Source organism: Lygodium microphyllum, chromosome 5 (assembly GCF_053477565.2).
Source record: "Lygodium microphyllum isolate KBCC chromosome 5, Lygodium_microphyllum_v1.1.10, whole genome shotgun sequence".
Classification (NCBI taxonomy): domain Eukaryota; kingdom Viridiplantae; phylum Streptophyta; class Polypodiopsida; order Schizaeales; family Lygodiaceae; genus Lygodium; species Lygodium microphyllum.
In genome coordinates, this window is record NC_141139.1 from 62,675,157 (window position 1) to 62,819,335 (window position 144,179).

At 38.0% G+C, this 144,179-nt stretch overlaps 1 protein-coding gene across 1 annotated transcript; it reads left to right on the forward strand.

The window, feature by feature from the left end:
* Positions 1-125,947: 125,947 nt before the first annotated feature.
* Positions 125,948-126,787, forward strand: LOC148035897 (pathogenesis-related protein 5-like). The gene has a single exon (XM_087679022.1). It carries the CDS (start codon positions 126,019-126,021, stop codon positions 126,613-126,615), a length of 597 nt encoding a protein of 198 aa, XP_087535148.1. The 5' UTR covers positions 125,948-126,018; the 3' UTR covers positions 126,616-126,787.
* The last annotated feature ends 17,392 nt before the right edge of the window (positions 126,788-144,179 follow it).

Sequence of the window (144,179 nt, forward strand, 5' to 3'; positions counted from 1 at the left end):
TGGCATTGGTAAATCATATGAAGACTATTGCAGTGGTTTGCAACACTCAAGAGCAAAGAGAGATTGAAGCACAATTGTGGAGGGTCCATGAGAGTGTCGAACAAAATTCAAACTCCCAAGAGGTTCCTCTTATTGAAGTTCAAGTTCTTGAAGTATCACCCGAGGGCATAGAAGAATCAAGCCAAGATATAGCAAGTCTAATTATAAAAGAGAAATTAAAGGCTACTTTAGGTGTTTAAACTCTGTTCCTTCTCCTTTCATCAAGGAAGACACATTGATGTAATTTTGATTTTTTTCTTGAGAAGTCACTTCCATTAGCATTTGCAATATTTTTTCTTTGGTGATATTACTTAAAGAAACTATGTCTTTAGTTTTTTAATTTTTTACAAAAGGTACCAAGCATGTTTGGTTTTAAAAACCTATTTAAGTAAATATTTTATCAAAATAGTATTAAAGAGCTCATTAAAATTTATCATCCTTTGTAAGGATAATTGTTTAATTGTAATCTAGTGTGTAAAAATACTTATCATAATGAAAAGTTTGAGCTAGCTATACAGAATTTACTTAAGCCCATTTTAGATCTTATTTCAATTAAACTCTTATATGTGTTATGTAATGATCTTGTCATGTTAGTTTTGGTTAGATTTGTCCACATGGTTAAATCTCTTATCTCTTATAGCCTCTTTTACTACATCACTAGTATATATCTATGCATGTACCTTAAGAGAGCCAACAATGTATTGCACATCGCAAAAAAGATTCATTGCACCTCCCAAAGGAGTTTTACCTCAGTAGAAAATATTGCAACAAAGATTTCACTCCAACGTATCTTTTGAGATGTGTATATGGAATATCAAGGTAGAATCCTTGTTACAACTCATGAGTTTAAATATCTATGGGATATAACTAGTTCAAAAATAGAATGGTTAGTCCTTAAGAAGAAACTATGAAAACTTATCCAAATAGAGTATAGCTTATCTCAATTTAATTATCATGTGTCACTTATATGTAACATAGTTTTGGTCACATGGTCAAAAGTATCTTGTTTAAATTTTCTTTTAATAATTAAAACTAATAAACACCTTCTTTGGACATGCCATTTTGAAGGCCTTTTTAGAAACTGAGTATGCTTAATATTATCATGATAATATATTTTTTACAACTAACTACAAGAATCTATTGTTAGTATCTCAAGTATACTTATAATTAGTTATAAAAAGTAGGTATGGAAAAATGACTTTATTAGAATAGATTTTACTTCAAAGAAATCATCATATATATTTTTTTCACCTCATGATATTATCTTGGTTAGATTTTTTCACATGGTTAAATGTCTATTTTCTTAAGACATCATTTATTAAGTAGTACCTATGTATGTATTTGTCAATGTGAAGTTAAATTGCTTTAGTGTTCTATGCCAGTTTATAGCTCAAACATGAAGTAGAATGATGAGGAAGTAAATGAATCTAATGTGCTTCTTTTTCTTCTTTGTAACTTCAACTAAGACATCTATGGTTGGATATATAAGAGATTCAACAACAGTAGAGCACGATGATGTGATTGATGTGTCCTTGATAAGAAATGCAACACAAATATGTGTAATACTTGATCGCAATGTTCTTCTTTTACAACGATGCTTTGCTAAGTCTAAAAGGTTTCAAAGCTTTCAAATGGGAAAGTAATGGCTTGTTCTTCGACGAGGATGTATGGAGTTTCTTGAAGCCTTATTTGCAAGATTCCAAGTGGAAGTTTGGTCAAGAGCTTTACATAAGAATATCATGGTAGTTATTAAGTGCTTGGAGATCCATGCAAAAAGGAAGTATCATTTCTTTATGATTTGGGACCAAGAATAATGTCATAGACATCGACTCAAAATCATATATAGGCCAGATAAGATGGGAGTAGAAGCAATGTTCAAGCCTGTGACATATGTATGGGATTAATATGGAGATGTTTGTCAACAAACCAAGACTATTCTCATAGATGACAGTCCTTACAAAGGATGTCGAAAGCCTGTTGAGAATTGCATTTATCCAAAAACATTTGATATTGATCGTGAAGACTCTATCTTGATCAAAGAACTTCTATCATACTTGACTTGCTTAATAAAATACCATGATGCACATGAAGTCATCAAGTTTGATCGATATGAACAGGATCTATCTTAATATGGACATGGATTGTATGTCGATTCAAGGTTTACTACAAGGATATCATGTCATATCGACGCCGATTAGCAATGACAAATAGCGGCGTCGCTAAACCTTGAGCTCCTCGAAGTGCGAGAGTATATTATCAAAGTGATGTTCCGAGCATAGATGAGGACAATATGCAAATAGAGGGGTCAATATTGCAAGGGATGGAGGCCACCGAAAGCTGGAAGCCAACATCGGCGAACAATGATAGAAATACAGGAATCCAAGAATTGTTTGAGAACGAGGTTGACTCATCCTTTTGTGGTGATAGGTCTATCGACCTTCAAGTGTATGTGGAGTTGTGTCAGGAGATTGACATGAGACCATAGGATACTTCATACTTGGAGAATCCACTTACTCAATTCGTTGACTAATCGCTTAGAAGGGTATATAAGATATGCATTTTAAGTGAGATCATTTTTTTAGGATTTATATTACCGTACTTTGTAGTGATGAATGGACTAGAGCAAAGAATAATGGTATTTCATCTTCATCATCAGCACCGCACGAGACCATGATTGATAAAGATGGTATATATGTTCAACCTTTAATTACTTCTTGCTTCAAGAAACCATCTATTATACAAACATCCTCAACAAATGCCTCACGTCATCCGTTCCTTACATTGAACAGCTCACAATTATCCATGTTGAAGCAGACTACTTTAGTCTCTACTTTGAAAGATATGGAAGCAATGCAACTTGCTCATGAGTTAGGATATCACAAACATTTCATAAATGGTAGTGCTGCTAAACGTTTTATACAAAATCTATAAAATTTGTATAAATTTCCCAATGTACATGATGTAACAAGGCGATGACTCTATATGGACTAATTTTGACTTTCATAATTAATATGTCCCTTACATTAAAGGCTTTTGCATGGCTATGAAATATATGCTTGTTAGAAATTTAAAGTGTTTTATGTAGTTACCTTGGTGTTTCTAAACACCACCAATAGTAATGAGAGAATCTACTTGATGTTTTATATTCTTTTCGTAACATCAGTTTATTGTGTTGAAAAGTCTTATAAAGTGGTTTAAATCCTATTTTGTACTTTATGACCGTCTATTATACAAACATACTCAACAAATGCCTCACATCGCCTGTCACTTACATTGAACAACTCACAATTATCCAAGTTGAACTAGACTCCTTTAATCTCTACTTTGAACGATATGGAAGCAATGCAACTTGCTTGAGTTAGGATATCACAAACAGTTCAGAAATGGTAGTGCAGATATTTACAAAAGTTGTATTTTTCCAATATATATGATGCAACAAGACAGTGACTCTATATGGACTAATTTTGACTTCCATAGTAAATATATCCCTTACATTAAGGGCTTTTGCATGGCTATGAAATATATGCTTGTTAGAAATTTAAAGTGTTTTATGTAGTTACCTTGGTGTTTTTAAACGTCACTAATATCAATAAGAGAATCTACTTAATGTTTTTTATTCTTTCAATAACATTAGTTAATTGTGTTGAAATTTCTTATAAAGTGGTTTAAGTCCAATTTTATACTTTATGTCTTAGCTAACAAAAAAGTCTTAAATAATAATAAAATTTATGTCTATTTCTTTGGAAACACAAACCATTGGTCAAAGGTTAAATCTTTGGTCTTAGAAAAATCATAGACTTCTAGCTTGGTATATAAATCTTCATTTTATGATATGAATGTTTATTTAGCTAGTTAAAGTGTGAAGCTAGTTGATTTTGGCCAAAGCCAATATCCATCTTGTACATATATTGTCAAGATAGATAGAAAGTTTGAACAAAAGATATTTATATATCATGCATATACATATAAAAAATGTAAATGGGGTGAGCAATTATTTAACATACTTGTGTCTATTGGTTTACACAAAAAAAAGAACCATCACATCATAGGTTATCCAAACTTATTACTGTATGGTATTAGATCAAGTTATTAAACCACACCTAATTAGTGGTGACTCTTTTAAGGCCCTAGTTCATGAAACTTATACATATCACTTTTGCTAGAAAAGATAGAGGAGAAATACAAATCTCCTAATAGCCACATAGCTTACATTTATCATTTAAGCTCTCAACATGTGTGATCTCATATTTATAACATACAAAGTGCCCTTTAAAGATAAACATAAACATAGTGCTCTCTTTCATTCACAAAAGTAAGACATCCATTAAAAGTGGGACTTGGGAAATTCCCAAATTAATCTCTAATATGGTGCTTACATCTAATAATTTTCATATGTTTAAGTATTTTTAAATAATTTCTAATATTTTAATCTTCTTCTCTCTTTAAATATTCTCTCTCTCGTCTTTTAATTCTATGTTTTCTCCCTTAACCATGATGCTATGAAAATTGCTATGGAAATAAGTTTATTTATTCATTTATTATTTATTTATGATTTCATTAAATCTACTTGTTGCATAATCTTGACTTGTTACACATAAGCATTGTGTGTGATTCTAGTTGCATTGTGCTTGGTTGATAGATGGTTGGAAACCAATCTCTCTGATGTTCTAATGAGCACATTATGAATCATAATTAGATAAATTAATAATAACAAATAATTATTGAGTTTCAATGATCTTTGACTAAATCTATATAGTAAGTGCAATGTATAATAGTATGCATTTATATCATAATATAAAAAATATATGATATTGTGTATTCTTAGGATTTTTACTTCATTTTTTATATAGTAAGTTTAAGATTCTTTATGAGTAATGTTAACTATATCATTAATATTTAACACTATTAATTTACTTGATTTAAAATCTTTAACATAAATAATATTATAATATTTTTTCATATATAGTTTTATTAAAATAAGTTTTTTAAATAATTCCTTTGTAATTTTTCTAATGTGATCTAATTTTTGAAAGTATCCCTAGCCATCTTTATATCATCACAAAATAAGAGAATGTGGTAAAAAATCATTTTTGTTGTTTCTCTCATCTGAAGTCAAAATTCAAAGTTTGTAGAATCATTTTAAAGATTGTGACATAATTTAGAAGTTATGTTTTGTGAATTATAAGTTTAAGGATTTTTTGTGTAATCTTGACTAAGTCATTAATCTTCAACACTATTAATCTACAAGGGAAACCATTACAAACAAAATCCATGGCCACAAAAGCTATAGTCATGTTTCTCATACTTTAAAAACATCAATTTCATTATTTAACTATATTGATTGGTTTATATTTCTTATCTCTAGTTTTTGGAAAGGGATTGCTATGTTTGTATAAGAATAATGGACCATAGATAAGCTTTGAGCTTTACTTACTTTTGATTTATTAAGAATTTAGATGTACTATTAAAAAAGTTATAGTTTATAGAAAGAACTATAACTTTTATTAGAGATGGTTTTGACTACATATGTATAGTTTTTAAGTTAGTCTTGGAGAAAGTTAGCCTCTTAGTTTAATTCTATACTTTTCTCAAAAACCATGTACTCTCCTCATTTTCAAGTATTGATTTGGTAAATTATTTTTTATTTTTAGAGCATACTAAAGATCATTAAAAAATCTTAGAGTTTTAATTAATGTATAGTAGTTGAATTGTTAATGAATTTTAAAAGATATTTTTATCCCAATATATTCAAACTCAAATTTTACTTTAGTAAGCTATAGTTATTATTTAGTTGAATATCTTTAAATTTTACCTTAGCTTCATTAAAAAGTAAATCCTATTGATATTCTTACCTAATAAAGACATAGATTTGCTATATGAGACAGTATTTTGTGAAAACTTATGGATGTCTTATTTTCATGGAATATGTATAGATTTGTTGTATGACATAGTACAAAGATATTTTAATTTTTCTCGTTGATATGGTATAAAGTTGTTGCATAAGATAGCCCTAGCACCATGTGGATAATCAGTCGTATAGTTTTGTAATCAACTAACAATAGTTGCTTTCTAATCCCTATAATATTATGATATTTTCTATAAAAATAAGATGATTCAATATTCATTTGTGGATTTTCATTGTTTGTTTGTTGCATAATTGTTGCTTATTACAGGTAATCATTATATGTGACATTGGTTTCATTGCACTTAGTAGATAGATGGCAGAAAACTCATATATTTTGTGTTGTAGTAAGAAAATTATTAGGAAATTGTGAATTGAGGGTTTTGAAAAATTATTGAGTATAAATAATCTATAAGTGAATCTATATAGTAAGTGTAATATATAATACCATATATATATATATATATATATATATCTCATTAATATTATTACTTCATTTTTAAATTATAAGTTTGAGCTTCTTTAGTAATATTAGCTTTAACTAAATAATGAATATTAAAATATTAGATATAAATATATGCTTGAATTAAAATAAGCTTTCTATGGAAGGCTTCATCAACAACATCACTCATAAAGAAGGAGAATAAAGTAAGAACTTAGTTTTATTGTTTCTCCCTCATCCAAAGTTGGAATTGAGAGCTTTCGAAGTTGTTTTAGAGATTTTGACATGTAATGGTTTGATACATAGAGTTTTATGTAGTATCTATAGCAAGCTATAAGAAACCTCTTGATATACAAAACTTTTAATTGATATTTGTATTTTAAAAAAATAGATATATGATATGTGTTTAAATAAATATTTCATAATAGAGGATAGTAAACCATGGCTTTTGTTATGGGGAAGTTTAAGTCTTATCACTAATTTTTCTCTTGTTCTTTGTGAACTTGTCCACTTATTCAAATTACTTCATATTTAATAAAGTTTTTCTATCTATGAATTTAGATACTAGATTTGCTACATAATTGGCTTTGCAATACATGATCTCTTCTCTCTTTCTCTTCACTATCTCTTTGATATCTCTAAATGTTCTCTCTCCTCCCTATCTCTCCTCTCTCCCATGTTCTCTCCTCTCCCTCCCTCCCTCACACACACACACACACAAAACAAAGAGGACAAACTATTTAGAACGAAAATTTTATAAACAATGTTCAAGATAGAGACGAAGAAATGAAGAATACATGGTCAAAATGCAAAAGAGTGAAAATGACATAATGACTATTTGGATAGAAAAATAAAGAAGAAATAGTGCAAAGATAACATATGTAAATCTATTGCCATGCAGCACCATGAATTCCAAAATTTCTATTGTGTTAAAACCAACTTACAAAAGAGAACAATTATAGAGATGGGATACAAACCAACAAGAGAAATTGGTTAGTAATGATCTCTTGTTTTATGTAACATGATGCCCTGATTAGTATACTAGGATATGATGCCTCTTAACTAATATCGGACCCTTACTAGAAGACTAAATTCATGCAATAATTGCATTAAGAATGACATAACGAGAACATAAACACTTTTTGGCTTGTCCATGCAAGATAAAATAAAGCCTATCCGAATCTTGAACTTGAAACTTATTATGCCCATTTCTTCATATTGCACCTATCTCTTTCCTCAAGCTATTATGAACAAGATCTATGGCTTAGAGTAGAAGGTCGAGACTAGAATCCCATTCTTGAGGGAGTGGGATGCCATCATAACACCATTGAATAGCTAAAGTATTGCATCATAACAGTGCTGAGCCACAAAGATACCCAAGTGCAATCCCACCAATGTGGCTCCCATATTATCCCTTAGGGTAAAGCCCTTGAAATGAAAAGTTCAAATATCATCCTGTACATCATAAAGTTCTAGACGAAGACAAAATGCATGGTCCTAGTATGTTAGGAATGGGAGACACAATATGTGATGCCACATGGTATATCACATACATAGGTAATAGGCAACATGACATAGACGATTATGATGCGCTTCATTATATGATGCACATTTGTGAATGGATAGTTAAATATATTTCCTTGTAAATGTAAGTCTAGAATGATGTTTTAATCTAATAATTTATTAAATTTTAGGCGGTACATACCGGTGATTAAATTTTAGAAAAAGACATAGGAGAAAGTTGTCAAGCCTTTCGGCCCTCAATCCTTTTGAAAGCCTTTATGTGTGGTCACATATGAAACCTATCTATCGGATTCTTGTGGCTGATGGGCGTGACAACTTCTTGCCGTGTGGATATTCAACGCGTTTTACGTTTCACGTTTGAATAGGTCAGTTCGTTGAGGTTGGTACTAACCAGACGTTGGACAAGAGACGATGTCGAGACTCGACAGGCGAGTTTGTCCGTGCTTGCCGTTTTCTGGACTGCACACTCCCGATAACTAGCTCATCGACGGGCCAACGACGTCGTTTGCTGACTTTTGACGACGTCGTTTTTAATAGAGTAAAAAATGTGAAATCCAAATTGTCTTTATTCCAATGATGAATCTTTAGAGGTAAGGTGGCAATTCTTCATAAGAATATGGAAAGGCCACTTTCTGTAACTGACTCGAAACTTCGGCTCGTGATGCTGTCAGATTTTGGTGGCTCTACAAGCTGCACTCACGATGATAGGCAATTTCACAATGTGGTTAGCTGCCTTCCGTATCTATAAGTCAACCCAAAACAGCTCGAAAGTTTCATAGGTTTCTGCGATGCAAACCAGTGTTCACACTGTCCCCCCATTCTCCTTCATCATATATTTCCCTTTTGAACATGAAGAAATGGTGTCAGCACGATGATCCTTGAGAGGTGGTTCTTATACATATTCTGTGTGTGTGTGTGTCTCTCTCTCTCTCTCTCTCTCTCTCTCTCTCTCTCTCTCTTTCTCTTTGGGGGTTGGGGGGGCGGCTTGGTTTCAAGGGTATTTACGCATTTGTGTAATTCTCAGAGCCTTACATTCAGTTTCATGTGCAGAAATAGACAAGGGACAAATGTGTGCTCTGCAGATGTAGGGCTGTTTGATCCTTTTTATGTAACCTGATCAGTAGGTTTAAACTTCCAATGATCTAGGTTTAAACTTCCAATGATCGTATTTTTCATTATGATTTACCAAATCAATACTTGAAAATTAGGAGAGTACATATTTTTTGACAAAAGTACTAGAATCACACACAATGCTTATGTGTAATATGTCAAGATTATGCAATAAATAGATTCAACAAAATCACAAGTAAATAAATAAATAATCTTATTCTTATTGCAATTTTCATAGCATCATGGTTAACGGAGAAAGTAGAGAATCAAAAGATTAGAGAGAATATTTAAAAAGAGAAGAAGAAGATAAAAATATTAGAAATAGTTTGAAAATATTTAAACATATAAAAATTGTATGGATATAGATATATAGAAAGCAGGATCATGGGTAAGCTAATACAAGTTCAGGTAAGTTTATCATTACATTGACATCTTTTTCAAGTATATTTGCATAAGTGATCCAAGCACTTTTAAATTATTAGTTTATTGTAAAATAATTATTTATTAATTTAAAAAATAGATAAATAAGGATTTAGAAAATTAACCAGTAGTTATAGATTTATTATCTTCCATGGTACATAGCAAGCTAGTAGCATTGTTCTTGTCTTCAAAAAAGAATTATATGGATCATAATATTTCATTTAGTATAATTGCTTTGCTCTATATTTGATATAATTGATAGTCTTGTATGCGTTGATGGTTTTTTGTACACTAAAGATATGTATAATTTTATGCACAGAGAATATCAATATTAATCACACATCTTAATTTTGATTTAAGAGTTGCTTTGAGAGAATCATTGTAGGTTACCAGGATGAAGTAGAGAAGAAAAGAGTCAAAGCATATGCAATTGGAATAAACACATGGAATATCTTCAAGTATCTAACTATCACCCGAAAACTAAAGCACATGGATAGTAACAAGTCTATCCTAAACTCTTGTCAAAAGCCACAAAGATTGATCAAGATTGTTTAACTTATTTTTGATAGAATATGATTGGATTACTTTATTTATTTTCAAATACAAGTTTGTATATAGTTATTTTAATAATAAGAAATATTTAGATATATATATATATATATATATTCTATGATAAATCAATAATATATTTAAAATTTACGTAATCAATTTGAATAATAATTATATAGATACTTAGAAAGGAAGACATCATATTGCTATAGAGAAGAATGACCTTCAAGTCACATTTATTAAGATGTGACTTCCAAGTGTTCTTGAATTGCCAAATGACAATTAAGAAGTAGAAGTAAATGTCATAGCAAACATTGAAAAGGTCATTCTTGCATCTAAGGTGTGTTCATATGTAGAGAGAGAAGATATGTAGAGATGTGTGAGAGAGAGAAGAGACACATCATGTACACTTCCAACGACTATTTCGTATTAATCACAATCTACATATATATATATAGGTGAGACCTGGTCTAGATAGGGTGAGCTATATATAGCTCCAACAGCCCCACTCAAACAAAGGTCTCTAATTGCACATGAAAAAACCCTCGAGGAGCACAAGGGAAAAACCTGAGCTTCTATATACAAATGTACAAACATGATCAAGAAGGATTATTGTGGTCATGTAAAGTAAATCCGTACATGCGAAGTTAAACTAAATATGTATATACAAAGATGGCTAAGAGGTCTGCGGTGTATATGCATGTGTGAAGTGTATGATGCCTACAAGGAGTAGGTACAATGGCACTATAATGTCATAGTAGATTAATTCGCAAAGATTGAAGTTGAGACAACTCCAAGTTCCTAGCAGAGCAGAGTGAAGCGTGCTTCATTGAGTCCTTTGGTGAATATGTATGCAATCATCTAATCACTTAGACAATGTTAAACTATGATTGTGTGTTTCTTTACTTCATATCGAACTGTAACGTTTTAATTTTTTTTGCGTGAATTACCTCGTATAGGAAATGGGATAATGATGTAGCATCTTGAAAATTTATTAAGGTTAATGGATTTTTTTTTTTTTGCTTATCTTCCTGTCGGCGACGGTTGTGCTGGAGGGGCAGAGGGGAATAGAAAGGAGGCAAAAGCTCCTCGGTGGGAGCTCGAATGTGTGGTAGTGCCATGCCTCTTGACACGTTAGGAGAGGGAGGATCCCCCTCCCCTCCCCTATTTAATCCATGGGGGAATACAAGCAAAAAAAGAGAGGAAGAAGGCGCTGCCATCATCCATGCTGTCGCCCTGCAAAAAACGAAGCAAATGAGGGCTGCCGTGACGCTAGGCGTGAGAGGGAGAGGTGGTCTTCGTGTGGACAGAGAATGGAGCTGCTGAGGCAGCGTAGACAGGCCGTTGCCATGGAGTTCGCCCTGCCGCCGAGGCCCACGCCAAGATTAAGGGCCGGCTGTCGACTGTACTCTCCCCCCTACCACACATAGAAGCTTCCAGAAGCTTCTAGAAAGGAGCTTCATAAGCCCCCCTTTCCCCCCTTAAGCCCCCTTCCCATAGTTGGAACCCCCCGCCCCTCATGTTTTTAATTTTCCTTTATCCCCCTTTCTCTTGGCTTCGAAATCATCCCCCCCCCCCCACATCTTAAAAATTTATTCTAGCCCCTTCCCTTCGGCATCTTGAAACCACTCCCCCCCGTGTTTTAACCCTTAAGCCCTTCCCTTTAGGCTTGAAACCCCCTCGTATTTAAAGTTCATAAGTCCCCTTTTTCCCCCCTTAGCCTTTCCCATGCTTCCTGTGGGCTTTGAAATCCCTTGTGTTTTATAAATTTCCTTAAGCCCTTTCCCTTGGACCTTGGGATTACTCCCCCCCCCCCCCCTCCCCCCAATGGTTAAACCCCTTAGCCATTCCTTAGGCCATGCAAAAATACCCCTTGGAATTCTCATGCACCTTGTTTCTTTCCCCACATGTAAAAGAAAGAGGAATGTTAAGGGTCGTTTGACACCTTCCTTTTCCACTGAAAAAGCTTCCTAAGGGATTCCACACCTTTTCGTTTGTGCGAGTCATTACAAGGCCATTAAGCCCCTCCCATGGCTTTAATGGGTCTTATTCGCAAAATATTTTGAAACAATCCCTACTTCAAGGAGGGAGCCTTCTAAAACTAACTTCGACGGACGGTGCAAGGGAGCAACGGTGGGATATCAAAAAGGAGTTGTAAAGCTACTTCCACGGCAGAAATGCCTCCTAAGAAAGTCCAAGGCGCAGCCGCGAGAGGGTCGTCTCCCAGCATCCACGTGTACATCTCACCCCAAGCCTAGGTTCTCCTTCCTAAATTTTATTTGATATTGTTGTAATTCAATCATGCAAGGTTAATTGTTAGAAATAGGATATATTTTTGTCCTAGTTGTCCACGACGAAGGAACTTAGTCATTAATACTTTTAATGAAACATGCAAAATAAAGAAAGCATAAATGCATTTCTAGCAAATAGCTTTATGCATTGAAATGAATTATAAGATAGATTATTACCCATTAAAATAGTATACTTCGGTTAAGACTAGAAGTATAAACTGCATCTCGCACTATTAACCCATATCCTCTTCGCAATGAATCATCATGGAAAGTACAAAGCATGAAATGATTATTACGATGCATAAACTCTATGAAATTATCGTTTGTCAACTACATAAATTATCAGGTAAACGGTTGCTTATTTAGCATGAATTTTATTTGCAAAGTAAAGGGAAAATTAGTTGGAATTAACCTAATCTATGCCTGACCTTAAATTGACAAGTTAGGGTTGAAAAATAATTTTACCCTTAGACAACGAGTCATGTGTTTATGAAATAATAACATAGCTATCTTCTAGAGTTAAACAAATTGGCATAAACCTAAAAACCGCAGAGTACTCATTTAGAATGGGTTAAATTCCAATAAATTCACTAGGAATTAATACTAACCTAATCACTACATATTGCAAAAATTGAAACTCCTATACCCTAAATACTTGCCCACTTTCATCGAAACGTAGGGACAGTGAAACATATTTTGAAAGTGAGCTAGGGTTTGCCCCTAAGAATCTACAAGATGGAACTTGGAAACCCTAGGTCTAACGATGTTAGCCTAATGTAATCAAAAACAGATTGTTTCGTGACTCCATTCAATGCGACAATTGTGCAACAAGTGTGGAGTCATATGATCTTATGATTGGATCACAAGGGAATGGCCGAATTCTTGCAACGAGGTTGGCAAGTCCTTACGCAAGTTATCTTGCAAGAGGATGAATAATCATCCTAATTTAGTATCTTTCTTGAGTAAAGAAGATTGATTGGAAACTAAAGACCAACCGATAAACTGAAATAACCAATGAACTTAAGGTTTGACCAAGTCGGGCTAATAGGGTACGCCCTAACCCAGGATATAGGGGATCTTGCCAAGCTCCAAGACATCCCAGATCGAGTGTTGGATGCATTCGAAAGGAAGGATTCATTCCTTAGTAGTTTGCCAACAAAAACAATCAATGGAAATGTTTGTGCTTGCTACAGATTTTAGAGCACTGTTTGGCTTTGTTTGATCAATGAATTAAAAGATAAATGGATATCTATACTTCAAGTTGAAGGCTTGAAGGGAGAGGCAGCTTCAGTTACCCTCGACTGCCTGCCTGACCCTAACCAAGGGGGTTGTTAACCGCACCGGGCATGTGGACGAATCCGCCGTGAGAGGTCTCTCTGTTAAGCATTACTTGGAGCAGGAGCACGCTTGGGTGCCAGAGGGGACTCTGGCAGTAAATCCATCGCCTTTCGGGCCCTGCACAAGAGGCTAACGTGACTCAGGATCGGATCTCGAGACCCACATACTAGTCTACGGGCGGAAACTTGGATTAGTGATCCCTGTGGATTGCTGGATAGCCTTCAGGCGGATTGTGGATAAGCCTACGGGCTGGACTCTTTGTATTTCAAAGATAAATATAAGAACCTTTTAATAAGGAACTTGTCTGATATTGTTTTTCTATGTCAAGTGATAAGATTACGTGAAGGAACGAGTGCCTAACGAGGTAATTAAAGAAGCTGGTTGTTACATGTCCAACTAATGTACTAGGTAATTAAATAATTAAAACAACCTGAGGAAAGTGTGGAGGATGGGCCATAGGTCCGTCCTACAGATGGGTGGTCCCGCTTGGCCAAGAACTTTTCTCGAATCACGATGGATAGCAGGAAAATTGTCAAAGAAGAGAATAACAAAAGCGTTGACCTAGAGTTATGACTGAACCCAATTTACGCTATTTTAGGGGAACGGAATGGGACTATGCCTTATGGGAGAGAGGTTGAGCTTTGCATCGCTCTCGTTTCCCATTCACCTTGAACCAAGTGCAGTGTGAATTCGCTTCGAACGTGGCGTTTCTGTGTAAAGTAGTTCGCTTGGGTCCGACGCTAGTTGCCGTTAGGAAATGACCAATAAGGAAAACCCTAATTCAGGTCGATCCTAAGTGGGAACAGCCGGAATACTTCCGCTACGTGGCAGACGCGGAAAGCCCTAGATCGCAAACCCCGTAACATTCTATGGGAGTGCCGGGCGGAGCTTTCTAGACATCCTTTTCGATGGATTGCTAAGAGTGTCCTTAAGATACAAGTGAACACATTACAGTTGGAGAGAATGTAACATTCTAATTTTTTCCGCATAAACTACCTCTAATAGGAAATGAGGATAATGGTGTAGCATTTTTTTAATAAGGATAAAGGGAAAATTTTTTAAATTTTTTAATCCCCTCCTCCCCCAGCCAACGTCGCGCTGGAGGGGAAGGAGAGAAGCCACAGAAGGCAGCAGGCTGGAGCTCATGCGTGCTGCTGTGTAGGAGAGGGAGGATCCCCCTCCCCTCCCCTATTTAAATAGAGGGGGGACTACTGCCGTGAGGAGACGGGATACGAAGGAAAAAAAAAGGCTACGCTTGTGATTGCTGTGAGGAGATCATGAGGGAGATGGAAAGGCTGCCGTTTCTGTTGCAAGAGGGGAGAGGTGGAGACGTCGAGAATCGCCAGGCTATCATTGGCCTCCGCCATCGCAGCCCGCGACCACTTCGTCAGTACGCCGTCCAAATGTCCACTGTCTTTTTCCCTCCTGCCACACGTAGAAGCTCCTAGAAGCTTCTAAAAAGGAGCTTCATAAGCCCCCTTTCCCCCCCCAAAAGAACTAAGACCTTAAAGGTCTTATTACCCCCCCTCCTGTGTTTCAACCCCCTTAAGTCCCCTTTCCCATGGTTGTTGGAACCACCCCTCCCCCCCCCCCCCCCCCCAATGTTTTAAAAATTTCTTTTAGCCCCTTCCTTTGTGCCATTTTGGAACACCCTTTCCCCCCCCCATGTTTAATTTCCCTTAGCCCCCTTCCTATGGGTTTTTGGATTACCCCCTCCTCCCTTCGAGTTTGTCTTTGAAGGCCCTTAGGCCTTTTCCCTCCTTCCGAAAGGTATAGCCTTTAAAGGCTACTTTTTCCCCTTGGAAGTTCTCCCTTAAGATTCTATAGGGCCCATTTTCCCCCAAGAAAATTTTATCTTAGCCCTTTCCTTGCCCATGCAAAAATAACCCTTGGAACTCTCCCGCACCTTGTTTCTTTTCCCACATGTAAAAGAAAGAAGAATGTTGAGGATCGTTTAGCACCTTCCCTTTCCACTCAAAAGCCTCGTAAGGGATTCCACACCTTTCTATTCCCCATTCGTGCGAGTTTACAAAGGCCATTAAGCCTTCCCCATGGCTTCAATTGGTCTTAATCGTGAAAGATTCTGAAACACCCCTTCCGAATTTTTGACTTCAAGGAGGAAGTCTTCTAAAATTGCTTTTGACGAATGGTGAAAGTCATTGCAAAAGAGAGCCATGGTGGAATATCAAAAAGGAGTTGTAAAGCTGCTTCCACGGTGGAAATGCCTCCTAAGAAAGTCCAAGGCGCAACCGCGGGAGGGTCATCTCCCAGAATCCATGTGGACATCTCACCCCAAGCCCAGGTTTTCCTTTCTAATTTTTATTAGATATTGTTGTAATTAAATCATGCAAGGTTAATTGTTAGGAATAGGATATATTTTTGTCCTAAATGCTCACGATGAAGGAACTTAGTCATTAATACTTTCAATAAAACATGCAAAATAAAGGAAGCATAAATGCATTTTTAGCAAGTATCCATATGCATTGAAATGAATTAAAAATTAGATTAATGTCCATTAAAATAGTATACTTCATTTTAAGCCTAGATGTATAAACTATATCGCACTATTAGTCCATACCCGCTTCGCAATGAATCATCATGGAAAGTGCAAAGTGGAAATGATTCTTACGATGCATAAACTCTAGGAAATTATCATTTGCAACTACATAAATTATCAAGTAAAAAGTTACTTGTTTAGCATGAATTTTTTTCGCAAAGTATAGGAAGATTACTGGAATTAACCTAATCTATGCCTGACCTCAAATTGGTAAGTTAGGGTTGAAAAATCAATTTACGCATAGACAACAAATCATGTGGAAGTGATCTCAAAATTATTTTCTTGAGTAAACAAATTGGCATAAACCTAAAACATCTAAACCCCGGAGTACTCATTGGAATGAGTTAAATTCCAAGAAACACCTATACCTTAAATACTTGCCCACCCACTGAATGTAGGGACAGTGAAATGCAATCGTAAAGTGAGCTAGGGTTTGTCCCTAAGAATCTTACAAGATGGAACTTGGAAACCCTAGGTCTAATAACGTTAGCCTAATGTAATTAGGAACAGATTGTTTCGTGACTCCATTCAATGCGACACTTGTGCAACAAGTATGGAGTCATATGATCTTGTGATTGGATCACAAGGGAATGGCCAAATTCTCGCAATGAGGATGGCAAGTCCTTACGCAAGTTATCTTGCAAGAGGATGAATAATCATCCCAATTTAGTATCTTTCTTGAGTAAAGAAGATTGATTGGAAGCTAATGACCAGCCAATAAACTGAAATAACTGATGAACTTAAGGTTTGACCAAGTCGGGTTAATAGGGTACACCCTAACCCAGGATATAGGGAATCTTGCCAAGTTGCAAGTCATCTCGGATCGAGTGCTAGATGCATTCGAAAGGAAGGATTCATTCCTTAGCAGTTTGCCAATAAAAAAAAGCGATCAATGAAAATGTTTGTACTTGCTACAGATTTTAGAGCACTGTTTGGCTTTGTTTGATCAATGAATTAAAAGATAAATAAATATCTATACTTCAGGTTGAAGTCCTGAAGGGAGAGGCAGCTTCAGTTACCCCCAACTGCCTGCGTGACCCTAACCAAGGGGGTTGTTGACCACGCCGGGAAAGTGGACGGAACCCACCACGAGAGGTCTCTCTGTTGAGCGCTACTTGGAACAGGGGGACGCTTGGGTGCCAGGGGGGCTCTGGCTGTAAATCCCTCGCCTTTCGGGCCCTGCACAAGAGGCTAACGTGACTCGGGATTTCATCTCGAGGCCCGCATACTAGTCTACGGGCAGAAACTTGGATTAGTGATCCCTATGGATTGCTAGATAGCCTTCGAGCGGATTGTGGATAAGCCTACAGGCTGGAATCTTTGTATTTCAAAGATAAATATGATAACTTGTTAATAAGGAACTTGTCTGATATTGTTTTTCTATGTCAAGTGATATGATTACGTGAAAGAACCAGTGCCTAATGGGTTAATTAAAGAAGCTGATTGCTACATGTCCAACTAATGTGTTAGGTAATTAAATAACTAAAACAACCCAAGGAAAGTGCAGAGGATGGGCCATAGGTCCGTCCTATGGATTGTTGAGATATCGAGCTCCACTCGTGATATGCCAGAGTGATCGTTGTGCACTTATGTCACCGACTTGTCAGTTGTTGCAGATGCGGTTGATACACCGCCCATGAATAATAGCTAGATGACAGCTATCCTTATCTACTCTAGTTTGTGGCTCAGTTAGTATGCCACCTTAGTTAGTTGAGTTTGGTTTGAGACCCATATATAGGTTCTTCTATTTCTTTGTATGAGAGTTCTTTTTGGCTTACACAACTAAGAAGAGGAAAACTGTTTTTAGCCTCCACCCTTATGTGTATTCTCCCATTGTGCAAGCAAGAAAGCTACAAGTGAGGCTCCTTCCTTCTCTCCCACAATCTTGACATGGTATCAAAGCCTTGTTCGTGGTAAGGACAAGAAAGCAAGCCAAGCTCACGGTGTTCCGGTAAGAGGAGCAGTGTTGCTTTCATTTTCTGTTTTGGGAGCAAGTCTCTGCAGGTAGCACAACCAAAAAGTGCAAGAGTGCATTGTCTTAGATTGAGACGCCCTTCCCAGTGTAGCAACAGGGCAGTATATGCTGCGGGAGGGGTTTTAGCCCTCGGTTGCTCAGTTTTTTTGATTTGAGGCCATTTCGGAGCTTGTTTTGGAGGCGGAAGTTTTCTGCATGCACTTAGGAAAAGGCCCTGTTTTATGCTGTGTGACCACTGTTCTACAGGTCGGTGAAAAGTTACCACAGAAATTGCATCGTATGCTTGTGTGCAGAGACATTGGAAGTTACAGAATCATCCTTATTTCTTGTTTATGCAAAATCGTCACTAGGAAGTGACTGTGTGGTCAAATACCACTTTCGCCAGTTTTGCAGATTTTCCCTTGTGAGGGTGAAGCTGTGTTTTTTGCAGTGACAGAATTTTTGCAGTGTTCTGTAATGGCGTCTGATTCTCTTTCACAGATTGTAACTGAAAAGCTTGACAAGAATAACTTCCAAGCATGGAAGTTTAGAATGACGAATTTCCTTATGGGAAAAGGATATTGGGAATTTGTTGCAGGAAATGAAGAAGAACCAATTCTTCCTGATGTTCCCAATCAACAGCAAATGCACGCATTTAAAGCATGGCATGAGAGAGCCAGGAAAGTTATGTACTGGCTGTCTATCAGTATTTCAGACTCTATAATTGTGCATATTCAGGATGCAAGTACGCCAAAGGAGGGATGGGATACTTTGTCAAAAATGTATAGCACAAATACGCAAGCCAGGAAAATACAGCTCAAGCAAGAGTTGCATAATGTGCAAAGAGAAAGTATGAGCATCAATGACTACCACATGAAGGTGAAGAAGATTGCAGATGCACTTGCTTCCATTGGGTCGCCAGTGGAAGATGATGATTTAGTTTTTGTGACCTTGAATGGTCTAGGAAAGGATTATGCACAGTTTCGGACATCCATTTCAGTTCGTGAAAGATTTCTTGATTTTGAGGAGTTGATTGCTCTACTAATTTCCGAGGAGCAGAGAAATGGTGGTGCATCTTCTTCAGGAGGAACTTCAAAAGAAGTTGTCTTCTACTCAAATGCTGGAAGAGGTAGAGGCCGAGGTAGAGGAGGCCGATCTGGAGGCCGTGGTAGAAATCAGAATATGCAGCAAACTCAAGAAAACCAGTCCTATGGAGGAGGACGTGGTAACTCTAGAGGCAGGGGGAGCCAAAGAGGTCGTGGGGGATGGCAAAGAGGCCAAAATGCAAACAACAATGTTGAATGCTACTACTGTGGTAAAATGGGTCATATGGCTAAAGACTGCTATAAAAAGCAGAATGACATCATGAATGTAAAATTGCAACAAGGGAATTATGCATCTTCTAGTAGACAGGGTGATGACAGAAATGAGCATTTGTTTATGGTGCAGCACATGAGCATTTCTGTGACAAGTGCAGAAGAAAGCAACGATGTATGGTATGTTGACTCAGGTGCATCAAACCACATGACAGGTCATGCAGAATGGATGGAGGATGCAAGGAAAATGGAAAAACCAGGATTTGTGGAGACTAGTGATGATACTGCACATCCTATTATGCAGATTGGAAAAATTCCTTTGTCTATGCAAGATGGGAAAAATTAATACCTATCCGATGTATTTCATGTCCCGAATATCACCAAGAATTTGGTTTCTGTTGGTCAAATGGTTGAGTAGGGCTTGCAGGTCAGATTTAATCCTCATGGATGCTTTGTTGAGGATATGAAAAATAAAGGTCGCTTGATAGCAAAAGGAAAGAAGAAGGGCAGAATGTTTACGTTGGATGCAGACATGTCTGAATTGAGTGCAGCAATGTTTGCACATGGAATAGATGTAGTTGCAGATATTGATATCTGGCATAAACGCATTGGTCATGTTAATGTACAGCGACTTAAATCAATGCAGGCACAAAATATTGTTGCAGGATTGCCTAAATTCAAGGTTGCAAAAATGCATAGGGTATGTGAAGCCTGCCAATTTGGAAAACAGGCAAGGAAACCATTTCCTAGACATGTTCAAGAGAGTAAGAAGCCATTGGAATTAATCCACTCTGATGTGTGGACTACTAAAGCTGCATCTCTTGGAGGCTGTCATTATTTTGTCACTTTTATTGATGACTATAGCAGAAAAGTTTGTGTGTATTTTATGAAAAAGAAAAGTGAAGTTTTTGGGCATTTCAAAACTCTTAAAGCTATGGTTGAAAAAGAAACAGACCTGCAAATAAAATGCCTAAGGTCAGATAGAGGGGGAGAGTACCTCTCAAATGAGTTTGCAAGGTTCTTGCAGGAGCATGGCATAAAGCAGCAATATTCATGTAGTCATACCCCACAACAAAATGGAATTGCAGAAAGAAAAAACATGCATATTGGAGAGGTATCTCGTGCCATGCTCAACGAAAAAGACTTGCCAGATTTTTACTGGGCTGAAGCAATTGCTACAGCAGTCTACATAATGAACAGGACTCCCACTGCAGCAATACATGGGATGACTCCAGAGGAGAGGTATACTAGTAGGAAACCAGATATTTCTCATTTGAAGATTTTTTGTTGCATTGCCTATGTTCATGTGCCATATGAGTTGAGATCCAAGTTGGATCCAAAAGCTGAGAAGTGCATCTTTATTGGTTACTCTCTGCACAGCAGAAAGGGTATAGATACTATAACCCTTCTACTTGTAAGTTTACAGTGAGCAGAGATGTTGTTTTTGATGAGATGAGTAGCTGGTATAAACCAGTAAATGTGATTGATGATGTAGATGCACAAAATGGTAATGCTGCACAGAATTCACAGCACTAGTCACAAAATATTAGTGGACCTAGAGTGTCCTCTAGCAGTGGTTCATATTCTTCGCCATGGACAGGCAGATTGAGATCAGGAGAATCTCCTCAAAACAATGCAGATAGTGGTATGCAGGTTTCACGAAAAGGAAAAGAGAAGGTATATCAGCCCATGTTTGATGTGAATACAGGTCACTCTTATGTGGATGGTGAATCTACTGGCTCAAAACAGAGCATTGATGATGAGTTGGGTATTCCTTCTATTGTTACACCTGGAGTAAGGAAGACCAAGGATATTTTGAGAGCACCTGGGAGTGAACCTACTTTGCACAGGTCTACCAGAGCTAGGTATCCTGTGGATAGGCTGAAATATGATGGATTTACAGCCATTCACTATGCATATATGGTCAAAGTGATACAGGAACCAGAACCCACTTCTTTTGAGCAAGCCATGGGAAAAGAAAAATGGGAGAAAGCCATGAATAAAGAAATGGATGCCTTGGAATAAAATGCTACATGGGAATTGGTACCTTTGCCTAAAGGTAAGAATGCAATTGGCTATAAGTGGGTTTATAAGGTGAAGCACAATGCAGATGGTTCTGTGAATAGATACAAGGCAAGATTAGTAGTCAATGGGTATGCAGAAACATATGGCATTGACTATGAAGAAACATTCAGTCCACTTGCAAGGATGGCAACCGTAAGAGCAGTCATTGCTATGGCTGCATCAAAGGAATGGTCTTTACATCATATGGATGTAAATAATGCCTTCTTGCATGGTGATTTGCAAGAAGAGGTCTATATGGAGCAGCCACCAGGTTATGTGCATGATGTTCATCCTGAGTTTGTTTGCAGGTTGAAAAAAGCATTGTATGGCTTGAAGCAAGCACCTAGAGCATGGTCTGACAAGATAGGACAATATCTTGTCACTATTGGCTTTCAGATTTCCAAGGCAGACTTCTCACTTTATGTGAAAAAAACAGAGAAATGTATTATGCTACTTGTCATTTATGTTGATGATTTGATTATGACAGGTGATAGTGATGAAGATATCCTTCATGTGAAAATGCTATTGAAGAAAAAGTTTGAGATAAAGGATTTGGGAGAGCTGCGTTATTTCTTGGGCATTGAGGTGATTAGATCACCAAGTGGGATACAGCTCTTGCAAAGGCAGTATGGATTGGACATGCTGTCCAAATATGGGATAACAAGTTGTAAGCCTATTTCAGTTCCTTTGGAGCAGAATGTGAAGCTGAGCGCAGATGTAGGTGAGCTTTTGGAAGACCCTATATGTATAGACGCATAGTAGGAAGCTTGATTTATATGACTATTACGAGGCCAGATTTGAGCTATGCTGTTGTACTGGTAAGTCAGTTTATGCAGGCTCCAAGGAAACCTCATTTGGATGCGGCTAGACGCATACTCAGGTATGTGAAGTCCACATTGCAGTATGGACTATTTTATGAGACTAGGATTCATATACAGTTGCATGGATACACTGATGCTGATTGGGCTGGTAGTATTTCTGATAGACGATCTACCAGTGGATATGTGTTCTCTTTTGGGAGTGCTGCAGTCACTTGGAGCAGCAAGAAACAGCCTACAGTTGCCTTGTCGAGCACAGAGGCTGAGTACAGGGGTGCAGCAATGGCTGCATGTGAGGTAGCTTGGTTGCATAAGCTACTTTATGATATGCATTAGCCTATAGATGGGCCAGTTGTCATTTACTGTGACAACATGAGTAGTATACACTTGGCAAATAACCCAGTCTATCATGCTAGAACAAAGCACATTGAGGTGCATTATCACTATGTGCGGGAGAGGGTTTTACTAGGTCTTATTGATCTAGTTTATGTCAGCACAGAGGATCAGGTAGCTGACATATTCACGAAGGCATTGGGCGCAGAGAAGCTGCGCAAGTTCAGAGACCTGCTTGGTGTGCAGGAATTGGGATTGAGCTCGAGGGGGAGTGTTGAGATATCGAGCTCCACTCGTGATATGCCAGGGTGACCATTGTGCACTTATGTCACCGACTTGTCAGTTGCAGATGCGGTTGGTACACCGCCCATGAATAATAGCTAGATGACAGCTATCCTTATCTACTCTAGTTCGTGGCTCAGTTAGTATGCCACCTTAGTTAGTTGAGTTTGGTTTGAGACCCATATATAGGGTTCTTCTATTTCTTTGTATGAGAGTTCTCTTTGGCTTACACAACTAAGAAGAGGAAAACTGTTTTCAGCCTCCACCCTTATGTGTATTCCACCATTGTGCAAGCAAGAAAGCTACAAGTGAGGCTTCTTCCTTCTCTCCCACAATCTTGACATGGATGGGTGGTCCCGGTTGGGCGGAAACTTTTCTCAAATCATGATGGACAGTAGGAAGATCGTCAAGAACACGAACAACAAAAGCGTTGACCTAGAGTGATGATTGAATCCGATCTACGTTGTTTTAGGGGAACGGAATGGGACTGTGCCTTATGGCAGAGAGGTTGAGCTTTGCATCCCTCTCGTTTTCCATTCTCCTTGAACCAAGTGCACCGTGAATCCGCTTTGGACTTGGCGTTTCTGTGTAAAGTAGTTCACTTGGGTCCGACGCTAGTTGCCATTAGGAAATGACCATTAAAGAAAACCCTAATTCAGGTCGATCCTAAGTGGAAACGGCTGGAATACTTCCGCTACATGGCAGACGCGGAAAGCCCTAGATCGCAAACCCCGTAACATTCCATGGGAGTGCCGGGCGGAGCTTTCTAGGCATCCTTTCCGATGGACTACTAAGACGTGTCCTGAAGATACAAGTGGACACGTTACAGTAATTCAATCATGCAAGGTTAATTGTTAGAAATAGGATATATTTTTGTCCTAGTTGTTCACAACGAAGGAACTTAGTCATTAATACTTTTAATGAAATATGAAAAATAAAGAAAGCATAAATGCATTTCTAGCAAATAGCTTTATGCATTGAAATGAACTATAAGCTAGATTATTACCCATTAAAATAGTATACTTTGGTTAAGCCTAGAAGTATAAACTGCATCTCGCACTGTTAACCCATATCCTCTACGCAATGATTCTTACGATGCATAAACTCTATGAAATTATCGTTTGTCAATTGCATAAATTATCAAGTAAAAGGTTGCTTATTTAGCATGAATTTTGTTCGCAAAGTAAAGGAAAGATTAGTTGGAATTAACCTAATCTATGACTGACCTTAAATCGATAAGTTAGGGCTGAAAAATCAATTTACGCTTACACAACGAGTCATGTGTTTATGAAATAATAACATAGCTATCTTCTAGAGTTAAACAAATTGGCATAAACCTAAAAATCGCAGAGTACTCATTTAGAATGGGTTAAATTCCAATAAATTCACTAGGAATTAATACGCAACCTAATCACAACGTATTGTAAAAATTCAAACTCCTATACCCTAAATACTTGCCCACTTTCACCGAAATGTAGGGACAATGAAACATATTTTGAATGTGAGCTAGGGTTTGCCCCTAAGAATCTACAAGATTGAACTTGGTAACCCTAGGTCTAACAACGTTAGCCTAATGTAATCAGGAATAGATTGTTTCGTGACTCCATTCAATGAGACACTTGTGCAACAAGTGTGGAGTCATATGATCTTGTGATTGGATCACAAGGGAATGGCCAAATTCTCGCAACGAGGTTGGTAAGTCCTTACATAAGTTATCTTGCAAGAGGATGAATAATCATCCTAATTTACTATCTTTCTTGAGTAAAGAAGATTGATTGGAACTTAAAGACGAACTGATAAACTGAAATAACCAATGAACTTAAGGTTTGACCAAGTCGGGTTAATAGGGTACGCCCTAACCCAGGATATAGGGGATCTTGCCAAGCTGCAAGACATCCCGGATCGAGTGCTAGATGCAATTGAAAGGAAGGATTCATTCCTTAGAAATTTGCCAACAAAAATGATTAATGGAAATGTTTGTACTTGCTACAGATTTTAGAGCACTATTTAGCTTTGTTTGATCAATGGATTAAAAGATAAATGGATATCTATACTTCAGGTTGAAGGCCTGAAGGGAAAGGCAGCTTCAGTTACCCCCGACTACCTGCCTGACCCTAACCAAGGGGGTTGTTAACCGCGTCGGGTATGTGGACCGAACCCGCCGTGAGAGGTCTCTCCTTTAAGCGCTACTTGGAGCAGGAGGACGCTTGGGTACCAGAAGGGGCTCTGACCGTAAGTCCCTCACCTTCTGGGCCCTGCACAAGAGGCTAACGTGACTTGGGATTAGATCTTGAGGCCCGCATACTAGTCTACGGGCGGAAACTTGGATTAGTGATCCCTGTGAATTGCTGGATAGGCTTTGGGCGGATTGTGGATAAGCCTACGGGCTAGAATCTTTGTATTTCAAAGATAAATATGATAACCTGTTAATAAGGAGCTTGTCTATATTGTTTTCTATTTCAAGTGATAAGATTACGTGAAGGAACCAGTGCCTAACGGGGTAATTAAAGAAGCTACTTGTTACACGTCCAACTAATGTATTAGGTAATTAAATAATTAAAACAATTCAAGGAAAGTGCAGAGGATGGGCCATAGGTCCGTCCTACGGATGGGTGGTCCTGGTTGGCCCGGAACTTTTCTCAAATCACGATGGACAGCAGGAGGAACGTCAAAGAACATGAACAACAAAAGCGTTGATCTAGAGTTATGATTGAACCCAATTTATGTTGTTTTAGGGGAACGGAATGGGACTATGCCTCATGGCAAAGAGGTTGAGCTTTGCATCCCTCTCGTTTCCCATTCACCTTGAACCAAGTGCAACGTGAATTCGCTTTGGACTTGGCATTTTTGCGTAAAGTAGTTCACTTGGGTCCGCCGCTAGTTGTCGTTAGGAAATGACCAATAAGGAAAACCCTAATTCAGGTCGATCCTAAGTGGGAATGGCCAGAATACTTTCGCTATGTGGCAGACACGGAAAGCCCTAGATCGCAAACCCCGTAACATTCCATGGGAGTGCCGGGCGGAGCTTTCTAGACATCCTTTCCGATGGACTGGTAAGACATGTCCTAAAGATACAAGTGGACACATTACACGAACATAATGATAATGTACTACAATATGTTTAGACTTGTTATGTTGAACATAGTCTTTAGCAAGACTAACATCACTTTTTTATCATATTGAATTGGTGTGCTAGAGAAAGGAGGTTGGGCGATATTTGATAAAACTTGTCAAAGCTATATTAGCTCTTGAGCCACTAAATATGTAGCTACATATTCAGCCTCTATAGTGGAATGGAAACAAAATGTTGTTTCTTGCTAGTCTATAAAACAAGAAAACCATTGATAAAGAAACAATTTCCACTTATAGAACACATAGATAAGTGAGAGCTTACCCAATTTGCACAAGACAAGTAGTATTAGCAGGATGTGCAAAACCCAAACCAAACTTCTGAATAACATCTTCAATGAACTTTGTGTGACGCAGTAATAAAACACCCTTTCCCAATAGTGTTGAATTTGAATACCAAGACATGAGTGTATGTCTCCCCCAAGATCGACCATGTCTTATGCAGAAGATAAAACCTTCTTTACTTATTGAAGAAAGTTGAGATTGTTAGAAATAAGTATGGTATCATCCACATGTAGAGAAAGAATAACAAAACTTTCATTGTAGCACTTGACATATAAGTTAGAATCTGAAGAACAAGAGATAAAACCTTGTTTTGTAAGAAAGAGATCAATCTTTTGATACCAAACTCATGAAGATTATTTGAGACCATAGAGTGCCTAGTGAAGTTTACAAGCTAGATTTTCCTTATGATTGACTAAAAATCCCTCTAGTTGCTCCATGTATATCTCCTCCTTTAAATCACCATTAAGAAAATAAGTCCTCACATCCATTTGGTGAACATCCAAATCAAACTCAACAACAAAAACTAATAAGACCTGAATACTGGTAATACAAACAATAAGTGAGAAAGTTTCTTGATAATCAACTCGCAATTTGTGAGAAACCTTTGATAACTAGCCTTTCTTTGAATTTGTCAAATGTTCCATCTGCTTTTCTTTTAGTATTATAATCGTCACGTGCAGACCAAGCACGTTTTTAGTGGTGTGAATCTAAGTAATGGCGCCTAGCACTCCCATGGAATGTTACAGGGTTTGTTGTATAGGGTTTCTCAAGTCCACCTCGTAGTACAACGTTCGTGGCCGAGAACCCACCAGGATCAACTTGAAATATAGATTCCTAGTGGTCAAGGTCTCCTGAGAGCATTCTAATGTCCGTCCTGGACATCCTACTTTACGTAGAGATACCCAAGCCAAAGCAGAACCATGCTGCACTTGGTTCAAACAGAATGGGAAACGAGAGGGATGTGATGCTCAACCTCTTTGCCCATAGGGCATAGTCTCCTACTTCCTAAAGGTCAAACGATACCTAGTTTTAACTTAACAATACTAAAGGTCGAATGAGGGTAAAACCTTGTGAGAAGCCTCCTATTCTCTAGGAGGACCACCTTGCCGTAGGATTGACTCGCCACAGGTTCTGCCCACTCACTTCCCTCAATGGGAATTCTTTAGTTATCTAATTAAGTCCTATCAAATTTATGTGTGACATTTAAAACCAACTTTCTTAATTAAGCCTTTTAGGGAACATGGATCGTTTGCATAATTTTCACAGACACGAATACAGATCAAGGAATCCTTTTGGCAAACAAGCACCTTAACTTATGTTCAAGTTAATCTTTGTCTCCATAGGATCTTCCAATGCGACATACGTTGGGATCACAATAGTCTTTAACTCTGTTCTAGACTAGGAAAGGGGTGTTCAGAGCTTCACTTGACCCCTTGCGGCCTAGGAGTAAGACACACTTTTTGTGGTTGGCCATTTCACCACTCAATCCTCGGCTCCTGAATCGAGCAGTGCCCTCTTGAGTTGAGACGAGGTGCGACCTTGGAGATGATCCACCCGTGCAAAATATCATTTTCCCAATTAATCCAGTTAAGGATCAAGCACAAACAAGGCATTTAACCTAATATCATTTTTCAAGAAAAAATTCCTTTACTCTCATAGCAACTTGTCATCATAGACCCCTGCCATGAATTTTCCAACAATCACAAGCATTTGGAATAATCATTCAAACCACAACTAACAATAATTTGAATTGCAAAAGCATTTAGGGTGTTTTTCAATCAATTAAAAAAAAGCAATGGTATTATTTTCCAAACATTACAGGAATGGTCGGGATAACCTTTCCATCGTGTATTTGCTCTCCCCCTTGGGATCAAGAGCAACACTCACTACAAGGATACACAGGCCTACCGATGGTGATTTTTGACGCAAAATAGCGGCAACGATGGTGCTCAAATGAAAAAATGCGGGCTGAAACCCGAGCGTGCTATTTTGCGTGAACAAACTAAAGAGAGAGCGAAAGGAAGAGCAAAAGGAAGAGCGAACTCCATCTTGCATTTTAGAGGGAGAGGGAGAGGGAGAGAAAGAGAGAAAAAGGGATAATGAAAGCTTCTCACCGCGGCCGCTGCGATTCGTGAAGAAGAGGAGGAAGTGTACGAAGGGCGAAGAGGAGCTGTCGTTGCAAAGATGAGCCACCGAATCCATCCTCCGGCCTTTACAGTGAGTGCATTGTTCCTTCTTGCTTTATTAAAAAAAATTTCTCTCTTTTTCTTTTATTTATTTTTGTTAAAAATCATGTGTATTGAGAGAGAGAGAGAGAGAAAATGAGAGAGGGAGAGGAAAAGAAAAAAGGAAAGAAAGAACGAGAGAGAGAGAGGGCGAAAACATTAAACATAATAGGGAAAGAGAGAAAGAGAGGGAGAGGGAGAGGGAGGGAGAGGTTGTTGTTATAATTGTTGTTGTTTTATTTATTCTTTTCCTTGTTTATTGTTTGTTGCTGTTGTGGTAGTAGTAGTAGAAGTAGCAGTAGCAGTAGCAGTAGCAGTAGCAGTAGCAGTAGCAGTAGCAGCAGTAGTAGTAGTAGTAGTAGTAGTAGTAGTAGGAGTAGTAATAGTAGTAGTAGTAGTGGTAGTGGTTGTTTAATTGCTTATTTTCCTATTTATTGTTTTTGTGATTGTCGTAGTAGTGGTAGTGGTAGTGGTAGTGGTAGTGATTGTTTAATTTCTTATTTTCTTGTTTGTTGTTGTTGTGATAGTCGTAGTAGCACTAGTGGTAGTGGTAATAATATTAGTAGTTGTTGTTTAATTTCTTATCTTCTAGTTTGTTGTTATTTTGGTAGTCATAGTCGTAGTTGTAGTCCTCATAGTGATTGTAGTAGTAGTAATGGTAATTTTCTTGTTTGTTGTAGTAGTAGCAGTAGTTTTTCTTTTCTTTTCTTGTTTATTGTTGTTTAGTTTTCTTGTTTGTAGTAGTAGTAGTAGTAGTAGTAGTTTTTTCTTCTTTTCTTGTTTGTTGTTATTGTAGTAGTAGTAGTAGTTGTTGTTGTTGTTGTTTTTTCTTCTTTTCGTATTTATTGTAATGGTAGTGGTTTGTTGTTGTGGTAGTCATAGTCGTAGTCGTAGTCATCATCTTAGTCGTCGTAGTTGTGGTAGTAGTAGTAGTAGTAGTAGTAGTAGTAGTGGTTTTCTTGTTTGTTGTTGTTGTTGTTATTGTAGTAGTAGTAGTTTTTTTTCTTTTCTTGTTTATTGTTGTTTAGTTTTCTTGTTTGATGTTGTTGTAGTAGTGGTAGTAGTAGTAGTTTTTTCTTCTTTTCTTGTTTGTTTATTGTTGTTGTTGTTGTTATTGTTGTTATAGTAGTAGTAGTTGTTATTGATTTTTCTTCTATTCTTGTTTATTGTAGTGGTAAAGATAGTGGTAGTGGTAGTAGTAGAGAGAGAGAGAGAGTTGTTGTGGTTGTCGTAGTCGTGGTCGTAGTTGTGATTGTAGTAGTACTAATAGTAGTAATAGTAGTTTTCTTATTTGTTGTAGTAGTAGTAGTAGTAGTAGTAGTAGTTTTTTTTGTTTGCTTGTTTATTGTTGTTTAGTTTTCTTGTTTTTGTTGTTGTAGTGGTAGTAGTAGTAGTAGTTTTTTTTTCTTTTCTTGTTTGTTGTTATTATAGTAGTAGTAGTAGTAGTTGTTTTTTTTTTCCCCTTTCTTTTCTTGTTTATTATAGTGGTAGTGGTAGTAGTGGTCGTAGTCGTAGTCGTCATAGGCATGGTTGTAGTAGTAGTAGTAGTGGTAGTGGTAGTGGTAGTGGTAGTGGTAGTGGTAGTGGTAGTGGTAGTGGTAGTGGTAGTCGTGGTCATAGTCGTAGTCGTCATAGTCGTGGTTGTAGTAGTAGTGGTGGTTTTCTTGTTTGTTGTTGTTGTTGTTGTTGTAGTAATAGTTTTTTTTTGTTTTCTTATTTATTGTTGTTTAGTTTTCTTGTTTGTAGTAGTAGTAGTAGTAGTAGTAGTAGTAGTAGTAGTAGTAGTAGTAGTAGTAGTAGTAGTAGTAGTAGTAGTAGTAGTAGTAGTAGTAGTAGTAGTAGTTGTTGTTGTTGTTGTTGTTGTTGTTGTTGTTGTTGTTGTTGTTTTTTCTTTTTTTCTTGTTTATTGTAGTGATAGTGGTAGTGGTAGTGGTAGAGAGAGATAGATGTTTTATTAAAGGAAATTGGTAGTAGAGAGAGATATATATTTTGTTAAAGGAAATGAGAGAGGGAGAGGGAGAGAAAAAAGAAGAAGGAACAAGAGAGAGGAAATAAACATACAACATAATAAAGAAAGAGAAAAAGAGAGAAAGATGGAAGGAGAGGAGAGAATGAATGGATAAAAAACAAAGAGAGAGTGGTGGCGAGGTCTAATGAGGTCCAGTGCAATACCACAAGATGGGAAACACTTCGACATACGTTAATTTGTGGGTGGGTGAAGACTTTACATACGTTAATTTTCGTTGAGTTACAAGAGAAGAAATCCCTTCTCAAACAATTTAAGAAAGGAAAAAAGAATGATAACAAAAACAAATTGTTTGTCGTAACGTAGACAAAATGGAAAACGATGAAGGTCGTGATATTCAAGATCGCGAGCCATATCTTAATTAGTGTGTCCCATGTCCTTGCTCTCAATGTAAGCTAGAAATTAGATGAAAACGTCGATTATCTATAGAAAACGTCCGACGCTTTGGCGAGTTTCAATCTTAGATCATTGATCATGCAATCTTAGATTTTGAGCAAACGGTAAGAAAAGTTTATATCAATCATGCATTGTATTCATAAGATAATTAAATATCATATACAAAAATATTGGGTGTGGTTGACAAATTTTCTATCAAGGGAGGTGACGTCTCGTCCCAAAGAGGAGTGCACCCTTTGCCGCCATCTAGAAGAGTTTGTGGGCATGCGATGGATGGAGTGCCTGAGCCAATCCACCACTTAGAAGGTACTACCCAATCTATACCATCAATGCCAGTGGAGACATGCAGCCTTCGAGACTTACCTACAATCTTGGGACCTGAGATGGAGGAAATGATCCATTCATTGATGCCCATGGATGTCGAGACTTCTGATCCGCTACAGAGGAAGCATCCATACCATTATATGATGGGTGTCGAGTATCTCACCTGAAGACACTGCTTGCACTCCTAAGTGTGCAAGAAAAATACGGATGGAGCGATGCGAGTGTGACCAAGTTGATTAGGTACCTTGTATGTGTGCTTTGTTGATTTCTTTTCGGCACTATCATTAACAACATTTGTGCTTTTTCAAGATGTTTTATGACTTTTTTTCAAGTTACTGAAGTATCATATATTACCACTTACAAATACCATGCCTAAGTCTCGTGATGATGCACGACATGTTTTATGAAAGCTTGGCATGGACTACAACAGCATCCATGCATGTATCAACGATTGCATACTGTTTCGAGGAGAATACGAGACTATGGAGACATGTTCAAAGTGTGGTGCTCACAAGTATTGATAGGACTTGCAAGGGCAAACCATCCCTCAAAAAGTTCTTAGACACTTTTCGCTTATCCCCCACATAAACCACATGTTTCGTATGTCCGACGGCATGGCGAGCTTGACAACGTGGCATGCGTAGAATAGGTCCAAAGATGGAGTTCAACGAATATCAGTGGATTTATACGCATGGAGCCACATTGACTCTACCTTCTCAGGATTTGCTCAAGAGCCAAGGAATCTTCGGCTCGGTCTTGCAATGGATGGTGTGAATCCATTCAGTCTACGCTCAATTTCTTATAGTGTGTGGCCTATAGTCCTTGTCAAATACAATATCCCTCCATGGATTTCTACAAAGAAAGGACATCTCATCCTTAGCTTACTCGTTCCCGGCTGCTACAAAGTTAAAAATATGGATGTGTATCTTCATCTATTACTCGATGAGCTTAAGATTTTATGGGAGGAGGGGGTCACCGTGCAAGATATGAGCAAGCGTGATGGTCGACGGTCCACCAATATTCGAGCCATTCTCATGTGGACGATGCATGACTTTTCGGGATTCGAAGAGTGCTCAAGTAAGTAGGCTTCAATTTTCATTGGTAATATCTATCATAGCTTGTTCAAGTTTGTATTCACTAGATAGAGGTGTTGGGATAGGTCTGGTTACCTCAAGTTATCATACATGTCCATTGTGCGGGCCATAGTTAGACTCCCGAAGGTCATGAACCATGAAGAAGATGGTATATCAAGGATATGCCGCTTTCTTGACAGAGGGTCATGAACTTAGGGAAGGTTTTCTTGGATGACCTCCAGTATGTATGAATGCCCAAAGCTGGTATGAGCTGAAAATGGTCCACACGGAGTCATATCCAAATGGAATGCGACAGTTCTTAGTTTTCTATGAGTTTCTATATTGGACCCACTTAGAGATCAACCACTTGTTGGATCTCATGCATATTTTTAAGAACATGGGCAGCTTGTTATGGGACCACATCATAGGAAAGAGAGACACTATAGGGGCACGAATGGATTTGAAGGAGGTAAGCAAGATGAAGGCGCTGTGGCCCGCAGTCGAGTGCTGATGGTCGCTTGCAGCTACCTCGCACTCCTTGGGTTTTTTCCACTAAAGAAAAGTGCATTGTGAAGCAAATAGTCAAGTCTATTCGCACTTTGACAGGTATGATGTGTTCTCTTAGGTCCGCCTTTTCTAAAGACGACCAATTATCAGGGCTAAAATCCCATGATTGGCATAAGATATGTATGGTTTGTACTACGAATGGATTGTAAGTGGCCTACATATTTTGCTATTTGGAGTGTAGTCATTGTTCATAATTCTTTCTCGTTTGTGGCAATTTGTACTACCGATCGCAATCGCAGGATGCCTTACTCCAAAAATACGCAGGGCAATTTACAAATTGTCAAATTTAGTGCAATGGATCTCACAGAAGGAGATTAAGACATCCTCTATTGAATTCGCGAGGTGGGGAATAGTGGAGACAGTCTGTCTGTTTGAGAAATACCTGCCTACCAGCATGCTCACGATACAAATCCACCTTCTTGTGCATCTTGTAGATGAAATCGAGATTTCTAGACCTGTCCATACGTGATGGATGTTCTTCTTGGAGCGCTTCATGAAAACCCTAAAAGACTTTGTGCAACAATGAGCTCAACCAAAAGATAGCAATGCTGAAGGTTGGTTGATGTCTGAGGCACTAATGCATATTTCACAATGGCTACCAACGGTGGATTCAGACAATAGTATGCTATGGTCGTTGAAGGACAATGATAGACTGATTGGAGATGTGGCGGTTGGAAATGGGATAGAAAAAAGAATGGATGCTGCAATGGAGGAGAAAGTGAATTGCTTTTATATGTTGCACCATGCCTCTATGGAGACGTGGCTCGCTAGGTACCAGCAAGCTAGGAAAGATTGAGAGGAAGCACGATCTGAATTTTGACGTAGTATGTGCCATCGACCAATTCAATATCCCGAGGGCATGAAAGAGATTTCGTGGTTTATGTCAACGCGATGGTTGCATGAAGCTTTGACCGTAGTGTCTCACGAAGGGGCGGAGGTCTCAACCGAGGAGTGAAAATTCTCAAGCGGATGTAGTCCAAAGGTGATGATGCAAGAGAGCCGATGATGAGCAACAGATCCAAACACGGTTATAGATGAGATGGAGCATTTTGAAAACTTGCAAAGTATTGTCACGGTGGATTACCGTAGCTTCTCCATGATCCTATTCGATGTGCAATGGTTCAAAGTGGTACTTGAAGGAGCTGGAGCAACAGTTCAATGAGGTCCATCTGGATTTCTCGAAATAGATTTTTTTAAAAAATGGCAGATTTGCGCAACACGTTTGTGTTGCCGGCGCATTGTGAACAAGTGCATAAACTCATGTGTTTTTTAATTATATTACGACATGGTACATGTCACAATAGTCAAATCTCTCTTATACGTTATTGTGAACAGGTAATTTTCTATCCAAACCCCTGACAACCTTGATGGTGGTATGTTATACCTTAAGCTCCTCAAAGTTCTGAGTACATGATCAAAGCGATGTTCCGAGCATAGATGAGGACAATATGCAAATAGAGGGGTCGATATTGCAAGGGGAAAGCTTGGAGCATAGAAAGGAGCCAGCATCGGGTAACAATGATAGAAATATAGGAGTCCAAGATTTCTTTGAGAACAAGGTGGACTCATTCTTTTGTTGTGACATGTCTATCGACCTTCCAGTCTATGCGGAGTTGTGTCAGAAGATTGACATGGGATCATAGGATACTTCATACTTGGAGCATCCACCTACTCAATTCGTTGACGAATCGCTTATAAGGCTACATAAGATATGCATTTTAAGTAAGACCATTTTTTAAAGATTTATATTACCATGCTTTGTATGATTTATATTGATTATGATAACATCATTTTTTGTTTGTGCAGGTGACCTTTGTGGATATTTAGATTATTAGGATGAGTCGAGAAATGAGCAATGAGGAGCTACAGGAGATCTTCACGCGTATGTCTCCAAATCAGATATGGTGAGATTCAGAGACATGGCGGATCAGGAGCTGTCTTGGACACCATCAGGCCGCTCTATTAGATCTACTTCGGCGCAATCTGATGCTTCAATTTCTAGAAAACGAGGTTGATGCTCCAGGCTTGGGCCAAATGGAGAGAGTGGTTCAGGGGGATGGTGCAGAGATTCGGATGCAGTGAGGACTTTGTAAGTTTCTCTTCTATTTTTCTTGCTTTTTTTTTTTGCAATGTCCTTTGTACTGACAATCGTGTTTCTAATAGTTGTATTTTGTTTTCTTTGCAGCATTCCATTACAAATCGCGATCCCATTGGCCTTGAGGCTCGATATGCAGAGAGGCAAGGTCTCACTGCATTGATTGACCGATTTTATGGACGCGACGGCCCTATAAGTCACTCATCTTTCTTGTTCGTAGTTATCATGTTTAATTAGAATGCATTATTGTATGGTAGACTGATGTGTAGTTGTTTCTTTTTTTGTAGAGTCCGTTCGATGCTCTTTTGTGGCGGGACCAGGTTTTGGATGGCGATGATCTATAGCTCGCCCTTGGATCCCTAGAGCTCACACACCCTTCTTTTTTTGTCATGTGATTTGTGTAGACATTTTCTATGTAGTAGTAGTATCTTGCCATGATTGTACCAGTCGCTTTCATTATGCGATCATGTATTCATGTATCAGTGTTATGATTTAAGTACACTTTGTCTTTATTTACACGAGCATTGTACACATTTTTTAAACTATTATGTATGGCCCAAATAAAGCACATAGTACTTTGCCTTGCCACAATTTTTTTTTTCCTTGTTACCGTCACTATTAGCATCGCAAATTTACTACACGCATCATGATTAAAGTCACAAAATGCATCGCAAAGCGTCATTACCAATGCAAATAACGACGTTGATAACGATGTTGATACCAACTATTCTATGGCATTGCCAATAATGATGCTTTTTGCGACAACGGGGGACAAATTTCTTTATGAACTTTTTCTTCACTTTTAACATCTATATAAGGTCTATATCTTATAGTGACTATGCAAAATTTTACTTAACACTCCTTCCTTTTGGCTGAGGCATATGTTAAGGGTTCAAACATTGTGCATGAGGTAGATTCCATAGGTCACTTACATTGGTCGATAACTCAACCTTCTTTCCAACAAGTACAAAAGTATCGATCTTTACTTTGTCTTGGGGTTTCCTAATCATTGAGTTCTCCACTTGCCACTGAGGCCTGGAATCAATGTTCCTCCAACCCAGAATCAGCTTGATGGAAGTAATAGTTATCAAACAGACCTCAATACATCTTAGTTTTAATCTATATGATTAATTTATTGTACTAACTCCTAGTCAAGCCATAAAGCAAACAAAAAATTATTACCATATGTCAAGCATGTTATAGGCATAACATGAAAAACACTTAATAAAATAAGTGCTATATGATCTCAAGCAACTAGACTCCAACAGACCTTGCATTGAGCTAGAGTCTAGGTTTTCTTAATATTTGGGATCTTGGGCTAAATACTTTTGAAGTATCTAGACTTTAAATTAGGACTTTCTATTCACGATTCTTAATGTTATATTCTTTTAGCAACTGTACTATTTCTAACCCTTGGCGAAATCTTCATTGTAATTGCTCTATCTCCAAATAAGGCAACAGTAACTAAGTTGGGTTAAAAGGAACATTCAAAATGCCAAATCATAACAATCGGAATAAATTCAAGCTACTCCTTAACATGAATCGAAGCAATCTAGTTTATGGCGCATGAATAGAGAAGATGGCAATTAGTACCTAGGTATTCAGAGATGAATTATATGTACCCAACAATGTATGTGCATTAACGGTAATGCCCTGATCGATGGCTCCACCGTTGGATGTAGGATTACCATTGGTGCATGTCTTCCTCTTTTTGGAAGCCATACCTTCAGCATGTAAATCTCTCTCTCTGTCTCTCTCTCCCTCCCTCCCTCCCTCCCTCCCTCCCTCCCTCCCTCCCTCTCTCTCTCTCTCTCTCTCTCTCTCTCTCTCTCTCTCTCTCTCTCTCTTGTCGGAGAGAATAGTGTGTCGGGGCAACTCTCTTCTATTGTGAAAGGGGGAGAAGATAAACTCGCAGAGATGAGACTAAGGGTAATCACGTGTGGTCACCCTCTAAGGATGGGAAGGAGAAATCTTCTAGAACCTCCTCTCTCTGTCTCTCTCCCTCCTTCTTCTCTCTTCTTCTTCTTCTTCTTCTTCTTCTTCTTCTTCTCTCATTTCTCACCTAGGCTTTCTGCTACTTCTTCTTCTTCTTCTTCTTCTTCTTCTTCTTCTTCTTCTTCTTTTCACGTTCCTTTCTTCTTCTTCTTCTTCTTCTTCTTCATCTCCTTCTCTCTCTCTTTTTCTCTCCCTTTCTCCCTCTCTCTCTCTCTCCCTCTCTCTCTCTCTCTCCCTCTCTCTCTCTCTTTCTCTCCCCCTCTCTCTCTCTCTCTCTCTCTCTCTCTCTCTCTCTCTCTCTCTCTCGGTAGTAGGGGGGAAATAAGTAGTGTTGCCCCTCTTTCCTTACCATGGAGAGGGGGGGTTTATATAGGAAGGAGGGTGGTGTTATTGAGGGAGGGAGGAACGATAGTGGGGTTTGAATGTGTGGAAGAGGTGGAATGTTTGTGGTGGTAGTGTTTGCCACCTCGTAGAGTGTGCATGGCCTAGGGAGGGTGGTAGGTGTGTGGCCTCCCCCTCGATATGATCATTATCATCATCAGTCTCCCCGTTGTCTTCCACTTCATCATCAGCTTTGACCTTTTCCCCCCGCCACCTGTCGACAACGACAGAGGGGAGGGGATAAAAAAATTGTGATTAGTTTTGTTGGAGTGGGCGGTGATATTACATCCTCTCCCCCCTAGAGAACTCGAGATGTCCTCATCTCAGAAGAACTGGGGAAGACAAGCATTAATGGGGCTATTACATCCTCTCCCCCCTAGAGAACTTGAGATGTCCTCATCTCAGAAGAATTGGGGAAGACAAGCATTAATGGGGCTTAAGGCCTATGGGTTAGGACCCACCATGCGTACACTGCGCTACTCCTAATGACTCAAGTAATGTAAAACTTCTAGGTTTTCTAGTCATCCTAAAGAGGTCTAGTGGGTTCTAAGTCTTTTTCTTCATTTGATTCCTCTATGAAGATTGTACTTGTGTAGCTTCCTTTTCTTAGAGATTCTATATATTTTGGACTTAATTCAAGGCAGTCTGCTTGGATGTGTCCTAGCTCATTGCAATGGAAGCACTGGCAGTAGGGACACCTCCTATGGATGTACCCTATCTCTCCACACGTGTGGTGTCTTTTGTACTAATCACGGAAATCATCTTTACCACAGCTGCCCAATTTAAGTTCTTCGATGATTGGCTTTGCTCGAAGTAATGCATCTTGTGAGTCCGTTGGATGTATTGCTTCAAGAGGGTGGTTTAGAGGAGTGTTGGGGTCATGGAAAAACTTGGATACTTGCTATGTAATATCCATAGGTGGCACATATTTTAGTAGGGTTACAAACTTTGAGTAGTACGCTTCCAGGGTTAGTTTCAACTTGAATAATTCATTCATCCTCTAACTCTAGTAGGTTGGCGGAAGGTATCATCCGCGTACAACATCCAGCTGAGCCTAAGTGACAATGGCTTCAGAAACACCTTGATCTTTGCACCAATGCTTCCACATATTCGAGCCTGGCCAACTAACTTAAGTTTGGCTATCATTTCTTAATTCACAAAAGCAATTTCCACGACAGAGAAATAATCATTTATCGACTCAATCCATATTTTTGCCTTTGCTGCGACATCTATTCCTTTTCCACCAAACTCAAGTGTCTTAATTTTCTTGAGAACAAATCCCTTCTATTGTACATTAGCATTCGTGATTGTAGAAGGTTTGTGACAATCAATCCATACCACTTTGGTTACTTAGTTCAAGATATTTCTCGAACCATACATTAATGAGTCAGACATCATTGCAAAGTTTCTCTTTGATATCAACTGTAGCCCACCTATCGGCTAACCAAACATATTTTTACCGGTCCATCAAGAGACTAATCTAAGTGATGCTGATCGGCACTTCCATGGAATGTTAGGGGGTTTGTCGCCTAGGGTTTCTTGAGTTCGTCTTGAAAATGGAACATTCATGGCAGAACCCACTAGGATCGACCTAAAAATGGGTTCCTAGCATTGAAGGTCTCCTAACAGAAACCTAGTGTCCAGTCTCGGACATCCTACTTTACATAGAGACACCCAAGCCGAGTAGACCCAGCCGCACTTAGTTCAAAGAGAATGAGAAATGAGAGAGATGTGCACCTCAACCTTTTTTCCCATAGGGCATAGTCCCATTTCCGTCCTCTAAAATAACATGAATTGGGTTCTAACTTAACAATACCTAACAGTCGAATGATGATAAAACCTTGTGAGAAGCCTCTCGGTTCTCTAGGACCACCTATCCTAGGGTATTTGATAAATTGAAAGAAGATTGGAGGATGTAGAGAGTATATAGTGCAAAGGCTTACAGAAGCTAGATTGCATAATAAGGACATATTTGATAGTAGACATTTTAGATATGCTCAATGCCCCACCCTCATAAAGTGCTAGCAATGATCCATGGTGCTCAAAGTTGTAAGGCTCCCATTATTAGGAGAAGGCATTCATGAGCACGGACATTGGGTGAGTCGTGAGTTGTATGTCAAATGAGGTATATACGATTGGATGGAAAAAAGGTGACCTTTATGGATCTAGCCTTTGGGTTAAATAGAGTAGTTATGCTAGTAGCAACTCGAGGTGCAATGCATCGAGTTGCAAGGTGTGGAAGTTATCAGGACCCCTATTTTGGGGTCGAGGAGTCATGAAAATGGCCCCTAGTTGGGGGATCTTAGGGGGGCCAGTGGCCTCCCTGATGGGGACCCAGGTGCAACATCCATGGCATGACGATGAAGGAGATATTCCCTAGAATATTCTATGGCAACTAGGAAAGGTTTATACTATGGTGAGACTTGCCGAATAAACTGTCTTCCTGAGCTATAAAAGGAAGACCCCTCTAAATCCATCATCAATCTATCTTTCACCCATTCAAAGTTTTTTTGGCTACCCTAAGCTCTTTGCCTATCATCTATTTGGATCGCCATCTAAGCTTCATAGTGGAAGTGCACAGGTGGACAAATCAATCTTTTTATTAGTTTGTTTGAAATTAAATCAGCCTCTGTTCTTCTCATATTTGTTGTGTGTTCTCTACTCCTATCTCAAGTTTTGTTTATTGTCCCATATAATTTCGTCATGGTATCAGAGCTAGGGGACTTTGAGGAGTGAAGAGTATGTGACAAGCAAGGGCTTCGATAGCGAAGAGTAGAAATGTCATCTACTATATCAAGTAGTAATATTAGTGCATATCAGGTATAGTGGTGTTGCTATACTGATAATTCAAAGACTAAGGATTTGTCCACTAGCCTTCATCATAGGAAATTAGATGATGCAAATTATACTTTGTGAAAGTTTAAAATCATAACTATCCTTGATTCTTATGAGCTTCTAGAGAGAGTGCTAGGGACTGACCCAGAACCACAGTCCAACCCATTAAATTCGAGTACTAGGATTTCTCCAAATGCAAATCTTCTACGGGCTTGAAAACGAAGGAATGTGAATGTACTATGTGCCTTAGTTACAAGTTATTTTGAGAGTGTTTTGAACTTGATTCAGCATACAACCAATGCATCAGAGGCTTGGAATAGATTGAGAAGTCAGTACAAAATGCGAAATAAAAAAAGGATTCAAAATTTGGAGAGTCAACTAGCAATAAAGTTTGTTAAAGGAGAGGCAGTTGAAGCATTCATCACTCGAATCAAGAATCTGTGTGGCCAGATAGCTAGTGTCGAGATACAAAAAACTAGTAAGAAGCTAGCTTGGAGGTGTCTTCGAATTTATCCACTCAAGTTTGATGGATGGATAATTTCCCTAAACACTCAGGTAAGACCCCAACCATTGACGTTTGAGGAATTTTATGCACTACTAATGGAGGAGCAGTTTAGGCTTAAAGCGTAAAAAGGTAGCAGTAGTGGAGATGCTACATTCCTTCCAATGCAAAAGGAAAAAGTGGTTCGTGTACGAATTATGACAAAAAAAAGAAGGGTGGTGAGAAAAAGTTTCAAGGAGATTTGTTCGACCGTAAGAAGAAAGGACATGTAACTACATATTATCGTATCAAGAAGAAAGCTAAAAAGAATTGCACTATAAAGAATAAAAGGAAGGAGAAAAAAGTTTCAAGGAGATTTCTTCTACTACAAGAAGAAAGGACATGTAATTACAAATTGTCGTATCAAGAAGAAAGCTAAGAAGAATGGCACTATAAAGAATAAATGGAAGGAGACAACGAATACAGTTGAAGCAGAGTTGAAGTTATTCATGGCGACCATTGAGAAAGTATGCTCCTCTCGGTGCAATAAATATCTAACACTGGCTCATAGATATTGGATAGTGGCATCTCCCACCAACAAGAAAGGTGTATATAGTTCTACGAAGCCTCTATAAGAATCCATCACTATGATGGTTGGGAATGATGAAAAATGCCATGTTGAGGGCATACATACTATTTTTTCTATTACTACAAATGGTAAACTAAAGAATATTTCAAATGTGTTGTATGCTTTAGAAATTAAGAGAAATCTATATCCATTACTTCTAAAACTAATACAGGCCATGAGGTGAGGTTTATTAAGACAAGTGTAGAAATTATTGATTGTGCTAGCAAAGTTTTTAGCAAAGGAGAAAGGAGGAACAACTTGTATGAGCTAAGTCCTCTTATAGCCACTGCTAGTGTGGACACAACTAGACTTTGGCATTGAATATTTTCTCACCTTGATTTTGCAGTCTTAAAGGAAAGGCATAAGCATGCTATGTTGCTCACCTACCTGCACTAACCCAAATGAAGGAACCATGTGAAGCTTGTATAATGGGCAAGCAATAGAGAAAGATATTTGCACAAGAAAGTAATAATAGAGCAAAGACTCTACTAGAGTTGGTGCATGCTAATTTGTGCGGCAAAATTGCCTACAAAAGCTTTGGAAGGATCTTCTTATTTTATGTTAATTGTTAATGACTATAGTAGGAAGATGTGGGCATACTTCCTTCATGATAAGGCTCAAGCTTTTGGTAAGTCTAAAAAATGGCTAAAACTTGTTGAGATTGAAATAGGGCAAAATGTGAAGAAGTTTAGAATAGATGGTGGTGATGCGCTCAACTCAACAGAGCTTGAAAAATTTTGCAACAGCAAAGGGATTAAGCATCAATTGATGATGCCTCATAGACCTTAGGACAATGGTATTGTTGAACAAAAAAATTGCACCATTGTGAAAATGGAAAGGTGTATGCTTAAGGGAAGGGATTGCCTAACCAATTTTAAAGTTTTAATAATGTAGTCTACATTCTTAATCAAAGTTACACAAAGGATATTACTGGAATATCTCCTCATGAGGCCTATTCTGGTAAGAAACCATCTATCTCACATTTTGGAACTTTTGGATGTGAATGTTATGCACATGTTCTAAAGGATAAGAGAAACAAGTTAAATCCAAAAAGCACAAAAGGTATCTTCTTCAATTATAATGATGAAATACATTTTTTTTAAAGCATGAGGCAACTTCTAAAATCAAAATTGACCCTAAGATAAAGGCATCAATGTATTGTTCTCCTTGCTATATAGCCATAGTAGAGCTAGAGATAGAAGCATAAACAGAAGTAGAGAGCTTGTTCTTCTCATATAGATCCCCTCTAGAAGCTAAAGCAAAGCCTAAAGAGGAAGATAAAGAAAGTGAAGAGCAAGAATATGAGAGTGCAAAGGAATAATCTCTCTCATTAGAAGAGAATACTAATGATAATGTCGCCACAAAGTCATTAGAGGAATAAGATCCCTTATTGCTAGATGGAATGACAATAGTCCCTTTTAGGCTACTAGTGGGTCTGCAAAGAATGCAAATGATATTTCAAAAATTGATCAAGAAAACAAAGATTATCTTTAGTACTGGCTCTTGTCACCCTAATCCATCATTTTCAAGAAAATATGATGATGATGCACCATGCCAACAAGTGCTAGTGCCACAACTAAAGAGCAATCAAATGGATCCTTGTTATGTGATGTTCTTGAATGCTTCCTTAGATGATGAATCCTCAAGTCATGAGGTAAGAATTGCTTACACCATGGCAACTTATAGCAGCCAAGGCATGGAAAAATCTCACTATCAAGCACATAAGTTTTCTTCGAAGCACAAGACATGGAAGAGGAGATATAAAAGTAATAATCTTGAGTAGATATTCAATTGGTTTTTTCAGTGACAACTTCAAAGAATGAATACTAAAGATGACAATGAATCTTGAGAAATCATAGTTATTTTCAAGATAGGAAAGTACAAAGCTACCTCTCAAGAGCTTTTACATCTTTCTCCTCCTCAAGGATCTTTCTCTATAACATAGAAATTTTCTTCTCTTGTAGCCAACTATGGATTGTATATCAATTTTATTTGCTACCAAAGCATAAGATGAGAGGGCCAGAAAGTTATTCTAATCCAGAAGCAGAGAAACCAGGATAGTAACAAAAAATCCTAATTGTTGTTATCTTCTCCAAAATATCACATTGTGCACATTTTACTATAACCCAAAGAAACCAAGTAGCCTTGTAAGTGCCTTAATACATACTATAGGACATGTTTCTTTCTCTAAGAAGATATAATGGCATAATAAGAAAACATGAGGATCAATCCTTGCCAAGTAATGGCGAAGTGCAACATCATTCAATGAACTACTACTAGCTCTCGACCTTTTGCCCTATGTCCCAAGAAGTTATCAAAATCTTCAGTCTCCAACTGTAAAAATGATAAATATCAAATGAAAGTCAAAATCAGACAAATCAATGTATTTTACAAAATCAGAGATAATAGTATCAATTTCTTTTTGTCATGCTCTAGCTTAGTTGGATTCCATATATTAATTGATAATGATATCTCGTTGGTATCTTGCAATTCCTTAATATACTCTGACTTCTCGCTTCTAAAAACAAAAATTCCAAGTGGATCTTGAAGATGGTTAAACTCTTCATCAGTAATCCCCAACTCTTTCTTAGCATCATTTGCCTTATTGAAACAAAAAGAAAGGGTATCCTCTGCATCAATAAAATTATCATCTACAATTTTAGTGTCTAGTTTAAGTAACTCTTCGTTGGATTCATTTTTTACATCAACTATGCCATTTGCAACATTAGAAGCCTTTGCAATGATTGCTAAATAATACTCCTCCCTATGATTAAAGAGTGTTTGGATGTCTAATAGTAGTATATATTCCTTATTCTTAATAGGAAAAGTTGGAAGAGAAGGAACAATATAGAAACAAGGAGAGTCAAACAAAATATTTATATTTGCATGGCTTTCTTCAATAATGGTCTCAACTTTGAATTGGCCGACATCTAGTTTGTCAGCAATATATGCTTCTTGCTAAGGGTCCAAACATTTGTCTTCATCCTTGTCATTTACCACCTCATCCAAAAGGGAGAAGCTATAAGATTTTGCTACCTCTAATTGTTTTTCATCATATTAAATAGGACATTTAACAAGAGTATATACAATGAATGCATTCGCTTTTGACATGAGGCTACATTTCCTAGAATGAGCATAACAAAATACGTATGTTGTTTGCAAAAAACTTGTTGAGAGAATGAACTCCAAACTTTCTTGTGAAGAGCGATTTCTTTGAATGTGAGGTCCCAATAGGTATATAAACATATTCCTTTGTCTCCTTTTCAACCAAAAGTAAAGGTAGACTTTCAAACTCAGCAAAATCCTCCACAATTTTTTTTTGCAAGAATTCACCACATGGTCAATATCCCAATCAGGGTTGAAAATATCCTTTGCAATTGCATACTAAGATAACTCCATGCCATTTTGAAGAAGAAAGTATAGGAGCCTTTCTATGAGGGGAGAAACCTCTATGGTTTGAGACAATCCAAGAACCCTTAATGGCAACTTACCTTTTCTTGGATATTTCTTAGGCATTCCTATACTTATTGCTAAGCAAGAAGAAGAAGTAGAGGGATTTTAGGAGAAAAAGTAACACAAACTAAACCCCTTGAATGTGACAACAACCTTCTTCTTTTTCTCTTTAGTGTGCTCACATCTGGAGAGCCTTCAATATCTTTTGCATTAGACATTGCATAGTCCATGATATGATGCAAGAAGAAGAACTCAACCACATGGAAAATACATCCTTTCTTTGTATCATATAATATCAATATGAGGTGAAAATAACCTTGTGTACCTAACGAACAACACTCCTCACTTTGTATCATCTTTCAAACAATAAGTAAAAGGAAAAAACATGAAAAATAATAAATAAGACTCAAAAATAACACTAAAATCTTGGGACAATTAAGGTGCAAGATCCTGTAAAAAAGTGTAAGAAGGCCTTGTCACTTGTCTCTATACAAAACCAAGGGGCCTTGCCACATGGATGGTTATGTAGATGGTCATAAAAAACCATAGCCAACTATATGATGCCACGTGTCATAGGCCACACCAAGTATATAAGATTGGTCTTGGCTTACATGTCTCATGTTAGTCATCCAACAATGCTGCGATTGAGGATTTGGAAGAGGCATGCTTAGTGAGTCATGCACAAAATGGTGCAAGGAGGTAAATGCAGAATCTTTCCATCTTTGGTACTTTTTAAATCTGTACTTTATGTAACTTTAAGGCAAACTTCAAAATACCATAACATTCCTCTACTCACGGGGGATTCACTAGTAGTAATAAGGAGACGTCACCTGCATATAAGAAATATATGAAAATACCTCTTATCTACCCCCTATTTATGGGACCTTACCTTATAAAATGTACCTTCCTTCCCTTAAATAACCCCCTCCCTTACACTCACGTGGTACCATACGGTAAACCCTAGTGGATCCCCTCGGCCTCTACTGTGAGTTTATACATGTGGACCATTAATCTGCACTCTTCTTGGATCAACCCATATATTGTTAAATGTATTGTATTCAAAAATATATTTCCTTTTTGGCTTTTTTTATGGCATAGATCCTTTTATATGAATATATTCCCCAAAAACCTGTGGAATCTTATGATTCATAGTAGTCCTTGCAACCAATACTGCAAGGGATTGAGGCAACCCCAATACACTTATTGTATTACATTTTATGTTTTCAAACCATAATCTAGAGATAGCATGATAATATTTTTGACTAATATCCACAGTATCACATGTCTCTACAATTTCATTTGGTTTTAGTGTGTCGTTTAAGTCCTATACCGAATCTTTGAGAGTTGAGCCTCTCAAATACACATTGTAAGGCGACTTAAGAATCCTCAAAATATCTTTCTTATTCATAGTTTCTTTTAAAAGATTGATTCTATCGTCACTCTCTTGGGGATATTAATGCTTGATATGTTAGAGGAAAGATTTAGTCTTCTTTTCTTTACTCTCACACACAAGCTGGTTATATTTTTTTAATGGTCTCTTCCTCTCATTGAATCCTATTGGACTTTCCTTCAAGTGTGTTAGCTTTTCTTATAATGACTTGTTAGCATTTTCCAAAATGTTAATTTTATTCATTAGTTTGGAAATTCCTATTTGTGAAATTAATAGTGATTTTTTGATTTCGTGTAGCAAATTACTTAATTAATGCCTTCAATGAGACCCCATATTTTACTAAATAAGGCTCTATACACTCCATTGCCCATTGGAGACCTATCTTCAATCCTCCAGGTGATGCCATTTTCTCTACCGATCCAAGACATGAGAGAAGAGAAATATATAAGAGCACCCATCCCAAGTCATCCATGACTACACTCACTAGTGCCAATGATAACTCGATGTGATCGCTTGAGAGACTATTCCATGAAGGAATACCATCAGAACCTATTATGTGGGAACCTATGGGAAGTTTGATGATATGATAGTTTACACTCCAATATCTTGTCTTCGATTTCCTAACCATATCATCAAACACTTGTTTGAATACAAGGGCTTTTATGTGCAAGCTCATGAAAATGTTCAAGCGGCACATGATGAAATTCCATTTGAGCCATGCTTTTGTGGGAAATGATGCCACTAGTTAAATGTATAGAGTCTACATAGACAAAATCATGGTGATCTTAAATATAGAGCCATGAAAACAATGAAAAATGACAATATCCAAAAAGTAATGTGATAGTCCAATTTAAAATCATACCCTTCCCTTGATCCGATTGATCAACAGAATCATTGCCCTTGGTGCACTTCATCCATGTCTCTACCTTCTCTTTGTCTTTGATTTATTTTAATAATTCCTCCTCCAATTTCTTGCATCATTGATCATCAAATTTGCCAAAAAAACCTAAATTGGGTTTGCATTTCCTCTTTTAGTGCCTAAGATAAGTCTTATTTTCTTCCTCTAGACACTCTCCCTTGTCATATCAAACCACTAAGGATAATGCTCATGCTCCTAGTTAGACAATATGAAAGAGCCATCTAGATTGTTTGTTGGAGCTATATATTCTATCTCTTCAAAAATGATATTTCATGTTTGTGATGGATCTCTTTTTATTATTGATTCTAGTACCATGGGAAACATGACACATTAGTCCCAATGGTTACATAATTATCATTCTATTCTTCTTAAGAAATTAGTTTATCTTGTAGATGACACAACCTACCAAGTAAAAGATATAAATGGTCTATATCTCGGTACTCTTTCTTCAACAAGAATTCTACCTGGAGTTTTACATGTACCAAATCTATAAAGGAATCTTCTTTGAGTTGTTGCAAGACTTGTGGATCTTGGTCTCTTGCTAATTTCCACCATACCAAAGTGTCACATTGAGAAAGATGGCCAAATCATAGATATCGCTCCTTGAAATGGTAATATTTTAGAGTTATCTTTAATGAAGATATTACAAATGTTGTTACAGCTCTTGGAAATCTTAATAGAAAAATATGGTATCATCACTTTGTTCATTCTGATTTTTCTAAGCTTGTCAATCTTTATCAGCATGACCTTGTTCAAGGTATGGAAGTCAAAGCTCATCCTCACATGTGTATTTGTGAATATTGTACACTTGGAAAGCATTTTTGCAAATCATTTTCCATTTCCACCACAATCCATTTTAGAGATTTTCTTGATCATATTCATATTGATATTTGTGGACCTTCTCCTCCATCAAAATCTCAATATTGATATTTCATGACCTTTATTGAGGACTTCTCAAGATACACTACAGCTTTTCTCTTGTTACACAAAGCAGAAGCTTTATTATCTTTTAAGAAATATAAAAAAGCTACCAAACTTCATATTGGTCATCACATCAAGAAAATTCATAGTGATAATGGTGGAGAATACATTTCAAATGATTAATGAATACTATATGGTCATTTTCCATTCAAGATTGATGTTCATTTCATTGTTGGTTTTATTGGAAGCTTGTCAATCTACACTTTTTTCATTCCATTAAAAAATAAAAATTAGCCATATGGCCAAATCTTTCATTTTTTAATCAATGCTAGCATCCAAGAATCCCCCATTCTTGTTTTGTTTGACCATATGATCAAATCTAATCTCATACATCTTGCAAACCATGAGACCACTTTTGCATTCCACTATAAAACAATATTTGGCTATATAGTCAAATCCAATTTCACAGCATGTTGCAACAAATGAATCACTTTCTTCATATGGTTATGAAACTAGATTTGGCCATATGGTTAAAACCAGTTTATAGAAATCGTCTTATCTTGTAAATTTCACCATGACGTTGTCAAAAAGTTTATTGTTCATGATATAAATCATGGGATTCTTATGAACACAGAAGAGTTTCACTAGAAGTTATACGAGATATTTGCATATAAAATTCAGGCATTTTTATCCAATAACCACCTTAGTTATACAAGTTCTTTTATATTTAGCATATAATTTTTAGTTATACCATGTACATTTACGAAAAATAAGTCTATGGGAACCTACAACTTGGACATCTGGAAGTAATTGACAGTCTGCAGGATAAATCACATTAATTCAGGTACAAAAATATGGTCAGAACCCAAGAATGATGCCAAAAACTGTCAAAAGTCCACTAGGTCCACATGGGACCAGAAGTAACTGGCTTAAGTGACCAGCAAGTGACCTAGGTTGGTCAAAAAGTTACCACGGACTGAGCAGAGAGCAGCCCGCGTTTTTCAGCGCAAAATGCGGGCTGCACTGTCTGAGGCAAACTGGAGAGAGCTGGAGCTATGGTGCATGAAATGGAGCATGCAAACTGAAGATTAACAGGCCCAACTACTGAAGATGTAAACATGGTGAGAGCTCCACTTCTCTGCCTCTTTGGTCTGACGAAAATGCATGCTGAAACAGTCTATAAAAGAGGGAAATCTGAGAGAAGAGTATTCAACCTACTCTTATGCACGACTTCTCTCATCTTGTTTACCTCATTCTTGGTCCAATGAAGCCCGACTTATACCCAAGTACTTGAGTGACTTTGCGGCAAGTAAAGGGTGAGAATATTGAAGACTTATGGACTGTTATGGGCTGTAATAACCAGTCATAAATAGGGCAGCCCATTGTTATGATCCATTTTTATGAGCAAACATGGGTTTTTTATGGTTGTAATGGAGGGAAATGACCTCTTTTCTTCAGGACATTGTTCATAGATGATCAAAAGTGCTTCTTCTTGAGTTTATGCACTCATTTTGAACTTGATTATGGGCTGGAATTTTCTGTTTTAAAACAGGGCTGAAGCTAAAATTATACTTTTTCAATTCATTTCATGTATCTTTGGCCCAAATCTTGGATGCATTTGAATCTATCAATAATATACTTGTTCCAAAGGGTTGAAATTCATCTATGTACATGAAATAAATGCCATTAGAGCTTGCATTATGTTTCTAATCTTATAGATAAGTCTTATAACTAAATAAGATTTGACCCATGGCTCAAACCAATGACAATGTTTCTACAATATAGCTCCTTTCAAGGGAAACTTACATGTACACTAATTAATATGTTAACTTTGGGCCAAATGGAATCGTGAGATTGCTACATAACCACATTGATATATGGTTGGATCTCATATTGGACTAAATCTCATTCTTTGATTGAATAGGATTTGTCCACATGGCCAAAAAACTTAACAAAGTTCTTAGAGTATGATCTTTGCATAGGAAACTTGTATGGAGAAGAAATCCAATGTTAACTTAGGGACAAAATCATCCATGATATTTTCTACATAACCACAATGATTTTTCACTATATCTCATACCACGCTCACACTAAACATTTCATTATCACATTGACCATTTGGTTAAGCCCATGGTCAAGTCTCACTATTAATAGAATTTGATCTTTTCACCAAAGTCCATGGCAAAGTTTTTACTATATGATTCTTGCAAGAGAAACATCATTAATACTAACTTAGGGACATAACGATGTTACAAGTATATATATCATCTCTCACTTGACTTGGGTCTCACCTATATATACTAACTCTACATCAATATGAATCATTCTTTGGGAGCATGTCTTGTGTATCTCTCTCGTACTCTCTCTCTCAACATGGTATATCTATATTTAAACAATACAAGATAAGTTTGGAGTTTCAAACTGGATTCTCTATAAAGACTCTTTGCAGTGACAATGGTAGTGAATATGTATCCAATCTATTTGATGACTTCTGTAAGGATCAAGGTATTCATCATGAGTTTACAGTTCCTTATTCTCCTCAGCAAAATGGTGTTGCTGAGCGCAAAAATCGCACTATTCTTAATGCTATACGTTGCATGTGTATACACTTTGGTTTGTCTCGAAAGTTTTGGACTGAAGCACTTCTAACAGCTATTTTTATTCAAAATTATCTCCCAACAACTGCACCTGCTGGTAAAATTCCTATAACAATCTAGACAAGGAAGACACCTTCAGTCTCTCACTTTCGCACATTTGGCTGCATTGCTTATATTCATGTGCCCAAGGACACTCGACATCAGTTGGATTCTCCAGGTTTGAAGGTTATTTTTCTTGGTTATTCAGATCATTCCAAAGGTTACAAATTTTATGATCCTTCTACTCAAAAGGTTATCCTCCTTCACCTCCAAAGAAGATTGATAAAAATTTGGAGATATATGTCGATCTTCCTATTGAGATAGAGCATGGATTCTATTCTATTGAATATGATGTCTTTGATGATGCTATGTCTATCCAAGAGGATCCAATATCATATATGAAAGCTATCAATTCGTCTCAAAGGGATCAATGGCAAGAAGCTATGCAAGCTGAGTACGATTCTTTAATCTCCAAAGGTACATGGATTCTTACTGAACTCCCCCCAAATCGTGTTCCTGTCAAATGTAAATGGGTTTATAAAACCAAGATCAAAGCTGATGGCTCGTTTGATAAGTTCAAACCACAACTTGTTGCAAAAGGTTACTCGCAGATTGCAGGAGCAGATTATCAAGAAACATTTTCTCCCGTGTGCGTGACACAACTGTTCGTATGCTTTTGGCTTTTGCAACACTATTTGATCTAGAAATTCACCAAATGGATGTTAAAACGGCTTTTCTCAATGGAGATCTTGAAGAAGAAATCTATATGGAGAAACCTGAAGGTTTTATGATTGCAAGAAAGGAGCATCTTGTATGCCAGCTTCATCGTACATTATATGGACTGAGGCAAGCCTCTCATGCTTGGTATATTAATATTGATCAGTTCCTCACATCTAAAGGTTTTGTTGCATGTTTTGCTGACCCAAATCATTACATAAAAAGGGAGGAATTTTTTATTATTATTCTTGCTCTATATGTTGATGATACTGTTCTTGTGTCAAATAATATTTCTTTCTTGGATGCTATGAAGAAGCTTTAAACGACTGCATTTGAAATGGTGGATCTTGGTGAGATACATTCTTGTTTGGGTATTCAAGCTCAATGACACCGACAATAAGGCATTCTTCTTCTTCACCAGACAAAGTTTATTAATGATATTGTTAAGAAGTTTGGGTTGACAAATGCGCAGTCTTCCAACACTCCCATTCTTTTGCGCTCTACCAAGGGTACATCTACAACACGCAATGAAGAATCAGCCATTCATCAACCTTTTGCTAATCTTGTTGGTTGTCTTAAATTTATTGGTTTAAACACAAGACCATATATTTTATTTGCAGCTAACTTTTTAAGATAGTATCTTTCTTCCCCTTCCACTATTCATTGCAGTGTTGCAAAACGTATTCTTAAGTACCTCAAGGGTACTAAGGAGTTTGGTCTTATTTATCATCGTCAAGAGGATTCTTATTTATCTTCTTCAACTTCTCTTGACCTTATTGGATATACAGATGCTGATTGGGCAAGTTCACATTTATCCATGCGATATACAAGTGGGAATTGTTTCTTTGTAAATGGATGTTTGGTTTCTTGGTCCAGCAATAAACAATGATGTGTTGCAGTTTCTACAACTGAGGCCGAATATGTTCCTGCATCATTAGCAGCTCGCGAGCTAGTTTGGCTTCGACAACTACTTGCAAATTTGGGACATCCTTCATCATCTAGTACACCTCTTCGATGCGACAATCAAAGTGCTATTAGTCTTACCAAAGACTTTATACAACATAGTAAATCATAGCATATTGCTATTCATTATCATTATGTTCAATATGAAGTCAAGAAAGGTTTCATTATGGTGGAGCATTGTCCTAGTGATCAAATGGTTGCAGACATCTTCACAAAAGCTCTTAGTGAAGCTTGCTTTAGTTCATTAAGACATGCACTTGGTATTGTTCCAAGTTCTTATCTCACTAATTGAGGCATGTATCATTGTATTCAAGAAAACTTTATAGTAAATCATTTTTGTATAGTAGGTATGTGTAGGGGCTCGGGTTTTTCCCTTCTTCTCCCCAAGGGTTTTTTCACTCGCAACCAGAGACCTTTGTTTGAGTGGGGATGTTACAACTATATATATCATCTTTCACTTGACTTGGGTCTCATCTATATATACTAACTCTAGATCAATATGAATCATTCTTTGGGAGCATGTCTTGTGTATCTCTCTCGTACTCTCTCTCTCTCTCAAAAAATGATCCATGATATTTGATACATCAACACATCTATTTATGGTTTAATCTCATATCACACTTAATCTCTATTTATGGTTGACAAATGCACACTCTGCCAACACTCCCATTCTTTCGAGCTCTACCAAGGGTACATCTACAACACGCAATGAAGAATCAGTCACTCATCAACCTTTTCCTAATCTTGTTGATTGTCTTCAATTTATTGGTTTAAACACAAGACCAAATATTTTATTTGCAGCTAACTTTTTGGGAGAGTATATTTCTTCCCCTTCCACTATTCATTGGAGTACTGCAAAATGTATTCTTAAGTACCTCAAGGTTACTAAGGAGTTTGGTCTTATTTATCGTCATCGAGAGGATTCTTCTTTATCTTCTTCAACTTCTCTTGACCTTATGGGATATACAGATGCTAATTGGGCAAGTTCACATTTATCCATGCGATCTACAAGTGGGAATTGTTTCTTCGTAAATGGATGTTTGGTTTCTTGGTCCAGCAAGAAACAACGATGTGTTGCGGGTTGAGAGAGAGAGAGAGAGAGTACGAGAGAGATACACAAGACATGCTCCCAAAGAATGATTCATATTGATGTAGAGTTAGTATATATAGGTGAGACCCAAGTCAAGTGAGAGATGATATATATAATTGTAATTCATTAAGGCATGCACTTGGTATTGTTCCAACTTCTTGTCTCATTGATTCAGGCATGTATCATTGTATTGAAGGAAACTTTATAGTAAATCATTTTTGTATCGTAGGTATGTGTAGGGGCTCGGGTTTTTCCCTTGTTCTCCCCAAGGTTTTTTTCACTCCCAGCCAGAGACCTTTGTTTGAGTGGGGATATTACAACTATATATATCATCTCTCACTTGACTTGGGTCTCTCCTATACATACTAACTGTACATCAATATGAATCATTCTTTGGGAGCATGTCTTGTGTATCTCTCCAAAGAAGATTGATAAAAATTTGGAGATATATGTCGATCTTCCTATTGAGATAGAGCATGGATTCTATTCTATTGAATATGATGTCTTTGATGATGCTATGTCTGTCCAAGAGGATCCAATATCGTATATGGAAGCTATCAATTCGTCTGAAAGGGATCAATGGCAAGAAGCTATGCAAGCGGAGTATGATTCTTTAATCCCCAAAGGTACATGGATTATTAGTGAGCTCCCCCTAAATCGTGTTTCTATCAAATATAAATGGGTTTATAAAACCAAGACCAAAGCTGATGGCTCGTTTGATAAGTTCAAAGCACGATTTGTTGCAAAAGGTTACTCGGAGATTGTAGGAGTAGATTATCAAGAAACATTTTCTCCCGTTGTGCGCTCCACAATTCTTCGTATGCTTTTGGCTTTTGCAACACTATTTGATCTAGAAATTTCACCAAATGGATGTTAAAATGGCTTTTCTCAAGGGAGATCTTGAAGAAGAAATCTATATGGAGCAACCTGAAGGTTTTTGTGATTGCAGGAAAGGAGCATCTTGTATGCCAGCTTCATCGTGCATTATATGGACTGAAGCAAACCTCTCCTGCTTGGTATATTAAGATTGATCAGTTCCTCACATCTAAAGGTTTTGTTGCATGTTTTACTCACCCAAATATTTACATCAAAAGGGAGGACAAATGTTTTACTATTCTTGCACAACGACACTGACAACAAGGCATTCTTCTTCTTTGCCAGACAAAGTTTATTAATGATATTGTTAAGAAGTCTGGGTTGACAAATGCGCACTCTGCCAACACTCCCATTCTTTCGAGCTCTACCAAGGGTACATCTACAACACGCAATGAAGAATCATCCACTCATTAACCTTTTCCTAATCTTGTTGGTTGTCTTCAATTTATTGGTTTAAACACAAGACCAGATATTTTATTTGCAGCTAACTTTTTGGGAGAGTATCTTTCTTCCCCTTCCATTATTCATTGGAGTACTGCAAAACGTATTCTTAAGTACCTCAAGGGTACTAAGGAGTTTGGTATTATTTATCGTCGTCGAGAGGATTCTTCTTTATCTTCTTCAACTTCTCCCTACCTTATGGGATATACAGATGCTGATTGGGCAAGTTCACATTTATCCATGCGATCTACAAGTGGGAATTGTTTCTTCGTAAATGGATGTTTGGTTTCTTGGTCCAGCAAGAAACAACGATGTGTTGCAGGTTGAGAGAGAGAGAGAGAGTACGAGAGAGATACACAAGACATGCTCCGAAAGAATGACTCATATTGATGTAGAGTTAGTATATATAGGTGAGACCCAAGTCAAGTGAGAGATGATATATATAGTTGTAATTCATTAAGACATGCACTTGTATTGTTCCAAGTTCTTGTCTCACTGATTGAGGCATGTATCATTGTATTCAAGAAAACTTTATAGTAAATCATTTTTGTATCATAGGTATGTGTAGGGGCTCGGGTTTTTCCCTTGTTCTCCCCAAGGTTTTCTTCACTCCCAGCTAGAGACCTTTGTTTGAGTGGGGATATTACAACTATATATATCATCTCTTACTTGACTTGGGTCTCACCTATACATACTAACTGTACATCAATATGAATCATTCTTTGGGAGCATGTCTTGTGTATCTCTCCAAAGAAGATTGATAAAAATTTGGAGATATATGTCGATCTTCCTATTGAGATAGAGCATGGATTCTATTCTATTGAATATGATGTCTTTGATGATGCTATGTCTGTCCAAGAGGATCCAATATCGTATATGGAAGCTATCAATTCGTCTCAAAGGGATCAATGGCAAGAAGCTATGCAAGCGGAGTACGATTCTTTAATCCCCAAAGGTACATGGATTCTTACTGAACTCCCCCTAAATCGTGTTCCTATCAAATATAAATGGGTTTATAAAACCAAGACCAAAGCTAATGGCTCGTTTGATAAGTTCAAAGCACGATTTGTTGCAAAAGGTTACTCGGAGATTGTAGGAGTAGATTATCAAGAAACATTTTTTCCCGTTGTGCGCTCCACAATTCTTCGTATGCTTTTGGCTTTTGCAACACTATTTGATCTAGAAATTTCACCAAATGGATGTTAAAATGGCTTTTCTCAATGGAGATCTTGAAGAAGAAATCTATATGGAGCAACCTGAAGGTTTTTGTGATTGCAGAAAAGGAGCATCTTGTATGCCAGCTTCATGGTGCATTATATGGACTGAAGCAAACCTCTCGTGCTTGATATATTAAGATTGATCAGTTCCTCACATCTAAAGGTTTTGTTGCATGTTTTACTCACCCAAATATTTACATCAAAAGGGAGGACAAATGTTTTATTATTCTTGCACAACGACACTGACAACAAGGCATTCTTCTTCTTTGCTAGACAAAGTTTATTAATGATATTGTTAAGAAGTCTGGGTTGACAAATGCGCACTCTGCCAACACTCCCATTCTTTCGAGCTCTACCAAGGGTACATCTACAACACGCAATGAAGAATCATCCACTCATTAACCTTTTCCTAATCTTGTTGGTTGTCTTCAATTTATTGGTTTAAACACAAGACCAGATATTTTATTTGCAGCTAACTTTTTGGGAGAGTATCTTTCTTCCCCTTCCATTATTCATTGGAGTACTGCAAAACGTATTCTTAAGTACCTCAAGGGTACTAAGGAGTTTGGTATTATTTATCGTCGTCGAGATGATTCTTCTTTATCTTCTTCAACTTCTCCCTACCTTATGGGATATACAGATGCTGATTGGGCAAGTTCACATTTATCCATGCGATCTACAAGTGGGAATTGTTTCTTCGTAAATGGATGTTTGGTTTCTTGGTCCAGCAAGAAACAACGATGTGTTGCAGGTTGAGAGAGAGAGAGAGAGTACGAGAGAGATACACAAGACATGCTCCGAAAGAATGACTCATATTGATGTAGAGTTAGTATATATAGGTGAGACCCAAGTCAAGTGAGAGATGATATATATAGTTGTAATTCATTAAGACATGCACTTGTATTGTTCCAAGTTCTTGTCTCACTGATTGAGGCATGTATCATTGTATTCAAGAAAACTTTATAGTAAATCATTTTTGTATCATAGGTATGTGTAGGGGCTCGGGTTTTTCCCTTGTTCTCCCCAAGGTTTTCTTCACTCCCAGCTAGAGACCTTTGTTTGAGTGGGGATATTACAACTATATATATCATCTCTTACTTGACTTGGGTCTCACCTATACATACTAACTGTACATCAATATGAATCATTCTTTGGGAGCATGTCTTGTGTATCTCTCCAAAGAAGATTGATAAAAATTTGGAGATATATGTCGATCTTCCTATTGAGATAGAGCATGGATTCTATTCTATTGAATATGATGTCTTTGATGATGCTATGTCTGTCCAAGATCGAGCTCTACCAAGGGTACTCTGCCAACACTCCCATTCTTTCGAGCATGGAAAGGAGTGCCTTCAAGCAAGTAAATCTTGGTCAATTTTTCTAACTGTGTATCCTCTTGTGCGATCATAACTGTTTCTTGTTTTTTGTGTTGTCGTTCATGTTGTTGTTAACATTTACTCAAATATATACAAGCTTGATTGAAATTGATCCCATCTTTGTTATATAATATAGTAGCAATATTATCATAAGTAGGATCCTTTACAGTATCAAAAGGTGTGTTATGGATCACTTATGTGGAATAGCATCACCAACAATAGCAAGCTGATTGATAATGTTCTTGAATGAATTGATATGTGTTGTCATAGAAGTTCTGATGTTGTATTGTAACTCAATGAGTTGACTACGAAGATAAAGTCTTTTTGTAATAGATTTCTTCTCAAAATTTGCTATCAAATACTCTCATATAGCTTGTGAGGTTGAAAGATTACATACATCAAGCATAAGATATTCTTGAAGAGCAAAATTAATATATTGATGAGCTTCTTTGTTTCATTTGATCAACTTGTTATAAATAGTTTGCCATTCTTCAAAGATAGGTCCTTCAGTTTACAAGGGTATTATCATGAACCTGATCAATTGGTTGAGGTGGACATTCATAATTACTAAGAACAATGTCATGCAAGTCATCCCCTTCAAGAATTAGTAGCATCTTTACTTTCCATTCAACGAATCCTTGTCCTTGAAAGTGAGAAATGAAATGTTGTCGAGAAGGAAATCCATTTACGATTATCGAATTTGACATAGCTGGTTAAGAGAATATGTACAATATGAGATCACAAAATCTGCACACCATATGTGAAATGACGAGACAAAAGTATAGCACAACAAATTGTACATAGAAGCTATGCTGTAAGGAAAGACCTTTAGTTCAAAAAGCATAGTCCAAAAGAAAGAGACCCAAGATAGACAAAACATGGGCAAGAATAAAGTGATAAAAAATAGGCAAACTATATGAGAGAAGAAATCGGTCCAACATAGACGATAATTATGAGCAATGCTCAAAATGTTATCGCTTTACTTTTTCGCCAAGAATAGATGATGATATGACTAATTTTGGGAGAAAGGAAAGAGTGAGTAATCATGGTGAAACTTGTGTTGTAGAAGTTTACACGAAAAGCTATTGTCATGTTTGTTTTTGTCTTTAAGTCTAGTTTACCTGAACTAACATAACTTTTGACACAAAACTTGAAATTAGCGTTGATTTGATAGGAAAAAAGCTTGTGAGTCCTAGCACATGACAAAAATTGGTCCTCTTGAGAGAGGCATTTTCTTAAGAGTTTCCCAAATAGGAACTTTCAGGGTGTCTAGGAAAGGCATATCTACAATGCTCATAACATACACAAAACATCAAATTTAAGCATAAAAAGAACATGAACCAATAATTAAAGAGATACTACATAGATATACTTCCTGATTATCTTCTTCAAGGAAATAGTTGTAGTCGATGGTGATAGCTTTGATACCATATTGAGATATAGAGAGAGAAGATATGTAGAGACATGAGAGGGAGAGAAGAGACACACCATATACACTCCCAAAGACTACATCATATTGATCAAAATCTACATATATATACGCGAGAGCCCATCTAGATAGGGTGAGCTATATATAGCTCTAACAAAAATGCCATGGTATTTGCTCGGAGTGGATGGCCAATGACCATATCAAATGGATTGTGGAGCGAGGGAAAATAATTTTTCAACACAACCATCCATTTCTCTCTTTGTCTCATTGGATACAACTTGCATAAGACCACTTATATTTTTTAAAAAAATATTCAATGTAAAAATATGCATTGCATCATAGACTAAATCCAATGATAAATTGAAACCATATACATTGTATAATCTTCACATTATAGACTCTCATGATAATCTTGCTTCCTTGAGTATACATTCTTGTTCTAGTATACGTGAATGTTTTTTTGGATTGTAAAAGTGCTTCTTTCATTTCTTCTATGCTACTTATTTGGAGGATACGGAGCTTGCTATTTTATCATCATAAACATAATGACCTTCAAATGATAAGTTATTACTATCCAAGGTCGCTTGAGCTTTGTCCCTTCGATAAAAAGAATGCCCATCATCTTTAAACATTCCAAGTTTGCATTGGGCTGGATGGTCACCTGTGACCATTATTAAAATTGCACATATCTTGCAAAATTATGTTTGTTGAGAGGAATTATCAAATTTACGTTCAAAGAGATAATTATAAAACACATTTACTCCCTCAATGAATAGCTCCTCAAGATCTTTTATTAATGGTCTCAAAAGGATCTCAAATGTAGAGCTTGAATTGCGAATCAAAATCTTGCTACTTAGTGGCAAAAAAAAAGTACAGGAAGAATCCCAACCCTAGATCTTTTGCCACCATTTAAAATCATAATTTCTACTACACCATAACCTTTTTGAGTCATTCAAGAATCTTAAAGCCCATCCCAATGTAGAAGTAGAGCAAGGTTTCGAGACTCTCCCTACAAAAAAATTTAGTTTAGTACAAATGCACATAAAGTAGTAGCTAGTATGATTCTATTTATTCACAACTAAATGTGGTATACATATTTTTAAAAGACAGCTAGTGAAATATGTACCTTGCATAGCTGCTAATTGTATTCATTCAAAATATGACACTTATTGTATACAAATATACACTCATTGGTAGATTCACTCCATCCATGCTAAAATGCTTTTGGTTTTCTTGGAAAGGTGGAAAACACAATATTACACCTTGAGTTTTGGAAAATCATAGGTAGCTCATACTTATTTTGGATTCCAAAATTCTTGAACCTCATGACATTTTGATCCATCTCAAAAATCAAAGAATGAATTTGGATGTATAGAAATAGCCTATCCAAGCCATCTCTCTTTGTGATGCCACATTTGCAAAAATCCTTGACAAAAGCTTTGAGTTTTTACTAAAAGTTGTAGCTTATACTTAATAGTTAAATAGTCAAATGAAAGCATGTCCTTTCATGGATTTTGACACATTGGACGCTTGAAACAACAAATCAACACTCAAGTTTCAAAATACTTTGCCTTCTATTTCTTGGACAAGAACACTTTTCAACATTACCCATATACATATATTCTCTATTAGACTCAAAAAGCTCTATCTCATGAAGATGATCATGTGACTAGTTTTTGAACACTTGTATAGGCATGATCATATTCTCATATTACTTGAGAAACTTGCCATCTATGCCATAATAACACCATTCAATTAAAAAATTTATATAAACTCTTAACAAGTTCAGTTTCCTAGCTTGCTATACTAAACTTGAGCAAGGTTAGACATCTCCTCAAACAAGTGATACTTAGAGATTACTATAATAAACTTGAGCTCAAGAAAACCTTGTGTAAAAAGTAAACAAGAGATTACGAAACCCTACTTGGATAGGAAGATGGTGTCTATGGGGCCAAAAAGGCCTATCATAGCAATTATCCTTTCCCAAGCATGGTTAGACTCCTTAAAGAAGTGATACTTGAAGGTTACTATAATAAACTTATGCTCAAGAAAACCTAGTGCAAAAAGAAAATGAGAGATTATGAAACCCTACTTGGATAAGAAGATCGTGTTCCTAGGGCCAAACAATAGTTATCCTTTCTGAAGCATGGTTAGACATCTCCTCAAACAAGTAAACCAGAGATTACAAAACCCTACTTGGATAGGAAGATCGTGTCCCTAGGGCCAAAAAAGGCCCATCACAATAGTTATCCTTTCCTAAGCATGGTTAAGCATCTCCTCAAACAAGTGATACTTGGAGATAAATATTCCATGAACATATCCTAAGGCATACCATGAACATCAACAAAAGGGTAAAGTCCATTAAAATTCCATGAGCATACCCTAGAACATGCTAAATATTCACCTTCTCAAGACATTCCATGCATCAAACTGAATATCTATTATGAAACTTTCACAAAATTGAATGGTATCTATGCAAGGTAGATGCAAAGGCTACTCATATAGATAAACTAGTATAGGCTACACATTGCCCAACCATTGGTATGTCTAAGATATACGAGGGCTAGGCATAGGGTATGCATATTGCATTTTTCCTAGTTTGTGAGTTGGTCCTCATATTGGGAAAGGCATTACTAGAGGGGCATGCACATATTGGTAGTGGCAATGGTGCACTTTCATATCTTGGAAGTGGAAGCATTCCTAGGGATATAAATATGCAAGGAGTTATAGAAAGATACATTCATTCCATCTTAGAGCCTTCTTAACGGTTATCAAAAAGAAAGAAAGAAAAAAACGAAAAAATTCACACTTGTTGAATTTAGCATAGCTTGACTATGCACAAGGTAGAGGTGCATTATATGAAATATATTGTTACTCTAACATAGGCTTGAATGATCCAATAAAGACATTAAAGGCCTTAATGATCCCATAATTATATAGGCTTGATACAATACTATTGCTTCAAATCATGAAAATTTTTAATTTATCAAATATATATATTTCAAAAAATCCTATTAACTCTTCATATACCTTATGAACAACTTGTTCTGTGCATAAGTATTTTAATGCATAGAAGGCATCAACATGGACATGTCTCTGGCTAATAGAAATTACATACTAAATTGGAACAAATAAACATAATAGGAAATAATCCCTCATTAACATGTAATTGATGTATAGATTGGCAATTAGGTTGGGCTTGTTAGTGAAAGGTTTGTGTATCTCAATGCCATGCCAATTCTACCCCTAATGGCTTCAACCAATACTTGAAGGAAAAGTATAAGTTATATAGGAGAGACTAGAGTAAATCATGAAATGACCAAGTAGAGGTATAGCTCTCTATTGAAGCTTAGTAGAGGTATAGCTCTCTATTGAAGCTTACTTATGCCAAAAAACTTCTCATTTATGGAAGTGGATAAGCCCATGTAGATAGTATCAAATTTAATAAGGAAGTGTGGTGTAATCATTAACTATAACTAAGTGAAATGAGGAATGGAGAGTAGATGAGGAAACAATTCCCATTCAAATTCATAGTTGACTATAGATATTGTGATGAAATGGCTCAAGGATAGGTTTTTGACATCTTATAAGAAATTCATCACTCCATCTATGAATTGAAATGACATGCTCAATAGATGAACACTATTTATTCACATTATTCTTCTTCGGTCTTGTTCTAGTCAAACACATGATTGTGTATTTATCACAATACGAACAATCTAGCACTTTTATTGCATTTGATTGATTCTTTAGAATTTGGTACATGAGAATGCACATGGTTGTGTATTTATCACAATACATACAATCGAGCACTTGTATTGCATTTTACTGATCCTTTAGAATCCAGTTCATGAGAGTGTGAAATATTGGATATCTATCTCATTGCAATTAATAACCATGACTCCTCAAACAGTACATGATCAGAAGATCAAGCATTAACTTATAATTACACTTTATGGCCATCATAAATCTGGCTACCAACTTTATCCATTTAATTAAAACCAAGAAAAAATGAATCTATATGATAAGCACAAATTTTCAAGAAATTTACTTGTTATTAAATATTTGATGATCCAATTTTTTGATCTACTCATGCAATATAGGTAAAATCAAACCTCAAGCAACTCTTGTTGGTGCATAGATCAAGGTTAATATATGGTCAGCAACACCCCAAGCTCTTGGAAGCTATGCGATGTCACTACTATACTTTTTGCCAAAGTAAATTGGCCTTATTCCCTTGCATTGTGATAAATTCATTCATTCATCCATATCCATAAAGAAATAAGACAATATCCATATTGTAGAAATGACATTTACAGGTATTGCAAAATGACCATTATCTTGCAAAAAATCCATACTTACCTGCTGCAACGTCAGGAGTATTGTTTGAACTAGTGTCACAATATTGGCTATACCAACCAAAGTCCTTATTAAATTAATTAAAAGAGAAAGTGATAAAATTAAAAGACATCGCCTTCTAAGAGCCTAGTCATATGCACATGGGATCATGATTCAAATTGCTAGATATTCAAAACCACAACCAAATGGAAAAGTGGAGGTTAGGAATGGGACCATCCTTAGAGGAGATTTGGGAAAGGAGATATGGATGTGTGGATTAAAAAAATGCATTGCTTGAATGCATATCCTACATGGCATTTTCGCAAGAACACCTCGTTTATATCTCTACACAACCAACATGCTAAAGGATGTCAAAAAATTTGATCAAGTATGAATGAAGACCATATGTCATTCTCATTTGAGCTATTGGGGCTATGGTTTATTATCCATCAAGGAAACTATTGATGTATATTGCTCTTTGGACCCTTTTTGATGACCTGGACACCCAAAAATAGATTTTAGGACATTCAATAAAAAGGTGAAAATGAAGCACAATAAAAATGTATATCTAAGGACTTGCAAGTAAATTAAAATACATGTAATAAAGTACCAATATAAATAAGGATTCAATGACATAGCAATAAGATAACCTAAATGCAATTACTTCTATGGCTCTATAACTTACAACTTCATATTGTCATAGCTCTCCACGCACCAAAAGATCTATACATAGATCTCCATAAAAAGGAGATTCCATTTCTTCTCAAAGAATTCTTGTACATTTGTCTCCTCTCTATTGTATTTCTTGCGCTTGTTTCCTCTACTTCTTGCAAGTAATTCTTCCCTACTTGCATGCTCTTCTCATCCATACTAGGTACATTTCCTTCATCATATACTCGAGCCATCTGAGGTGTTGTAGGCACTACATACAACCAATGAGCTTGTTGAGGATTAGGGTTGAAGATCACCTACATATGGAATTGATTAAAAGCTTCAAGAAAAATGAGAGATATTTATGGACTTCAATTTAATAAACTAAAAGTAAAAAGAAGGACATGCACTTGCTATGAGGAGCTTAATGATATTTTTACACATATGTCTCAAGACTAGATGCCATGCTTCAAGGGTAGAGTAGATGAAGAGTTGTCTTCATCAACGTTTGGGTGTTCTACCTTGGTATGCACACTTGATATCCAATAATTAGAGTCAATGCTCGAGATTGGCCATAGAAGGAGGCATATCAGGTATCCCTTCCTTGACTAATGGAGAGGGTGGCTATGGTAGATGCCTTCGGGGAGCCACTAACTTCCTCTCCACATCATATAAGGACTCGTTATGTGGGGTTGCTATGGAGATACAAATGCTACAACTCTATGGCCGATCGATACTCCTCTTTCTCATCATAGTTCTAGAGAGTGTAGCTCTAGTGGTTGCTTCCAAGATATCGACGATGGAGTATCCCCGACTTGTTCATTAAGTGGACATCCATTACCCACCCATCAACCTTGCTACATCTATAGGCACTTCCACTCCTATGACACGAAGGTTTCCTCAAATGTTTTGGTTGGCACTCCTAGTGGTGCCACTCCTATAGGTACACAAATATACTAGGATCTCATAGTTATACTTAGGAGTGTGATCCTAGGTGGAGGAGGACACGTACATTCAATAGTTTCTTACTTTTGGGACCCTTTTGGAATTGAGCACTTGATGGTAGCTTGATTGGATGAATTTCCCCCCTTAACTTGCAACATATCCTATGCCTAGATATAGAATTGATTGTTGTGGTTGTGAACTATGATGCTAAATGGTCGTTGGTGATTTTAGCCTAGTGTGTGTTTCCTATGTGCTATGTGCAAGAAGTCCTAATGATGTGACAAAGTGGTTTTTGGTTTTCTTGATCTAAATTTTACAAGCATCTTATTGAGGTCTTAAGGCACTATGATATTTCTTCAAATACTTGATTTCAAAACATAAAATATCCAAGGCATGTGATGTACTTTTATCCAAAAAAATAAGAGTGAGTTGTGAAAAATTAGGAAATGTGCACATATGCAAGCAATGCTACAAAATGGCAATGTGTCAAAGATTCCTAGATGCATTCACAATACAAGTCTTGATGATTTCCTATATTTCAAGCTAAAGTGCAAGTATGTAGGTACTAAAGTGTGAGCGGTAGTGTGCGAATGGTGGGATGTAGTTGTTTCTATATAGATAAAGGTTTGTATGGTTGAAGGGTGTTGTGTGTGAAGAGAAATAAAATTGAACCAGGCTGCATGTAGGGGTATGGTGTCAGACTATGTGGAGTGGGTGTGCAAGATGTGTAGCAGTGGGGACAAATGTAAGGATATATATGTTGTGCAGATGAGGAAACTTATGGTGGAATTAATCTTGTGCTAGAAGTAAATAAACCAACTTATGGCTAGGAAGACCATCTCCTTTCAAAACAATAAACTTTTTCTCAACAAGAAAAAGTCAACAAACCAAAAAATGTCATTTCAACACTTCAAAATTAAGATGCAATTTGCATCAATTATTCTTCCTTAGATTGCAATCGCAAGGTGATACATGTTGGTTACACATTAAAATAACACATATCTAGCCTTTTCTTTACATCATAAGTTTTTTTTCATAAAGGATTCAATACTTTATTATGCACAACTCAGGCATAGCTCTCTTCATTTAATCCCCTATGGGTAACATTTACTTTCAATGAGTGGTCCTTTCTTCATGCAATAGTCATAAACAATTTAACACCATTAGAACTCAAACTAAAAATAAGAATCATTTCCATAGAAGACAAATGGATTTCTTTCCCTCTTAGGATTAAAATCAGAAGACAAATGTTCCACCTCTATTCAATCATGTTTAGGATTCTTGAGAACAGGAGTAGGAGCATAATGGGTACTTAGGGATCCTTTATGACTCATGGGTCGCATATCGCTATCCTGGTGGGGATGGAGTTGTTAAGTTGTACTTCCATCTTGAGATTTGGACCTCAATCATGCTCTCGTAAGATTCCTTCTATATGCTTGGATTTTCCTTTCAATGTCTCTCTAACCCTCTCTCTTTCTCTTTCTCTCTCTCTCTCTCTATATATATATATATATATATATCTCTCTTTTTATCTCTCTCTCTCCCTCTCTCTCTACTTATATCACACACACACACACACACACACTCACTCACTCTCTCTCTCTCTCTCTCTCTCTCTCTCTCTCTCTCTCTCTCCTCATCTTATTGATCTAACTTAGGGAAGTCATCTTGGATATGCCCTAGCTCATTGCAAAGGAAGCTTAGATGATTGGGGAATCTCTTTTCGATGTGCCCTATCTCATTGCACTCATGATATCTCTTTCGTCCTTTGAGTTGTCATAGTCTTCTTTGATGTTTTCTATGAGGTAGTTATCTTCAAGAAGTTGATGTGAAATAGGCCCAATAAAACCTTTGGCTTTTATGAGAGCTTCTTCAAGTTAGTCAGCCTTAGGGATTCTAGATGAGTATCCAACAATGGATTCAATCCCTGACAAAATCTAGCCACCTCCTAGGTAATATCCATAAGAGATGCATATTTTTGAAGTGTCATAGAGCGATAATAATATGCATCGAGGCTTAATCCTAGCTAGTGCAAGGAAAAGAACTCATTCATCTTGATGGAAAAATAGGAAGGTGGAAAGTATCTTTGTCTTATGGCCTTCTTGATTTCCTCCTAGGGATCAAACGGTACAAGTGGAATTATATTGGCACCAGTGCTTCTATCATAAGTGTGCCTCACCTATGAGCTTTAGATTGCAAATCATAGCCTTGCTAACTATGCTTATTCTTGCCACAACGAAATAATCTTCAAGGTGTTTTGATCTAGACTTCAACATCAGTCTGAACATTGGATCCTTTTTCCATTAACCTAGGCGACTTGTCTTGTTTCATGAGGAATTTTTTTTCTTAGAGCGTAGCATCCATGGTTGTAGAAGGTATCTCCTAGCAACAGAGATTACAATATTTAGAATATCCCTTTAGTTTATCTTCAACTCTTTTCTCCTTGAATTCATAAAATAAAACATTAGGCAAGCACATGAAAAATTATTTACTCCTCTACTCATAACATATTTCTTTGATACCACACGTAAGATTTTGACAAAGAAGCCCTTAATAACACAATTTAGTTGTTCATTAAGAGATTTTCCTAAGTGACACACCACCTGAAACTCCTTGGAATAACATGAGATTTAGCATTTGGGTCCTCTTGAGTCCACTTCATAATAGAAAGTCCTCAAAAAGCTTCATTTTGTAACCTATAAGGATTTGCTTGAATCTAGGTGTGTAGAGAAGACTAAGGTCACCTATCACTTCATCTACTATCAATCTTTGGGCATTTGCTTTATGATATATCAATCAAACCGAAGTCAAGCCGTGTAACGCTTGATTCAAGGAGAGTGAGAAATGGGAGGGAGTGAAGAATGTCAACCCCTCTGCCCTAGGACATATCCTTAGTCCAGTTCCCTAAAATGACATGGAATCAAGGTAATTCTATCGATCATTCTAGTTGGCCAATGTTTAATTTCTAGTTAACACATTTTAAAGTTCTCGGCTTAGAAAGGACACCCTATAGATCCATCAAGGATCTCACCCTCCTGCTGCTCTTTAAGGATTAGTTTTAGTTATCTAATTAGCTATCATGCTTGTGGTACTCGATTCTTTCATGCAAATTTATCCACAATACAAATATATTATCAAAAATTCTTTCAAAAACATTTGCAAAATAAAAGAGATTATATGCATCCTCTCAAAGGTGCAATGCCAACCCAATATTCCATCTCTTAATTTATGACTCACATTTAAGTCTCATGGCACACGACCCATCAATCTACCCTTATCTAGTATGAGGGCCTTCCAAGAACTCCTTCTTGTGCTCATAGGGGTTAGGCTAGTCCTTGATAGAACCCAAGGGATTTATGGCAAGCAACCCCAAGCACCCTTGTTACCTCCTAGCTTGATGTCCTTCCTATGGAGAGAGTCTAACATCTAGGGTCGGTCCTAGCCTCCACCACAGTAAAATGAGCTCCATGGCAAAGGCTTCCCACCACTAACCTTGGGAGAGGTTTAATGCATAACCAAATATCTCGCTATGTTCCTCCAATGAGCGTGCTTAATAGACTTGACTCCATGGCTATTTGTTTTGTTATTGTCTTCTCTAAAGATGTTGGTATCCCTTGCCAACTCACTGTATATAATATTGAACCTTTTCCTTTATATCCTTCATTACTAGCTAGGAAATACCTCCCACAAGGTGTATATGATATCCAAATGAATGATTCCTTTTATGGCCCTCTTATTGCCTTCTCTACATGGAAAACATAGAAATAGTTTGCATGGGCAAGTAGAAACACATATTAGAGGTGCATTGTAAAAGAAACAATTCAAGGCCCCACAAGACTAAACAAATGAGTTTGATTCACAAACTTTGATCATATAGCCTTTCCCATGCAACTCATTTCTTCATTCTATTATCAAGAATCCCAAACAAAGAGGATTTACACATTGTATGTATCAAGATCTTCTCCTATTGGTGGGTTCCTTTAGGTGTTTATTTGAGTGAGTTCCTTGATTTATTGCATCCAGTTCTCAATTTATCTCTACTTAGTGTGTGTGTATTCTTTCCCATGCACTTGTGCTCAATCAGGCTTTTAGTTGTCCTTAAGTATACTTCAAGTGCAAAAATTGAGGGTGAGTGCGGAAAACAAGTATCTAAGCAGCTTACGCACTCTTGCTTCGTTTAGGCATGATAGGCTTGTCGACCCACTTATGGCCGTCTTGTCAAGTTTTAGGGTTTCTCGCTGCGTTGTCTTACCTGTTTTAGGTTTATTCAGGGTCTTTGGCTTAGCTGGCCGTCGTTAGGACTTTGGGTCTCGCAATAGCCTACTTGAGTTGCTAAGTGGCTGCGTCCTACAAATTTGCCTATTCCCTGCCAAAATCGAGTTCAACGCGTCGAGAGGACTCAGGAAGGTTTATGCAGCCAAACTCTAGGCGGGTTTGGTCTAATTCCCTGAAAATTTGAAAAAATCTTGACTCCGCCCAACTCGTTTGAATTGCAGGGGCCGAGTGATGGATTTGGATAGGCCAAGGGCTGAATGGAAATTATGGGCTGGGTGTGTTGCTCAGACGGGCCCAGTTGTCATGGCCAAGGGCCAAATGGGAAGCTAGGAGAGGGTGACTTGGACAAGGTGATTCGGACGGGTAGAGGAGATTCACTCGGACGAGCCGAGGGGGTCTATTCGGACGAGCTAAGGCAAACGGGCTGAGGGTCGAGTTTTGATATGGCCAAGTGAACTTTTGGCCAAGTTGGTTTGTTCGGATGAGCCGAGGGCTGAATGGGGTGGTTTGGCTGAGGGCCAAGTTCCAAGTGGACCGAGTGATATGTTCAGACGGGCCGAATGGACTAGTGGGCCGAGTCAGTCGAGAGTAAGTGGGCGGAGGGCCGATTCCGGGACTTGGCCCAGGAACTGGCCACTCGAACGGGCCGAACGGCACGTGATGACAGTAGCGAAGGCACTAATTTGCTCAAATCTTAGGACACATGCAATCATATCACATAAGAGCTTCCAGATCAATGCCAAGGCATAAGGAGAAGGGCTTGATATACCTGGAACGTGCGGTAGACTCCCTAGCGGCAAGATCAAATTGAATCTCCAAGAGCTCTCTCTCTCTCTCTCTCTCTCTCTCTCTCTCTCTCTCTCTCAATCTCAATGTCAGGGTATGAAATGAGCTCTTCCTTGACCTCTTGGCTCTTAAACCCCTTCATGTGTAAGGTTTTAATATCCACAATCACTCACTTGTCGACATTAAACATCCCAAGCACTCTTTTTTCCCATTTTTGCATGATTTGTACCCTATTTTTCCCTATTTTACAGCAGCAAAGCCTACGCTTTTCCGATCCAATTTCCTAATACTAACTTACGCTAAGTGAAAAAAATATCAAAGGAAAAAAACTGAAATCATTTCTCCATCTTTTTCAATCATCAAACCAACAAAATAACCCAAAATACTTACTTGTTTCAAAGATCAAAAAACCCAAACTTCCTACCTATCTCAAGCTCTTTTTCGAGGATGAATCCCTTACTTTGATGCTCGATATGAGGTGCCTATATTTTTGATATTTTGGATATTATTTCTTGTAAATATCCAAAATCTATAGATAACTTCTAGAATAAGATGACATGTAAAAAAAACATGTGGATTTTATTCATTTTTGGGAAATTTTATGTAAAAATAAGGATTAGCAAAATCGTGCAACACAAGATCGCAATTTACAAGTGTAGTGGGAGCTCACACTTAACCAGCAAGACCCACGAACTACTTATTGTTTCCAGCGTTTCAAGCGAGGTCTCATGGCTATCTCTCACCTAGCCAATGCAGCGTGGATCCTCTTAGGGTGTAGTGAGCTTACCTTGATGCCGAAATGAGTTACCTCCTCTCTCACACACGTTGGTAGCTCCACGATCCTAGATGCTAGCTTAAGCATCCTCAAGCCTCCTGCATCTCCAAGCTCCATCCACCATAGCAGCGCGTGCGAGAAAAGAGAAGAGAAGATAAGAGAGAAGAGGAGATGGTGAAGATCTTCACCCTCTTGATCCCTCACTCCCACACACTCACTCTCTCTCTCATACTCTCACAATCCCTCTCTCAAGAGCACATACACAAGCAAGGTGAAGAGAAGATGAGAAGAAGAGAGGACTCTTGTTAGCCACACACCAAAGAATGAGCTTCTCATTCACTTTTTAACTTTATATACAAACCCTAAAATCCCATGGGTACCCACCCCTTTTTACATGACCGGCCATTATGGAAAGGTCCCTTTTTCTAATTTCCTCTTCTTGCTTCATGCCCTAAGCCTATACATGTCTATTCTTTTACAAATGGCATAGGAGGGAGCCTGGCACTCTTTTACAAGAGTTTTGGAGCTTTTTGAGGCGCCTTTCGTTTAAAATTGCACTTTTTGCCTCAGTTTAGCTTTAGGGGCCGCCTCTACGCCTTTGCTCTTTTTCCATCCTTTTTTCGCTTTTTCTTTCATTTTTCTGTCATCTCGAATTGAGGTTCACAACAAGCAACAAATAATACTCCAAACTGGGAGAAGAAGAATAAGTGAGCTAGGAGAATTCTAATTAGGTGTCCTAGTATTTTACCCCCTTTTTAGAGCCAATGCAAAGCATCAAATTGGCGAATTGGGCAGGAGAGAACAAGCTATTGTTTGATGCACATTTTTGGTCTACAAGGGATTCATCTTCTCAAGATGCAGAAATAAATAGACAAGCTTCACCTCTATGAGTATTCTTCCACATCTTCTATTTCTTCAAACCCCTTCTCTTTCATCAATTGCTCTCCCTGAATCTCCCTTCACCCTGCTATCTCTTATCCCCATGGTAGACTTTCGACCCCAAACACTCTGACGGTGGAACCTATCAGAAACAAGGAAGAAAATAGATGAGACATGTTCAATAAGGAACTTCAATTTGGCTAATAGTCCCATGACTCAAGAGATCCATGACGTTATGTGGACTTGTGAACACATAAAGCATGAGAAAGTACTTTCTAGGGCTCTACAAGCTATTATCATAGAGACGATGTAATTTGACGAAAGGATCATCTCTAGTTTTTTTCAAGTTTACCAAGAGAAGCTTGAGTTTGCAAATGTGGTAGTCAATGAAATGCCACACTATTTCAGAGGAGTTGTAACTTATGAGCTATTAAAATTGCATATTGACTTTGTATGAAACTCATGGTTTGACATGGGTTGACTTCAAAATATCTCTGAAATATGGCTTTTTTCTTGGAAGATATAGATCATGTAACAAAATGATTATTCTTAGAGTGGGACATCAAAACGTGGCAAATGATTTTTGGTTATTGTAGAGTTGTAGTGGCATTTTGAAAAAAGATATAATTAGCTTAGTGCCATTGTGCACTTGCTTCTATTTTTCAAAAAAGTCTTACTTGTCCAACAGGTTCTAGATCCTCCACTGCAATCAAAGCTTGAGAGTTTTTAGAAGATAGTTCCTTGTTAAATGGTTTGAAAGTAGATTGGGTCGATATACAAGAAGCGGTCTCAAAGCTAGTCCTGAGTTGTTCACTATATGTATACCCTCTATATATCACGTGTGTTCAAGACCTATTCATAAATATCCTTATCTATGAAAGTTTCCTTAATAAAACATAATCCTTTTCTATTCAATCTATAAGTAACCCCTTTATATGGGATCCTTTTGTATATAAAAAATGTGTAAAAATAGTATTTTAAAAATCCCTTATATTGAACCTACATATTTTAAAAATCCCTTCTATTGAACCCACATGATATATATGCATATTTATGATTGACCTCTTAGGAACCTAGTAAAGAGGCAATGAAGGTATGAGTAGTTGATGGCTCCATAACCTTTGCCTAGACTTCAACCTTCCATACTTGCTCATATATCAAGCAAGGATGATATTATTGATGAGCTTGTAAAATATATGAAAGACTTGAAGATTAATGTTTCTTTGAAAGAAGATTATGGGAGAGCTAGTCCTTCGCACCCGCCACCTAGAAGAGACTATGTATGCAAGTGCATGTGGTGCAACAACACTGACAATGAGCCTCGAGGAAATTACTATATGTATATCCTCTACATCATGTGCATTCAAGGCCTGTTTATAAATATCCTTATCTATGAATTTTTCCTTAATAAAACATAATCCTCTTCTTTTCAATCTGTAAATAACCCCTTTATATTACACCCTTCTTTATGTAAAAAATGGTATTGTAAAAATACATTCGTTTGAACCCACATGATGCACACATATATTCATGAGAAACTTACGCGAGAAATGAGCACAAGGACTGCAAGGCTTTCCAAAAGGTTCATAGACAAAATTTGGTATTTTGGAAAGATGGAAATATTTATTTTATAGAGATAGGACAGACTGTTGCAGTAAACTTTGGTAAAATAGGCATAATATTTTTGAAGACATATCTATGTAGATATCTTATATAGCCTCAGGAGTGATGCTTCACCTTATGGTGTTCCAATTGAAAGGAAACCATAAAAATGTCAAAGTTATGGTCATTTTCTTTATTGACTGCACATAAGGGCAAAGTGCAACAAGCTGATTTATCTAGTGCAAAGAGAGCATCAGGTTAGAGACTCTATGGGACCCTCCAATTGACACATTTGGTTTATGCTTATTTAGCGAATACTCAAGGTAGGTGATTATTGACAAGAAATGGAAGAGGTATGATGGTGCTCCTAGAACTTCTAAGAAGACTAGAGGGGATGCATGTCATGATGTTGCACATCCATTGATGAAAAACCTTGGAAGATGGAAATGAGTTAGATGTTTAGCGTAGCAAAAATCAGTATCACTATTAGTATATTTTGATTTTCCTAGCATGGTAGATTGCATAGATATTCTATGCTTATTCTACTCTCGATCAACTACAAGGGAGAATAAGGACTCGAGCTAGGTATCTCGTAATGCGGCACTGGTAAGGAGTTTGGATAGTGAATATGAAAGGCTTAAGTTCCATATGCTTTCAACAAAGTTGGTGGGATGCTTTTGGATGAATGGAGGAGACATGATAATGATGCCTTCTGAAGCCTTTGAGATGTAACTAAAGCTAAAACTGTTATGGATAGAGAGACAAGAAGGACAAAAAGAAAGCTTTCCACTTGCTTTGCCTATGAAATGTGACACCAAATGTGATGCAATCATCAAGACAAATTGACTTGATATTTTATACGTATGAAATCTGAGTTTAATTGATTCAGCACAATTACCTATTCTTCAAGAGGCATTGAATGTATTTGAGAGATGACGATGAACCTTAGCTGTGATTCAAAGGATCTTTTGTGCAATAAGAGGTTCTTACATGGGGGTTGGAAGTCAAATACCACCAAGCTTTTGGGGTAAAAAGGGGGGTGCATGATAGTGCAAAATTTTTGGTAAGAGAAGAATAATTTTAGTCTCAGTTGCTATTATAAGGATGGGGAAGAAGAGCATTGTTTTGTGAAGGGAGAGGAAGGATAACCTCTACATGCTTTTTGGAAGACGAGTGCTCGGCATGTTGGAAGGGGACTTCTACAAGCTTTTTGGTGGAAAAAAGGAGGAAAACAATAGGATGGCATGCTTTTGGGTGGAGGAGAAAAGCATGATTGTGTGCTATTGACGGGGGCATGATTATTAGGTCTGTTTTCCCTGAACATTGAGAAGTTCTCAGAACTGTTGGAGGAGGGAGAAACCCATCGAATGTCAACATCGCAGGGGGACAAAAGGACGGCCTAGTTCTCGTAGCTTGCAGGAAGAGCCTGTAGTGCATGTCATGAAGATTAAGGAAAAACCCAATGAGTTTTGAGACCACGTCTTCATCAACTACGAGTCGGATCAGTCTGTATGGTAGCACAAATCCATGGAGAACGCAATAGCTACTATAAAAAATGAAGGTCATCATCAATACAATGGGAAGGTGGTTACTCTTGAAGAGGTCGACTATATTGAGTCGACGTGTGCATGAAGATGAAGTTCAGCATCAGGAACGTCATTATAGCAACCCATATTTTCGAGAAGCTTTTGACAGAGAATATGATAATACTGCAGCAACCTCATTTTCTTAATCACTATAGACATGATTATTTGTGCATTGCTATTCACCGTGGTCATGTCTTCATCGAAACACAAAGAGGCCTAACTATATTTCTCAACACCCCTCCTCAATCACAACCATAGAAAGGACTAACTATACAGAGGGTGTTATGAGTAGAACCTTGCTAAGTCTAGACATAGAAAAATGAACCCTTTGAAGCTAGAGGTTGTCACAAGGCCTCACTAATGTGCAAAGGCTATAGTGAAAGGTTACATGAAGGTTACATAGCTTATGATTGGAGCATTAATGCAAGTACATACAAGACTTAAAAAAGTTGGTGTGAATAGTGGGAATAGGACTGTTGAGGCTTGTCCTTCTGCTTTTGAGTTTCTTCTTCTTGTTCTTCTTCATGGTCTTCTTCTTCTTTGGAAGTTGCTAGGTAGGCCTTCTGTGATCTTTTCCTAGCACGAAAAAAAATTTCAATGTGTCCTATTCTTTTGCACAAGTCACAGACAATGTCTTTCCTCCCTTTATACTTGTTATTGACATAGAGAACCTATTCTTCTTTTGAAGTGCTTGCTTATTCTTTTCCCTTGATCTTCTTTTCTTCTTCAAGGAGTGATGCTTTGATGTCTACGAGTTTTGGATTTGGCAAATTAGTTAGTGTGGTGGAGACATTACCAAATTCTAGAGGAAAACTTTTGAGCAAGACTCCAATGCATATGCTTATTTAATTTTTAAGCTAATCCTTGCAGGTTGAGTTAGTAAACTTTCCATATAATTAAGATTAGTTGCAAGGGATTTATTAGCATTCTTATCTAATGTGAAAAACTCAATCAACAATCCATGTTTTGAAGATTTAGATTCGGCAACAAATAGTGTCTCCAACTTTTTTCAAGTAGCATGGTATGTATCATACGTGCCTGCATGGTGGATATAACTGTCACCAAGTTCAATCTTGATGTTTTCTTAGGCTTTCTCATCATTCTTTTGCCATACTGCTGCAAGAGCAACATTTTTGGGTTTCATCTCTTGGTCACCACTAGTTATTGATGAAAGACCCTTTTTCATCAGGATCAACTTCATCCTTGTCAACTAAGTATGGAAACTTGTTTCTTTTAAGCAGCATGAAAATGACTCTTTCCTCATGCTAGATGATAGGATTAGCAACAAATCAACACCAAAAATCTCATATCAAACTAGCAAATGAGTTGCTTGGTTGTGTCAAGAGACACAAGTTCCACAAAGCACTAATAAGTGTTAAAAGATACTATGATTGTTGCGCTTGATGTTGAGCTTTGATGTTTGAATCTACCCTTGCTAATTTGATGTGGAAATCTTGCTAGAAAGTGACTTCAGGCTTAGATCAGAGTGGCAGTCACTTGAATGTGCTTAGAAGAGTGAGAAAAGTAATATGAGCTTAAGTGAAAGTGCCTATGACTGCCCACTTTAGGGTTTTTGTACCCGACTAGTTTTTTTGATGTAGATGCTTGTGTGGACACAACCATTTGACAAAATATTTCATGAGGAAGAAGCTTAGAGAGTAGGCTTCAAAATCCTTATATTTGCAAGGTCAATCGCACTACGTATAGACGGCAACATGTATATGGCTAGAAAATGGTGCATTTTGCAAAACGAGCTGGAAAATTCGTAATGCCAACCAAGAGAGAGGCCAAAGTCATGATCTAATGTGTTGGCCTGAGGTGCCCTAAGTAGGAGAAGTTTTCCTAGTTCAAGTCATGCACTATCTCCTCTTCTTTGGCTAGACATAGGGCCTCCAAGTAGGCAAGGTGCTACTGGCTATTGCATCCAAGAAGGATAATGTGAAGATGGGTTGAGAAAATGAAGTTTTCTTCAGGAGATGAGTTGAGTTGAGGTAGAGAAGAGCTAAAGGAAGAGCATGCAAAGCTAAACCAACCTCATAATGGCTCTAATACCATGTTGAGAAATAGGGGTCTTGAGCACGGTTTAGCTATGGAGAATGAAAGTTAATGACAAGAAGCACAGTGAGTGTGAGTAGACACACTACTATTACTCAAGTGCATTCGGTTTCCAAGATAGATTAGCTTGGACTCATAAATACAATCTTGAGTAGAGAGACAAGACTGAAAGCACAAAGTACAATAGCATTCATCTTTAAATGATTATCAAGTACATTGTTTTATTTTCATGATCATAGCACTTTTGCACATTGTGCATATGGGATACATGTAGCTTCTCCTAGGCTATTGCATGTCCCTTATCCTACTACTCCATACAATGAGACAATCATAGAAGTGTAATTATATATTTCTCAACATTAGCTATTTGTATTTGATAAATTGAAAGAAGATTAGAGGATGTAGAGAGTATATAGTGCAGAGGCTTACAGAAGCTAGATTGCATAATAAGGACATATTTAAAAGTAGACATTTTAGATATGCTCAATGCCCCACCCTCATAAAGTGCTAGCAATGATCCATGGTGCTCAAAGTTGTAAGGCTCCCATTATGAGGAGAAGGCATTCGTGAGCACGGACATTGGGTGAGTCGTGAGTTGTATGTCAAATGAGGTATATACGATTGGATGGAAAAAAGGTGACCTTTATGGATCTAGCCTTTGGGTTAAATAGAGTAGTTATGCTAGTAGCAACTCGATGCGCAATGCATCGAGTTGCGAGGTGTGGAAGTTATCAGGGCCCCTATTTTGGGGTCGAGGAGTCATGAAAATGCCCCCTGGTTGGGGGATCTTAGGGGGGTCAGTGGCCCCCCTGATGGAGACCCAGGTGCAACATCCATGGCATGACGGTGAAGGAGATATTCCCTGGAATATTCTCTGGCAACTAGGAAAGGTTTATAATATGGTGAGACTTGCCGAACAAACTGTCTTCCTGAGCTATAAAAGGAAGACCCCTCTAAATCCATCATCAATCTATCTTTCACCCGTTCAAAGTTTTTTTGGCTACCCTAAGCTCTTTGCCTATCATCTATTTGGATCGCCATCTACGCTTCATAGTGGAAGTGCACAGGTGGACAAATCCATCTTTTTATTAGTTTGTTTGAAATTAAATCAGCCTCTGTTCTTCTCATATTTGTTGTGTGTTCTCTACTCCTGTCTCAAGTTTTGTTTATTGTCCCATATAATTTCGTCATGGTATCAGAGCTAGGGGACTTTGAGGAGTGAAGAGTATGTGACAAGAAAGGGCTTCGATAGCGAAGAGTAGAAATGACATCTACTATATCAAGTAGTAATATTAGTGCATATTAGGTATAGTGGTGTTGCTATACTGATAATTCAAAGACTAAGGATTTGTCCACTAGCCTTCATCATAGGAAATTAGATGATGCAAATTATACTTTGTGAAAGTTTAAAATCATAACTATCCTTGATTCTTATGAGCTTCTAGAGAGAGTGCTAGGGACTGACCCAGAACCACAGTCCAACCCATTAAATTCGAGTACTAGGATTTCTCCAAATGCAAATCTTCTACGAGCTTGAAAACGAAGGAATGTGAATGCACTATGTGTCTTAGTTACAAGTTATTTTGATAGTGTTTTGAACTTGATTCAGCATACAACCAATGCATCAGAGGCTTGGAATAGATTAGATTGAGAAGTCAGTACAAAATGCGAAATCAAAAAAGGATTCAAAAATTGGAGAGTCAACTAGCAATAAAGTTTGTTAAAGGAGAGACAACTGAAGCATTCATCACTCGAATCAAGAATCTGCGTGGCCAAATAGCTAGTGTCGAGATACAAAAAACTAGTAAGAAGCTAGCTTGGAGGTGTCTTCGAATTTATCCACTCAAGTTTGATGGATGGATAATTTCCCTAAACACTCAGGTAAGACCCCAAGCATTGATGTTTGAGGAATTTTATGTGCTACTAATGGAGGAGCAGTTTAGGCTTAAAGTGTAAAAAGGTACCAGTAGTGGAGTTACTACATTCTCTTCCAATGAAAAAGGCAAAAGTGGTTCGTGTACGAACAATGACAAAAAGAAGAAGGGTGGTGAGAAAAAGTTTCAAGGAGATTTCTTATACCGTAAGAAGAAAGGACATGTAACTACAGATTGTCGTATCAAGAAGAAAGCTAAGAAGAATGGCACTATAAAGAATAAAAGGAAGGAGACAACTAATATAGTTGAAGCAGAGTTGAAGTTATTCATGGCGACCATTGAGAAAGTATGCTCCTCTCAGTGCAATAAATATCTAACACTGGCTCATAGATATTGGATAGTGGCATCTCCCACCAACAAGAAAGGTGTATATAGTTGTACGAAGCCTCTATAAGAATCCATCACTATGATGGTTTGGGAATGATGAAAAATGCCATGTTGAGGGCATACATACTATTTTTTCTATTACTACAAATGGTAAACTAAAGAATATTTCAAATGTGTTGTATGCTTTAAATATTAAGAGAAATCTATATCCGTTATTTCTAAAACTAATAGAGGCCATGAGGTGAGGTTTATTGAGACAAGTGTAGAAATTATTTATTTTGCTAGCAAAGTTTTTAGCAAAGGAGAAAGGAGGAACCTCTTATAGCCACTACTAATGTGGACACAACTAGACTTTGGCATTGAATATTTTCTCACCTTAATTTTGCAGTCTTAAAGGAAAGGCATAAGCATGCTATGTTGCTCACCTACCTGCACTAACCCAAATGAAGGAACCATGTAAAGCTTGTATAATGGGCAAGCAATAGAGAAAGATATTTGCACAAGAAAGTAATAATAGAGCAAAGACTCTACTAGAGTTGGTGCATGCTAATTTGTGTGGCAAAATTGCCTACAAAAACTTTGGAAGGATCTTCTTATTTTATGTTAATTGTTAATGACTATAGTAGGAAGATGTGGACATACTTCCTTCATGATAAGGCTCAAGCTTTTGGTAAGTCTAAAAAATGGCTAAAACTTGTTGAGAATGAAATAGGGCAAAATGTGAAGAAGTTTAGAATAGATGGTGGTGATGCGCTCAACTCAACGGAGCTTGAAAATTTTTGCAAGAGCAAAGGGATTAAGCATCAATTAATGATCCCTCATAGACCTTAGGACAATGGAATTGTTGAACACCAAAATCATACCATTGTGAAAATGGAAAGGTGTATGCTTAAGGGAAGGTATTGCCTAACCAATTTTAAAGTTTTAATAATGTAGTCTACATTCTTAATCAAAGTTACACAAAGGATATTAGTGGAATATCTCCTCATGAGGCCTATTCTAGTAAGAAACCATCTATCTCACATTTTGGAACTTTTGGATGTGAATGTTATGCACATGTTCTAAAGGATAAGAGAAACAAGTTAAATCCAAAAAGCACAAAAGGTATCTTCTTCAATTATAATGATGAAATACATTTTTTTAAAAGCATGAGGTAACTTCTAAAATCAAAATTGACCCTAATATAGAGGCATCAATGTATTGTTCTCCTTGCTATATAGGCATAGTAGAGCTAGAGATAGAAGCATAAACAGAAGTAGAGAGCTTGTTCTTCTCATATAGATCCCCTCTAGAAGCTAAAGCAAAGCCTAAAGAGGAAGATAAAGAAAGTGAAGAGCAAGAATATGAGAGTGCAAAGGAATAATCTCTCTCATTAGAAGAGAATACTAATGATAATGTCGCCACAAAGTCATTAGAGGAATAAGATCCCTTATTGCTAGATGGAATGACAATAGTCCCTTTTAGGCTACTAGTGGGTCTGCAAAGAATGCAAATGATGTTTCAAAAATTGATCAAGAAAACAAAGATTATCTTTAGTACTGGCTCTTGTCACCCTAATCCATCATTTTCAAGAAAATATGATGATGATGCACCATGCCAACAAGTGCTAGTGCCACAACTAAAGAGCAATCAAATGGATCCTTGTTATGTGATGTTCTTGAATGCTTCCTTAGATGATGAATCCTCAAGTCAGGAGGTAAGAATCACTTACACCTTGGCAACTTATAGCAGCCAAGGCATGGAAAAATGTCACTATCAAGCACATAATTTTTCTTTGAAGCACAAGACATGGAAGAGGAGATATAAAAGTAATAATCTTGAGTAGATATTCAATTGGTTTTTTTAATGACAACTTCAAAGAATGAATACTAAAGATGACAATGAATCTTGAGAAATCATAGTTATTTTTGTAACGTGTCCACTAGAATCATCCCGGACACGTCTTAGCAGTCCATCGGGAAGGATGTCTAGAAAGCTCCGCCCGACACTCCCATGGAATGTTACGGGACTTGGGATCTAGGTCTTCCCGCGTCTGCCACGTAGCGGAAGTATCCTGGCCGTTCCCACTTAGGATCGACCTGAATTTGGGTTTTCCTGTTTGGTCATTAGCTAGCAACAACTAGCGTCAGACCCGAGCGAACTACTTTACGCAGAAACACCTGGTCTGAAGCGGATTCATGCTGCACTTGGTTCAAGGAGAATGGGAAACGAGAGGGATGCAAGGCTCAACCTTTCTGCCATAAGGCATAGTCCCATTCCGTTCCCCTAAAACAGCGTGAATCGGGTAATAGTTAATTCTAAGTCATCGTTCTCGTTACTTGTTTTGGAGATGACGATCATCCTCTGTCCGTCGAAGACTTTGAGAAAAGTTCCCGGCTAACCGGGACCACCCATCCATAGGACGGACCCATGGTCCATCCTCCGCACTTTCCTCAGTTTGTTTTAGTTATGTAATTACCTACCACATTAGTTTGACATATACAAACAGCTTCTTTGATTAACCCTGTTATGCACCGGTTCCTTCACGTAATCTTATCACATGACATAAAGAAAACAATGTCAAACAACTTCTTTGTTATCATTTTATCCTTTTATCTTTGAAATACAAGGAGTTCCCGCCTGTAGGCGTATTCATAATCCGCCCGAAGGCTATCCAGTAATCCACCAGGGATCACTAATCCAAGTTTCCGCCCGTAGACTAGTATGCGGGCCTCGAGATCCAATCCCGAGTCACGTTAGCCTCTTGTGCAGGCCCCGGAAGGCGAGGGATTTACGGCCAGAGCCCCCCTGGCACCCAAGCGTCCTCCTGCTCCAAGTAGAACTCAACGGAAAGACCTCTCGCTGCGGGTTCGGTCCACGTTCCCGGCGCGGCTAACAACCCCCTTGGTTAGGGTCAGGCAGGCAGTCGGGGGTAACTGAAGCTGCCTCTCCCTTCAGGCTTCAACCTGAAGTATTTAGATATCTTTTCATCCTTTAGTTCATTGAGCAAACAATGCAAACAGTGTTTCTAAACTGTTACAAGCACAATCAATTTCAGTGGTCGTTTATTTGGCCAACTGTTAAAAAGTGAATCATTCTCTCCGAATGCATCCAGCATTCGACCTGGGATCAAATTGTGACCTTGGCAAGATCCCCAAGGGTTTGTTTGTTCACCCTTTTATCCTTGGGTTAGGGCCATACCCTGTTAACCCAACTTAGTCAATACCCTAGGTAATAGTAAATCCTGGCGACCATGTCGCTTCAATTTATTGATTGGTCAATTTCTTTCAGGCAAATACCTAACTCTCCTTTTTCTTGGCAATTATTCCTCAAGAAAGGTGAAGTAACAGGATGATTACTCATCCCTTTTGTAAGTTATCTTAGCGCAATAACTTGCCAACATCATGACAAAACTCTCTTGTGGACAAATCTCAAGTCTATGCGATGTTGCAACCTTTATGCACATGTGTTGCATCTATTCCACGGGATCATTTCACCCATTGAATGGTGTTTTCTGGTCACGGAATTACCTCCAGCCGAGTAGCAGGGTTTAGGGTGTCTTCTTACCCAACCCATTCCTAATTATATTGGGTCACGGTCTTAGAAATTTCCAACCCAGTCGGAGTTTCATCATTTGAACGAATGATCCTTAGGATAAAACCTTAGATCATTTTATGCATGAGCATCCAATTGATTCGACATCTCGTGAATGTGTGTAAGATCTTTGGGTTTGCGGGTTTTAACTTGGCAACAAGTGTAAAACTAGGTCGAATCCTTATCGCGCTAAACACTAGTTAGCACTTGGGATATTTGTCATATCGACTGAACCATGCCCATATGAATCTCTTGTGGTTTAGGTGACTTAGACAACTCAATATACTTGTCTTGCGACAAGGATGAAACCTTTCCTAAAGGTAATAAACTAGATCTAAAGGAGAACAATAGATACAACTTCACCAATACGTGTAAACATGCGATTCACTGCTTCTACGCATCACATGGTTCACAATAACCCTATCTTTCCTTGGCAAAGTAAAAATACCTGATAATCTGAACACTAACTTTCCTAGGTCCTACTAGGACTTACATCAAATAATCATGCCACTTGCAAGTCCATAGATCATTTTCGTGCCCTTCTATTCCTTTTCGAATAACATCTTATGGGTGTTAACTTTTCCTCATGAATCATTACAAGGAAGATTTATCTAAAAATGGGACATGCCATTAATCTTTCCATGCCTAGTAAAAAGGTGTACCTCAATAATTTCAACCTTGTAATGAGGCAACAGTTGTCCTAGGCTCGTCACTTTTGAATACACAAAAGGAAACTTGCTAATAAAGTCCTACAAATGCATGGACACCTTATGCTCTTTCCATTCATTCCATTGAACGTACCAATGATCAATTTTCATATCTTAAGCTATTTCTAATAAATGTTCAAATAGCCAATTCATTTTCCAATTGCATTTAACTTGACTAGTTGAATTCGAACATGCATGAGTGCTTCCTAATCCATGAAATTTATCATGATTAACTCAATACTTCTGTGTGGAATCCAAATAGATCAAACCTGGACTTGTGGACTCCGGGAAATATCCATGTAAATATTAGGAGAAGATCCTTCCGCAGGCGCGTCTTGTGACTTTTTAGGGGCCATTATGACATAATTACGGACTTCCAGGTTGCCTTTTCCCTTACGCAATCGGTGAATTTGCTCGCCCTGGTACGCAGCCTCAAGATCTTGTTCTTTTCTCCCTGGTACGCAGGAGATCCCTTTCGAATTGTGGATCCTTGGGAATACCAGCTTGCGGAATTTGGCCTTATGGAAGGCCTTGCGGGGTTGGAGCTTGGTTTGTGGAAATGGACCTTGCAAGAATGGAGGCTTTAGGGTTCTTCTTCTCCTTCCCTAAAATCCTAGGACCGGCCTTGTGGGTGATTGGTGGGAAGGGCCTTTATAGGCTTCCTCTTTTACTCTTCAAAATCCCGAGGGTTAAAGATATTGTGGAAAGGTGTTTAAGGACCCCTCTTCTTCTCTACAAGACCTAGGGCCTAGAGGGCTTATGGAAAATTTGGTAGGAAGGCCTTATAGGCTTCCTCTTCGAAACCCGAGGGGAAAAATTGGTTTATAAAGGGACTCCACGGGAAGGGGGCTTTGAGAAGCCCCCTTAGAAGCTTCCTAGAGAAGCTTCTAAGAGCTTCTGGCAGCAGGTGGCCACGTCGGCAGGGGGGGTCGTGATCCAAGCGGCAGCGGCAGACGGAAGTGGCCGGGCGGCTTCCTGCAGGCTGGCGGACTGGGCGGCAGCGTGGCGGCTTCCCTCTCCACGGCGACCTCTTCTCCACACGGCGACCTTCCCTCCTTCTCACAGCCCGTCCTCCACACGGCGACCCTACGTCCAGCACGACCAGCCCTCCTCCACACGGTGACCCTACGTCCAGCACGACCAGCCCCTCCCTTCACGTCCGGCAGCTCCCTTCACGTTCGGCACCTCCCTCTCGACAGCCTTCTGCCGCCATGTCCTCCTTCCCCCCCCCCCCAAGAGGGGGTTCTTATAGGCCTTGGGAAAGAGGGCCTCCACACACGTGGAGGACTCCTCCTCATGCATATCCGTCCCACTCCTCCTTGGCCATTCCTCCCCACACTCCCTCTCCTCCAGCCATGCATCGGCTGGGGGAAGGGATAATAATTAAAAAAATTTGCCTAAAAATTTCCAAATTGCCCCTTCAAAAAAAAGGGTGTTCCCTCGCGGCTTTTTACGGTCTTCAACCTCAGCCTCGTATTTACAATGTGGCGGCCTCATTTTTGAGCATGCACGGTATGGATTAGGCTACCAATAATACGATGTAGGTGATACCCTTGCACAGGATTTACACGGCGTGCGGGAAGTCAATATTTACGGTACGCGGTACGCGGAAATATTACAATTTTCAAGATAGGAAAGTACAAAGCTACCTCTCAAGAGCTTTTACATCTTTCTCCTTCTCAGGGATCTTTCTCTATAACATAGAAATTTTCTTCTCTTGTAGCCAACTATGGATTGTATATCAATTTTATTTGCTACCAAAGAATAAGATGAGAGGGCCATAAAGTTATCCTAATCCAAAAGCAGAGAAACCAGGATAGTAACCAAAAATCCTAATTGTTGTTGTCTTCTCCAAAATATCACATTGTGCACATTTTACTGTAACCCAAAGAAACCAAGTAGCCTTGTAAGTGCCTTAATACATACTATAGGACATGTTTCTTTCTCTAAGAAGATATTATGGCATAATAAGAAAACATGAGGATCAATCCTTGCCAAGTAATGGCGAAGTGCAACATCATTCAATGAACTACTACTAGCTCTCGACCTTTTGCCCTATGTCCCAAGAAGTTATCAAAATCTTCAGTCTCCAACTGTAAAAATGATAAATATCAAATGAAAGTCAAAATCAGACAAATCAATGTATTTTACAAAATCAGAGATAATAGTATCAATTGCTTTTTGTCATGCTCTAGCTTAATATACTCTGACTTCTCGCTTCTAAAAATAAAAATTCCAAGTCGATCTTGAAGATGGTTAAACTCTTCATCAGTAATCCCCAACTTTTTCTTAGCATCATTTGCCTTATTGAAACAAAAAGAAAGGGTATCCTCTGCATCAATAAAATTATCATCTACAATTTTAGTGTCTAGTCTAAGTAACTCTTCGTTGGATTCATTTTTTACATCAACTATGCCATTTGCAACATTAGAAGCCTTTGCAATGATTGCTAAATAATACTCCTCCCTGTGATTAAAGAGTGTTTGGATGTCTAATAGTAGTATATATTCCTTATTCTTAATAGGAAAAGTTGGAAGAGAAGGAACAATATAGAAACAAGGGGACTCAAACACAATATTTATATTTGCATGGCTTTCTTCAATAATGGTCTCAACTTTGAATTGGCCGACATCTAGTTTGTCAGCAATATATGCTTCTTGCTAAGGGTCCAAACATTTGTCTTCATCCTTCTCATTCACCACCTCATCCAAAAGGGAGAAGCTATAAGATTTTGCTACCTCTAATTGTTTTTCATCATATTAAATAGGACATTTAACAAGAGTATATACAATGAATGCATTCGCTTTTGACATGAGGCTACATTTCCTAGAATGAGCATAACAAAATACATATGTTGTTTGCAAAAAACTTGTTGAGAGAATGAACTCCAAACTTTCTTCTGAAGAGCGATTTCTTTGAATTTGAGGTCCCAATAGGTATATAAACATATTCCTTTGTCTCCTTTTCAACCAAAAGCAAAGGTAGACTTTCAAACTCAGCAAAATCCTCCACAATTTTTTTTTGCAAGAATTCACCACATGGTCAATATCCCAATCAGGGTTGAAAATATCCTTTGCAATTCCGTACTAAGATAACTCCATGCCATTTTGAAGAAGAAAGTATAGGAGCCTTTCTATGAGGGGAGAAACCTCTATGGTTTGAGACAATCCAAAAACCCTTAATGGAAACTTACCTTTTCTGCTAAGCAAGAAGAAGAAGTAGAGGGATTTTAGGAGAAAAAGTAACACAAACTAAACCCCTTGAATGTGACAACAACCTTCTTCTTTTTCTCTTTAGTGTGCTCACATCCGGAGAGCCTTCAATATCTTTTGCATTAGACATTGCATAGTCCATGATATGATTCAAGAAGTAGAACTCAACCACATGGAAAATACATCCTTTCTTTGTATCATATAATATCAATATGAGGTGAAAATAACCTTGTGTACCTAATGAACAACACTCCTCACTTTGCATCATCTTTCAAACAATAAGTAAAAGGAAAAAACATGAAAAATAATAAATAAGATTCAAAAATAACACTAAAATCTTGGGACAATTAAGGTGCAAGATCCTATAAAAAAGTGTAAGAAGGCCTTGTCACTTGTCTCTATACAAAACAAAGGGGCTTTGCCACATGGACAGTTATGTAGATGGTCATAACAAACCATAGCCAACTATATGATGCCACGTGTCATAGGCCACACCAAGTATATAAGATTGGTCTTGGCTTACATGTCTCATGTTAGTCATCCAACAATGCTGCGATTGAGGATTTGGAAGAGGCATGCTTAGTGAGTCATGCACAAAATGGTGCAAGGAGGTAAATGCAGACTCTTTCCATCTTTGGTACTTTTTAAATCTGTACTTTATGTAACTTTAAGGCAAACTTCAAAATACCATAGCATTCCTCTACTCACGGGGGATTCACTAGTAGTAATAAGGAGACGTCACCTGCATGTAAGAAATATATCAAAATACCTCTTATCTACCCCCTATTTATGGGACCTTACCTTATAAAATGTACCTTCCTTCCCTTAAATAACCCCCTCCCTTACACTCACGTGGTACCATACGGTAAACCCTAGTGGATCCTCTCGGCCTCTACTTGGATCAACCCATATATTGTTAAATGTATTGTATTCAAAAATACATTTCCTTTTTGGCCATTAATCTGCACTCTTCTTGGATCAACCCATATATTGTTAAATGTATTGTATTCAAATATATATTTCCTTTTTGGCTTTTGTTATGGCATAGATCCTTTTATATGAATATATTCCCCAAAAACATGTGGAATCTTATGATTCATAGTAGTCCTTGCAACCAATACTGCAAGGGATTGAGGCAACCCCAATACACTTATTGTATTACATTTTATGTTTTCAAACCATAATCTAGAGATAGCACGATAATATTTCTGACTAATATCCACAGTATCACATGTCTCTACAATTTCATTTGGTTTTAGTGTGTCCTTTAAGTCCTATACCGAATCTTTGAGAGTTGAGCCTCTCAAATCCACATTGTGAGGTGACTTAAGAATCCTCAAAATATCTTTCTTATTCATAGTTTCTTTTAAAAGATTGATTCTATCCTCACTCTCTTGGGGATATTAATGCTTGATATGTTAGAGGCATATTTCTTTGCAAGATTTAGTCTTCTTTTCTTTACTCTCATACACAAGCTGGTTATATTTTTTTAATGGTCTCTTCCTCTTGTTGAATCCTATTGGACTTTCCTTCAAGTGTGTTAGCTTTTCTTGTAATGACTTGTTAGCATTTTCCAAAATGTCAATTTTATTCATTAGTTTGGAAATTCCTATTTGTGAAATTAATAGTGATTTTTTGATTTCGTGTAGCAAATTACTTAATTAATGCCTTGAATGAGACCCCATATTTTACCATGTCTAAATAAGGCTCTATACACTCCATTGCCCATTGGAGACCTATCTCCAATCCTCCAGGTGATGCCATTTTCTCTACCGATCCAAGACATGAGAGAAGAGAAATATATAAGAGCACCCATCCCAAGTCATCCATGACTACACTCACTAGTGCCAATGATAACTCGATGTGATCGCTTGAGAGACTATTCCATGAAGGAATACCATCAGAACCTGTTATGTGGGAACCTATGGGAAGTTTGATGATATGATAGTTTACACTCCAATATCTTGTCTTCGATTTCCTAACCATATCATCAAACACTTGTTTGAATACAAGGGCTTTTATGTGCAAGCTCATGAAAATGTTCAAGCGGCACATGATGCAATTCCATTTGAGCCATACTTTTGTGGGAAATGATGCCACTAGTTAAATGTGTAGAGTCTACATAGACAGAATCATGGTGATCTTAAATATAGAGCCATGAAAACAATGAAAAATGACAATATCCAAAAAGTAATGTGATAGTCCAATTTAAAATCATACCCTTCCATTGATCTGATTGATCAAGAGAATCATTGCCCTTGGTGCACTTCATCCATCTCTCTACCTTCTCTTTGTCTTTGATTTATTTTAATAATTCCTCCTCCAATTTCTTGCATCATTGATCATCAAAACTGCCAAAAAAACCTAAATTGGGTTTGCATTTCCTCTTTTAGTGCCTAAGATAAGTCTTATTTTCTTCCTCTAGACACTCTCCCTTGTCATATCAAACCACTAAGGATAATGCTCATGCTCCTAGTTAGAAAATATGAAAGAGCCATCTAGATTGTTTGTCGGAGCTATATATTCTATCTCTTCAAAAATGATATTTCATGTTTGTGATGGATCTCTTTTTATTATTGATCCTAGTACCATGGGAAACATGACACATTAGTCCCAATGGTTACATATTTATCATTCTATTCTTCTTAAGAAATTTGTTTATCTTGTAGATGGCACAACTTGCCAAGTAAAAGATATAAATGGTCTATATCTCGGTACTCTTTCTTCAACAAGAATTCTACCTGGAGTTTTACATTTCCCAAATCTATAAAGGAATCTTCTTTGAGTTGTTGCAAGACTTGTGGATCTTGGTCTCTTGCTAATTTCCACCATACCAAGTGTCACATTGAGAAAGATGGCCAAACCATAGATATCGCTCCTTGAAATGGTAATATTTTAGAGTTATCTTTAAATGAAGATATTACAAATGTTGTTAGAGCTCTTGGAAATATTAATAGAAAAATATGGCATCATCACTTTGTTCATTCTGATTTTTCTAAGCTTGTCAATCTTTATTAGCATGAGCTTGTTCAAGATATGGAAGTCAAAGCTCATCCTCACATGTGTATTTGTGAATATTGTACACTTGGAAAGAATTTTTGCAAATCATTTTCCATTTCCACCACAATCCATTTTAGAGATTTTCTTGATCATATTTATATTGATATTTGTGGACCTTTTCCTCCATCAAAATCTCAATATTGATATTTCATGACCTTTATTGAGGACTTCTCAAGATACACTACAATTTTTCTCTTGTTACACAAAGCAGAAGCTTTATTATCTTTTAAGAAATATAAAAAAGCTACCGAACTTCATATTGGTCATCACATCAAGAAAATTCATAGTGATAATGGTGGAGAATACATTTCAAATGATTAACGAATACTATATGGTCATTTTCAATTCAAGATTGATGTTCATTTCATTGTTGGTTTTATTGGAAGCTTGTCAATCTACACTTTTTCCATTCCACTAAAAAATAAAAATTAGCCATATGGCCAAATCTTTCATTTTTTTATCAATGCTAGCATCCAAGAATCCCCCATTCTTGTTTTGTTTGACCATATGATCAAATCTAATCTCATACATCTTGCAAACCATGAGACCACTTTTTCATTCCACTATAAAACAATATTTGGCTATATAGTCAAATCCCATTTCACAGCATGTTGCAACAAATGAATCACTTTCTTCATATGGTTATGAAACTATATTTGGCCATATGGTTAAAACCAGTTTATAGAAATCGTCTTATCTTGTAAATTTCACCATGAGGTCCAATCTCCACCTTTCAAGTGTTTTTCACTTTACCTTATTTTGATATCTATGGGATTTGCTACATAGCCATATTTGTTTATATGTGAATCTCATATCACAATAAATTGCATCCTCTCTTTAACTATCCTTTAAAAACCCTATGATAAAAAACCATGGCAAAGTTTCTAATCTTATAGATAAGTCTTATAACTAAATAAGATTTGACCCATGGCTCAAACCAACGACAATGTTTCTACAATATAGCTCCTTTCAAGGGAAACTTACATGTACACTAATTAAAATGTTAACTTTGGGCCAAATGGAATCGTGAGATTGCTACATAACCACATTGATATATGGTTGGATCTCATATTGGACTAAATCTCATTCTTTGATTGAATAGGATTTGTCCACATGGCCAAAAAACTTAACAAAGTTCTTAGAGATAGGAAACTTGTATGGAGAAGAAATCCAATGTTAACTTAGAGACAAAATCATCCATGATATTTTCTACATCACCACAATGATTTTTCACTATATCTCATACCACGCTCACACTAAAAATTTCATTATCACATTGACCATTTGGTTAAGCCCATGGTCAAGTCTCACTATTAATAGAATTTGATCTTTTCACCAAAGTCCATGGCAAAGTTTTTACTATATGATTCTTGCAAGAGAAACATCATTAATACTAACTTAGGGACATAACGATGTTAAAACTATATATATCATCTCTCACTTGACTTGGGTCTCACCTATATATACTAACTCTACATCAATATGAATCATTCTTTGGGAGCATGTCTTGTGTACTCTCCCGTACTCTCTCTCTCTCAACATGGTATATCTATATTTAAACAATACAAGATAAGTGTGGAGTTTCAAACTGGATTTTCTATAAAGACTCTTCACAATGACAATGGCGGTGAATATGTATCCAATCTATTTGATGACTTCTGTAAGGATCAAGGTATTCATCATGAGTTTACAGTTTCTTATTCTCCTCAGCAAAATGGTGTTGCTGAGCGCAAAAATCGCACTATTCTTAATGTTATACGTTGCATGCGTATACACTCTGGTTTGTCTCGAAAGTTTTGGACTGAAGCACTTCTAACAGCCCTTTTTATTCAAAATCATCTTCCAACAACTGCACATGCTGGTAAAATTTCTATAATAATCTGGACAGGGAAGACACCTTCAGTCTCTCACTTTCGCACATTTGGCTGCATTGCTTATCTTCATGTGCCCAAGGACACTCGACATAAGTTGGATCCTCCACGTTTGAAGGTTATTTTTCTTGGTTATTCAAATCATTCCAAAGGTTACAAATTTTATGATCCTTCTACTCAAAAGGTTATCCTCCTTCACCTCCAAAGAAGATTGATAAACATTTGGAGATATATGTCGATCTTCCTATTGAGATAGAGCATGGATTCTATTCTATTGAATATGATGACTTTGATGATGCTATGTCTATCCAAGAGGATCCAATATCCTATATGGAAGCTATCAATTCGTCTCAAAGGGATCAATGGCAAGAAGCTATGCAAGCTGAGTACGATTCTTTAATCTCCAAAGATACATGGATTCTTACTGAACTCCCTCCAAATCATGTTCCTGTCAAATGTAAATGGGTTTATGAAACCAAGATCAAAGTTGATGGCTCATTTGATAAGTTCAAAGCACAACTTGTTGCAAAAGGTTATTTGCAGATTGCAGGAGTAGATTATCAAGAAACATTTTCTCCCGTTGTGCGCGACACAACTGTTCGTATGCTTTTGGCTTTTGCAACACTATTTGATCTAGAAATTCACCAAATGGATGTTAAAACGGCATTTCTCAATGGAGATCTTGAAGAAGAAATCTATATGGAGCAACCTAAAGGTTTTATGATTGCAGGAAAGGAGCATCTTGTATGCCAGCTTCATCGTACATTATATGGATTGAAGCAATCCTCTCGTGCTTGGTATATTAAGATTGATCAGTTCCTCACATCTAAAGGTTTTGTTGCATGTTTTGCTGACCCAAATCTTTACATCAAAAGGGAGGACAAATGTTTTATTAATCTTGCTCTATATGTTGATGATACTATTCTTGTGTCAAATAATATTGCTTTCTTGGATGCTATGAAGAAGCTTTTATCGAAGGCATTTGAAATGGTGGATCTTGGTGAGATACATTCTTGTTTGGGTATTCAAGCTCAATGACACCGACAACAAGGCATTCTTCTTCTTCACCAGACAAAGTTTATTAATGATATTGTTAAGAAGTTTGGGTTGACAAATGTGCAGTCTATCAACACTCCCATTCTTTCGAGCTCTACCAAGGGTACATCTACAACATGCAATGAAGAATCAGCCATTCATCAACCTTTTGCTAATCTTGTTGGTTGTCTTCAATTTATTGGTTTAAACACAAGACGAGATATTTTATTTCCAGCTAACTTTTTGGGAGAGTATCTTTATTCCCCTTCCACTATTCATTGGAGTGCTGCAAAACGTATTCTTAAGTACCTCAAGGGTACTAAGGAGTTTGGTCTTATTTATTGTCATCGAGAGGATTCTTCTTTATCTTCTTCAACTTCTCTTGACCTTATTGAATATACAGATGCTGATTGGGCAAGTTCACATTTATCCATGCGATATACAAGTGGGAATTGTTTCTTTGTAAATGGATGTTTGGTTTCTTGGTCCGGCAAGAAACAATGATGTGTTGCAGTTTCTATAACTGAGGCCAAATATGTTGCTGCATCATTAGCAGCCCACGAGCTAGTTTGGCTTCGACAACTACTTTGCAAATTTGGGACATCCTGCATCATCTAGTACACCTCTTCGATGCGACAACCAAAGTGCTATTAGTATTACCAAAGACTTTATACAACATAGTAAGTCAAAGCATATTGCTATTCATTATCATTATGTTCGATATGAAGTCAAGAAAGGTTTCATTATGGTGGAGCATTGTCCCAGTGATCAAATGGTTGTAGACATCTTCACAAAAGCTCTTAGTGAAGCTCGCTTTAGTTCATTAAGACATGCACTTGGTATTGTTCCAAGTTCTTATCTCACTAATTGAGGCATGTATCATTGTATTCAAGAAAACTTTATAGTAAATCATTTTTGTATAGTAGGTATGTGTAGGGGCTCGGGTTTTTCCCTTCTTCTCCCCAAGGGTTTTTTCACTCGTAGTAGCCAGAGACCTTTGTTTGAGTGGGGATGCTACAACTATATATATCATCTCTCACTTGACTTGGGTCTCACCTATATATACTAACTCTAGATCAATCTGAATCATTCTTTGGGAGCATGTCTTGTGTATCTCTCTCGTACTCTCTCTCTCTCTCTCTCAAAAAATGATCCATGATATTTGATACATCAACACATCTATTTATGGTTTGATCTCATATCACACTTAATCTCTATTTATGGTTGACAAATGCGCACTCTGCAAAGACTCCCATTCTTTCGAGCTCTACTAAGGGTACATCTACAACACGCAATGAAGAATCAGCCATTCATCAACCTTTTTCTAATCTTGTTGGTTGTCTTCAATTTATTGGTTTAAACTCAAGACCAGATATTTTATTTGCAGCTAACTTTTTGGGAGAGTATCTTTCTTCCCCTTCCACATTGGAGTGCTGCAAAACGTATTCTTAAGTACCTCAAGGGTACTAAGGAGCTTGGTCTTATTTATCGTCGTCGAGAGGATTCTTCTTTATCTTCTTCAACTTCTCTTGACCTTATTGAATATACAGATGCTGATTGGGCCAGTTCACATTTATCCATGCGATCTACAAGTGGAAATTGTTTCTTCGTAAATGGATGTTTACTTTCTTGGTACAGCAAGAAAAAACGATGTGTTGCGGGTTGAGAGAGAGAGAGAGTACGAGAGTGATACACAAGACATTCTCCCAAAGAATGATTCATATTGATGTAGAGTTAGTATATATAGGTGAGACCCAAGTCAAGTGAGAGATGATATATATAGTTATAATTGATTAAGACATGCACTTGGTATTGTTCCAAGTTCCTGTCTCGCTGATTGAGACATGTATCATTGTATTCAAGAAAACTTTATAGTAAATCATTTTTGTATCGTAGGTATGTGTAGGGGCTCGGGTTTTTCCCTTGTTCTCCCCAAGGGTTTTTTTCACTCGCAGCCAGAGACCTTTGTTTGAGTGGGGATGTTACAATTATATATATCATCTCTCACTTGACTTGGGTCTCACCTATATATACTAACTCTACATCAATAAGAATCATTCTTTGGGAGCATGTCTTGTGTATCTCTCCAAAGAATATTGATAAAAATTTGGAGATATATGTCGATCTTCCTATTGAGATAGAGTATGGATTCTATTCTATTGAATATGATGTCTTTGATGATGCTATGTCTGTCCAAGAGGATCCAATATTGTATATGGAAGCTATCAATTTGTCTTAAAAGGATCAATGGCAAGAAGCTATGCAAGCTGAGTACGATTCTTTAATCCCCAAAGGTACATGGATTCTCACTGAACTCCCCCCAAATCGTGTTCCTATGAAATGTAAATGGGTTTATAAAATGAAGACCAAAGCTGATGGCTCGGTTGATAAGTTCAAAGCACGACTTGTTGCAAAAGGTTACTCGCAGATTGTAGGAGTAGATTATCAAGAAACATTTTCTCCCGTTGTGTGCTCCACCAACTGTTCGTATGTTTTTGGCTTTTGCACTACTATTTGATCGAGAAATTCACCAAATGGATGTTAAAATGGCATTTCTCAATGGAGATCTTGAAGAAGAAATCTATATGGAGCAACGTGAAGATTTTATGATTGCAGAAAAGGAGCATCCTGTATGCCAGCTTGATCGTACATTATATGGATTGAAGCAAGCCTCTCGTGCTTGGTATATTAAGATTAATCAGTTCCTCAAATCTAAAGGTTTTGTTGCATGTTTTGCTCACCCAAATCTTTACATCAAAAGGGAGGACAAATGTTTTATTATTCTTGCTCAATGACAATCCAAGAGGATCCAATATCGTATATGGAAGCTATCAATTCGTCTCAAAAGGATCAATGGCAAGAAGCTATTGTACATGGATTCTTACTGAACTCCCCCGAAATCGTGTTCCTATCAAATGTAAATGGGTTTATGAAACCAAGACCAAAGCTAATGTCTCGTTTGATAAGTTCAAAGCACGACTTGTTGCAAAAGGTTACTTGCAGATTGTAGGAGTAGATTATCAAGAAACATTTCCTCTCGTTGTGTGCTCCACAACTGTTCGTATGCTTTTGGCTTTTGCACTACTATTTGATCGAGAAATTCACCAAATGGATGTTAAAATGGCATTTCTCAATGGAGATCTTGAAGAAGAAATCTATATGGAGCAACCTGAAGATTTTATGATTGCAGAAAAGGAGCATCTTGTATGCCAACTTCATCGTACATTATATGGATTGAAGCAAGCCTCTCATACTTGGTATATTAAGATTGATCAGTTCCTCAAATCTAAAGGTTTTGTTGCATGTTTTGCTGACCCAAATCTTTACATCAAAAGGGAGGACAAATGTTTTATTATTCTTGCTCTATATGTTGATGATACTATTTTTGTGTCAAATAATATTGCTTTCTTGGATGCTATGAAGAAGCTTTTATCGACTGCATTTGAAATGGTGGATCTTGGTGAGATACATTCTTGCTTGGGTATTCAAGTTCAACGGCACCGACAACAAGGTATTCTTCTTCTTCACCAATCAAATTTTATTAATGATATTGTTAAGAAGTTTGGGTTGACAAATGCGCAGTCTGCCAACACTCCCATTCTTTCGAGCTCTACCAAGGGTACATCTACAACACGCAATGAAGAATCAGCCATTCATCAACCTTTTGCTAATCTTGTTTGTTGTCTTCAATTTATTGGTTTAAACACAAGACGAGATATTTTATTTCCAGCTAAATTTTTGGGAGAGTATCTTTCTTCCCCTTCCACTATTCATTGGAGTGCTGCAAAACGTATTCTTAAGTACCTCAAGGGTACTAAGGAGTTTGGTCTTATTTATTGTCGTCCTCGAGAGGATTCTTCTTTATCTTCTGCAACTTCTCTTGATCTTATTGCATATACAGATGCTGATTGGGCAAGTTCAGATTTATCCTTGCGATCTACAAGTGGAAATTGTTTCTTTGTAAATGGATGTTTGTGGAGCCCCAAGAGGAACACCAAGGAAAAGGGAATTCTCTTGCAAGAAAATCTATCTTGTAACATCAACAAGCTTGTTTATCATGTTTCATATGATCATAATGAAGAAAAGAACACCAGGCACAACAAATCTTCATGCAGCATCATGTAAATCTCCCACGGTTTTTAATAGAATCAACCATATTCTTCAACATCCTCACAAAATCCATCAATGGAACAAAGAAAGCAAAGAAGTACACCATCTTTGAATGGAAATACATCACATAGTATTCATCTTCAATATCTTCATAGTCTTCTCTCTCAATCTCTCATATACAATCACTCTGTTTGAGTAGAATTGGCTATCTCTGACTCTCTCTATCTCACTCCATCAATAATACATCATATCCTCACTACAATCTCTCAAAAATTACTCTCAATAATCACTCTTAGGTCGTGGATACCCCTCCCAAGAGGTATGTCTGATATGAAGGGTCACCAGAGCCACTACAGTGTCTCTTCACAGCTCACTACTGTCACTTCACTCTAGTCTTCACTTGAGTCTTCAGCAGCTACTTCTTCCACTTCTTTCAGCTCTTTTGCACTTGTATTCACCTCTTTCCAAGGCTAGAAAACTTTCCCCAAAGTCACACATACATTCCACAGAACACTTACAGAAGCATACAGAACAGTCTACAGAACAGTACCAGAACAGAGACAGTACAGAACAGAACAGAAACAGAACAGAAGCAGAAGCTCTACAGAAGACCTACAGAAGGTTACAGAAGGTCATCAAAACCACATCACTCATTCTCAACCCATTCCAAACTCTCACAAACCATTCACTAAGCTTTCACAATATCTCATTCTTCATTAATCAATACTTCATCCCTCCTTACAGAAGACAATCAGAACAAAACAGACCAAAACAGAACAAAACAGAAGGTATACAGAACCTATCAGAACCTATCAGAACATCACAGAACCATCAACAAACATCATGATCTTCCAAAACACAATCAATATCATCCAAAACACTCTCAATCCACTTCTAAATCAACCAATCATCCCATAAAATCAACCATTCAGCTCTCAACAACAACAAAAATCAGCCAAAAAACAAGTCATTTCAACACTCAACATATCCCCACACTTAATAAGGAAGCGTCCTCGCGACCCAGGAAAAAGGGAATACAAGTTCAAGAAAAAACTCAACTTTGATCTTCAATATCTTTTTACAAAGAATCCATCCACCACGACCCCAACTTATAACCTGTTTCTAATATAAAAATACAAAGAAAGGAAAACTCTTTACACAGTAACACCTCTTATTAAACTAAAAATCACAACAAATTTGTAAAGGATATAAGAGTTTGCTTCTTCGTCATCTGCATCAGCTTCAACTCTCCAACCACGACCCCATCTCTACAAATCTCCAAAACATAGCTCGTACATGAAATCCAATAGGAAACCACCACGTTCGTTTGGCATACATGAACTCACAACACAAACACTAATACACAACACAACCATCTGAATGACTTCCTCAAAAAGAGAGTTTGGCATTAAAAAGCTTCCAGTATACATTGGAAAGGCATCAATGAAGATGATCCCTCTTAAAAGATTGATGTTGTCGGAATCGATCCATAGATAAGGATTCATCTACAAAGTTTTTAGGAGGATTTTGGAAAAATTGGAGACAACACATCCTTTCCAACAGGACCAAGTATCTGCTAGGTAAACAGAGGGCATGAAAATACAATATCTCCAGCTGTTGGGAATCAATGCTAACATTGACATTCATGCACAACTTTGGAATAGGCTTTGAATCAGTATGAGAGTGCCTATGCATATACGCCAGGTACCAAGCAAAGTGAGCAGTTAATCTCACTGAGGGATCTGCAGACTGTGAATATTGTTGGGCAAAATGAACATAGTTTTGATAAGCTTGACTTGAAGCTGTCCATTCCCCTGGAATTACTGGCCAATTAATCTGCGGTCCTGTAAGGCAATCATCCGAACTCCATCCCCTTCTTCTGGAAATCTGAGTATCAAAACCGTCACAGTCACTAACCAACTGAGGTGGTTGAGATATGGAAGTGCTAGGAGAGGGTAATGGAATAAGGGAAAGTGGATGTAGGGAAGGATAGGAAAAATCATAAAAAGAAGAAAAGGTTAAAGAAGGAGTGGCAGAAATTTGGAAGGAATCACTAAGGAATGGTGTTAACTGATAAATAGGAAATGTGGAGGGTACATTAATGAGGGGTGAAGGACAGGGTGGAGAAGGGAAAAATACCCTATCCTCAATAAAGGAACAGTAAGTGAAAATAGGAATTTGAGGGAAACTGGTGAGCCAATTGTTGGTAATAGAGGAGGGTAGGAATAGAAGGTCCTAAAAGAGATCGTCTATGATAGGCATCAAAGAAAGTAGCATCAAATGGATTATGTTTTGAAAGATAGGTTAAGAGATCCATCCTCAGTTGGTTAGTACTCTGGTTAAAGGTAGGAGCTATGTTTTGTCTTTGATTGAGGACCACTGAATCAATCATGGGATGCCACGAATTATCCTGACAATCAGCTACTTTGGAGGAATAACTCTGAAACATATCAGCTATGCGCAACTCCAAATGATTGACATATAGAACAGCCTGTAAGACCACATCCCCCACATACCATGCCATATCTACCTCATCTAGGATTAACAAATCTCCTCAGAGATACATGTATGACATCAACATGGTGTCTGGCGTGACAGAATCTTCAAAGACCATTCAGACTACCTCTGTCAACAACTCAGCAGACCAAGCCCCACTCCAGCCATCCTCTGGAAAAGGTAAATCCATCGTGGAAAGATTCATATAGAAGACCAACTTCTGTAAGTGGTAGTGGACAAAGAAAGAATGGTCAGGTAGGACAAAGTCCTGAAATTGTTCAAAGGTAGACCATAACAAGTCCATTCTGGACTGCAATCTTTCCACTTTGTCTTGGAATAGAGGGCACAAAGTAGCCGGTCTCTGTAGGGCAGCCAAATCCTGCTGTGAAAGAGAAGGAATTAATGGAACATGAGGGCTTGGAGGAACAGAGCGGGACTTTGCAAGCTGATCTTGCAACTGCTGGATTTGGGAGGCTTGGTTGGCCACTGTGTCATTAGCAGTCTGTAAAGCTGAAAGCTTGTCATCTAAAAGAACTTGGAATTCTTTCGCTTCGTTGGACATCCTCTCCTTCTCTGCTGAAAGGCTAGTAACATGTGAGTGAGCCTCGAATAACTGGGTCTTCAATGAAGAAATCTCATCACTTTGAATGGCAACCAGTTGGGTTTGCTGTTCCATTTGCTTAAATAGATCTACTAGGGTATCCTTAGCAGAAGCTAACTCAGATGTTTCCTTATGCAACTGGTCTTTGGACTGCATGAGCTCTTCATAGAAAGATGCGTACAGCTGTTGAACACAGGCTGTCACTGACAACTCAATGGAACTTTGAATATCCTTGCAGAGGAAAGGAATGGCATCTCCTGAAACGAGACTGTTCAGGGAGGGAACTGAGATCTCCAAGGATCCTTCTCGATGTGCTCTGAACAGGTTATTGCAAGTGAGATACCCAGGGAGTTCACTGCCAGAAGTAGCAGGGATAGGCACTGAGGGAAGTACAGAAGGGGCTTTATCCGCTACCCGTTTCAAGCGTTTGCGTTGTATGACCAGCGGAGGCGGAGAATCATCATCCTCAATGTCAATAGGGGCTGACTCTTCTGAAGGTGGAGGAGGAGGTACTGGATCTGATGGAGGAGGTGGAGGTACAGTCTTCTGTAAACCTGAATAGGTCAAGAAGGCACACAAATATGATCCGTAGGTAACATTGGTAACATTACCCCTGGTGACTTTAACAAAATGCTGATCCATTTTAGTAAGGAGGTATGTGCTCCAATCAATAGCAACTCCTTTCAGCACCATCCTGGAAGCTGTGAAAAGCTCTTTGGACAAATAGTGGGATGGCGTTTTGGCAGGCATGAACCTGTCCTGAAGGAACTGACACATCGTCTTCCATATGGGATCAGTGATCATAGAAAAAGAAACTCCTGAAGAGTCTATCACTTTCTTAACATCAAGGACTTCCCTTGTCTGCTTCTGCAACAGCTTGAGAATCTCTTCATTAGAGAAGAGCTGACGAGTGGTCACAAAAGGTTCTCCTTTGAAGGGTAAAGACAGAGCCTTCCCTAAGCCTCGAGACGTCAATGTCATAGACATTCCTTGGACTACGCCTGTCTTCTTGCTGTAAGAGGCCAGGAACTCATCACATAAGGACGGATCCTCTGGAAGCAATGGAAAAGGAGTGGCCACAAAAGCAGCAAGTCCTGCCTTCGTGAGGGGCTCAAAAGTAAGTAGGGACGAGTAATCCCTACTAACTAATGGGACGTACTGGATAGGGGGAGGAGCATGAGAAGGCGCCATTCAGATGGTTACACACACACCACAAACACAGACAATCAAGGAGAATACCTGCAAAGCAACAGACAAAAACCAAGGATAAGAGAATTACCAATCAAACGTGACACGACCTACTAACCCCAAGCAAACCACATCCTAGAAAAAATTTGACATGACCTCGAGACAAATGCGACCGAAAGCTTCATGCGATGTATCAGACAAACACCCAGAACCCCGTATCAGGCAATAAAAGAAAAAACTGCATACCGTACCCGTAACCGTAACTAAGACAGGAAACCAAAACCATACCATATCCGACACATATCAATACGACATCTATGATAAACCAAGACTGGACCATAGAAAATAACGCTAATGACTGCGTAAACCCATCCCACGAAACGCTTCATTAAAAAGGGGAATTAAGTGCAGTGAGGGGGAATTAATTTAATGAAGGGTTGATTTTAATCAATTATTAGGAATGGGTGAATTTTTATTAGGTGATAAACCTTAATAAGAAAACGGCGGTTCCTTATTATAAATTTATTTACCAATTATTAGGTTAAACTGTGCAGTTATGCGATTCCCGGACTTCGATTCCCGACTGGGTCTCTAAATTCAATTCATTGATTATAATTTAAGGTGATGTGGAGCGCTTTTTTGCCAGCGCGTGCTCATGTGACGGCTGGTTAATTTTAAGTAGAAATTTAAAGTGCCTCTGTAGCGCACGTAGCGCGTGCTAAGTGAACGGCTGGTTGATTTTAATTTAAAAAAATGTGTGTTTAGCGCGAATGCGCGTGGAAACGGTGGGTGAATTAAAGGGTTCATTTTAACAATTAATTTGTGATTAAGGGGGAAAATGAAAATAAATAAAACACATAAAATAAATACCTGGAAGAGGTGTGTATGTAATGCAAGAATGCGCACGGAAGAGTCTCCCAAAAGAAGTGAATCCAGTAAAGGAAAAGTAAAGATCACTGATGAAACAACAATGACAACACCTTAGCAGATGTGTTGATTTGGTTTGTGTTGGTTTTTTATTTTTATTTATTTTTTATTTTTAGTTGTGATTTTTTATGTTTGAATAAATGGAAAATGAGCAAGGGAGGTGAGGGGAATTTTTTAGAATGTTTTTAGAATTTTTGAAGATTTTTTTTCAATTTTTTTAAATGAATTTTCTATAGTTATTGGCAATTTAGGGGTAAATTTAGGAAATGTGGAATTTTCAGAAATTATAGGGTAGGCAATTTTCAGCAGACAAAGTTCCAAAAATTGGCAAAAGGCAAAAGGAATTTTTAGAAATTTTTCTGAAATTTTTTTATGGAAAAATTAATGTAGTGATTAATTAAGTCACCTAAATCACATTAATCACATAAGTCAGTTAAGCATAAGTCAATTAAGTCTGGTTAGTGGGATAAGTCAGGGTAGTCTACCTAAGTCTAGGGTGGACTAAGTCAATTAGGTTAGTCTGGGGTCAGTTTTAACTAACCTAGGTGAGACTAACTAACCTAGGGTTAGTTAGTGGGGGTAGTCAACTAATCATGGTTAAGTTAGTAGGGTGTAAACTAACTAGGGGTTAGGTTAGTGGTGAGGGGACTAACCCTAGTTAGGTTAGTGGTTAACCTAAGTCGAGTTAAGTTAAATTTTAACCTAATTCTAGTTAAGTTAAATTTAAGCTAGGTTAGGAATTAATCACAGTGAGGTTAGTGTTTACTAATCTAAGGTTAGTTTCTAACCTGACAGGTCAGAGGGTGGGAGGAGGTGGCAGAGGGAGAGGAGGCGGTGGAGGCGGTGGTAGAAGGGGAGGTCGCGGGCGGCGGAGGAGGTAGAGGCCGCTGACGGTGGAGGAGGAGTGGGAGGTCGCAGGCGGCGGAGGAGGTGGTAGAAGGTGAGGTCGCGGGCGGCGGAGGAGGTAGAGGCCGCTGACGGTGGAGGAGGAGTGGGGGGAGGAGAAGGAGGAGAGAGGGCGCAGGGAGGAGGAGAAGGAGGCGGCGTGTTGGAAGAAGAGAGGGAGGGAGACGGCACTCAGCGAAGGAGGAGGGAGGGGAGGAGCATTCAGAGGAGGGAGCAAAGGAGGCAGTCGGCGGGCGTGGGGTAGGAAGAGAGGGAGGTAGGCGACCGAGGGAAGAAGCAGGTCCGAGAGGTAGGCGTGTGGAAAGAGAGGGACGGAGGCGGCCGAGGGAAGAAGTAGGGCCGAGGGAGGCGTGTGCCTGCGTGGGGAAGGAAGGAGGACCGAGGGGAGGGACCGCCTGCAACGAAGAGGACGACCGCGAGGAGGAAGGAAGGGACGTGGAGAAAGACGGCGGGAGAAAGGGAGAGAGGGAGAGAGAGACGGGCGCAGGAACAGAGAGAGAGAGAGGGAAAGAGAGAGAAGAGAAAAAGAAGACGGTTGGCGGGAGGGGGTGTCCGTTTTTTTTTTTTTTTTTTAATAAATAAAAGGTGGGCGGGAAGGTTGGGGTGGGCAGGGGGTGGTGGGCAGGGTCAAAAAGGGGGCGTATCCCCGTCCCGCGCACGTGCGCGGGGCGGGGTAAAAAAATTTACCGTGACGGGATTAAAATGGCGCGAGGAAGACGGTACGGGTTACGCGGACACGACCGAGGCGCGTGGAGATTCGTAAAATCGAAAAAGGGCGCGTTCACGCGCAAATCGGGCGCGAGAAAAAACGGAAAAATAAAGAAAAATTAATAACTCCCAATCCGGACGTCAAAACGAAATATCATAAAAACGAAAAGTGGGCAGGACGACAGGGGGGAAACAAGAAAAATACGGGACGGGGGTTTCGGGAGAGGTAAAGGGCGGTCACGTGCAAAAACACCAAAAACGAACCAAAAACGCAATGTAAAAATTAATATCGAAAGATCCGTGCTTCGGAATGAAGTGCAGAAAAAAGGAAAACTATACAAAAAGATGTGTCCGACAATCCTATCACATCAAAACATAATTCCGACTAAAGTAAGATGCGTTCACATGGGAAAAACCCAAAAAACAAACCCGAAAATGGGATCGGAAATTAATATCGAACAAACCGGTCACTGGAATGACATGTAGTAAGAAGGAAAAATGTCCGCAGAAAGGAGTGGCACAGGGTTATCATGTTAAACTGCAGTTCCGGCGGAAGTAGGAGGGGTTCACATGTGAAAAACTCCCAAAATACTCCCGAAAACTCATTTAAAAATTAATAAGTAAAAATCCAAAAGTCGAAAAAGGGTGGAGGAAAAAGGAAAAAGGTAGGGGAAGGCACAGGGGACACGGCTGTCAAATCAAATTGGAATTCCGATGCAAGTAGGGCAGGTTCACATGGAAAAATGTCAAAAATACGCACGAAAAAGTCTTAAAAACCCGAAAAATTAATAACAGACAAACCATGTATCGAAATGATGCGGAATAAAAAGGAAAAATGTCAGGGGAGAAGCGCTAGTCAGGGCTATGACGTGAGAGCATGATTCGGAAGCAAGAAAAGCGCGTTCACATGGAAAACCGGCTAAATTGTGCAAAATGCTTCAAAAATTAATAACTCAAAAACCGTGCACCGGAACAAAGGTAGGTCAAAAGGAAAAATGGTCAATTCAAAGGGAGGAACAGGGCTATAAGGTTGGATGGGGACTTTGGTGAACGTAGGGTGCATTCACATGGCAGGACCTCAAAATCAGGGAATGAAGGAAAACTGCAAGGAAACAGCCCCAAGGGTGGGTGGAACATAACCGGGTGGATGGGAAGGGATCCCATCAGGGTAACAGCAAGGCAAGGCATTCATGCATGAGCAAGATAAGGCATATGCAGATGGGTATGCAATGTAGACGCGCAGGGACGCGTCCCCACACTTAAGACCTTAACGGATAGGGTTAACCGAACAACAGGGACCTAGGACCACACCACAGACCATCCACTAACTTCCCCACACTTAAAACATGACCAGCACTAAGAAACAGAAGTTGTAGGGTTAGAAAAACTTGGCCCGTTTCGTCAAGAATCAAGGTTGAGTGTCGACGGCACGTCCAGTGTGGTTGTCGGCGCTGGAGGGACCAAGGCATCTTCCCGACACACGTCCGTCATGGAAGGGACCACACGGCAGCACCCAGGGAGGTAGCTGATGGAAGAAATCGCAGGAAATTCGTCGATGATGATGAGGGATACTACACTCAACTCACACTCACTCAATTGGAATGAAAGAATAGTCACTCGCCCCATGACTAATATCACTCAAGGAAGAATGATGGAACCCCATATCTCATACCTGGTTGAGGAATCGACAAGGGAGAAATGGTGCAGAAGGAGTATGCCAGGGTGCACGGTTAATGGTGCATTAGTGCGTCCAACCCGTCTGGCATAGGTGCAAGAAGAAAGGCAAGGGAGCCTTACAGTGCAGTGTACAGAACAGGGTGATGTGTCTTGTATTGACGGTAAAAACCCATCCCGTGGGTGCATAGGGAAACGGAAACATACCTGACTCCAAGTGTCGTAACGTCTCTCAATCTCACCTCTCGGTAATTGATTGAAGAAACTCCAGTCAAACTCAACCCACCCTCTATCTCACGCTCTGTTGATAAATACAGGAGGGCAGCCTTTTCCTAAAACCCATTGATGTAATCCTCACAATCACTTGTGCAAAGATTGTATGCCTTGTGCGCATTTGATGGTGCAACTGTGCATCCAGCCCTGTGCCAGCATACGGTGCGAGAAGGAAGGCCAGGGAGCCTTATGGTGCAGTGCACAGAAACAAATCGTGCTTTGTGCTTTGAGAGGCCCATCCCGTGCGTGCAACATTTCATTCACACTTCTCACCTCTCATTCGATTTGAAGAGAAAAGACTGGTCTCTCGCCCCACCCTCTGTCTCACGCTCGGTTGATAATTACAGAGGGGCAGCCTATACTCACTTCCCCATCCGGTTAGGATGAAAGCTCACATCACTCAAGGGGTTGTCGATGAAGATCGCGTCATCAGTTGTTGAAGAGGCGTACCCAGGGAGGTAGCCATCAAATCGAACGTTGTATTGGACAGGAACATGTCGTTTGTAAAAGGACAAGTGGTCACTTTGTAGAGGGACCCAGGACACAGCATACCAAGGGAGGCAGCTTCGGAATTGAATCCTAGGGATATCAATTAATGAATCCACTTTCTGGACTGCTCAGTGTTACCACCTTTTCCACAGCCAGCTTCTCGCCCAAGGGTGTTTACCACCTTTTCTTGGAACGAGGCCTGCTATGACAGGGAATTGCTTCCTTTTCTCTCATAACAGATTTGTTTTTCTTGTTTTTTTTTTCTTCTTTGGTTTTTTTTTTTCTTATTTTGCCCTATTCCCGAGGGTGTTTCCACCTTTTCTCGAAGAACAGGTCGGCATGACAGGGACCTAAGTCCTTTTCTCCCATGACCGATATGTTTTGTTTTTTTCTTTTTTTTATTTTCCTTTCTTTTATTTTCTTTCCTTTTTCTTTTTTTTTTTTCGAATTGAGCAAGGGAATGGTAGAACTACCATTTGTCAGAACCCACCTCGCCACTGTCGCTGGTGGAAAATAGAGGATAAGAGATCAAGGCTGGAAGGGGGTTTTGAGGGGACAAAGGGTTGCGTCCACTTCATCAGGAGTGATTGAAGAACGGCTATCAGAAGTAGCATCATAACAAGTACAGTGCCACCCAACGAGGGAAAAGATCAAGTGGCCGTAATTGTCAAGATCCCCAAGGAGGGAAGTACTTCTTCAAGCGATATCCATTGATCAGAAAGGGATCATCAAAGGCATCAACGGTCTGCACTTGGACAGAGCCATTAGGGTTGACTGCAAGTACCTTATAGGGGCCCATCCACCGCTGTTGGAGCTTGCCAGGAAACTTGCCAAACCGTGAATCATAGGCTAGGACCAAATCACCTTCTTTGAACTCTTTGTGCTTGATGAAGCTGTCATGGTAAGCCTTGCGTCGAGCTTGCGTGGCTTCCATGCACTGTAGAGCCATCCTACGAATTTCGTCCAAACATTCCAAGTGCAGGAGACGGCGTTGCAGTGAATCGTCATCCCCCAAACGCTCTTTGATCGCCACTCTCAAAGAGGGTAGTTCCAGTTCAACAGGAAAAACTGCTTCTGTACCATACACCAGCTGGAAAGGTGTCTGTCCCGTTGCTGCTTTATGAGAGGTTCTGTACGCCCAGAGGGCCTCTGTAAGTCGATCGTCCCAATCACGACGATGTGCGGCAATTGTTCTTGTCAGAATCGAGCAGAGGATGCGATTCGTGACTTCGACTTGGCCGTTGGCTCTGGGGTAATAAGGAGTGGACTTGCGATGGCGGATCTTATACAACTCTGTCAATTCTTCCATGACTTTGTTAAGGAAATGAGTGCCTCTATCACTTACCAGCTCTAAGGGACTGCCAAAACGGGTGATGATATTCTCGTACATGAACAGGGCCACGCTGTTACCATCGTCCCGCTTTAGGGCTTTAGCTTCACACCACTTTGTAACATAATCCGTACATACGAGGATGTATCGGTTCTGTTTCCTACGATTGGACCTACGAAGTCAATGCCCCACTTCTCAAACGGCTTCAACGGAAGGATAGGTTGCAATGGCATGGCACTTGTCTTGGTGGGTTTCCCCATTCTTTGACAAGCATCACATCTTTTACAGTAATCATAGGCATCCTTATGAATGGTAGGCCACCAATATCCTGCTAGCAGAGCCTTCCTGGCCTAGCTTCTCCTGCAAAGTGACCTCCACATGGCTCGTCATGGCAAGCCTTCAGAACGATCCCAATCTCATCTCCTGCAACACATCTTCTGAGCACTTCATCTTTGCCCTTCTTGTACAGTGCACCGCCGAGCAGGGTGTAGGGGGTTGATTCTAGCATGAGCTTCTTCCTTTCCCGACTAGAAATACCAGGAGGGTACTGTTGGGTTGCCAGCAAATTGGCAATGTCCGCATACCAGGGAGTGACAGTTTCTACCAAGAATAGGGAAGCATCAGGGAGGTCTGGATCATCTCGTTCCTCGTCTGCAGTTTGTGGGATACGCGACAGATGATCAGCCAGAACATGGGAACGACCAGGCTTAGTAATTACCTCAAAGTCGAACTCCTGGAATAAAAGGAGCCATCTCATCAATCGTCCTTTCACATCTGCTTTGTTCATCAAGAAGGACAGGGCCTCATGATCCACATAAAATTTAAAGTGGGTAGATAGGAGGTAATGGCGAAACTTCTCCAGGGCAAACACCATTGCCAAGCACTCCAGCTCGGTCACTGTATAGTTTCGTTCCCTATCAGTGACTTTTCGGCTTGCGTAATAGATCGGTTGATCCAGCTTCGATGAGCCCTTCTGGCAGAGGACAGCACCTAAGCCTTCAATTAATGCATCAGTGTGTACGTGGAACTCTTTCGTCCAATCAGGAGGTTGCAAAATGGGTGCCTCAATCAGACACTGCTTCAGAGTGTGGAAGGCTTTGTCACATTCTTTTGTCCAAGTAAACTCTGCATCTTTCCTCAGGAGCTTGTGCAAGGAAGTTGCCTTTGTCGCAAAATGGGCTATGAACCTTCTGTAGTAACCCACATGGCCTAGGAATCCCCTCAACTGTTTGAGGTTGGTGGGTGTTGTCAGAGCGGCGATCTTTTCGATCTTTGCAGGGTCTGTTGATATCCCTTGTGCAAAGACAATGTGGCCAAACAGAACTCCAGAAGAGACCCCAAAGATGCATTTGTCGGGGTTGAGGGAAATCCCATACTCCCGGCATCGGTCAAAGCATTGTTCCAGGTGTTCCCAGTGTTCACGGATCAAACTATAGACACAGAAGTCATCCAAATATACCTCAATAAAGTCGTGCAGATGATTTTGGAAGGCGGCCATCATGACTCGTTGAAAAGTAGCAGGGGCATTGCAGAGCCCAAATGGCATCACTCGATAAGCGTAGGTCCCCCATTCTGTGGTGAAGGTTGTTTTGGATTGGTCTTCTTCTGCGATTTGGACTTGGTTGTATCCGCTGAATCCATCCAGAAGAGAATAAAGCTCATGTCCTGCCACTATGTCCAACAGTTGGTCTGTGAAAGGAATTGGAAAGTGATCCTTCTTTGTCTTAGAATTAAGCTTTCGGAAATCCACACATATTCGCAATTTTCCATTCTTCTTGGGTACAACCACGATGGGTGAAACCCATTCACTATTTGCCACTGGATAGATGAACTCGGCTTCCAGAAGCTTCAGCAGCTCCGCTTTCACCAATGTGGAATAATTTGGGTTCATTTGCCTCTGTCGCTGCCGTACTGGCTTGGCATCAGGCTCCAAGTCAATATGATGTTGACATATTGTGGGATCAATCCCCTTTAGGTCTTTGTAGGACCATGCAAACACGTCCAAATTTTCTTTCAACAAGTTGTACAAGGTTAACAACTCCTCTTCTGGGAGACTGCTACCCACCTTCAAGTGGCGTTCAGTGCCTTCTGCATCCACAAAGGTTAACTGCCTTTCACCTTCTACTTCACGGATAAAGGTCCCGCGGACTGCTTCTGGGTAGAGATCCGACTCCTTCAAGGGAGTGGTATCCTCTTCTGATGTCCCACTAGAACCAATTTCTTCTTTTGGTGGAGACTTAGGTTGCTCCTTAAGATGTTGGAATGGGATAAGAGCTGTTTCGGGTTTGGTGTCAAAATTAATTACCTCTTGGCTTGAGGACTCATCTTCTGAAGATGACACATCCAAGAACGTCACATAACAGGGACCTACTGATGCCTGTTGGATTGGTGGGACTGGTGCTTGTTGGCACGGTGCATCATCATCATCTTTCTTTGGCAAGGATGGGTTAGGACGGCAGGAGCCACACTTAAAAGATGGCTTGCTCTTCTTAATCCATTTCTTATAAAGGTTTTACGTATGAGAAGATCCATTTACCAGACCAAATGGTACCATCGCCATTCTGTCCCGTAGCATGAGCTCATCGGCTTCTGATACTTCTGGAACTTCTTCTTCAAATGTATCCTCTTCGGGTGGGATAGACTCTTCTGGCTCACTTTCATAATCTTCTTTGTCCATATCATATTCAACCTCTTCTGTCTTTGCTTCTGCTTCTGCTTCTGTTCCTGCTTCTGCTTTTGTTCCTGTCTCTGTTTCTGCTTCTGTCTCTGCTTCTGTCTCTGTAGGAGCTTTGTAACAGAAGAACAGATTCTCTGTGTCCTCTCCTGCCTCTGTCTCTGTCTCTGCTTCTGCTTCTGTCTCTGTTTCTGTCTCTGTTTCTGCTTCTGTCTCTGTAGGAGCTCCGTAACAGAAGAACAGATTCTCTGGTTCCTCTCCTGCCTCTGCCTCTGCGTCTGCTTCTGCTGTGACCATGTAACAGGGAAAGTAGTACATCCATGCTTCTATCTCACTATCAGAAGTGATTTCAGAAGTCATTCCCGGTTCAGGCAGGAAGTATTCACCCATTGATAATGGCTTTGCATCTTTTGGAAGTCAGCTTACAGTATCCACTGTTAAAGAATGTGCCACTGTTTTCTTGGGAAGGATCTGTTTGACAGCATCTTCGTCTGCTGATGTTCCATCTGTAGCCTCATTAGGGGAGTCAGAAGATAATTCCAAGGAGGTGGATCCATGTCCTTTTTGAGAACCATACAGTTTCAGCACCACTTTGTTGGGTCCTCTGCCCAAGGTCAAGGTTCCTTTGAACCAATCCGTCCTTGCTCTGGCTTCAAAAAGCCATGGTCTGCCCAATAACAGGGGATAGGATGTACCATAAGAGTTTGGCTTCACCACCAGATAGGTTAGCCAATAATCTTTTCCAGCCACTGTAGTCTTCACATATGGAAGAATGCCCAAAGGCTTGATTCTACTCTGATCCGCCAGTCTGATGAGCCATTGGGTTGGTTGCACACCTTGTAGGCCTAGATCCTTCATTGTCACATCCGTCATAATGTTCACTGATGAACCACCATCAATCAGTGCATTTCCAATGAAGCAGCCTTCTATCCACACACCAGTCTCTGGCGTACCCGGATCTAGAAAAGCGTTAGCCACATCCACTTCTTTTACAGGCTCTGGAGCCTTGTTGGACTTTGTTACTGTTGAGGGAGCAATCCTTAAACCACGTCTTTTTGTCAGTATACTTTTGAATCTTTTCCGGCAACTGGGGGACAACATCAATAATTGTCGGAATGTAAGATTTGGTCTAAAGGTATCTAGATCTCTAACTAGATCGTATTCCTTAATAGGATCCACTGGCTTCTCTAATCGGTTAGGGAATGGGGCAACACCCATTTTCATTTTCCCTCTTTCTTCCAATAGAGGAATTACAGGAACTTCTTCTGCCACTTGTGGCACGTCCTCCTCTTTTGTATCCTGGACCTCTGGTCCTGTCTCTGTAACTGTCTCTGTAACTCTCTGTGGCACTGTAGGGCTCTGTACGGCACTGTTAGGCTCTATTCTGTTATGTTCTTCTGGTGGAAGATTGAACTTCACTGTTCTGGCAGGAGGGTTATTTTCTTTCTGGATAGGCGGTTCCCTCTGCTTTGCACGCGTGATGGCAGCAACTTCCAATTCCACTAAATTGGAGGTAGGCTCTTGGGCCTTGGACGGACTATCAGTAGCACTGTTTTTCACTGGGGCTGGGCTTGGACAGTCTTTTGCAGTGTGGCCTTCTCCTTTGCATCGACTGCATAAGGGCTTGTAATCCACTGACCTTCGAGGATTTGGACAATTTGGTGAGATGTGGCCCTTTTCTCCGCATCTGTGACACTCCACTTCTGATCTCTGACCACCGCCAGACTGTCTTCCTCTGTAACTTTGAGAAGGAAATCTTCTGGGTCCAATATCTTGTGTTGTCATTTTGGATTCCAGCAAGTTAAATCTTGCGTCTTCTTCCTTCCTTCTCCTATCATGCATCTCCTTCAGAGAGCAAATGTCCTCTGTATGGTTCTTTCGCAAACAGTAGGAACAGAAGGCCCCAGGAATGGTTGGTTTTCGTGTACATTTAGTGGCTAAATGGCCTGCTTGATGACACTTACCACACCAAGTATTTGACCGCATCACATCTCTTCCTGCTCCTGCAACATTGGATATGCTTGCGGTATTCACTTTCAGCTTCTGTAGTTGTTCTGTAATCACATCCATCAACTCCTTTTTAATGTTTGCAACTGAGTTGGATAAATAATCCTTCAAGCTTTCTCCTCCTAACGTACTGGCAGGAGGGTTTTGAGGAGTCTCTGGAATTACTGCATAAACGGGTTGGGCTGGTACAGAGGGGTCTCTGTTCTGGTTCTGATTCAGAGCTCCTGTTTGAACTGTTGGCTGTTGGCTTCAGTTGGTAGGATTCCACTGTTGCTGTTGATTTGGAATTGAGGAAATTGGTTGAGACCATGGTTGTTGTGGTTGAGCCATCATTTGAGGCATGGATTGTGGCCATTGTGGATTTGGTGCACTGTACTGTGATACTGGGGGCATCTGTTGGTAGGGATAGGGAACAGTCCCTGGGACTGCATTTGGTGGATACATCATTCCTGGCACCAGAGGAGGTAGGACTCCTCTTCATGTATTCATTGCTAATCTAGCTTCCACTTCATCGTACAGTCTTGCACCTTCTGTTGCAGCTTGTAGTGTGGCTGGTCTTTGTAGCTCCACAAACTTACGGACTTCTGGTTGTAATCCTCTGAGAAACACCCCCTTCTGAATCCCATCATCTAAATTATGGTTAGTCCATCTCTTCAGGATGGATTCCATTCGCGAGACATAGGCTTCCACTCTTTCTCCAGAGGACTGACTTAGGTTCATAAATTCCTCTCTCATCCGCTCTTCAAAACCTTCACGCCTGAATTTAGTAAGAAAGGCCAACTTCAAGTCGTCCCATGTGCCAAAAGTTCCTGCTGCTTGTCTCTCATACCACTGAAACGCCGCGCCCTTGAAAGTGGCGGGGAATATTGCTAACCAATGCTCCGGGGTTCTGGCATTGTTAGCCACACACGCTACCATAAACTCTGCTACATGAAGATCGGGGTCTTCATTGTACTCTCCCTTAAAAACTGGCAATGGGACTACATTCGCTGGCCTGTCATCAATATTTCCAGGACGGATCTGGCTTGGAAGTGGACCTCCAGCAGGAGGAGGAAGGGCTTGATGTGCCATTGGGACTTCTGTAAAGAGTTCTGCAAGGGCGTCAAAGGCGGCTTCTGCTGCGAGCTCGCTCTCGGCTCTAATTTTTGCTTTCTCTCTTCTCACGTACCTCTGGACTCGTTCTAACGCTTGCCTTTTTATTGCGTCATTCATCCGGGGGTTGGCTCCACTATGTTGTTAGTGCTCCACAGAGGGTTAACAGAAGACTTCAGTCTCTCGAGGACTCTCTTGCCAACATTTCTTCTACTTCTTTCTTTTCAACGTCCCTGAATTCTCCTTTCATGCCACTGCACAGAGGAAGGTATTCGGTTCTGAAGGTGTCAAAATGCATACGTCTGAGCATTGTGGTAGTGCCATCATCATAGTAATGCCAGCTTCTGATGGTTTCAACAGTGTATGTTGTGAAAAGCACTCTGTCTATCAACTTCCAATGGGTTGCTAATTGAACAAACAGAAGATTATCAGTACACCAAGCATCCCATGTATCTTGCTGTTGAGCATCTACGAACAAATTCCAACTCTTTTCCTTCTTGTCCCTGTGAACCTCTACAGACCAAGACTCCTGAAGCTTCTTCACAATCTCCCACTTGATGTTGTCTGGAAACTTCTCAATGAATGCCAAATCTTCCATGGATGTTCATTCTCTCTGTTTCTGCTCTTCAGTTTGTTCCCATACAGTTTGCCACCAAGATGCAAGTTTCTGCTGCTTCAATAGGAAGAGGAAACTGTCCACCACATAGAGCATGCATCATATGGTGATGTGTTTCCGCCATTGTGGGATGAACTTCTTGTGGAAAGTGGCTTTGATTATGAGGAATTCCAACTCTTCAGTGGAAGAAGGAACTTTACAATCATCCATTGAATTCTTCTCTTCTTGGCAATGCCATTTTCTTCATTTTCAGCCTTTTTTGGTGCTTGTTGATGGCAAGTTTCCCCGGCTGCGCACCAAAAACATGGAGCCCCAAGAGGAACACCAAGGAAAAGGGAATTCTCTTGCAAGAAAATCTATCTTGTAACATCAACAAGCTTGTCTATCATGTTTCATATGATCATAATGAAGAAAAGAACACCAAGCACAACAAATCTTCATGCAGCATCATGTAAATCTCCCACGGTTTTTAATAGAATCAACCATATTCTTCAACATCCTCACAAAATCCATCAATGGAACAAAGAAAGCAAAGAAGTACACCATCTTTGAATGGAAATACATCACATAGTATTCATCTTCAATATCTTCATAGTCTTCTCTCTCAATCTCTCATATACAATCACTCTGTTTGAGTAGAATTGGCTATCTCTGACTCTCTCTATCTCACTCCATCAATAATACATCATATCCTCACTACAATCTCTCAAAAATTACTCTCAATAATCACTCTTAGGTCGTGGATACCCCTCCCAAGAGGTATGTCTTTTATGAAGGGTCACCAGAGCCACTACAGTGTCTCTTCACAGCTCACTATTGTCACTTCACTCTAGTCTTCACTTGAGTCTTCAGCAGCTACTTCTTCCACTTCTTTCAGCTCTTTTGCACTTGTATTCACCTCTTTCCAAGGCTAGAAAACTTTCCCCAAAGTCACACATACATTCCACAGAACACTTACAGAAGCATACAGAACAGTCTACAGAACAGTACCAGAACAGAGACAGTACAGAACAGAACAGAAACAGAATAGAAGCAGAAGCTCTACAGAAGACCTACAGAAGGTTACAGAAGGTCATCAAAACCACATCACTCATTCTCAACCCATTCCAAACTCTCACAAGCCATTCACTAAGCTTTCACAATATCTCATTCTTCATTAATCAATACTTCATCCCTCCTTACAGAAGACAATCAGAACAAAACAGACCAAAACAGAACAAAACAGAAGGTATACAGAACCTATCAGAACCTATCAGAACATCACAGAACCATCAACAAACATCATGATCTTCCAAAACACAATCAATATCATCCAAAACACTCTCAATCCACTTCTAAATCAACCAATCATCCCATAAAATCAACCATTCAGCTCTCAACAACAACAAAAATCAGCCAAAAAACAAGTCATTTCAACACTCAACAGTTTGATTTCTTGGTCCAGCAAGAAACAATGATGTGTTGCGGTTTCCACAACTGAGGCTGAATATGTTGTTGCATCATTAGCAGCTCGCGAGCTAGTTTGGCTTCAACAACTACTTGTAGATTTGGGACATCCTTCATCATCTAGTACACCTCTTTGATGCGACAACCAAAGTGCTATTAGTCTTACCAAAGACTATAGACAACATAGTAAATCAAAGCATATTTCTATTCATTATCATTATGTTCGACATGAAGTTAAGAAAGGTTCCATTATGGTGGAGCGTTGTCCCAGTGATCAAATGGTTGCAGACATCTTCACAAAAGTTCTTAGTGAAGCTCGCTTTAGTTCATTAAGACATGCAATTTGTATTGTTCTAAGTTTTTCTCTCACTAATTGAGGCATGTATCATTGTATTCATGAAAACTTTATAGTAAATCATTTTTGTATCGTAGGTATTTGTAGGGGCTCGGGTTTTTCCCTTGTTCTCCCCAAGGGTATTTTCCCTTGTTCTCCCCAGGGTTTTTTCACTCGCAGCCAGAGACCTTTGTTTAAGTGGGGATGTTACAACTATATATATCATCTCTCACTTGACTTGCGTCTCACCTATATATACTAAATGTACATCAATATGAATCATTCTTTGGGAGCATGTCTTATGTATCTCTCTCGTACTCTCTCTCTCACTCAACAAATGATCCATGATATTTGATACATCAACACATCTATTTATGGTTGGATCTCATATCACACTTAATGTCTATTTATGGTTGACAAATACGCACTCTGCCAACACTCCCATTCTTTCGAGCTCTACCAAGGGTACATCTTTAACACACAATGAAGAATCATCCATTCATCAACCTTTTGCTAATCTTGTTGGTTGTCTTCATTTTATTGGTTTAAACACAAGACCATATATTTTATTTGCAACTAACTTTTTGGGATAGTATCTTTCTTCCCCTTCCACTATTCATTGGCGTATTGCAAAACGTATTCTTAAGTACCTCAAGGGTACTAAGGAGTTTGGTCTTATTTATCGTCATTGAGAGGATTCTTCTTTATCTTCTTCAACTTCTCTTGACCTTATTGGATATACAGATGCTGATTGGGCAAGTTCACATTTATCCATGCAATATACAAGTGGGAATTGTTTCTTCGTAAATGGATGTTTGGTTTCTTGGTCCAACAATAAACAACGATGTGTTGCGGGTTGAGAGAGAGAGAGAGAGTACGAGAGAGATACACAAGACATGCTTCCAAAGAATTATTCATATTGATGTAGAGTTAGTATATATAGGTGAGACCCAAGTCAAGTGAGAGATGATATATATAGTTGTAATTCATTAAGACATGCACTTGGTATTGTTCCAAGTTCTTGTCTCACTGATTGAGGCATGTATCATTGTATTCAAGAAAACTTTATAGTAGATCATTTTTGTATCGTAGGTATGTGTAGGGGCTCGGATTTTTCCCTTGTTCTCCCCAAGGGTATTTTCACTTGCAGCTAGAGACCTTTGTTTGAGTGGGGATGCTACAACTATATATATCATCTCTCACGTGACTTTGGTCTCACCTATATATACTAACTGTACATCAATATGAATCATTCTTTGGGAGCATGTCTTGTGTATCTCTCCAAAGAAGATTGATAAAAATTTGGAGATATATGTCGATCTTCCTATTGAGATACAACATGGATTCTATTCTATTGAATATGATGTCTTTGATGATGCTATGTCTCTCCAAGAGGATCCAATATTGTATATGGAAACTATCAATTCATCTCAAAGGGATCAATGGCAAGAAGCTATGCAAGCTGAGTACGATTCTTTAATCCCCAAAGGTACATGGATTCTTACTGAACTCCCCCAAAGTCGTGTTCCTATCAAATGTAAATGGGTTTATAAAACCAAGACCAAAGCTGATGGCTCGTTTGATAAGTTCAAAGCATTACTTGTTGCAAAAGGTTACTCGCAGATTGTAGGAGTAGATTATCAAGAAACATTTTCTCCCGTTGTGTGCTCCACAACTGTTCGTATGCTTTTGGCTTTTGCAACACTATTTGATCGAGAAACTCACCAAATGGATGTTAAAATGGCTTTTCTTAATGGAGATCTTGAAGAAGAAATCTATATGGAGCAAGCTGAAGGTTTTATGATTGCAGGAAAGGAGCATCTTGTATGCCAGCTTCATCGTGCATTATATGGATTGAAGCAAGCCTCTCGTGCTTGGTATATTAAGATTGATTAGTTCCTCACATCTAAAGGTTTTGTTGCATGTTTTGCTGACCCAAATCTTTACATCAAAAGGGAGGACAAATGTTTTATTATTCTTGCTCTATATGTTGATGATACTATTCTTGTGTCAAATAATATTGCTCTCTTGGATGCTGTGAAGAAGCTTTTATCGACTGCATTTGAAATGGTGGATCTTGGTGAGATACATTCTTGTTTGGGTATTCAAGTTCAACGACACTAACAACAAGGCATTCTTCTTCTTCGCCAGACAAAGTTTATTAATGATATTGTTAAGAAGTTTGGGTTGACAAATGCGCAGTCTGCCAACACTCCCATTCTTTCGAGCTCTACCAAGGGTACATCTACAACACGCAATGAAGAATCAGCCATTCATCAACTTTTGCTAATCTTGTTGGTTGTCTTCAATTTATTGGTTTAAACAGAAGATGAGATATTTTATTTCTAGCTAACTTTTTGGGACAGTATCTTTCTTCCCCTTCCACTATTCATTGGAGTGCTGCAAAACGTATTCTTAAGTACCTCAAGGGTACTAAGGAGTTTGGTCTTATTTATCGTCATCGAGAGGATTCTTCTTTATCTTCTTCAAATTTTCTTGACCTTATTGGATATACAGATGCTAATTGGGCAAGTTCACATTTATCCATGCGATCTACAAGTGGGAATTTTTTCTTTGTAAATGGATGTTTGGTTTCTTGGTCTAGCAAGAAACAACGATGTGTTGCGGTTTCTACAACTGAGGCCGAATATGTTGCTACATCATTAGCAGCTCAGGAGCTAGTTTGGCTTTGACAACTACTTGCGAATTTGGGACATCCTTCATCATCTAGTACACCTCTTCGATGCGACAACCAAAGTGCTATTAGTCTTACCAAAGACTATATACAACATAGTAAATCAAAGCATATTGCTATTCATTATCATTATGTTTGACATGAAGTCAAGAAAGGTTCCATTATGGTGGAGCATTGTCCCAGTGATCAAATGGTTGCAGACATCTTGACAAAAGCTCTTAGTAAAGCTTGCTTTAGTTCATTAAGACATGCACTTGGTATTATTCCAAGTTCTTGTCTCACTGATTGAGGCATGTATCATTGTATTCAAGAAAACTTAATAGTAAATCATTTTTGTATCGTAGGTATGTGTAGGGGCTCGATTTTTTCCCTTGTTTTCCCCAAGGGTTTTTTCACTCGCAGCCAGAGACCTTTGTTTGAGTGGGGATTTTACAACTATATATATCATCTCTCACTTGACTTTGGTCTCACCTTTATATACTAACTCTACATCAATATGAATCATTCTTTGGGAGCATGTCTTGTGTATCTCTCTCGTACTCTCTCTCTCTCTCAACAAATAATCCATGATATTCGATACATCAACACATCTATTTATGGTTGGATCTCATATCACACTTAATCTCAAATTTCAATATTTCATTTTATGGAAGAGTCCCTTTGGATTACATTTGTCTTGTATTTCGTAAAATCTTGTGTTGTATTTTCAATTTTCAACCTAGAAATCTTATACATTTATTTGGGTTTTGTGAATTTTGAATATTTTTAAATCCACTTTTGTCTAAAAATGTTTTCTCTTTGTAGAACTATTCAATGACAAAGAAAGATAGCACATCCAAAAAGGAGACCCAAACCATTGATGGAGTTAGTGGTGATTTTGTGTATCCATGGTATATAGATATTTATGATAGTCAAGGAAAAAGAGTTGACAATGTTCTCTTATTTACTTTGAAGAGTGATATTACATTTTTTCAACAAGATGGTGTAACAGAGAAGATAATAGGTGGATGTGCTAGGAAAGAGAGGATACCATGTAATCTTGTTAAGATCAAGGGGAAAAATGTAGTATACAAACTTGATCCTTTGTCATTTCACTTTGCCCCTATTAAAGAGGACAAAGATTTCTCTTTAAAAACAATGGGATGGACCTTATTTGAGGAGGTAAAGGGCACACAAGACATTATATTAGCATTCCAAGCTATTCAAAATAGTGAGCTACTTTCTCTATCAAGAAAAGGTGATTGCTCCAACAAAAGATTGCAGCTCCAAGATAAACAAATAGACTTGAGATCTTCACCTTCTCCTCAAAAAGAAAATAATTCACCAAATCCCACAAGCTCAAAGTCAAAATCACGTCAACGAAGTTCCTTGTCACAAGCTCTTGTTGTTAGTATGGCTGCTAACACTACTAAGAATGATGTCACTTTACCTTCCATGCTAGAAGTTACACCTGCAAAACCAATAATTTCTCTTGAGGTCAAGGGAGTAGAAAGAACATTCGATTTTCCCGAGATAGTTAAGAAGAGGGGAAAGAATGAAGAATTAGGATTTCACATGTTTGAAAAATTCTTTCCATTTGGTCCAACAATACAATTTCCTATTCTTGTTGATAGGTGCTATGAGGAACCTCCTTTGTATGCTTATAGGTTACTATGTTGGGATTAATGTTGGGATTATGTAGAGAAGCTAACCATATCTTTCATAAAGAATCTCATGAATTCTGCAACAACAGCATATCTTATGTCTTTTGTACAAGACAACAATGAGAAAAGACCCATGCATCGTGATGAGGTGGATGCTAATAAGTTGGACACTTATAGTTATTGGATTATATCCACTCTACTACAAATGACATGTGAACCTAAACAATTCATGTTGTTATCATTTCTTGATCAAAAGCAAATGGTCTTCATCATCAGCATCGCACAAGACCATGATTGATAAAGATGGTATATATGTTCAACCTTCAATTACTTCTTGCTTCAAGAGACCATCTATTATACAAACATCCTCAACAAATGCCTCACGTCATCCGTCCCTTACATTGAACAGCTCACAATTATCCATGTTGAAGCAAACTCCTTTAGTCTCTACTTTGAAAGATATGGAAGCAACGCAACTTGCTCATGAGTTAGGAAAACACAAACATTTCATAAATGGTAGTGCTGCTAAATGTTTTATACAAAATCTACAAAATTTGTATAAATTTCCCAATATACATGATGTAACAAGGCGGTGACTCTATATGGACTAATTTTAACTTTCATAATCAATATGTCCCTTACATTAAAGGCTTTTGCATGGCTATGAAATATATGCTTGTTAGAAATTTAAAGTGTTTTATGTAATTACCTTGGTGTTTCTAAACACCACCAATAGTAATGAGAGAATCTACTTGATGTTTTATATTCTTTCTGTAACATCAGTTTATTGTGTTGAAAAGTCTTATAAAGTGGTTTAAATCCTATTTTGTACTTTACGACCGTCTATTATACAAACATACTCAACAAATGCCTCACATCACCTGTCACTTACATTGAACAACTCACAATTATTCAAGGTGAAGCAGACTCCTTTAATCTCTACTTTGAACGATATGGAAGCAATGCAACTTGCTCATGAGTTAGGATATCACAAACAGTTCAGAAATGGTAGTGCAGATATCTACAAAAGTTGTGTTTTTCCAATATATATGATGCAACAAGACAGTGACTCTATATGGACTAATTTTGACTTCCATAGTAAATATATCCCTTACATTAAGGGCTTTTACATGGCTATGAAATATATGCTTGTTAGAAATTTAAAGTGTTTTATGTAGTTACCTTGGTGTTTTTAGACGTCACTAATATCAATAAGAGAATCTACTTAATGTTTTTTATTCTTTCAATAACATTAGTTAATTGTGTTGAAATTTCTTATAAAGTGGTTTAAGTCCAATTTTATACTTTATGTCTTAGCTAGCAAATAAGTCTTAAATAATAATGAAATTGATGTCTATTTCTTTGGAAACACAAACCATTGGTCAAAGGTTAAATATTTGGTATTAGAAAAATCATAAACTTCTAGCTTGGTATATAAATCTTCATTTTATGATATGAAAGTTTATTTAGCTAGTTAAAGTGTGAAGTTAGTTGATTTTGGCCAAAGCCAATATCCATCTTGTACATATATTGTCAAGATAGATAGAAAGTTTGAACAAAAGATATTTATATATCATGCATATACATATAAAAAATGTAAATGGAGTGAGCAATTATTTAACATACTTGTGTCCATTGGTTTACACAAAAAAAAGAACCATCACATCATAGGTTATCCAAACTTATCACTGTATGGTATTAGATCAAGTTATTAAACCACACCTAATTAGTGGTGACTCTTTTAAGGCCCTAGTTCATGAAACTTATACATATCACTTTTGCTAGAAAAGATAGAGGAGAAATACAAATCTCCTAATAGCCACATAGCTTACATTTATCATTTAAGCTCTCAACATGTGTGATCTCATATTTATAACATACAAAGTGCCCTTTAAAGATAAACATAAACATAGTGCTCTCTTTCATTCACAAAAGTAAGACATTCATTAAAAGTGGGACTTGGGAAATTTCCAAATTAATCTCTAATATGGTGCTTACATCTAAATAATTTTCATATGTTTAAGTATTTTTAAATAATTTTTAATATTTTAATCTTCTTTTCTCTTTAAATATTCTCTCTCTCGTCTTTTAATTCTATGTTTTCTCCCTTAACCATGACGCTATGAAAATTGCTATGGAAATAAGTTTATTTATTTATTTATTATTTATTTATGATTTCATTAAATCTACTTGTTGGATAATCTTGACTTGTTACACATAAGCATTGTGTGTGATTCTAGTTGCATTGTGCTTGGTTGATAGATGGTTGGAAACCAATCTCTCTCATGTTCTAATGAGCACATTATTAATCATAATTAGATAAATTAATAATAAAAAATAATTATTGAGTTTCAATGATCTTTGACTAAATCTATATAGTAAGTGCAATGTATAATAGTATGCATTTCTATCATAATATAAAAATATATGATATTGTGTATTGTTAGGATTTTTACTTCATTTTTGATATAGTAAGTTTAAGATTCTTTATGAGTAATGTTAACTATATCATTAATATTTAACACTATTAATTTACTTGATTTAAAACCTTTAACATAAATAATATTATAATATTTTATTTCATATATTATTTTATTAAAATAAGTTTTTTGAATAATTCCTTTGTAATTTTTCTAATGTGATCTAATTTTAGAAAGTATCCCTAGCCATCTTTATATCATCACAAAATAACAGAATGTGGTAAAAAATCATTTTTGTTGTTTCTCTCATCTAAAGTCAAAATTCAAAGTTTGTAGAATCATTTTAAAGATCGTGACATAATTTAGAAGTTATGTTTTGTGAATTATAAGTTTAAGGATTTTTTGTGTAATCTTGACTAAGTCATTAATCTTCAACACTATTAATCTACAAGGGAAACCATTACAACCAAAATCCATGGCCACAAAAGCTAAAGTCATGTTTCTCATACTTTAAAAACATCAATTTCATTATTTAACTATATTGATTGGTTTATATTTCTTATCTCTAGTTTTTGGAAAGGGATTGCTATGTTTGTATAAGAATAATGGACCATAGATAAGCTTTGAGCTTTACTTACTTTTGATTTATTAAGAATTTAGATGTACTATTAAAAAAGTTATAGTTTATAGAAAGAACTATAACTTTTATTAGAGATGGTTTTGACTACATATGTATAGTTTTTAAGTTAGTCTTGGAGAAAGTTAGCCTCTTAGTTTAATTCTATACTTTTCTCAAAAAACATGTACTCTCCTCATTTTCAAGTATTGATTTGGTAAATTATTTCTTATTTTTAGAGCATACTAAAGATCATTAAAAAATCTTAGAGTTTTAATTAATGTATAATAGTTGAATGGTTAATGAATTTTAAAAGATATTTTTATCCCAAGATATTCTAACTCAAATTGTACTTTAGTAAGCTATAGTTATTATTTAGTTGAATATCTTTAAATTTTACCTTAGCTTCATTAAAAAGTAAATCCTATTGATATTCTTACCTAATAACGACATAGATTTGCTATATGAGACAGTATTTTGTGAAAACTTATGGATGTCTTATTTTCATGGAATATGTATAGATTTGTTGTATGACATAGTACAAAGATATTTTAATTTTTCTCGTTGATATGGTATAAAGTTGTTCCATAAGATAGCCCTAGCACCATGTGGATAATCAGTCGTATAGTTTTGTAATCAACTAACAATAGTTGCTTTTTAATCCCTATAATATTATGATATTTTCTAAAAAAATAAGATGATTCAATATTCATTTGTGGATTTTCATTGTTTGTTTGTTGCATAATTGTGACTTATTATAGGTAATCATTATATGTGACATTGGTTGCATTGCACTTAGTAGATAGATGGCAGAAAACTCATATATTTTGTGTCGTAGTAAGCAAATTATTAGGAAATTGTGAATTGAGGTTTTTAAAAGATTATTGAGTATAAATAATCTATAAGTGAATCTATATAGTAACTGTAATATATAATACCATATATATATATATATATAATTAACATTATTACTTCATTTTTAAATTATAAGTTTGAGCTTCTTTAGTAATATTAGCTTTAACTAAATAATTAATATTAAAATATTAGATAAAAATATATGCTTGAATTAAAATAAGCTTTCTATGGAAGGCTTCATCAACAAGATCACTGATAAAGAAGGAGAATAAAGTAAGAACTTAGTTTTATTGTTTCTCCCTCATCCAAAGTTGGAATTCAGAGCTTTCGAAGTTGTTTTAGAGATTTTGACATGTAATGGTTTGATACATAGAGTTTTATGTAGTATCTATAGCAAGCTATAAGAAACCTCTTGATATACAAAACTTTTAATTGATATTTGTATTTTAAAAAAATAGATATATGATATGTGTTTAAATAAATATTTCATAATAGAGGATAGTAAACCATGGCTTTTGTTATGGGGAAGGGTTAAGTCTTATCACTAATTTTTCTCTTGTTCTTTGTGAACTTGTCCACTTATTCAAATTACTTCATATTTAATAAAGTTTTTCTATCTATGAATTTAGATACTAGATTTGTTACATAGTTGGCTTTGCAATACATGATCTCTTCTCTCTTTCTCTTCACTATCTCTTTGATATCTCTAAATGTTCTCTCTTCTCCCTATCTCTCCTCTCTCCCATGTTCTCTCCTCTCCCTCCCTCCCTCACACACACACACACACACACACACACAAAACAAAGAGGACAAACTATTTAGAACAAAAATTTTATAAACAATGTTCAAGATAGAGACGAAGAAATGAAGAATACATGGTACAAATGCAAAAGAGTGAAAATGACATAATGACTATTTGGATAGAAAAATAAAGAATAAATAGTGCAAAATTTGTAAAATCCAAGAAAAGTTACACTTGACATGAGTGGTGTGTACATCATTTCCTATGGTCATTCTCTAATATGCACCATGTGCTACCATATTTAATACAAGGATGGCTACTATCTTTGGATATTTGACTCTACTTAAACCTCATTTAATTTAAAAATTAATCATTTCTTAAAGCATCCTCTTTTAATTGTTTTTGTTCCTAATGTCTACAATATCATAGGAAAGAGAATATGAAGCCATTGTGTATGCCTAAAGCCCTATTGCATGCTTAAAACTATTCTATAGAAACTAGATTGATATGGCTACGAAGGCCTCAGAAGATAACTTCATGGCACCACAACAACTTCGAACTCTTGCCTTACTAGAAGACTAAATTCATGCAATAATTGCATTAACAATGACATAACGAGAACATAAACACACTTTGGCTCGTCCATGCAAGATAAAATAAAGCCTATCTGAATCTTGAACTTGAAACTTATTATGCCCATTTCTTCATATTGCACCTATCTCTTTCCTCAAGCTATTATGAACAAGATCTATGGCTTAGAGTAGAAGGTCAAGACTAGAATCCCATTCTTGAGGGAGTGGGATGCCATCATAACAGCATTGAATAGCTGAAGTATTGCATCATAACAATGCTGAGCCACAAAGATACCCAAGTGCAATCCCACCAATGTGGCTCCCATATTATCCCTTAGGGTAAAGCCCTTGAAATGAAAAGTTCAAATATCATCCTGTACATCATAAAGTTCTAGATGAAGAGAAAATGCATGCTCCTAGTATGTTAGGAATGGGAGACACAATATGTGATGCCACATGGTATATCACATACATAGGTAATAGGCAACATGACATAGACGATTATGATGCGCTTCATTATATGACACACATTTGTGAATGGATAGTTAAATATATTTCCTTGTAAATGTAAGTCTAGAATGATGTTTTAATCTAATAATTTATTAAATTTTAGGCGCTACATACCGGTGATTAAATTTTGGAAAAAGACATAGGAGAAAGTTGTCAAGCCTTTCGGCCCTCAATCCTTTTGAAAGCCTTTATGTGTGGTCACATATGAAACCTATCTATCGGATTCTTGTGGCTGATGGGCGTGACAACTTCTTGCCGTGTGGATATTCACCGCGTTTTACGTTTTACGTTTGAATAGGTCAGATCGTTGAGGTTGGCAATAACCAGACGTTGGACAAGAGACGTAGCAGCGATGTCGAAAGGCGAGTTTGTCCGTGCTTGCTGTTTTCTCGACTGCACACGACCGATAACGAGCTCATCGACGGGCCAACGACGTCGTTTGCTGACTTTTGACGACGTCGTTGGACAGGAGCTTGCCGTTTTCTTGGATGGGGACTTCCGATAACGACGTCGTTTGCTGCCTTTTGACGACGTCGCAAAACAAGTAAAGTAGTCTTCTATTTCTATCAGTATTCTGCGCTGGTATTTATATATAAGAGTGGATTTGGTACGCCAAAATTAGATCAGCAAGTTTAGATCAGCCATATTATCGTACACCAGCAAGTTATACGACAATATGGCTGGTGCAAGCTGCTGCGGAACGTCCCTTGTAGGATCAGTGGCCATCCTGATATTAATGATACTGATGAGTATGAGAGGTGAGCTAAATACTGTATCGGCGACTTCCTTCAATGTGGTAAACCATTGCGGGGGCACCCTCGGCGTGCAAGTGCGCGAGAACGCCGGCGGTCCGACCATTGGAACCACAGGCTTCTCCCTGGCGCCTGGCGCGTCCAGGTCTCTGACCCCCCCCAGTGGCTGGTCGGGCAACTTCGGGACGGGCACGCCGAGCCTCCTGGCCGAGTTCACCATCAACATCCCGGCGGGCACGGACTTCTACGACTTGAGCGCAGTGGACGGCTTTCAGCTGGGCGTGGGCATGAGCATCACATGCAACGGCGCGAGCGTTTCCTGCAGCGCGGCGGCTTCCATCTGTCCCTCGGAAGACGTAAACGGCAACGCATGCGTGAACCCCAACCGCGACGACCCCAACACCAGCTACGCCCAGAACGTGCGCGCCTCCTGCCCCGACGCCTACAGTTGGTCCGGCGACGACCACGCCACCCACGGCACGCCCACGGGGGGCACCTGTGTTATCACCTTCTGCCCCTGAGTACCTGCCTATCTTTATTAACATATGGCCTCCCGCGCTAGCGCCTAGTTATTATTGTAAGCTGCTGTGTACCAGCTGTGCCTTGTAATAAAACGTCCGTCATCCGATTAAGCGTGCACATAGATGTTATAACATCTATGTAGTAACTTTATCATGCAACTAAGCATATAGTCATATAATAAAATCTCATAGAGTGACATTTCTATATCTCTAAGATAAATAATAATCGAAAAAAACTTGGTTTGAAAAGTGTTTTTAATAGAGTAAAAAATGTGAAATCCAAATTGTCTTTATTCTACTAGATGTACATCATCTAGGTTTAAACTTCCAATGATTGTATTTTTCATGATGATTTATCAAATCAATACTTGAAAATTAGGAGAGTACATATTTTTTGACAAAAGTACAAAGTTAGATTAAGAGGCTAACTTTCTCTAACACTAACTTAAAAAAGTATACATATTTAGTCAAAACCATCTCTAATACAAGTTATAGTTCTTTCTATAAACTATAACTTTTTTTATAGTATATCTAAATTCTAAATAAATCAAAAGTAAGTAAAGCTCAAAGCGTATCTATGATCCATTATTCTTACACAAACATAACAACCCCTTTCCAAAAACAAGAGATAAGGAATATTAACCAATCAATATAGTTAAATACAGAAATTGAGGTTTTTGAAGTATGAGAAACACGACTAATATAGCTTTTGTGGCCATGAATTTTGTTTATAATGGTTTGCATTGTAGATCCCAATTTCTTTACAGTGCTTGTCTTTGCATAAGATACCAAGCGATTGAATATTTAGAGTATAGCAAAGCTCTGATACCACTATTGCAAAGCAAACTACGTGATGGATCTTATAAATCAAATCTTAGGTATTAAAATTTTATTAAATAAAAAATAATTTGAATAAGTTAATAAATTAAAAAAAAAACAGAAAATACATGACAAGGCAAACCTTTCCCATGACAAGATCCATGGTTTGCCATCTTCCATTATGAAATATTAATTTACATAGATATTTACATTTATATAATTTATTTAAGTATTAAAAAAATACAAATATCAATCAAAGTACAAAGTTTTGTATGTGAGGAGGTTTCTTGTAGCTTGCTACAGATGCTATAGAGAATTTTGTGTATTAAATCATGATGTTTTCACATTATCATCATGTCCAAAATGTGTCACAATCTTTAAAATGATTTTAAAAGCTTTGAATTCTAACTTCAAATGAGAGAGAAACAACAAAACTAAGTTTTTACTAAGTTCTTCTATTTGGCATATGGTCCCGATATAAAGATGGCAGTGAATACTTTTTAAAAATGGATCACATAAAGATAATATCAAAGTATATATTAAATAAAAATATTTTGATATTATTTATATAGATTTAGTCAAAGATTATTCAAACTTAATAAATTTTTTATATTATTAGTTTACCCAATTATGATTAATAATGTGCTCACTAGAACATGAAACACATTGGTTTCCAACCATCTGTCTACCAAGCACAATGCAACTAGAATCACACACAATGCTTATGTGTAATATGTCAAGATTATGCAATAAATAGATTCAATAAAATCACAAGTAAATAAATAAATAATCTTATTCTTATTGCAATTTTCATAGCATCATGGTTAACGAAGAAAATAGAGAATCAAATGATTAGAGAGAATATTTAAAAAGAGACGAACAAGATAAAAATATTAGAGATAGTTTGAAAATATTTAAACATATAAAAATTGTATGGATGTAGATATATAGAGAGCAGGATCATGGGTAATTACATTGACATCTTTTTCAAGTATATTTGCATAAGTGATCCAAGCACTTTTAAATTATTAGTTTATTGTAAAATAATTATTTATTAATTAAAAAATAGATAAATAAGGATTTAGAAAATTAACCAATAGTTATAGATTTATTATCTTCCATGGTACATAGCAAGCTAGTAGCATTGTTCTTGTCTTCAAAAAAGAATTATATGGATCATAATATTTCATTTAGTATAATTGCTTTGCTCTCTATTTGATATAATTGATAGTCTTGTATGTGTTGATGGTTTTTTGTACACTAAAGATATGTATATTTTTATGCATAGAGAATATCATTATTAATCACACATCTTAATTTTGATTTAATAGTTGCTTTGAGAGAATCATTGTAGGTTACTAGGATGAAGTAGAGAAGGAAAGAGTCAAAGCATATGCAATTGGAATAAACACATGGAATATCTTCAAGTATCTAACTATCACCAGAAAACTAAAGCACATGGATAGTAACAAGTCTATCCCGAACTCTTGTCAAAAGCCACAAAGATTGATCAAGATTGTTTAACTTATTTTTGATAGAATATGATTGGATTACTTTATTTATTTTCTAATACAAGTTTGTATATAGTTATTTTAATAATAAGAATATATATATATATATATATATATATATATATATATATATTCTATGATAAATCAATAATATATTTAAAATTTACATAATCAATTTGAATAATAATTATATAGATACTCAGAAAGGAAGACATCATATTTCTATAGAGAAGAATGACCTTCAAGTCACATTTATTAAGATGTGACTTCCAAGTGTTCTTGAATTGCCAAATGACTTGCCAAATGACAATCAAGAAGTAGAAGTAAATGTCATAGCAAGCATTGAAAAGGTCATTCTTGCATCTAAGGTGTGTTCATATGTAGAGAGAGAAGATATGTAGAGATGTGTGAGAGAGAGAAGAGACACATCATGTACACTTCCAAAGACGATTTCGTATTAATCACAATCTACATATATATATATAGGTGAGACCTGGTCTAGATAGGGTGAGCTATATATAGCTCCAACAACCCCACTCAAACAAAGGTCTCTAATTTCAAATGAAAAACCCTCGAGGAGCACAAGGAAAAAACCTGAGCTTCTATATACAAATGTACAAACATGATCAAGAAGGATTATTGTGTGCAGGTAAAGTAAATCCGTACATGCGAAGTTAAACTAAATATGTATATACAAAGATGACTAAGAGGTATGTATATGCATGTGTGAAGTGTATGATGCCTACAAGAAGTAGGTACCATGGCACTATAATGTCATAGTAGATTAATTCCCAAAGATTGAAGTTGAGACAACTCCAAGTTCCTAGCAGAGCAGAGTGAAGCGTGCTTCATTGAGTCCTTTGGTGAATATGTATGCAATCATCTAATCACTTCGACAATGTTAAACTATGATTGTGTGTTTCTTTACTTCATATCGAACTGTAAGGTTCTAATTTTTTTCTTCGCATGAACTACCTCGTATAGGAAATGGGATAATGATGTAGCATCTTCAAAATTTATTAAGGTTAATGGGAATTTTTTTTTTGCTTATCTTCCCGTCGGCGACGGTCGTGCTGGAGGGGCAGAGGGGAATAGAAAGGAGGCAGAAGCTCCTCGGTGGGAGCTCGCAGGTGTGGTAGTGCCATGCCTCTTGGCATGTTAGGAGAGGGAGGATCCCCCTCCCCTCCCCTATTTAAACCATGCAGGAATACAAGCAAAAAAAAAGAGGAAGGAGGCACTGCCATCATCCATGTTGTCGCCCTGCAAAAAACGAAGGAAGTGAGGGTTGCCGTGACACTAGGCGTGAGAGGAAGAGGTCTTCTTCGTGTGGACAGAGAACAGGAGCTCCTGCGGCAGCGTAGACAGGCTGCCCCCATGGAGTTCGCCCTATCGCCGAGGCCTACGCCACAACTTAAGGGCCGGATGTACTCTCCCCCCTACCACACGTAGAAGCTTCCAGAAGCTTCTAGAAAGGAGCTTCATAAGCCCCCCTTAAGCCCCCTTCCCATAGTTGGAACCCCCCCCCTCCCCTTGTGTTTTTAATTTTCCTTTAGCCCCCTTTCTCTTGGCTTCAGAATCATCCCCCCCTGTGTTTTAACCCTTAAGCCCCTTTCCCATGGGCTTTGAAATCCCTCCCTCCCCCCGCATGTTTAAAGCTTTATATGCCCTTTCCAATGGTTGTTTGAACCCCCGCCCCCCCCCCCCCCCCCCCCCCCCCCATGTCCTAAAATTTTCTTTTAGCCCCTTCCCTTGGGCATCTTGAAATGTAATATATTAAAGGGAAATTTAAAAAAAAAATCACCTTCACGGCGGTGTGTCGAGCAGGAGCTTGTGAGGTGGAATGGAGGAGCCAGCAAGCTCCTCGCTAGAGCTTGCTTGGCTCCCTTGCCATGCATGATGACAGGTAAGGGGGGAGGGATTCTCTCCCCCCCATAAAATTAGGGAGGGAAGAACGATCGAGAGAGGCTGCCATATTCTACTGAACGGAGGAGGAGGAAAGGACAGAGACGAATGTTGCCGCCTAACTGCCAGGAGGAAAGGAGTGATTGACGTCAAAGCCAAGGAGGCGGTCGCTGGGAGGATCTGACGTTGCCATTGATCCTACCCTCGAGATGAAGGAGCCAAGCGCCATCATGCCAGTTTCTGCCGCCTCTATCACGTGAGCCGTCATCTGCCGCCTGCAAACTCCCCCCTCCCCTCCCCCCAGGTCGTCGTTGTCGAAAATCACCCCCCCTTTGACTTTCTGGAAGCTTGGAAGCTTCCAAAGGGGGGGTCATCTTAGCCCCCATTCCCCTTGGCCTTTAAACCCCTTTTCACCCTTCGGGTTTTAAAAATCCCTTAAGCCCCCTTTCACCCCCCTTCTTGTGCCTCACCAAATTCTCCCTACTATCCCCCCCCCCCCCCCCCCCCCCCCGTGTTTTAAAGGGTCATAAGCCCCTTTTTCCCCTATAAAGGGTGGCTTAAAGGTCCTACTATTACACCCCCCGTGTTTTTTTTAAAAAAAGCCACTTAGCCCCTTTCCTTAAGCTTTTTTTTTCGTATTTTATAAATCCTCAACCACACCCCCCTATGTATTAACCCTTAAACCCCTAACCCTTGGCTTGGGAACCACCCCTTTTTCCTCCGTATTTATACCTTCCCTAGCCCTCCCCTTGTGGCATATTGAAACCCCCTTTTAAGTTTGACTTAAGGGTCCTTCAACCTTATTTATAACCTTTACGGTTACTATATCCCCTTAGAAGTCCTCTCCTGCACCTTGTGTTTTTTTCCATCCCTTTTCGTTCCTCGTTTGAGCGAGTCATTAAAAGACCATTAAGCCTTCCCCATGGCTTCAATGGGTCTTAATCGTAGAAGACTCTGAAACACCCTTTCAAATTTCCCTAACTTCCAAGGAGGGAGCCTTCCAAAAACTACTATCGACGAGCAGTGCAAGGAAGCGATGGTGGAATTCCTAGGAGGAGTTGTAGAGCTGCTTCCACGTTTGAAAAACTACAATTGCGATGCCTCCTAAGAAAGTCCAAGGCGTAGCCGCGGGAGGGTCATCTCCCGGTATCCATGTGGATATCTCACCCCAAAACCAGGTTTTTCTTCTTGGCTTCAATTCGGTTTTAAGTCGATCATGCAAAGAGAAATTGTTAGGGATCGGATATATTTGTCCGAGTTATTTGTAATGAAGGAGTTTAGCTTATTTGAATGAATGATAATGTATAGAACTTAGTTTCCTTCGAATTGCATCAAGCATTATAAATTATGAGCAAGATTATCCATTTACTATAGTAGTATATTTTAGTTAAATCCTAAAGGTATAGAAATTATATCTTGCACCATTAGTCTTATTCCTTTCGCAACAAATCATTGTAAATGATTAAATTCATGAAAGGTTTCTTTCATTGCTCAAATTACTAGGAAGTTATCATTGCTAATTGCACATCTTAGCAAGGGAAATGTTTGTTATTTGGCATGAGTTCATCTGCAAGGAAAAAGGAAGTTCAAATTGAACTGTATTGACTGAAAAGTAAATTGTCACAAGGATAGCAAAACCGTGACAAGACGATAAATATTACCTTCCAAAAGATATCAAAACCAATCTAAACATAGAAATATTCATACCCTAAGCACTTGACTACTTTCCTTATTGTAGGGTCAAAAAAATTCGTAAAGATAAAGAACTAGGGCTGTCCCCGAGATCCTTAAAAAGAAACCCTAGACCCGACATACATAAGCTTAAAGGATCTAAAACGGATTATTCCATCGCAGGACTTGCGCAGCAAGTACGAAATCATGTACGAACAATGACAAAAAGAAGAAGGGTGGTGAGAAAAAGTTTCAAGGAGATTTCTTCTACCGTAAGAAGAAAGGACATGTAACTACGTATTATCGTATCAAGAAGAAAGCTAAAAATAATTGCACTATAAAGAATAAAAGGAAGGAGACAAAAGTTTCAAGGAGATTTCTTCTACTGCAAGAAGAAAGGACATGTAATTACAGATTGTCGTATCAAGAAGAAAGCTAAGAAGAATGGCACTATAAAGAATAAAAGGAAGGAGAAAACTAATACAGTTGAAGCAGAGTTGAAGTTATTCATGGCGACCATTGAGAAAGTATGATCCTCTCAGTGCAATAAATATCTAACACTGGCTCATAGATATTGGATAGTGGCATCTCCCAGCAACAAGAAAGGTGTATATAGTTGTACGAAGCGTCTATAAGAATCCATCACTATGATGGTTGGGAATGATGAAAAATGCCATGTTGAGGGCATACATACTATTTTTTCTATTACTACAAATGGTAAACTAAAGAATATTTCAAATGTGTTGTATGCTTTAGAAATTAAGAGAAATCTATATCCGTTACTTCTAAAACTAATACAGGCCATGAGGTGAGGTTTATTAAGACAAGTGTAGAAATTATTGATTTTGCTAGCAAAGTTTTTAGCAAAGGAGAAAGGAGGAACAACTTGTATGAGCTAAGTCCTCTTATAGCCACTACTAGTGTGGACACAACTAGACTTTGGCATTGAATATTTTCTCACCTTGATTTTGCAGTCTTAAAGGAAAGGCATAAGCATGCTATGTTGCTCACCTACCTGCACTAACCCAAATGAAGGAACCATGTGAAGCTTGTATAATGGGCAAGCAATAGAGAAAGATATTTGCACAAGAAAGTAATAATAGAGCAAAGACTCTACTAGAGTTGGTGCATGCTAATTTGTGCGGAAAAATTGCCTACAAAAGCTTTGGAAGGATCTTGTTATTTTATGTTAATTGTTAATGACTATAGTAGGAAGATGTGGGCATACTTCCTTCATGATAAGGCTCAAGCTTTTGATAAGTCTAAAAAATGGCTAAAACTTGTTGAGAATGAAATAGGGCAAAATGTGAAGAAGTTTAGAATAGATGGTGGTGATGCGCTCAACTCAACGGAACTTGAAAATTTTTGCAAGAGCAAAGGGATTAAGCATCAATTAATGATGCCTCATAGACCTTTGGACAATGGTATTGTTGAACACCAAAATCGCACCATTGTGAAAATGGAAAGGTGTATGCTTAAGGGGAAGGGATTGCCTAACCAATTTTAAAGTTTTAATAATGTAGTCTACATTCTTAATCAAAGTTACACAAAGGATATTAGTGGAATATCTCCTCATGAGGCCTATTCTGGTAAGAAACCATCTATCTCACATTTTGGAACTTTTGGATGTGAATGTTATGCACATGTTCTGAAGGATAAGAGAAACAAGTTAAATCCAAAAAGCACAAAAGGTATCTTCTTCAATTATAATGATGAAATACATTTTTTTAAAAGCATGAGGTAACTTCTAATATCAAAATTGACCCTAAGATAGAGGCATCAATGTATTGTTCTCCTTGCTATATAGGCACAATAGAGCTAGAGATAGAAGCATAAACAGAAGTAGAGAGCTTGTTCTTCTCATATAGATCCCCTCTAGAAGCTAAAGCAAAGCCTAAAGAGGAAGATAAAGAAAGTGAAGAGCAAGAATATGAGAGTGCAAAGGAATAATCTCTCTCATTAGAAGAGAATATTAATGATAATGTCGCCACAAAGTCATTAGAGGAATAAGATCCCTTATTGCTAGATGGAATGACAATAGTCCCTTTTAGGCTACTAGTGGGTCTGCAAAGAATGCAAATGATGTTTCAAAAATTGATCAAGAAAACAAAGATTATCTTTAGTACTGGCTCTTGTCACCCTAATCCATCATTTTCAAGAAAATATGATGATGATGCACCATGCCAACAAGTGCTAGTGCCACAACTAAAGAGCAATCAAATGGATCCTTGTTATGTGATGTTCTTGAATGCTTCCTTAGATGATGAATCCTCAAGTCAGGAGGTAAGAATCACTTACACCCTGGCAACTTATAGCAGCCAAGGCATGGAAAAATCTCACTATCAAGCACATAATTTTTCTTCGAAGCACAAGACATGGAAGAGGAGATATAAAAGTAATAATCTTGAGTAGATATTCAATTGGTTTTTTTAATGACAACTTCAAAGAATGAATACTAAAGATGACAATGAATCTTGAGAAATCATAGTTATTTTCAAGATAGGAAAGTACAAAGCTACCCCTCAAGAGCTTTTACATATTTCTCCTCCTCAAGGATCTTTCTCTATAACATAGAAATTTTCTTCTCTTGTAGCCAACTATGGATTGTATATCAATTTTATTTGCTACCAAAGCATAAGATGAGAGGGCCAGAAAGTTATCCTAATCCAGAAGCTGAGAAACCAGGATAGTAACCAAAAATCCTAATTGTTGTTGTCTTCTCCAAAATATCACATTGTGCACATTTTACTGTAACCCAAAGAAACCAAGTAGCCTTGTAAGTGCCTTAATACATACTATAGGACATGTTTCTTTCTCTAAGAAGATATTATGGCATAATAAGAAAACATGAGGATCAATCCTTGCTAAGTAATGGCGAAGTGCAACATCATTCAATGAACTACTACTAGCTCTCGACCTTTTGCCCTATGTCCCAAGAAGTTATCAAAATCTTCAGTCTCCAATTGTAAAAATAATAAATATCAAATGAGAGTCAAAATCACACAAATCAATGTATTTTACAAAATCAGAGATAATAGTATCAATTACTTTTTGTCATGCTCTAGCTTAATATACTCTGACTTCTCGCTTCTAAAAATAAAAATTCCAAGTCGATCTTGAAGATGGTTAAACTCTTCATCAGTAATCCCCAACTCTTTCTTAGCATCATTTGCCTTATTGAAACAAAAAGAAAGGGTATCCTCTGCATCAATAAAATTATCATCTACAATTTTAGTGTCTAGTTTAAGTAACTCTTCGTTGGATTCATTTTTTACATCAACTATGCCATTTGCAACATTAGAAGCCTTTGCAATGATTGCTAAATAATACTCCTCCCTGTGATTAAAGAGTGTTTGGATGTCTAATAGTAGTATATATTCCTTATTCTTAATAGAAAAAGTTGGAAGAGAAGGAACAATATAGAAACAAGGGGACTCAAACACAATATTTATATTTTCATGGCTTTCTTCAATAATGGTCTCAACTTTGAATTGGCCGACATCTAGTTTGTCAGCAATATATGCTTCTTGCTAAGGGTCCAAACATTTGTCTTCATCCTTCTCATTCACCACCTCATCCAAAAGGGAGAAGCTATAAGATTTTGCTACCTCTAATTGTTTTTCATCATATTAAATAGGACACAAGAGTATATACAATGAATGCATTCGCTTTTGACATGAGGCTACATTTCCTAGAATGAGCATAACAAAATACATATGTTTTTTGCAAAAAACTTGTTGAGAGAATGAACTCCAAACTTTCTTCTGAAGAGCGATTTCTTTGAATGTGAGGTCCCAATAGGTATATAAACATATTCCTTTGTCTCCTTTTCAACCAAAAGCAAAGGTAGACTTTCAAACTCAGCAAAATCCTCCGCAATTTTTTTTGGCAAGAATTCACCACATGGTCAATATCCCAATCAGGGTTGAAAATATCCTTTGCAATTCCGTACTAAGATAACTCCATGCCATTTTGAAGAAGAAAGTATAGGAGCCTTTCTATGAGGGGAGAAACCTCTATGGTTTGAGACAATCCAAGAACCCTTAATGGCAACTTACCTTTTCTTGGATATTTCTTAGGGATTCCTATACTTATTGCTAAGCAAGGAGAAGAAATAGAGGGATTTTAGGAGAAAAAGTAACACAAACTAAACCCCTTGAATGTGACAACAACCTTCTTCTTTTTCTCTTTAGTGTGCTCACATCCGGAGAGCATTCAATATCTTTTGCATTAGACATTGCATAGTCCATGATATGATTCAAGAAGAAGAACTCAACCAGACAACAAGGCATTCTTCTTCTTCGCCAGACAAAGTTTATTAATGATATTGTTAAGAATTTTGGGTTGACAAATGCGCAGTCTGCCAACACTCCCATTCTTTCGAGCTCTACCAAGGGTACATCTACAACACGCAATGAAGAATCAGCCATTCATCAACCTTTTGCCAATCTTGTTGGTTGTCTTCAATTTATTGGTTTAAACACGAGACCAGATATTTTATTTGCATCTAACTTTTTGGGACAGTATCCTTCTTCCCCTTCAACTATTCATTGGAGTGCTGCAAAACGTATTCTTAAGTACCTCAAGGGTACTAAGGAGTTTGGTCTTATTTATTGTCATTGAGAGGATTCTTCTTTATCTTCTTCAACTTCTCTTGACCTTATTGTATATATAGATGCTGATTGGACAAGTTCACATTTATCCATGTGATCTACAAGTGGAAATTGTTTCTTTGTAAATGGATGTTTGATTTCCTGGTCCAGGAAGAAAGAATGATGTGTTGCGGTTTCCACAATTGAGGCCGAATATGTTGCTGCATCATTAGCAGCTCGAGAGCTAGTTTGGCTTCGACAACTACTTGCAGATTTGGGACATCCTTCATCATCTAGTACACCTCTTCGATGCGACAACCAAAGTGCTATTTGCAGCTAACTTTTTGGGACAGTATCCTTCTTCCCCTTCAACTATTCATTGGAGTGCTGCAAAACGTATTCTTAAGTACCTCAAGGGTACTAAGGAGTTTGGTCTTATTTATTGTCGTCGAGAGGATTCTTCTTTATCTTCTTCAACTTCTCTTGACCTTATTGTATATATAGATGCTGATTGGACAAGTTCACATTTATCCATGTGATCTACAAGTGGAAATTGTTTCTTTGTAAATGGATGTTTGATTTCCTGGTCCAGCAAGAAAGAATGATGTGTTGCGGTTTCCACAATTGAAGCCGAATATGTTGCTGCATCATTAGCAGCTCGAGAGCTAGTTTGGCTTCGACAACTACTTGCAGATTTGGGACATCCTTCATCATCTAGTACACCTCTTCGATGCGACAACCAAAGTTATCCTAATCCAGAAGCTGAGAAACCAGGATAGTAACCAAAAATCCTAATTGTTGTTGTCTTCTCCAAAATATCACATTGTGCACATTTTACTGTAACCCAAAGAAACCAAGTAGCCTTGTAAGTGCCTTAATACATACTATAGGACATGTTTCTTTATCTAAGAAGATATTATGGCATAATAAGAAAACATGAGGATCAATCCTTGCTAAGTAATGGCGAAGTGTAACATCATTCAATGAACTACTACTAGCTCTCGACCTTTTGCCCTATGTCCCAAGAAGTTATCAAAATCTTCAGTCTCCAACTGTAAAAATGATAAATATCAAATGAGAGTCAAAATCAGACAAATCAATGTATTTTACAAAATCAGAGATAATAGTATCAATTGCTTTTTGTCATGCTCTAGCTTAATATACTCTGACTTCTCGCTTCTAAAAATAAAAATTCCAAGTCGATCTTGAAGATGGTTAAACTCTTCATCAGTAATCCCCAACTCTTTCTTAGCATCATTTGCCTTATTGAAACAAAAAGAAAGGGTATCCTCTGCATCAATAAAATTATCATCTACAATTTTAGTGTCTAGTCTAAGTAACTCTTCGTTGGATTCATTTTTTACATCAACTATGCCATTTGCAACATTAGAAGCCTTTGCAATGATTGCTAAATAATACTCCTCCCTGTGATTAAAGAGTGTTTGGATGTCTAATAGTAGTATATATTCCTTATTCTTAATAGAAAAAGTTGGAAGAGAAGGAACAATATAGAAACAAGGGGACTCAAACACAATATTTATATTTTCATGGCTTTCTTCAATAATGGTCTCAACTTTGAATTGGCCGACATCTAGTTTGTCAGCAATATATGCTTCTTGCTAAGGGTCCAAACATTTGTCTTCATCCTTCTCATTCACCACCTCATCCAAAAGGGAGAAGCTATAAGATTTTGCTACCTCTAATTGTTTTTCATCATATTAAATAAGACATTTAACAAGAGTATATACAATGAATGCATTCGCTTTTGACATGAGGCTACATTTCCTAGAATGAGCATAACAAAATACGTCTGTTTTTTGCAAAAAACTTGTTGAGAGAATGAACTCCAAACTTTCTTCTGAAGAGCGATTTCTTTGAATGTGAGGTCCCAATAGGTATATAAACATATTCCTTTGTCTCCTTTTCAACCAAAAGCAAAGGTAGACTTTCAAACTCAGCAAAATCCTCCGCAATTTTTTTTTGCAAGAATTCACCACATGGTCAATATCCCAATCAGGGTTGAAAATATCCTTTGCAATTCCGTACTAAGATAACCCCATGCCATTTTGAAGAAGAAAGTATAGGAGCCTTTCTATGAGGGGAGAAACCTCTATGGTTTGAGACAATCCAAGAACCCTTAATGGCAACTTACCTTTTCTTGGATATTTCTTAGGCATTCCTATACTTATTGCTAAGCAAGGAGAAGAAGTAGAGGGATTTTAGGAGAAAAAGTAACACAAACTAAACCCCTTGAATGTGACAACAACCTTCTTCTTTTTCTCTTTAGTGTGCTCACATCCGGAGAGCCTTCAATATCTTTTGCATTAGACATTGCATAGTCCATGATATGATTCAAGAAGAAGAACTCAACCAGACAACAAGGCATTCTTCTTCTTCGCCAGACAAAGTTTATTAATGATATTGTTAAGAAGTTTGGGTTGACAAATGTGCAGTCTGCCAACACTCCCATTCTTTCGAGCTCTACCAAGGGTACATCTACAACACGCAATGAAGAATCAGCCATTCATCAACCCTTTGCTAATCTTGCTGGTTGTCTTCAATTTATTGGTTTAAACACGAGACCAGATATTTTATTTACAGCTAACTTTTTGGGACAGTATCCTTCTTCCCCTTCAACTGTTCATTGGAGTGCTGCAAAACGTATTCTTAAGTACCTCAAGGGTACTAAGGAGTTTGGTCTTATTTATTGTCGTCGAGAGGATTCTTCTTTATCTTCTTCAACTTCTCTTGACCTTATTGCATATATAGATGCTGATTGGGCAAGTTCACATTTATCCATGTGATCTACAAGTGGAAATTGTTTCTTTGTAAATGGATGTTTGATTTCCTGGTCCAGCAAGAAACAATGATGTGTTGCGGTTTCCACAACTGAGGCCGAATATGTTGCTGCATCATTAGCAGCTCAAGAGCTACTTGCAGATTTGGAACATCCTTCATCATGTAGTACACCTCTTCGATGCGACAACCAAAGTGCTATTAGTCTTACCAAAGACTATATACAACATAGTAAATCAAAGCATATTGCTATTCATTATCATTATGTTCGACATGAAGTTAAGAAAGGTTCCATTATGGTGGAGCATTGTCCCAGTGATCAAATGGTTGCAGACATCTTCACAAAAGTTCTTAGTGAAGCTCGCTTTAGTTCATTAAGACATGCACTTTGTATTGTTCCAAGTTCTTGTCTCACTAATTAAGGCATGTATCATTGTATTCATGAAAACTTTATAGTAAATCATTTTTGTATCGTAGATATGTGTAGGCGCTCGGGTTTTTCCCTTGTTCTCCACAAGGGTTTTTTCCCTTGTTCTCCCCTAGGGTTTTTTCACTCGCAGCCAGAGACATTTGTTTAAGTGGGGATGTTACAACTATATATATCATCTCTCACTTGACTTGGGTCTCACCTACATATACTAAATGTACATCAATATGAATCATTCTTTGGGAGCATGTCTTGTGTATCTCTCTCGTAGTCTCTCTCTCTCTCAACAAATGATCCGTGATATTTGATACATCAACACATCTATTTATGGTTGGATCTCATATCACACTTAATGTCTATTTATGGTTGACAAATACGCACTCTGCCAACAATCCCATTCTTTCGAGCACTACCGAGGGTACATCTGCAACACACAATGAAGAATCAGCCATTCATCAAACTTTTGCTAATCTTGTTGGTTGTCTTCATTTTATTGGTTTAAACACAAGACCAGATATTTTATTTGCAACTAACTTTTTGGGACAGTATCTTTCTTCCCCTTTCACTATTCATTGGAGTGCTACAAAACGTATTCTTAAGTACCTCAAGGGTACTAAGGAGTTTGGTCTTATTTATCGTCGTCGAGAGGATTCTTCTTTATCTTCTTCAACTTCTCATAACCTTATTGGATATACAGATGCTGATTGGGCAAGTTCACATTTATCCATGCGATCTACAAGTGGGAATTGTTTCTTTGTAAATGGATGTTTGGTTTCTTGGTCCAGCAATAAACAACGATGTGTTGCGGGTTGAGAGAGAGAGAGAGAGTTGAAGAGAGATACACAAGACATGATCCCAAAGAATGATTCATATTGATGTAGAGTTAGTATATATACATGAGACCCAAGTCAAGTGAGAGATGATATATATAGTTGTAATTCATTAAGACATGCACTTGGTATTGTTCCAAGTTCTTGTCTCACTGATTGAGGCATGTATCATTGTATTCAAGAAAACTTTATAGTAGATCATTTTTGTATCGTAGGTATGTGTAGGGGCTCGGATTTTTCCCTTGTTCTCCCCAAGGGTATTTTCACTTGCAGCTAGAGACCTTTGTTTGAGTGGGGATGCTACAACTATATATATCATCTCTCACTTGACTTGGGTCTCACCTATATATACTAATTGTACATCAATATGAATCATTCTTTGGGAGCATGTCTTGTGTATCTCTGCAAAGAAGATTGATAAAAATTTGGAGATACATGTCGATCTTCCTATTGAGATAGAGCATGGATTCTATTCTATTAAATATGATGTCTTTGATGATGCTATGTCTGTCCAAGAGGATCCAATATCGTATATGGAAGCTATCAATTCGTCTCAAAGGGATCAATGGCAAGAAGCTATGCAAGCTGAGTACGATTCTTTAATCCCCAAAGGTACATGGATTCTTACTGAAATCCCCCAAAGTCGTGCTCCTATCAAATGTAAATGGGTTTATAAAACCAAGACCAAAGCTGATGGATCGTTTGATAAGTTCAAAGCATTACTTGTTGCAAAAGGTTACTCGTCGAAGATTGTAGGAGTAGATTATCAATAAACATTTTCTCCCGTTGTGCACTCCACAACTGTTCGTATGCTTTTGGCTTTTGCATCACTATTTGATCGAGAAATTCACCAAATGGATGTTAAAATGGCTTTTCTCAATGGAGATCTTGAAGAAGAAATTTATATGGAGCAACCTGAAGATTCTATGATTGTAGAAAAGGAGCATCTTGTATGCTAGCTCCATCGTGCATTATATGGATTGAAGCAAGACTCTCGTGCTTGGTATATTAAGATTGATCAGTTCCTCACATCTAAAGGTTTTTTTGCATGTTTTGCTGACCCAAATCTTTACATCAAAAGGGAGGACAAATGTTTTATTATTCTTGCTCTATATGTTGATGATACTATTCTGGTGTCAAATAATATTGCTCTCTTGGATACTATGAAGAAACTTTTATCAACTGCATTTGAAATGGTGGATCTTGGTGAGATACATTCTTGTTTGGGTATTCAAGTTCAACGACACGGACAACAAGGCATTCTTCTTCTTCGCTAGACAAAGTTTATTAATGATATTGTTAAGAAGTTTGGGTTGACAAATGCGCAGTCTGCCAACACTCTTATTCTTTCGAGCTCTACCAAGGGTACATCTACAACACGCAATGAAGAATCAACCATTCATCAACTTTTGCTAATCTTGTTGGTTGCCTTCAATTTATTGGTTTAAACACAAGACAAGATATTTTATTTCCAGCTAACTTTTTGGGACAATATCTTTCTTCCCCTTCCACTATTCATTGGAGTGCTGCAAAACATATTCTTAAGTACCTCAAGGGTACTAAGGAGTTTGGTCTTATTTATCGTCATCTAAAAGACTGAGTATCAAGATTTTTCCATAAACGAGGAGTTTGCCTATTATAGGATAAGACTATGTATTCCTGCAAGTCATACTTCTTTATCTTGTTCAACTTCTCTTGACCTTATTGGATATACACATGCTAATTGGGCAAGTTCACATTTATCCATGCGATCTACAAGTGGGAATTGTTTCTTTGTAAATGGATGTTTGGTTTCTTGGTCTAGCAAGAAACAACGATGTGTTGTGGTTTCTACAACTAAGGCCGAATATGTTGCTGCATCATTAGCAGCTCGCGAGCTAGTTTGGCTTTGACAACTACTTGCAAATTTGGGACATCCTTCATCATCTAGTACACCTCTTCGATGCGACAACCAAAGTGCTATTAGTCTTACCAAAGACTATATACAACATAGTAAATCAAAGCATATTGCTATTCATTATCATTATGTTCGACATGAAGTCAATAAAGGTTCCATTATGGTGGAGCATTGTCCCAGTGATCAAATGGGCAGACATCTTCACAAAAGCTCTTAGTGAAGCTTGCTTTAGTTCATTAAGACGTGCACTTAGTATTTTTCCAAGTTCTTGTCTCACTGATTGAGGCATGTATCATTGTATTCAAGAAAACTTTATAGTAAATCATTTTTGTATCCTAAGTATGTGTAGGGGCTCGAGTTTTTCCCTTGTTCTCTCCAAGGGTTTTTTCACTCGCAGCCAGAGACCTTTGTTTGAGTGGGGATGTTACAACTATATATATCATCTCTCACTTGACTTGGGTCTCACCTATATATACTAACTGTACATCAATATGAATCATTCTTTGGGAGCATGTCTTGTGTATCTCTCCAAAGAAGATTGATAAAAATTTGGAGATATATGTCGATCTTCCTATTGAGATAGAGCATGGATTCTAATCTATTGAATATGATGTCTTTGATGATGCTATGTCTGTCCAACAGGATCCAATATCGTATATGGAAGCTATCAATTCGTCTCAAAAGGATGGCAAGAAGCTATGCAAGCTGAGTACGATTCTTTAATCCCCAAAGGTACATGGATTCTTACTGAACTCCCTCCAAATCGTGTTCCTATCAAATGTAAATGGGTTTATAAGACCAAGACCAAAGCTGATGGCTCGTTTGATAAGTTCAAAGCACGACTTGTTGCAAAAGGTTACTCGTAGATTGTAGGAGTAGATTATCAAGAAACATTTTTTCCATTGTGCGCTCCACAACTGTTCGTATGCATTTGGCTTTTGCAACACTATTTGATCTAGAAATTCACCAAATGGATGTTAAAACGGCTTTTCTCAATGGAGATCTTGAAGAAGAAATCTATATGGAGCAACCTGAAGGTTTTATGATTGCAGGAAAGCAGCATCTTGTATGTCAGCTTCATCGTGCATTATATGGACTGAAGCAAACCTCTCGTGCTTG

Bases quoted from the DNA above. Each gene is read 5' to 3' on its own strand.
- LOC148035897 (XM_087679022.1), top strand. From the start codon at position 126,019: ATGGCTGGTGCAAGCTGCTGCGGAACGTCCCTTGTAGGATCAGTGGCC.